General features: G+C 42.4%; 1 long non-coding RNA gene across 2 annotated transcripts; it reads left to right on the forward strand.

Annotated features, from left to right (window-relative positions):
• The first annotated feature begins 19,569 nt into the window (after positions 1–19,569).
• Positions 19,570–82,111, forward strand: LOC137484007 (uncharacterized). Of its 2 annotated transcripts, XR_011004711.1 has the most exons (7): positions 19,570–19,718; positions 35,372–35,466; positions 55,156–55,244; positions 66,922–66,977; positions 70,715–70,871; positions 80,987–81,194; positions 81,722–82,111. It is a non-coding gene; the product is annotated as an uncharacterized lncRNA (long non-coding RNA). The 2 variants fall into 2 exon arrangements; XR_011004712.1 differs by lacking the exons at positions 55,156–55,244; positions 66,922–66,977; positions 70,715–70,871; positions 80,987–81,194; positions 81,722–82,111 and adding an exon at positions 39,617–39,675.
• The last annotated feature ends 62,068 nt before the right edge of the window (positions 82,112–144,179 follow it).

Consider the following 144,179-nt stretch of genomic DNA (forward strand, 5'->3'; position numbering starts at 1 on the left):
TTGTGCTTTTTCTGTCATAGTCTGATCTTTTTTCCCCAGTGTTTCCCTTTAGTTTGTAATGCAGCCTGGGCTGTAATGTATGGGAGAGGGGCTGCAGTTTTGGAAATAACAGTGCATACCCACTAGCTGATGTTTTCCCAAATTGGCCAGAATAGAGAATACTTCCTGCCCCATTCAGAATCATCTGCATAGAAAGATAAAACAGGAGTTAACAAGGGTCAGGTTTATGACAGGGAAAGAAGGCTGCTAATGACCATTATCTATGCCACAGGTTTAACTTCATTACTTTTGCATTAAGTTCTTAATGCCCAAAGCAATAAGCAAACTGAGTCCTGTTGAACTGTAGTAACCTAATCTTCTCTCCAAATGAAATAGAGGGGAAAGCAGAGTCATTTGGCATGGCCTTTATTTTGTCTTCTCTTTCCCCATCCCCCAGTCACATATTAGGCCTGTTGTGAGTTTCCCTTCCTTCTCACAGCCTTCTCCTTTTATCTCTTTCCTTTCTTCCTGAGTTTTTTGGACTGTCCAAAGTGGTATTTGGTGCAGGACTTGATGAGAGGGTTTAGGCCTCCCATAAAGTGGGTCTGGGGTTTGTCAGAGGGAGAAGTGTATCTTGATAATCTTTTGAAGTACAGAATTATGCAAACTGTGTCCAGAATAAAAAGCTTTTAATTCACAGTTAACAAACTTGAGCTGGCCGTGACATTGTGGGTCCCAGTGAGTCAGATCTAGGAGAGAATATTTGCTGGGTGTTTTGAAGTACCATCACACTTTTGCATCCCAAGGACAATCCTGGATGATTATATCCCAGTGTGACTGATTGGCACATGCCAGCCTGGACTCCAAACATTAGTTCAAGCTCTGCCCATTCTCCAGTTGCAACCCCTGATGACAATGATGAAGTGTTCAAGGCCAGGCTGGATGGAGCTCTGAGCAACTTGGTCTAGTGACAGGTGTCCCTGCCCACAGCAGTGGGGCTGGAAATGGATGATATTTAAGGTTTTTTCCAACCCAAGCCATTCTATGATTCCATGATTTATGGCTCTGGAGTTGCACCACCAAATGTGTCAACAGTTTAATCTTAGTGAGAAAGAACAAATACCAACAGATAATTAAATGTAATTCATGATTTAGAATGAGATCAGTCATTTCAGCTAATTTCCTACTCACCCTCAAATTTGACAAAAAATAATGAATTTCCCTCTTCTGGTGTGGCCTGCAGACTTAAGCTCTGTAGCTGGGAAAGGAAATGAGCCGAGTAAGAAGAGGGAGCAAAACTTGATTTCTTAATATGTGAGATTCCCAGGCCAACAGCCTCAGCTTTTGGCAAAGGGTGAAATCAACAGTGCATTTTTTTAGGGTTCCCCAACAGAATGATAGGGAGCAAACCCTGCTCCCTATGGAGCTGGGAGGTAACTGGTGCATCTGTCCAGTGTGCAGGGAATATATTACTGCCCCTAGAAAAAGGATCCCAAAGTGACAGATGCCTGAGAAACACTCTAGAATAGATAGAAGAAAATAATATAAACTATGGAGAGTTAAGAAATGGATGTGAACACTTACGTAAAAACTCTATCAGGAACGCAAGGTAATATCTTACACTAATTCAGTATTATATGGTCACCTCTATATAAGAACCTTGCACTCTGAGGAATAAGTGCTGAAGGCTGAACATTTATCTTATGAGTTGTTCCCTGTTTAGAATGATCAGGGTTGCCAGATACTTGGGACTCTGAGAAAATTGTTCCTTTGTAATCATGTTTCCCTGCCATGCAGTACAAAAGGGTTTCGTTTCCTTGCCCCTTTCTGTCTTGGAAAGGGCATATCAATGTGTTTCTTCTGTAGCCAGGGAGCTGTGGCTACAGTAAGGTCCATGGTATTCCAGCTAGGCTTGATATATTGGTCTGACAGGCATCATCTGTTTTAAGAAGTGGTATCTCCTCTCCACAGACCTGTCTGCTTCCTGAATGCTTAACTTGACTCTACAACTGCTTTTTTTGGCTTTTACTGGGTACAGGTTCTCTTTTAAATCAGCAGATTTATCACTATTCTCCCAAATGACATATTTCTTGTTCTTTTACAATGAGAGTTGAGCCACAAGGCATGTCAATTCAAGCTGCTGGGAATGGCAGAGGTAGGAAGGAGGGAATGGTGGATACCTCAGGTATGTGTAAATGGGAGCAAATGAAATGGTCTCTGTTATGTCTTTGATACTGACTTGTGAAGCTTTGCCTCCCTTTGATGGGAGGGAAGGAAATTAACTTCATCCTTGCACTGGGATATCAAACTCCAATCTCTCCCACTTGGATAAGTTTTTCCTCTCCCGCTTCTCATTTTCTTTGTGTTTTTTCTGAACGTGGTCTCCTTTTAGACATGGGAAACAACTTCGTTGGATGCCAAATTGTGTGTTTACTCACTAAACACCTATTTTTTGAACAAATAAGCTGCCATAATTCTGATGTTCAGGGTGAAGAGGGCTTAGGGAGAAGCAAAATTTTTTTTCTAGGCATGCAGAGCAGATCAAGAACCCCTGTGCAGTGAGCTATATCTGATTCAACACAGCCCAAAAAATTAAATCTTGTTCAGCTTAAGCATTTAATTACTGCAGATGTTCAGGAGATACTCTGAGAAGCATCACCTACTGGGGCCCTTTGGACAGATGCTGTTTGCTTTGACACTCCATCTGTCATTTTAAAATAATCCCTGAAGCTTCAGCTGGCATAACCCTGCAGGGCTGGCATCAAGGCATGGCATGGAAGAAGTTAAAAATGAGGCCAAGGTCACAGCATGCCATGGGTGGTAGGAGGTCAGTGGATGATGATTCCCTTCTTGTTCTCCATGATTTTCAGCAGAGAGCCTTGTCTCTGCAGCATTACACAAGGACTTGAGTTTTGCTTTCTGGAGGATCTTTCAACACCAATGATATCATCCCCTCAGCTTTTTATATCCTTATATCCAGAGTGTACTTTGGAGATGAGCAAGATATGGCAGCAAATAATGGGTATGGCCTAAACCAAGTGAAAAACTTGTTTTTTTTATATCAACAAACAGAGATTTGGGACACCATTGGGGCCTACCAACAGAGCATATTTATTAACTGGCCTCAGAGAAGCATAGTGCCTTTGGAAGGTTTGTTAGATTTCTGAAATTTGGTAGTGTACATAAATCATTTGACTAGTACCATCTCTCCTCTTGGCTGTAGGGTTGTGGCATGTGAAACTTTTGGCAGGATATTCATAAACACCTCCTAGTCACTTTGGTCAGTGAGACATTTTCACTTAACTGAATTTTCTGTAACAGTGTCAGAAAGCTGAGAGCTTTGCAGGGCACCAAGTTTATATCATTACTAGTTTAGATCATTTGGTACTGCTGCCTGTAAAAAGAGTGATTGACTCATAATTAATTGTATTTATGGTTGCTGCATTGTTGTCAAGACTATGGTGGTAGAGATTTTCCCCAGCCTGGTGACTTCTCTGCCACCTCGCCACATTTACAGCAGGGATATTTAGCAGTCCTAAAAGGGTTTAGAAATGATCTCTCAAGAGGAAGACCTTGAGGTTAGATTGTCTTTTCATTCTACACCTCACAAATAACCAGTTTTTTAATTAGTCACCCTGGTTTCCAGCAGGATGGGAGGGAATAGCAGCTAATATGCCATCTTGCCGCTTTATCCAGGTTATCAAGTAGGAAATATTCAGGACAGCTTTTTTTTTTAATTGTCCATGACTTGGTTATAGGTAAATACATCTTTTCCACTCCTCATTTTCTTCTAAGATCTAGGCCCTATCTAAGTAGATTATAAACATTGATTTAAACATTCAGTCATGCAAATCTTTCTACGAGGTTCAGTAATAGCAGCTAGGTCAAATTAGTGCTCATAAACGACTAATTCTATTTCCTCTTGTTTATTACCCAGGCTTTTGGCACTGTTGTATAGTTAATTAAATAATTTCTTCTTCTCATCCTCTCTTTGCATTCCGTGCCTTCCCAACCATAGTCTCCAAAGGAAATCCATCAAGGGCAGGGTTTACTGGTGCAGCAGTTTGTAGATGGTGGTCAGGGGCTCTCCTCACCTCCCTGGGGTCCTGAGTGAAACCTGAGCATTGCAGCACCAGGAGCTGTTGCCAACTCTGCAACTCCCCTCCTGCATCCAAACTGAGAGCTGAGGGATTGAGGTCAAGGGCTCCCTTTTGGTCTTGTAACATAGAATCCTGTCTCTGTCTCTTCTCTGTTCTCCAGAATTGACAGATTATTGTTCTCTGTCATTTTTTGGTCCTTACCCCTGATTGAAAGGGATGTCTGACTTCAAGGGATGTGCTTTGTGTCAGGAGATCAATTAGGTTTGTTCAGTGTCCCTTCTGAAGCTTCTTTTTTTTAGGATCCCTTTTTATGCTCCCAGGTCTGATTTCTGTTACTGCTTATCCTTTATACAGATTTTGTTCCCTTCTTCATCTGAAGGAGAATGTTTTTTCCTATTAAGTGGCTGCTGCTGCTGCTCCTCATCCCAGGATTTAAGTAACTAGCATTTTTCCCTGTTCTGCCAGCACTAAATAAATTCACACAGTATAACAGAAAACCAAGCCCATACACTGTCAGAGACGCTCCCACAGCGTGGTGACCCTCTTTCTGTCACCTGCCACATTTTTCATGCTCAACCTACAGCTGTGAAACTGTTTTTCCCCCTTCCCTTTGAACAACAAAGTCCAAAGAACACTCCTTGGTTTGATGCCTGTCACAATTTGCAGAACATCCTTGGACAGAAATGATACCGCTAATAGTGAGGGAATAGTTGTTCTGAAAGCAGCAGCAGCAGCTTTTCATTGCCAGCTCTTCCAGTGGGTCTGAGCTAATAAGAGGCATGCTGCAAACTTTATTTAATTTGTATGGGCCTGGTCCAGATCCTTCCTCTTGACTTCAGGGCCATTGGATCCGGCTGCATGGTAGCTACAGCTTTGCTTTATGACTCAGTATCACTGTCTTGGAACAGTCTCTGCCAAATCAGTCAGGTTTTCCATTAAAACCTTCTCCAAGGAGAAAAATGAATGTTCAGCTAGCTGTCTGCTAACAGAAAAGTCTGATTTTTCGCTTGTGTGTTTTTCCTAAATAACTTTCTTCTCCTCCATGAGAAACCTCTGGGCTTCAGGTGGGACAGTTCTGAGTGTCTCATAGACAGCTGAGAATATCTGCCTGAATCCTTACCAGCTTGTTTGAATGTTCCTTTTTGCTTTCAATACATTTCCATGTTGTTACCTGAAAGGAAACTAATTTTTTAAGAGTAAAATGTGCAGACCATATTTCCAATTAATCTTCTGTGACAGCAGTTGTTGTGTGACTAACTGACCTGTGACTAAATAACTACAACAGTAAAATAATTTTAGTCTAACACCATAAAAAACAAAACTAAAACTCTGACTCTGTAAAGCAGTATTTTTAATGAGCTGAGCATATACTGCATTAGGGAAAATGAGACTGTTTGCATTACCCAGCTACACCATATACCTGCCTCTTTCCATATATGTGAATTCCAAGGATGGCTGGTTTGGGCTGGTATTCCTGAGGGAGAACTAGACCTGAGCTTTGTAGTTGGGTTTGTGTTTTATTTCAGTTATTTTGTTGCTGGAAATGATGAAGGGTGTGAAGCTAATCTGCCCAAATAACACACCTTCTACCATTCTGACTGAGTTCTTTACCTGCTTTGGAAATTTAGTTGCTGTTCCATCCATACTTCGCTCAAGGCAGCTCAGGCCCAGGAAGGAAGGGAAATCATTTCTCTATATGCAGGTGAGTATGTTACAATTTCTTTCCAGCCTCTTGCTTTTTAACAAGCAGGGACATGTGCAGACCTTTAGAAGGACTTCAGCCAGCTGGAGAAAATGGTTATGGATATAAGAGCACTGACTGGAGTTACACAAATGCACAGAGAAATTGTAGAAGGAGATAACAGCTCCTAGGAATCCTTGAGTCATCTGAAATCCATCTGACTATCTTGCCCCTTAATGACAGGGACTGATAAACACAGGGAATTATATAAATGGACAGATCTTCATTGTCTTCATGGCAATCATGAAGCCCCCTAAGAATGCTAAGTTTCACTTCCAAAATGGAGTTTTGGAGAAAAGTTGGGATGGATGGATCAAAGTCACAGAGCAAAACACAGTACACTATGTTGAAGTCAGGACACGACTAGAACAAATTTCACATAGTACCATGCTCAGAAAAAGAGGAAAGAAGTAAACAAAAAACTGCTGGCAGTTTACAATTTTGCTGCTGTCTGTTCCTTATGTTGGTTTTCTTCGTCTCTGTTCTAGGAATTCTTTAGTAGTGCTATGAAGAGTAATCAATTAATGCTTAGAAAGCAATTCTAATGATTCCCAGTTTACACATGAATAAACAGAATGCAGCTTAGGTGACTGAGTCACAATCATTTTTGGAGTCTGATAGGGCACAGGCAGCAACAAAGAGCCAGCTCAGCACTTGTGTTCTAATTGCTATTTTGCCAGAAAAGTTGGGGCTGGAGATCAAACAGACAGAAATGAGTTGTAAAGCTCCCTGAATGTAAATGGTTGTGCATTGTTTAAAAAAAAAATACTAAAAAAAAAAAAAAAATCACTACACACTATAATGATTTCATAACTGCTACATAGCTAAGACAAGACTTGCCTGAGGTCTCACAGGATGACCATGGGTCATACCAAGGACAGGATCCAGATGTGATTCTACTGCTGTGTTTAAGCACAAGGCCATCTTTTCTTCTTCTAAAAATTTGATATTTGATTATAGAGTCCCTTACCATGCAAGCCCACGTGTGATACTTTCTCATGTGTTCAGCCAGAAACATGGTTAATATAGAAATATCCTTTTTCTGTGCATCATAGCTCATGATGTCTTGCTTTTATTGGCAGGTTCACAGCTTCAGCTCAGACGTGTGGCCTGGTGCAGGGATTGCTCACTGATGTTACTCACAGTTCTGTGTGTGCACTGAGCAAGTGCCTGTGGTACTGTGTGTTCAGACAGCCCAGGAGATATTATGAGGAACACTCTTTTCTCTTCCAGGCATTAAGGTGTTACCATGATGTAAAACCAGGTCATGGTGAAGTTCCCCTTCACATCTGGGGATATATTTTGTTGCTTGAAAACCCACAGAGCCCATATAGCTGCAGAAGAACAAGCACAAGCCTTGCTATCCTACTTCATACACTATCAGCCAAACGAGCAAGCCAGCTTTGAGTCCTCCAGGGTCATTTTATTTTTAGGGCTGTTGCCTCAAGCAGGAAGAAAACAGCTTGATCTGTAGGCTCTGCTTTGAGCTTCCAGTGCTGGCAGCAAAAAGCAAGTTCTTTTGACGTGCAGGCTGAGTTGAACCCGTGGAACAATCTGTATGGGCCAGGGAGTTGCTGTGTTTTGAGTGTTCCTGTTCTGATGCACAGCACATCTCCTTGTCTGTCACAGAGCTGATTTACTTTTGATCTCTTCAGCCTATAGTTGACGTTCCAGCTGTTTTGTTGTCTCTTTATTTAATGGCAGGCTTTTTCTCCCTATCTTTTTCAGGTTTTTCGTTTTTCCTTGTTTGTCTGAAATCCATCTTGAAGACACTTGTTGCCCTGTTCTCTGATCTGTTTTGAGCCTCTGCCAGCTGCTGTTTCTGCTGCCAGTGGATAAAACAACTGAGTCACCACTGTGTGAATTTTGCATTTGCTTGTAGGGTGGCAGAGCCAAGGCCATCATGAACATATCAAGGAACCACAACAAAGGCCCAAAACACAAACACTGGGACTTAACCTCAGAGCTTGTGCTGGAGCTCGATGTGGTGACAGCCAGCAAGATTCATACCAAGGGACCTCAAAGCCTTTCCAACCTCAGTCTGACTTCAACCACATCAGAGACATGCACCTCACACAGCTCTGGATCAGGGGAGAGAGTGTAAGGGAAAGGTAGAAGTGACAAAAGCACTGTATTCCTCTTTCCACAATAGATTTATCACAGCAGTTGTAAAAAACAGAAAAAAAAAATATGCAAAGCTGCAGTGGAAGAGAACAGCACTGAGTGCACAAGGGAAGGCAGATTGGCTGCTTCCCTAAATGATCTTGTGTGTCGTTGAGCCAAAATGCCTGTTTTGCCTTGTTTTCAGCAGGTCACGATGGTTGGCAGCTCATTCCCCACACCAGCACCATTTCCCTGTGACCATGGCAGTGTCACCAGAGCACTCCAGCTGCCTTGGCTCTGTCCTGTGCCTGCTCTCATGGAATTGTCCCAGCACTGACGTGCTTGCCCTGTTTCTCATGCCTTCTAAACATCCTGCTTTTTAGCCTAAGAATCTTTCTATCAGGAAAAAAACTGTCTCTGGTTGACCAGAAAGACAATGTTGTTTTGGCTTTGCACACCTCTGTTTCTGGGATGAGAGCTTGCCAAATGGTCACTTATACCCAGTGTGGTGATTAGTTAAACACCAGGTGATCACCATCATGGGGATGCTAAAGCTGGTAGAAGTTTTGCTGCTTAATTTTAGCTTGATCAGGGTCATCCCTATGCTGCCAGCAGAGGCATGGGGGCATTTAATATGACTTGGGCACCAGGGCTCCAAGTTTGTTTGGCAACCTCCCGGTTTGTTCACTTTGGCTGATGGCATGGGGCTGTTTTTAGGGACAGAGAGCAGAAAGGCTGAAATGCACTCATCCAGTCTTCAAGCAGAGGATGGGACTGTATCAGTGTCTCTTTTAAAATATCCTGGCCTGTTTGGCTTGTAATAGCCTTGCAGTAAAAAGATTTTTCATTCTTGGCCCTGATGCAAAAGGGAAATGGGTTCCTATTTGCATTGTCCCCACAGTGTTTGTGTAATTAATGTATGTGGGGGTTCTCCCTCCCCCACACTCTCCCAAGGTAAAAAATGACCTTGTCAAAACTTAGATTACAAAATCTTAGTTACTAAGCAATGGGTAGGGCCCCACTGGGATGGCATCCCGGCTCCTGAAATGGTATGTATAGTAAAAACTAATAAAAATGGTGTCAGAGGCTCTCAGGCTTCCAAGTCCCCTGCTGTGTGACCCCCTGATCCCAATTTATTAGCTGAACCCAGGGAAGCAGACAAACCTTTCTGGCTCCAGACTGTAGGCTCCAAGAAATCAAATAATGTGAGCTCCAGAGCAGTGGCTCCAGAGCAGGAGGGAAGGAAATCCTCATGGAAAACAGGGGGCTGAGAGTAGGGCTGAAGGGAGCTGCTGACAAGAGCCATCTGAGCGGGATAGGAAAGGGAAACTCGCTCTGTGCTATCTCAGTACCTCGATGTTCAGATGCTTTAAACGTGTCAGGGAGGAAGCGCAGGAAGGGGGTGGGGAGAGCAGGGTTTTTAAGGAGGCAACCAGCCAAATTTGTTTCCTTTCATCTGTTAGCAGTGGCTTTGCTCCGAGATCACCTTGTGTTGGTGACAGAGGATTTAGCAGCTGGGGGTGGCAGATGGAGTGGCAAAGAATGTGCCCTGTGGGTCAGAGGGGGATGCACCTTCCCCCTTCCTGCTCCCCAGCTGCAAGAATTTTCTCTTGAAAGCAATAAAGGTGGTGCAGCTCATCATGTTGCTGCTGCCCCCCTGGATTTCCTCTTTCGTGTGTGATACACACAGCAATTAAAGCGTGTTGCACAGGGGGAGTGAGATTTTTTTTTCCTTTTTTTTTTTTTCATCCTGAAGAGCTGCCAAAGCAAAGTGATATTGATGAGGATGGCTCGCTTCGATTAGCAGAGGCTGGCTAAGCAACAGCCACCTCCAGCCTGTTTCTCTCCCCTCTTCTGCCTTGGACAAGAAACTTCAGTATTTTCTCTGCTTTCAGCAGTTGTCTGTCTGTTCTGCACCTCTAATCTATGCCCAAATCGAGCTTAAGTAGGGTAAGAAGCGTAACAATAACTCTCCTTGTTTAATGCCAGCCATTGCATTTGGAGTGCTTTGGCTTCCCAAGGGTGATGTTATCAGGAGAAGGCACTTAATAAAAAGGCATGGTTATGCAGTAAAACAGCTAAGGATGGAAATGAAGAGATGAAGACCATGTGGTGGGTGAGCTATGGCAGTAGGGCAGGCCTGTCCCATTTGCCAGCTCTTTATTCAGGTGTAATTTGCTGTTTGGAAATGTATTCTGAGGTTTCTGAGCAGAGACTGGCCCACAGTTTCTTCTACTCAGTGATCTAAATGTTTGTGTCTAAGAGCAGGCAAAAAGACAGGCCTATAGCTTTATCTGCCTTAGTGACTTCTGTCTGGCTCGAAAAAGGGTTGTGGTTTTATTCCTGCTTACCTGAAGATATCTTTGAGAAATACTTTCTGATGTAAGACTGGGACAGATAACAAATTTGGGGGCTGGAAAAACATGTGCATACAGGCAGGTTTTCTCCTTCATGCTACGAGGAAATAAGGCTGCAGCTCTATAAATCTGGGGTTTCCTGGCTCTGTGTAGTTTCTTTTTAAATCACTGCCAAGGTGATCAGTTTAAACACCCACATCATTTGCGTTTTCCATAGTCAAACACAGGAATTTTTGGAGCGTTGTCTAAAGGAAAAAATATAACATACTCTTCCTCTCTCACTTCTTAGCTGTGATTGGTGCGAGTCTGAGGGCGAGCAGAGGTCCTTGGTAGAGGATCAAGAATTGCTTTTTCCCCTGGATACACACTACAGCCTAAAGCTGTCCCTGGGCTTGGCTCAGGTTTTGCAGTTGATACATAAAGGAACCTGCAAGGTTCTCTGATCTGGAGCTTGGTGTTTGCCTCTCTGCTGGGCAGTGAAATAGCTGGGATTGTATTGAGGGAAAGGTGGGTGGTGAAGGGGCTGCTTCCCCGGGAGCAGAGCCTGGGCTGGAAATGATGCTGCATCTGCACTTCCTAGGGCTGGGGGTTTCCACTCTTACAGTGAGGCTATGGCCCTGCATGTTCTAGTTCCTACATCCATGTGCTCTATCCATGTGACTGAGAATAGAGCAGGAAGCACAATCCAAACGGGCTGACTCCCTCCTGCACAGGCTGCAGTAAGAAGCAGCCTCAAACCTGGACTAGTGAGAGTCACCCTGCTTTAGGGCTTGTGTTGGTGATGGTGTGATGATCTGGCTGCTGGCCTGGGGACAATTCCACAGTGCAGCCATGTCCTACAAGTGCTTCCTGAGGTCTGGGAAAGGGAAGGTAGCTCCTGTGGATGAGACCTATTGTGCAGTTTGGTTGTGTGGGTACTCAGTATCCACAGTTTAGGCCATCTGATCTTTTGCCTCCCTCACTTGTGTGTTGAATCAGCCTAGGGGTGGAGAGGCTGAGTTCTCCATAATGTCGATCCCCCATAACCTTGGGCAAGTTGCCTTCACTGCACAGCCCTCACCATTTGTGGCTGAGCTATCACTTTTCTCAAGATAAGCTGGAGTTGTGTGTGTTGTTGGATGACTTTTATCTTGCCATCACAGCCAGTGTGCACTTTCAGTGTCAAAGGAACTGCTTTGCTTTATAACTTGCGTGTGAGGAGGGATTATTTTGCAAAAGGTCATGGGAAAGTGAGAGAAGGTATGATCAAGTTGTGCCCTCTGGAATATGCTGTGGGATGAAGATTTGGAGAGTGGTATTTTCACTTTTCTTCCTTTCCCTTTTTTGATGTTGATTCAGAGCAGAAATAACCTTGGTCATACTATGTCAGCAAAGATGCTGAGCAGATCTGAAACAAAAAGGAGAAAAGCAAGTCAGTGTTTCAAGTGCATTTGTGGTTCAGCTGAATGAAAGCCCAGTCTTGCCAACTCATGATTTGATCATCAGTGTTGCAATGCATAGTCCTTTCCTATAGCTCCAGGTCTTGAGTTACAGAAGGTCTTAAAATACACTCTACTCACCCCCACCCCCCTTCCCCTGTAGGTTTCATGATTTCAAAGAAAATATAGGAAACGTGACCTCAGTGCACCCTCAGGACTGAGGTGGAGGAAGGCAATGGATTAAAAACTGGCTCAGATTGTGAAGTGAAGAGATGGTGATATACAGTTCATATAAAAAGATTAAAAAAAAAAAAAGTGGTTTCACTATTGGCAGGTCAAACTTTGAGCAATACAAGAGAACTTCCTGGATTTGGGATCTGAAAAGGAGCTTCAGGTCACCCATTTGTAGCTCAATGGATTGTGCAAAGTGGGTGGGAGTTGAGTCTGCAGGAGTGTCATGGGATCTGCAAGGCAGATGTGAAGGCAGGACCGCAGCTTTTGTGAATTTTTACCAGCAATGTAGTTGTGGCCAATTCGTATAAATCCAGAGGAATACAGTTGTCTTGTGTAAACCAGTGATTTCTTACTATTACCAAATCAAAAAATGTGAAAAGAGATCTTCTTGTGTCTGTCTCTAAACTTTAAATGACAATTAGATTTTTGTGTTTTCTCTCCTTTTTTCCTAATTTGTTATTATTAAGCAGAGGGGAAACCTTTAAATCTCTGTGCATAGTGGGACACTGAATTGTCCTTGGTGGCACCAAATTTGTTCTATGCATAAATGTAGGGAGTACTTTGCTTGATACTATCAACGCTGCTGGATATTTGTGAGCAGGATGAAAATCCCCACACAGAAAATGTGTTAATTGATGCATCAGTTACTACTGTAAGAGATTTGAAAGTTGCACGTGCATTTGGAACTACAGTAAATGCTGTAGTCAGTCCTGCAAAGCCAGTGAACAAACTAATACCTCAGTGGAAATGAAAAATATGCTACTCCCATTCCTGACCTTGAGAACAGGTTTGGGAGCAGGAAAGGTGTTTTGTCTCTTCCTGCTAAGTCAGTTAGTCCAGCAAAGAGATTTCCTTGTGAAGGAAAAAGACAAATTCTGTAGTCAGTAAGTTATGGGCTGGTTTCTGGAGGGCAGTGAAGGGCAAGGTTGGGTTAGACTCTATCAGGGATACTTGCCAGGGTACATTTGCTGACAGTGATTGGAGCTGTCAATGACAGTGACACTGGGGAGTGCCCATCAGTATATTTAAAACATGCCCTGTGAATTCAGATGTGAAGGAGGCCAGAAAAGATATAAAAGATGTGGAAGGGACATGGGAGCTCCTCCCCAAGGTGAGATTTTGGATGCAATGACCTGTTTCTGTCAGGCTGTATTAAAGTAAATAGGTTAATAACTGTTTTTGTTTTTACCATTAATCCTGCCTTTGATTAGCACTTATGTTTGCTGTTTATTTTCACTTAGACCCATGTTTACCAAAGGACTGGTCAGAGGTGAATTTAGCAAAGAAAAATAGTAATTCAATGAATCCACCCTAATTTCAGTGTAGCCTGACAGATCTTGCAGGAATGTTGTTGCCACTACAGAGCCAAGGTAGGGTTGATTCCTCCTGCCAGTGTGTGAGACAGTGATTTGGGGTATGGAACAACGAGGTGTGGTGCTCCTGTGATGGGACTGGCTCCTGAATGCTGCTGAGCTCCTGGGAGCACTGCAGAGCACATCCTGCTTCGTGGATTCCAAATACCTTCTTTTGCTTTGGGGTGGGAGGGCAAAAAGGCCAAAGGGCTCTACCCTGTGCTGGAGAGTTTGCTTCTGTTGAGTTTTTAGTTTTAAATATAAATTTCTCTGTTGTAAGAGAGAACAACTGTCTTGGTTTAGTTGGCCAAGTTCTCCTATATTGAGCCTAATTTATGAGAAGATAAGGAATCCCTGGCCTATGCAGTTCTCTCCAGTTCAAACATAAGGGATAAAGCCAAAAGGCAAAGCTGAGCTCAGGGAAGACAGAAAAGCAGTTTCAATGCCATCATGTTATCTCCACAAACCTTGCACTTCATAGTCCCAGTCAGAACCCAGCACCTTCCTAAAGGGAGTGTGTCTGAGAGGCAGAGAGCTGCCAAGATAGAGGGGCAGAAAAGCCCAGAACAGGGCAAGGATAAATACTGGTTATTCAAAGCCTGAAGGGGATGGATGGAGCATGTAGTGATTGGCTTATCAAGCCTTGGATCTATAAATAAAGGTGCCATGTTTATTCCCTTTGGGGCCCCATTGTCAAAGAGACCTTTTCCCCCCCCCTTGTCAGCTAGAGGAGATAGACATGGTTTGTCTGGGAACAAAGTATGTGCCCCTTTCCCAGGGCCTGACACAGCTGTGGGGATGTGGGTACGACAGGGAAAGGTGCACTTCAAATGGACCTCTTCAGGAGGTGAACTCATTGTCACTTCAAAGAATCAGATGATTTACTGTGTCTGTTTATGGGCAGAAAGTAACATCTTTATCTTTCTGTGGTGTGCTTAGGAGAGACATAACAGCCTGGTCATGTGCTGGAAAGAAATGACTCATTTCATATTGGGTCTAAGTGAAACTAATGTATTACTCATTTTTATGCAACTCTAGTAAATTGTACTTATTAAAAAGGAGGGGGAGGGTGGAGGAGGGACTATTACCTAAAGTCTAACCAAGATGTACTAGAAAATTAATTTAGAAATATGGTTGACCTCAGCTTCCTCATAATGAAAATCTGCTGACAAATCTTGTGATTTTGTTACTCTTTTTAAAGCAGCCCTTGGGATTGCTGGTAGTTCAGGTGTCAGGACCAGTTACTCATTCAGATCCCGGCTGGATGATTTTTCAATTGTTCTTCCAAAGAAAGACTTCATATTCAGTCATACTTTGGGCTTTCTGCACGGCCTAAAGCCTCTGAGTTCAGCCCCATTGCTGAGCTCTGCTGGTGGGGTGTGAAAGAGCTCTGCAGGCTGCTGAGCTGTGAGCATGGCTTCAGCAGCTCTGAACGTGGTGGTTGCTGCCCTGATGGTGCTGAAATCCTGTGGTGTGTCTGTGTGCCAGGTTAGGCTGATCCCTGCCTCACAGCCCCTCGTGGATTTTTTGCTGACTGTCCTATGCTTAGAGCAAATAAAACCCATTCTCCTTCCCAGAACTATTTATCATTGAATTCTGATTAACTGCACTGCCATATTCAGAGGAGGCAGGAAAATGGCATCACTTTTCAATTAGAGTATCCAGAACAACCTTGTCACCTCTTTCACAATCCTTCCTTTTATTTGCAAAGGTTAAGATCATTTTTAGCAGCACTGAGAGCTCTTTTCCTTCAGTGCATATGCACACTGCTAAGCTGAGACTCAGATCACCAAGAGTTCTCTGTTCTCTGGTGTCCCATTTTTCCAGCAGTGATTTCTATCTGTATCTGCTGAGTTCTCAGAATGGCAGGTCTGTGCTACCTGGGCAGAGCACACTGCTGGGCATTTTAACCTCCTCCTCTTCCTCTCTCTCTGTGAAGTTTATGGAGTTGGGATGGAGCTTGTGGCTTGGTCACAGGGCATTGAAATAGGTTGGCATCTGTCCTGCTCTCAACAGCTACACCACAAGGTCACTGTTCTGGGAGCAGCCCAGCATTATCTGATGTGGGTTTTGGTGAGAATTGAACTTGTGAAGGGACTAAGAAGAGTGGATATGATATTTCATATTAGGGAATTTACTTTATCTGTGCTTTTTTTAATGGTGTTTGTGTGTTTATATTCTAAATCACTGTTTTCACAATTGAAAAGAGCCTGGGAGCAAGCAGAGCTACTACAGAATTGGAGTGACTCTGGCTGGTTTAAGGAGTGAGCAGACACTTTTCTGCAGCTGAAGAGATCTAATCCTTGCCCTTCAGTCAGGTAGGCCATAAAAAGCACTTGTACTTCTGGAAACAAGGACAGAAAGCAAACCTAAGCAGAGCCTACAGAGCCCTCCAGCTCAAGGGGTTTCAATAGATTTGCCTTAGTGGCTGTGTAAGAGAGACTGGTTAGGAAGCACCTGGAAACTTATCTAATTTTCCCAGCTATTCCGGTTCATCTAATGAAAGATCTTATTTCTGCCTACACACACTGTTGTGCCTCAGTCCTTAGACCCCTGATGTTGAAGCAAAGCAGTGAAAGAAAAATATTTACAAGACAAAATGGAAATATGGTTTCCTCCTGTTGTCAGTCCCAACGTTACCCCAGTTCTCAGAGGACTATGAAATGTTGTGCTTTATTAATGCCTAAGTAATGATGGAAAAAATGTTATTTTCATTTTTATTTTCAGTTAAAAAAAATGTCTGAGGTTTGCTAGCAAAGACGCTCTGGTGTGTTTTCAAAGGCCTTGGAGTGTGGCATAGTGCTTCTGGTATATATTTTTAAAAAATCAGATTTTCATTGTTGCATTTCTAATTAAAAGCTCAGTGAAATGTAGGAGGTTTTACAGCAGAAAATAGAAAAGGATTATACCCATAGAAAGAAGCTGTGGAGACCTAAGCAAAGTGAAACCAGAGTTCAACAAATTCCCTGCATCTTTATGAAAATCACATCTATGAGTCAGCAAAACAAGCTCGTCTCTCATCTAAAAATGTTCATCTTGGCCATGTTCACAGCTGTGGTGCTTCCAGGGCCGAGCAAGGCGGGGCTGAGGCGGGCACAGGACTCAGCTCCCTCCCATGTTGGGGTTTGGGGCTGGGACCGAGCACACGGCTCCTCTCGACGCTTGCAGTGATGCTGCTCATGGCCATGGGAGCTGTGCATGGAGCTCTCTGCCTCTCGTGCCTGGGTGATTAATCAGGAGCTGCTCTGCATGAGCCTGGGGCTGCAGCTCATCCAAACCCCTGGCACAGACAGTGCTCACCCCTTTGCTCACCCCCTTGGTCATACACACAAAGAGGGACAGCTCTGGCAGTCGGAGCTGCGGGTGGCTGGTGTTCACATCAGTGGGGTTTTGCATTCTGGTTGTGGCTAGAATTGCACCAGCTCTTTGTAAATTTATTTTTAAATTTTTTTTTTATAACATTGTGAAATTACTCCAGGCATCTGACTTCTTCTGTCAGCCTTTCCTTGGCAAAGCAGGCTCACCTCCCCAGCAGCGTGACTCAAGATGCTTGTCTTGCTGGCTAAGGCTTTCTCTCCCTTACTCCATGTCACCATACACCCTTTCCCTCCCTCCTAGCTCCTGGTCTCTGGCATGTTTAGCAGCAGAGCTCGTTGAAAAACACAACCATCTTCTTCAGTGTTGATCTGCCTTTGACATTCCCTGACCCGCTCCTCCGAGCCGCCCTTCCCTGAGCAGAATCCCAAGCAAGCTCCTTTGCCTGCTAATGCAGCATTAAGACCATGAGCACTCAAATCCCTGAGATCTCTCCTTCCTCACAGAGGTTAAAGAGAATCGTTTTTGAAAACTTGAGCTTTCCGCCAGGTTGAAAGGGAGGAGATCAATGGGATCTGTGCAGCCCTGACACAGCGCCCTGCAGGTCATGAGCCCTTCCAGTGCTGTCTGAATCACAGAGCTGCAGGTTGGAAAGGAGCTCTAAAATCACAGAGCCCAACTGTTAATCCAGCACTGCCAATTACACCATTAAACCATGTCCCTAAGTTCCACATGTCCCATCTGGAAAGATTCAGGGAAAACCATGTGGGTGGGAAATGCAGGACTGCCTCAGGTGGGAGGATTTGCAGGAAATTTTTTTGCAAGGAAGCTGCCGGTCCAGGATGGCCGTCTGGCTGCATTCCAGAGTCAATGCCATCTGAAGATAACCAGGCAGGAATTTCTTATCCTTTTCCATTCTTATTAGCAGCCTGGAAGTGTGCATGGAGGAGAGCACTTGGGTCCTGCTGGTGGGGGCTATGAACTGTGGGCAGGGTACTCGGTGTGAGCTGCTCTGGCTCCTCCAGCAGCTCAGCTGGAGGCAGGGGCTGGGCAGGGACTCAGCCTGGCTGCTGCTTTCCAGGCCTCCCATGGCTGTCGGCTACCTCCATGGAGTTTGTGTCCCCTCTCCTGATCAGTGAAACCTTCAGCCCATTTTCTCCCCAGGACAGCACCTGGGTGATGTCCTAGAAGATCAGGGTCTGGATATCAGTGACCTTCACTGGGGAAACCTTTGGGAATGAGGCCATGGAGTCTGAGGGTGCAGCCTGGGAGATGATGAGCTCATGTGCTTCTTTTTGGTTTTGTTAAAGGCAATCTCTTCTAACTACAAATAGATTGTGCAAAAAGAAGACAAATAGTAAACACTAAATGTAGTTTAAGCTAGCCATTGGTAACAAAAATAGGGGGATTTATTGAAATAGGGATTTACTGAAATTGGACTTAATTTGAAAGTCCATTTTAATCTGGTCCGTGGGCTCCATTCATCATGTGGTTCTCTGGTCATCATTTTCAGGGCTGCTGACCCCTGAGCATGCAGAGGCTTATGCAGATCTGGAGATTATTTCCACCATGCCTGTGCAGGCATTCCTGTTAAAACTAGCAGTGAACTCTTTAGGAAAAGGGAGTGAAAGGGACTAAGGAGCCCCACCAGCTTTGTTTGGAGTAATTCATGTGCTCTCTGAGGGTACAGTGGGGCTGTGCCCATCTTTCTAGTCCTGTCTCTTCCTCTCAGATGAAGGCCAGGCCTTAGCAGTAGAGGCTAAGGCAGGGGTCTTGAAAGGCAAAAATCTGGTTTCTATTTCAGGCAGTGCCACTCTAACATGCTTTTTAAGAGGGCTGGTGGAATATGCTTTTCCCACAACCAAAGGGAAATGCACTCAAAAGGGAGTGTTAAGAGGCAGCCAAGGGGAAGAGGAAAGGGGTGATGTGATCTGATACCCGCTGACCTCTCTTGTATAGGCATATCTCCCCTTCTCCTGGGTACCCTGAGAAACACACAGCCCTCCACAGAGCGGATGTTCTCTGACTATTCTCCCCCACACCCTTTTTTCCCCTTCCTTTAGCCCTTGATCTGTTTAGAAATTCCCACTTGTTTGCCTCTCTGGTTTCCATAACCTCACTGACACTGAGGCACTGAGGAGAGTCCAGCGTTAGTGGCTTAGCCATGGAAGTTCAGCTCAGTCCAGCTGTGGGCAGCTCAGTGTTCGCCCTTCCTTTGTTTTTTGGTCTGGGATTTTTTTTTTTTCCACTACCATGTCCATTTCTGCAGAAGCAGCTGACACTTTAGTCACAAGGCCAGAGTCACAGATCTACCAAAGCTCTTAATACCCAGTTGTATGTTTGTGTGTGCATTTTCTTTTTCAGGGTAAGTACATCTTTTAGAGATGGAATAACAGTTTGTCCAAGAATCAACAGTCTTCAGGGAGCCAAATAGTCTTGCAGCCAAGGTTTGTGCTCTTTCCTTGAGGTTTTGGGGATGAGTTGCTTCCCTGTCTTCTTACATAAAAGAGGAGCAAATTGTCAGAATAAACACATTTTTAAATATACAACACCATCAGTCAGAAGTTAAGAGGAGCTCATTGGCTGGAAAAGAGATCAAGGCAACCGGGAATTTGGATGGCCTGACTGAGGAGTTTAGACTAAAAGGTTCTTTTTCATTCACTGGAGCTAATAATTTTTTTTTTCTTTCTCTCTCTCTCTGTTTTTTTTTTTTGGTTTTTTTTGTTTTTTTTTTTTTTTTTTTTTTTTTAGGTAATCAGCCAGGAAAGGAAAGAAAAAATCTTCCCCCTTCCTGAAGGCAGTGGGTCTGGACTCAGAATCGTATTTTGCTGTTTTACAATTTCTTTTTTTTTTTTTTCCCACAAAAACGATTGCTACTGGATATGAGTCTTTGCCTTGGAGCACACCGGAGAAGCAGCCAGCATGCAGCTCTGCTGTCTGGGGTGGTTCTTTGCTCTGTGATTCACAAGTCAGTGACTAATTCAGGTTAACTATGGTCATCTGAAGATCAGACCCTCAGTTTTACAGTCAGGGTTAGGTCAGCTTTAATCAGCCCTGCCTGGGGAGGGAGCTCTGGTAGGAATTGGACTGCACAGAAAATCCTGGGGCACTATTTTTTGGTGAGCAGCAGGACATTTCTGTATTCTGTATTTCTGTGTTCTGCATTTCTGTATTCTGCTCTTCCAATCGGTTGCTCATGTAGGGAGGAGAGGTCCTTGCAGCTGTTCTTTCTCAAGGTGCCATCAGGACTCTTCCAGGACAAATTCCTGCTTCCTGGGCATAGTTAGGTTTGCAGGTTTCCCTGTGATTACACCAGGACAGGCGGAGAGGCAAGGTGGGAGCAGCTTTCCTATGTATGCTCAGAGCAGCAGGGCACTGTCTGTCTGTGAAATTTCATTAAATTTACAGGCAGCGATTGTTATTCCAGAGCAAGGAGAGGAGGTGGAAAGAGGCTGAGGTCCAGCTAGGAGTTGGCTAGCCTAGTTCTTGGATTGTTTTCCACACTGTGGTTATCCTTATCTGCATCTGGAAACTGGAGTGTGTTGTATGTGTTTGTAAGAGCAAGCGGATGTGTGAAGTGTTCTGGCAAAGTCAGAGACCTCATTTTCCCCTCAGTATAATGCAGCCTGATTAGATTGTTATTGACATGCTGAGAACCTGCTAGGGTTGTTACATCTCTGTGGAAAGGCATCTGTCTGTTCCTTTTCTCCCTTCTGCCTGGAAGGATTGCAGAGCTGGAAATGGGAAGGACTTTTCAGATGGCAAATCCAGCTGTGAAAGAAATCTGCTGGGAAAGCACGGTGTGCCCGCCAGCTGACCAGCAGTTTGACAATGTATGTGGAGCTGCAAGCCAATTAATATCAGTTTGGAACCATTAGTAATTCCCTAATGGGCAAAAAATTAAAAAAAAAAAAAAAAAAGTGAAAATAAATAATCCACAATAAACCCCTCAAAACTGCTGTATTTTGCTGGATGATTTTCATCCTCTAGATCATTGCTAGAGGATCTTGAGCTAACCTGAGTTACTGGCAGTGTTTGGGTGATCAGATTTGTCTGATCATATCAGAAATGTGCAGTGCTTCATGAGCTGCTACAGCTTTGACTGTTCAGGCCAAAGCAGAGAAGTGTGTGCAGAGCCCAGAGGAGGCTGTGGCTGTCCGGAGGAGGCTGTGCAGTCCTGTACCTGCCCGAGCTGCTCCCACTGCAGTGTGTGGTGGTGAGGATCTCCACCTGATGGCTCTGGGCAGCTGAACGTGTCTGTACTGCTCTCTCTACTCCAGCTGCTTCATGCTGGATTAGCTCAGGGATTTCTACCTAGTGCTGCACGGTGACTTCTGAACAAGAGCAAGAGAGTGTGTGGACTAACTGGCTTTAAAAACATTCTCCTTCCCAAAAATGGCTCTTGTGAGCTTTGCATCGTGAGATGGTCAGATAATGGCAATTCTCACATTCAGGATTTGCCATTGCAGGATGAGGACACACAGTCTAAATATCTGTGATGTTGCTCCCTTTGATCACAGCTGACGCAACCTCAAAAATCCTCATCCTGAAAGCTCTCTGAAGACAGATTTGTCTCCAAGAATGATTTTGGGTTCAGCAAAATTGCATGTTTCAGTGAAATGATATTTCTTTTTGCCAGCTTATTTATATTCATCATAATTGTCTCACTGTGATGCCTCCTATTCATTTGCTGGATCCACTTGTCTTGCATCTTGTTCTGACTCTGAGAGCTTTTTAGGGTAAGCCTGCCTTTTGAGAATATGCATGATTGGTACTATTGGAATAGTTTTCATGTGCTTGCAAGAAGTGCACTGCTAAGCAAAGCAAGCAGAGGAGCTGGGAGAGATGAGTGGAAAATGACTACGTGAAGAAAAGGGAAGAATTAAAATAGATGGCAAGGAGTTAATCAAATAAACAAAGGTTCGTTAAAAAAAAAAAAAAAAAAAACTCTTGCTCTTTTCTTTCTTTGAATAATCTCAATCTGATAATGATTGCACTGGCCAACGCTTGATACCTTTCTGTCTGACTGCAGCTGGGTTGTAGTGGTAGTTACCACAACAATCTATTACTGGCAGTGTTAATTAATGCCCCTCATTAAATTAAAAAGGGCAAGGATGGGAATATTTTCAGGCTGTTCCTCGCTTACAATTATTTATTTTAAATTTTTTTTTTCTTAGTTTTACCATAATGTTGTCCTGAAAAGGAAAGCTCTTTGGTCTTGATGTTCTCTGAGGTTTTTTTTCCCCTTCTTCTATAAATTCATGCTTTTAGGAGTTAATTTACCACACAAACAACCTCTGAAGGTCATGTTCAGTAGCTCTAGCACTGTACAGAGGATCTTTGAGAACAGCTGTGTGTCTGTGCAGGTATTTCTGCTGTTCTGTGTTGTTCTGTGAACCAGATGCCATTTACCTACCACAAGATTGGGCACCTTTCTGGCCACTGTGTGCAGATACCAGAGATGAAGTTCCTGTATATCAAAACACAAAGAGCAGAAAGGACCTGTCAGTTTGCCCAGTCCTGGCTTGCAAAGCTCTAAGGGAGGCTATTTAGATGTGGGTGGAGAAGGATCCTCTAGAAAGGCTGGATCTGTGACGGGATTATTGCTTGTGTGAATTTAGCAGAAATGTGATCTGCTGCACTGGCTTTGTCTGTCATTCTGCAAGAGTTTAGGGGGAATTAGGTGTTTCTGCACTTACTGTAGAGGATGAGTTTTCTCAAGGACACAGACCCATAATTTGACAGATCTATTTGATGATGGGGAAAAATAGTTTGCTTACACCTAACGCAGAAGCAGAAGCTATGCAAAAAGACCTTTAAGGGCTTTGAAAGGTTTCTCACAGGATAAGAGCTCTTGTTCTGGGGTTGCTTTAGGCCTTTTAGTGCTGTGGAACTTCCCCTCCATGATCACAGATCCTGTAAATTGCACAGGGGAACAACATAAAAATCTGGTGTTCTTCACAGAAGAATAGCTGTTGGAAATACACTGAAGACAGCTCCAGTCCCCTACATTTCTGGCCATTATATATAATGTGGTTAAAACAGAAAATTCCCAGATTATCTATAAGCACGGAATGCAGACAACAGAAGGTGCCAAATACTTCCCCACACCCTTGAAAGAAAGGTGGTGTAAAGAAGAAAAAGCAGGCTAGAGTTACTTTTGGGCACTGTATGAGTAACAGAGTGGGATATAAGAACATCTAGTTTCTCTTTTAAGTTTTCTCTGAATGCACTTTGTGTCAAGTGCAGGTTTTCCTCTCGCATCAGACAACGTGCCACATGTGCTCCACATTGATGAATACCAGCTCTGCCACATGTTTCCTGGAAAACAGCACATTATGTTACTCCTCATTGTAACTTTCCTTAAAATCAAGTACAAGCTATGTGTCATAAATAAATAGAAAAGGCTCTAAGACTGGAATCATCTGTGTGCTGTAGAGGGGAAAGGTACTCTTCCAGTGTATCCTATGGCTGCCCTTGTTCCTTTACTTTAGAACCTGTATTTAATTATGAGAATGGCTGCCCAGAGGAATAGTCTGGTGACATGCTTTCCTTAAATCAGTCCTTTGACTGGGACAGGTGAGTTTTAAAACTTTTTTGTAGCACTTGACTGATTCCCACCATATTAATCTGTGATGACATTTAGATGGTCAAAGTCCCAGCACAGCCAGGGGAAAGCATCAGTGTGCACCTTATTTATCCAGTACACAGTGAGATACTGGCAATATTTCTCCATCAGGTCCCAAACCCTGGAACTCATAGATGTCACAGAATTTCAAAGCTGTTTCTTTCATGAAGTCTGCTTGTGTGGCACTCGTGTAATCCCCATTTCAGGTTTTTGTACCTGCTTACAGTTCATCTGCTGCATTCCTGCAGTTTTTCTTGCTCCTCAGGTCTGGAGTTGCCATCCAGCTTGTGGCTGTCTTCACCTGGCCCAAAGCATGCGTGAGAAGTGCTTGCCCCTGATGTGAGATCCCAGCTCTGACCATCACCTGCCAATCTGCTATGCTGGAACTTACAGAATGCAGTTGTGGGAAGAAGGAGGTAGATATGGAAATTGCTCCTTAATAGCAGGCATTGCTCTAGGACCTTGCACTGCTGTTTTTCAGTCTGTGACTTGTGTGAGGGAGCACAACGCCTGTCATTCAGTGGAGCTGGTTGGTGGTTTGGTACTGATCACCAACCACTGGGCCTTTTCAAATATAAAATGCTGCAAATGCTCCATGTGCAGAAGCCATAAAGTGATTGCTGGTCTTCAGTGCTCTGAAGACATTGAGTGGAGCCAGATGAGTGTAACCTGAGATCCTCACTGTGAGCCTTTGGATTCAGAACCACATTTGATCCAAGTTTACACTTGAAGTGTAGTGGAAATAGGTTTGAAGGGAATGCCACGACTCTCTTCAGACTGTGCTGGTCAGCTGTTGGCATCAGGACATGTGGTTGAGTCTTACAGTCTTCTTGCATCAGCTCTGCTGCCTCTAAATGAGCTGAAGGAGAAGTCCATGGAGAGCCTCTCTGACTGTATTCTGTTTTAAACAAGACACTCAGAATTATAAATCTTCTTGACTCTTCCTGGTGTTTGACATCAAAATGTCACCACGTGCAAATATGACACCTTGCAGTCTACTGGTGGGGGTGGGGGGGAGAATCCCACTTCTGCTTGGCATTTTGTTGGATGTAGGAGCAGTTGTGTGCTTGTAGTCTCAGTAGCTTTACTATTGATTTTAGCAACAAAAATAAAATATCTACAGGAGCACACAACAAGACTTACAGCAACTCAGATGCTGAAACAACTGTTTTGTTTCTTAGTAGTGGTAGAGAGTGGGGCAATACCTGGAAAAGAAGTCATTAGAGCTTCTTTCCTTTGGGAAATACACTCTTCTGCCTCAGAAATGTCTGCATTTCCAACTGCTTTTCTGTCTGTTAAATAATGTGGGCATATGATTTGAGTCCTGAGACATAAAGGTTGTAGGCATGTACCTGAAATTAGGCATGTGTGTTCTTTCTGCTGAGTAAGTGTGTCCTAGTCAGGTATTTAAATTTTAAATGCACTGGGGCCCTCACTCATAAAGTAAGCAAATTTCAGCCTAGACAGCAGTGGGAGGAATAAACATTAAGCTCAAAACAAACTGTTATCAAAGTAGCTCTTCAGACTATGTAGAATTACACTTTAAGATGGGCAGAGCATCTTTAAAACCCTTTTGCAGTAGCTAAGAGCTTATACATTAGCTTTCATGAGAGGCATTACAGATGTCTGTGAATATTATATAAACAACAGCCTGTTTGCAACAGTTTATAAACTTAAATATTTTATAAGAAAATACTGAACATTTAACTCGCCTTGTATTTTTTATACAGCAATAAAAACACCATTTTTATCAAAAGTTGCTGGGAAGCCTGACTAATAATGTAACACTTCGTTATAAACTAGCAGGAAAGTTCACTGGTCTAGAATTAATAAGGTGTATAATCTGCACAGGAATTTTACACTACAGGGGGAAGCAGCTAACTTTGGCTTTGCTTGTGCATAAAGATGCATGTAATTTGTGAGAATGTTCTCTGATGCATCTTTATGTCTCTGTGGCTAAAGAGGCTTCCGTGGTTTGCAGCTGGATATTGTTTGGAAAAGGAAAATACCATGTCTTCACACGTGATAGATGCATGGATCTGGATGTCTTTGCTGAGTGACCTTCCTGCAGGAGGCAGAAAATGGCAAGTTTTAGACCTGGGCATTTTCTCCCAGTTATAACTATCAATGGGAGCTGCATTCCCAAAATGGAAAGGTGTAAAGCAATGAGTGAGCAAGCTTTGGGACCCTTGTTTTCCCTTGTTTTCCACAATTTGCCTTAACATTTCCAGCAGGATGCCGGCAGCTTTTCCCCCTCCAAGTAGAGCAGTTCTGCACTGTAAGTGAAGCACCATGCAGGCTGCTGGGGGCTTTTAACACAGATATATCAGGCAGCCATGAGTTTCAGAGCTATCAGGCTTAAGCAGCAGCTGAATGGAAGTTTGCAAATCACAGTTTGAAGGAATACTTAAGAGGAGGAAAATCTTCGACTTCTAATTCTTTTTAAATCCATATTATTTTGTAATCAATTTTTTATGTCTTTGCTGCTGGTTATTGTCATTGCTCTGATTTTACTGATTGATTTGGTTATTTTAATTGTTTTTATTGGCCAAATATCTTTATCAAGATTGGCCTTTAATGTAAACATTCACTTGGCTTTCAGTAGAAATTCAACTTCTAATTTTGTAGGTATTTAAGTGGTTGCTTCCTCTCTGTATTCTACTAACAGCTGCCCAAGGCTGTTGTTCCACACCCTTGACACAGTAGTAGAAATTCTTGGCCCTCTCTAATTGTCACTATTGATGAAGTGATTGTGTGTAACAGCAGGAGAAAACTCTCCATGACGAGTAAATTCCTATACTTTGTTTCCTAGTATGTAATTCCATTTGCAAGCCTGAATGCATATATTTTTACTCTAAAATTTGCATAGCACTTGGTCAGTTAGAGCAGAAGAATAAACAACATCTGAGATTTTGAATTATTTAGGAAAGTACCTTTACTCATCGAGTGATAAGACTGTCCCTGAATGACCCACCAGCACTAGGTGTAAAAGAATTAACTTCTTGTCCCTTAAAAGGAGACCAAAGCATCCACTGCAAGGATCCAGAGTTACAGGGTATTTGTACCTCTTAATTCTTCCAGGAATCATGGAACTGGCTTTGCTTAATGGAAGAGCATGTGTGTTGAAAGGGAAATTCCTTTCAGATCTACACAGACATCAGGTCAAAAATTTGTACTGGCCAAAAATGTTATTGCAGTTGACTAGGGTAGGCTGAAAAATGGTGGCCAGGAAAATGCATGCTCTGTAATAAATGATAGTGCTGATGTGGCCAGATGTCACACATATGTATGTCAGGATTCATTCTTACAGTTATTTCCACTTTCCATTGGCATAAACATTGTAGAAAATAAGGTTAGCACTTGTGCCATCTACAGAGCAAATGCCAGTGCCAGCCAGAGCTGTGCAATGTTTTGTGTGTTTTTCCTATAGCTTGAGCAGGAGTGTGGCTTCCTTAGAGCATGGAAATGTTGGAAGATCTATAACCAGGCTTGTCCCTACAGCTCGAAGTGTTCTGCAGGCAGTTCTTTTCTACAATTTTGTATCTGTATTTTTATCTGGAATAATTCAGCAAGCCATCCAGTCTCCTTTGCTTAATGATTATATCAAGCCACCTCTAAGCTGTGAGGATACAGTGGGTGAAAGATGGTCCTTCATCCCCACAAGCTTTCTTATTTTTTAGCAAGGTTAATGAGCTCCATTTGAGTCGTTGGAAGCTGAGGCACTAGATGACTTGGCCAAGGTCATGCAGGAAATTCGGGATGGAGAACCAAACATATGATTGCTGCTGGTTTCCAAGCCAGTGCTCAAACCACTGGGCATCCTTCTTAATTTCCAGTCTTTTCTGGCATTGCTACCAACTCTGTGTTCCAATTCCTCAACCACGTTGGGCCTCTCCTTCACTCCTGTTGCTCATAAATCCAACCTCACAAGGTAACATATCAAAGCAATCAATAGGTACGTAGCAATTTCCTCAGCCAGTTTCACCTCTTCACTTCATGACTTCCTCACCAACAAATTTATTTCTTGCTTGGAGCATTTCACTGAACTATTTCTATTCAAAAGTATCTGTTAGCACTTTGCTAAGCCTCAGACTGAACATCTTTGATCCACCCATTTCAAGATTAGATGGATGACAGAACCCAAACTCTAGCTCCAAAAACATCCATGTTTTGGAGGTATATTCAAAGCCCAAGCTTGAATTTGGCTCTCAGTGTGGTTACTTTGATCTGTCTTCAGATCTGAATGCCGTGTCCTGGGACATCTCTGTTTCTAGCATGGAATCTCGTGTTCCTATCTGTGCGAGACACGATGGGTGCTCTGTGCACTCTGTGTGGGAAACGGCACCGATGGATCCTCTCAAATTCCATTCAGGTTGTGCTCATGTGCAGTGGGGTTTTCTCACAGTTGTTGTTTTGTTACTCACCTGGAGGCACAGGGAATTTGGCCCTTTGACAGAGGCAAAAGTGCAAGAAATCCCACTGTTGCGTGGTATTCTCATTGCGCTCTCCCTCTTGCCTGTTTTCCAAGCAGCTGCTTCCCACTTCCTAGAAATCACATCACCACTGCTCCTCCCCCTTTATCTCCTGTCCCCACACGATGAGGACATGGTCTGGTTTTTTTCCCCATGGATGGGAAAGCCAGTGCAAGCTTGGTACTGTGGTATTTTGCACTAACAGAATTTCGGTGCAATTCACTCTTTCCAGGGAATTATTCTAGATTTATTCACCACAAAGCATCCAACCATAACAACTCGGTAATTTTAAGGCCTAAGGAAAAAATGTAACAAGATGTTCAAAAATTTTGGTTTGGGATAATTGGGAGTTGTTTATATCCTTGTGCTGCTGATTATGTTGTCATATACCACCATTACTTGTGTCGTCAGGAACAGGATTATCTTTGCTTGGAAACAAAACCTCCATTTTAACCACTTAAATGCTGGTTAATGTAGCTGATAAATGGGAAGAAAAATACTCCCATGCTGTTACTGGATATATGAGACACTCAAAAATCATAGTGATGAGGGTTGAATAAACAGATAGATGGACAAGTGAAACATAATCACTGTAATTTTTCTGAAAAAATGAACAGGGCACCACAATTTTTCTTTAGAGTATTTAGGGCAGAGTCTCCCACTGCTCAGTAGAATCAGTTCTTGCTCTTCCTCGGTTTGAAAATAACTTTCTGTGCATTCAGATCATACCAAGCTTTCCAAGCTGTATCTTCCTGGGGTTTTGTACCCTCCAATTATTTCTGCATGCATCTGGAATTCACATCTCTGGGTCATGGTTATTCCCCAGGCTCAATGGAATGCCAGCTTTACCCATGAAGTCCAATGAATAATTCTAGTAATGGAAATGTGTTCTAGAAGGTATGGGGCTTGTCAGTCCTGCTTCCCCTCAGCTTTCCTGGGACAGCTGGAACTGGTATTTCCTACTATTCCACTGGCAAGAATTGTGCTGAATGGACTGGGGATAAATATTCTTTGCAGTGCTTTGAGAGTTAAAAAGAAGTTTAAGTATAAATTGCATTTGCAGTCATGAGATTTTTTAGATTCCCAGAGTGGCATATGTAAGCTTCCTTGTGATTTTTAAATTTTTTTATTATTATTATTTTGTTGGATGTTTTCTGTTTGTTTGCTTTAAGGTGCTATCAATAACGTGTACAGTAATTTCTAAAGTTTTGTACCAATTTCCAGCAAATATGAGGTTTTCAGCAGTCATTGTCCTCTGATTTCATGGGATCTGGGACCTGGAATGCAGCAACCTAGATGTACTTTGTCAAGAGAAAGCATTGTCTGCATCCAGAGTTTTCATAACATCTAATTTAAAATGCATCTAGGATTTTTTTGAGGAGAAAAAAGTCTCAGAGACTGTAGAGAGGAAAACGAGCCATTTCCTTAGCTTGAACCTGCATGAATTAGTGGTAAAGTGTTGATCTCTAAACTTGCAGTTTCTGAACCATAAAATCTGTTTATTTCACCCTATAAAAGAACATTTTAACTTATATGGCTATTTAAGTTTAAAAGCTATTAGAGAAGTGGGTGGGGAGAGGCAAAGAAGCAGCTTGAATCAGTAATTCAAGCTTGCAATACAATCTTCATCTGCTGCATAGCTTGCATAGAAATCCCCTTCAATGTGGATTTTCTGTGCTTGCAGCAGTCCCACCATACAGGAAATATACAGTATATATTTCCAACATTATCCATAATTGTAGTAAAGCTTATAAAGCAACCCATTCCTTGTGTGTTCCTGGTGATCTGCAATAACTGGATATTCTCAAGTATGCATTTAAAGGAGGGGAAAACATAGCAAGAGCTGGCAGAAATAATCTCCAGTGACTTTCCAAAAGGAGTTTGGGAAAGGTCTTTTTTGACCTGCCTTCACTGCAGGAACAGCAGTGGCTTTGATTGAAAACCTCCATACCTGTGCTTTCTTTTGTATCTGAATTTCAGGGAGGTTTTGTTTCCCTATAGATTGAAAATGCTGGGGCTAAAACCGTGTGGATCAGCACCTCCTCGGGTGGACAGGACAAGGTCACAGCACCCCGGGGAGAGATGGGACTGACAAGGAGGGGCTGCTCCTGCTGTAGGCAAGGCAGGGATGGAGAGAGCCTGGATCCTGCACCCTCCTGCTACTCTGTGCCTTGGAGAATCCTGAAGAAAGCAGAGAGGGCTGTGTTCTGAGTCGAATGCAAGGTGAGTGTTTGTCCTTTGTCCCAGAGAGGGAAGGCTTTGCACAGCCTCTGATGCTCACAAACACACACACACACACACACACACACACACACACACAGAGCAGCCTTGCTACAGCAGTCACCTTCAGCGAAAGGGAAGAGAGGTTTTGAGTCCCTCCCTGCAAATTTGGTAGCAAATTGTCAATGCTTTGAGAGGCTGTGCTTTGCTCGAGCTGTGCAGGCCTTTTCCATCCAAATATCCCTGAACTTGCAATACCCTTCCAAAAATAGTTCAGAGTGTTAACCATGAGTTCCCTGAACTGTGATTCTACCCATTCTGTATTTGGTTCACCATTCCTTTGAAAGTATTCATCCTTCCCCTCATAAAACTTAAATCAGCTTGTTCTTTGGTCCAAGAGTTGACATCATTATGATGCTACATCCTATGTAATGGTGTGAGAGCTGGAAAAGCATTCACAGCAAAACCACGCGGTGAATTGAATTTGCAGTCCTCAGCCCTTGCAGTCTGAGCTCCCTCCTGCCCTCCTCATTTACTTGTACTTTTAAAACCTGTGCAGGTCCTTGGAAATACCCCATTATAACAGCAGCACAGCCCTAAGTATTTATCAAGGGTCTTTTTAATGTTTCCACTTTTCTTTCCATGACCCCACTTGTTTTACAATGTTTGGGAGAGCAAAAGTGATTGTTTTACCAAATTAAGCTAGATTTCTTGCCAGGAACAGTGGATAGAATCTTGTTGACAGATTTGGAAAAGATTATTCTTTCAGTACCTCTTGAATTATTTTTTAAGTGTGTCTGCCATGCACTATTTCCAAAATCAGCCCACATTTAACTGTTTAATATTATACGGCGACAGGGACAAATTAGCACCTTTCATTTTCCTATCAAAATTAACACATCCCAAGAAGACATTTCAAGAGCTACACATCTTTTATTTAGAAATAAATGTAGGAATCTACTTAAATGTGTTCACCTCAAAATCTAGGCACAAATAAATTTTGAAGGATTTGTCATTGATTTCAAACACCTCAGAATTTTCCCTATTTTCATAGAATCATAGAAAGGCTTTGGTTGGAATGGACCTTAAAGTTCATCTAGTTCCAAGCCTCTGCCATTTTGCTTGCATGTGTTTGGAGTTACCTTTTCCTCTCCTGTTTTTCATATGATCATTTTTTCTTTCTGGTGGAAAGCTTTTTTTTAGAGTCTGAAACACATCTCATGCCTTTGCTCGAGGGCTTCCTCACAGGCATGAGATGGTGTTTTGTTTTGTTTTTTCCTCCCCCTTTTCATGCCTAACTTGCCCTCTGGGTTTGTTTGTTCTTCCCTCTTCCTCTGGAGCATCTGGAATGGGCCACAGTTGAAACTGGGCTAATGGGCAGGGTGCAGAGATGCTTCTGGTGATAGAAGGAAGCTCCTCCAGCTGCTGGCTGGTGTGTATTGCCCCTGGTCACATTGGCAGGGATTGCTGCCATTTGCTTTGTTGCTGTGCCTCTCTTCAGCAAAGGACACAACTTCCTCCCCAGGCACTGCTGGTATTCAAGGCTTCTTGTCTTTTGTGTTAAAAGTCTGAAATTTGTTATAAAGTATTAGATCTTCCTGGGTGGCTTGTGTTTAGGTGGATGTTGGAGTTCTGACTTTAGCACCAAGATTTAGCAGAGGGAAAATGAAGTAGACAGTGTTTTGAATTGTGTGGTGTTGGGGAGTGTGATGCCAAAAATAAAGGAAATACTCTAAATATTAAAGTGTTCAGGAAATGTTTAGATGCATACTCCAGGACATGATTTAGTGGTGGACCTGACAGTGCTGGGTTAATGGTTTCACTCCATGGTCTTGGAGGTCTTTTCCGACCTTTATGATTCTACAGGGCCGATTTTGCTGTCATGGGAAGTGACTCTGGATCATTTGTGCTCACTGAAGCTGCTATGCACTGTAGGTACAGATTGATATTCTTTTTCCAGCTTTGGTCCGTGCAGATACCTTGGGTTAACAGAACAGAGCACACGAATCCAAGTCAATATGTCTGTGTATTTCACTTTTCTGTTTGAGAATATTAAGGCCAGATTCTCATTTATACTAAGCCCACTAGCAATATTCTGGCAGCAGAAAGATGCCTTAGCAGGAATGTAAATTAAAGCCTCTTTATACTTTTAATAGTGTTTGTAGTTTCACTTGGCTGCAGTACAGGAATGACACATGTCTATTCAAATGCCATTTGCCATCCTGTTGATGGTTGCTGATATTCTTTGTGCCTCTACCCCCTAACTAACTAGACCATGAGTCTGCTGCAGTCAGAGCTTTCCAATTTCCTTAAAATGTGCTTTTTTTCCTTGAAACATCTAAACCAGGATTTAAGATTAAGGCAATTTTTTCTGTCCTTCCTTCACTATATGATGACCCTGTTTGTGCCTTCATGAACCTCTACTAAATGTCCAGTTCTGCAGTGTCCAGACAGATTATTCTTGCTATGTCTATTGCTTAAATTGAGGAGAGGGTTCTTCATCTCACTATGCCTTGTACAATGCCAAACACATTTTTAATTGCTGGATTAAGAAAACTAAAACCTATATTAGGAATAAAACCTATCTTTTCAGCTATTGGAGCAAGAACCTTAAGTATTTTACATTAAATCACCCCAGCTTATACATGCTCAGGTCCATTTTTATTTCTGTTTATATCATGTCTACAAGTGCCTCAACTTTCAAATGGGAAATTATCCTCCAAAAAGCCCAACAGTTTAAGGAACAAAGAAGTGAGACCTTAAGTACCAGGCTTGTAGAGAAGCCACATGTGAGCCATACAGACTTAGGAAAAAATGTCAATATCAGCATCTACTTAATACATTTCAGTAAAATATTGCTTTTGCAATGTCTGAAAACATGATGTAAGTATTTTATTAGATCTACAACTGTATATCTGACTATAAGGTTTTGTGCTAAATTACCACACATTCAACAATGCCAGCTCCAGAGAGCTTTGGAAAAAAAGCCTCTAACACAAATCCAAAATGAGTCTTTGCTTGTTTGGAATTTCTGCTTTTTATTTTTTAAAGGATCACTGAAACGCCCATTGCCTTGAGACTGGCCTAGAAAAAAATTATAATGCTTTTCTCTCTCATGGAAATCTGGAGCTCTCCAGTGATTTAAGTCTCACATTTCTTCCTTTGAACTTTGTAAGGACTTAGTCCAAATCTTGTCTGCAGCCTAAGACTGACTGCTGACTTTAGTCAGAGTCAGAGTTTATCCCTATTGATATTAAATTGAGAAAATTGTGCACAAAGTAAATAGAAAGGAAAGATATGTCTCCATCAAACTAAAATGACAGTATTTAGAGCTGCTAAGGAGTCAGATCTTAGAATAATTTATGTTGGTGAGAAAGCTTAAGGGTCTCAGTGCACATAAATTGGCTCAAGGCTTAAGAAACGCAAATATTTATAAGATTCTCTAATTTAGTAAATGGATTCTTAAAAACTAAGAGCTGAGTAGCCTCCCCGTGTATATAAAACATGTGACAGCACTCTGCAGACCTCCACAGATCATAACATGTAGTGCAAAGCATTTCAGCAGAAAGCTCTTATCTCCTTGATGCTCTTAAGTTCTCCCCAAATCTTCCCAGGGATGTTGCGAGTCTTTGCCACAATGCTTTCTATCCAGATGACCTGTTCCCTCAGTTTCTCCTTCACCTGAAAGTATATTTTTCTGCATTTCTAGATCAAATGTTCTTCTTTTGTTGATGGGTGACTAGAGGAATTTTCTGAGTGACTGCTAAGATAAAGATGCCCTTTTTGGGAGCAGCTTGCACGAGGAGCACTGAACAGGAGTGCTAGAATTTAATGTCTGGTTGTGTCACCAAGGCTCAGCTGTCACCAGTTGTTCACTCATCACACTGCATTGCTATTTTCTGAAGGATAAAATATTCCAAACCCAAAAAAAGTCATAATTTAAGGAGCAAGAAGGCCTCTGTGGAGTGTCTGTGCAAAGAGGGGAGTCTCTCTGAAGGTGGAGGTTTCTCCCAGCCCTCATTACTCGGTGCTGGCTGGCAGGGCAGGGGCTGCTGGGCTGGAGCCGCTGACAGGGAGGTGATGGAGTGTCTGCTGGAGCCGTGCGTGGCTGCGGGTCAGTGCCCGAAATGTGAGAACAAAACGGGCCCGGGCGCTAATGACTGTCAGGTGTGCGCCAGGGCAGCGCGGGGGAACGAGCGCAGGGCTCCCCTGCCAAGTGAAACACTAGTGGGGCCTCGTGTAAATAAACAAGGGCTGAGGGAGCTTTTCCTCACGCTGGTTGTGCACTGAGCCCGTGCACACGTCCCATCGCTGGCACGCACGGCTCCTCCAGGGCAGGACGCCAGCGCAGCTCCCAGCACCATTCCCATTCCCCAGTCAAGGGACAAAGCCCTCTCCATGCTAGGGGTTGTTAAATCCCCTGAAGCATCTCTTTCCTCTTCTTCCTTGCCTTGTAGGATGTTGCCTTCCTTGCCTTAGAAATCATCCTCCTGATCTCCGAGGGTGAGGCCCCTTTCAGCCATCACCTCTCCTTTTCTATTCCCAGCCCTCGCTGATACACACCAAGATTACATTTCTGCTTTGGCCTGGCTTGTGTTTTCCAGGCCAATATATTATACCACTTTCACACTCCCATCTCTGCCCCATCTGGCTTCCATCCTACCCCCATAAAGATTATTAATATCGCCTGCTTCCAAGCGATTTATTAGCAGGGGCCTAACTGGTGCCATTTCCCATTTTAGTAGAGCACTGAAAATAATCCTGAGGAGTGTGCCCAGCTATAAAAATGTACTTATACTGTCATATTTGCAGTTTCAAACATGCACCACTTGATAGTCTCAAAAGTGCTGTTTAATTGGGGTTTATGGGTTCTAATTAATTATACTATATAAAAAAATTACTTGTCCCATTACAGCTCTCTGTGGTTTACTCTGAAGAGCAGTGTAATTTAGAGATAAATTGTCCTTCTCTATCCCCCTGCTCCCCCTTTTCTCAGCAAGTTCCAGAACAGTTTAATTCTCCTCTAACCCTGGAATGAAGCTGAGAGAAAGCTACATTTTGATCAAGGGACACAACTTTTCCCTATACCCATAAACAGCTTTAAATGTGACTCAAAATGGTTCCACATTCTTTCTGCTGAATCAGGCTGGTGAAATTATGAATAATCCTGAGGCTTTGCACAGCTCAGGTCTGGAGGGAATGGGATTCTGCAAAGACTTGAACATGATGGTTGCTTTGTGCACTGTGGATTATTTCCTCTGATTTTACAGCGGTAATAATGAAGGAAGGTGAGAATGAGCGCAGGATTTTTTGCTGGATGAAGGTCTAGGTTGAGCTTTCTCTCTATGAACCTGTAGGAAAACAGGTAAAGAATCTGCCTGCCTTTATAGCATTTTGGTGTGACAGGCAGCAGAGGAATCATCTCAAGTTAACTTTCTGTTCTCTCTTACAGAATCATGAAGCCTGGATTACTCAAACAAATTTTGGGGCAGTCTTCTGATGTTAAATGCTTCCTGGAAAGACTCTGAAAAATGAGCAGCCAAGCAGGTACACTTGTGGTTGTTTGAAATATACTATTAAATTACATCCCTCACTGTAATAAATTTGGTCTCATGAGGCAAAACATGAAATATAGTAGAGCTGAAGTAGAAAACATTGTATCCTATGGCAAGAGGGGATGGCTTTACACTGAAAGACAGTGAGTTTAGATTGGATATTAGGAAAAAATTCTTCACTATGAGGGTGATGAGGCCCCGACACAGGGTGCCCAGAGCAGCTGTGGCTGGCCCTGGATCCCTGGAAGTGCCCAAGGCCAGGGCTTGGAGCAGCCTGGGACAGTGGAAGGTGTCCCTGCCTGTGGCAGGGGGGTGGAATGAGATGAGCTTTAAGGTCCCTTCCACCCCAAACCATTCTGTGATTCTGTTACTTTAGCTGGAAGTTAGGGAGTTAGAATGTTAATTAATGAAAAAAGGCAGGGCAAGGAAACCTCTTTAATTTACCTTTTACAGGTAAATGCTACTTATTTTAAAAATTTCATGTAATTCAAACTTTTGTTTGTGGCAGATACCTCCAAAATTATACCCCCCAGGCCTGCAGAGGAAACTTGGTCACCTCTCCATGTCCCTGCTGTTACTCTCAGTACTTTAGCACTGGTTATGATTCCTAATGTCACTGCACAAATGAGCATTCACTGGATCAAAAAAGTTTGTTAGTCATGCTTCACTAATTTGCTTATTTTATAAAATTAATAACCAGCATGTCAGTTGCTGGAAACTTGGATCATCCTGGGTGTCCACAGCAGTCTGCTTCATGTGCTGGAGCACAAGCTGTGAGAACTGCCAAATAAAGAACAAAAAAAAAAAAAAATGAAAACAAGAACACAGTCACACACATTACTCACCAATCTGAAAAGTAACAAGATTTATATTAAGAATCGTTTTTGTTAAAGTAATCCTTTTGTGCAGTAAAATTAGTTAAGAGAAATTTTAGTGCATGTATCTAGTTGGTTATATTAAGACTAACTACAAACTGCAATGTTTTGTAGAATGAGTTAACAAAACAGAGCCCAAACATGAAAAAATCTGAAAATCTCAGGGCGGTGTTCGGATAAGTCCAAACAAACCTGAATATCTTGGTGTTTGTACAATGTTTATGTTTGCTTTTACATGGCTTTTACTGCCTCAGAAAGCCATTTATGGAGAGGAAACAATGTGAAATCTGCTCTTCTCATGTGATTTTCATCATCCAGAGATTTAAATAAGTGGGATCTGCTCTTTTTGTGCTATTCTGTCCTCATAAATTACTCCTGGAGGCATTAAAAGGGCTTGTGAAAAACACAGTAATAAATAGCCAGAGGACAAATACAAATGTTGCAAACTGCTCATGCTGCTGTGGCAGCAGCTCTGCTGTGAATTTATTGAGCAAACCTGATGAGGGATCTCCATACCTGTGTCAGCTCTGCTCTGTGTGGAGCCTCGTTTTTGACCACTAAAACCAATGCTAAAAATCCCTTTTTTATGGGAGGACTTTTACAACAGTATTGAGATTGCTCAGGAGCTGACTGGGTTACTCTGGTTATTCCAGAGGAGCAGAGGGTTAAGGAAAATGAAGAGAGAAAGGAAATGTCAGCTGCAAAAGGATTTTGTAGCCCATGCCACCTGCAGCATCTCCCTGCCCTGGCTGGAGCGTGCCTCGGGGCAGGGACAGCGGGGTTGTGTAACAGAGGACAGCTCTGCCAGGTCCTTTCTCCTGACACATCCCAGACCACAAGTATGGCCCTACATCTGAGGGAGAGGAGCAGCAGGGGCACGTGTGAGTCATGGCCCTCATGACAGGGGAATTCCTCGCTGGCTGCTGGCAGCGGCCGCGCTGAGCGGTTTCCACTGCCCGAGCATTACGGAAAGAGCCCTTCTCAGCTGAGTGCTGAATTCTGATTTCTCACCTCCCTTCAAAATAGAAGGTCCTGACATAGGGAATTTTTTTTTTTTTTTGTGTTTTAGTTTTTTTTTTTTAATTAATTAAACAGTTCTCATGACTGTTCCTTTGAGAACTGGGAGAAGCCCAGGTTCACACAAGCCTCAGCATGTCCTTCAGAGGTGACTGAGTCAAATTGCCTGTCCCCTTGATAACAAAACAATGAGCAAAATATTAATCAGTGAAACTGCCAGGCTGTCTAACTTTCTATGGCATTTAATTAACCCAAACCCCAAGTTCATCTCTTAAAAGTACCCTTGATCTGGCCACAAGTGTGTGTTCTGTGCTGGGAGCTGAGGTGGGCTGGTGTCTGGATGGACACTCAGACCTGCTGCTCCTTCTTGCACAAGTTGGTGGTGGATCCTTTCGGTTAAAGAAGTTTGGATTCGGGTCTTTTTTCATGAGTCTATGAAATGGGACAGACCTGTGTGTGAGGAAAGAGCAGAGCTCCACTCCTCGCTCTGTTCTAAGTGGGAGAGACAGTAAAAGTACCTGGAAAATGAGGACATATTCCTGACTATCACTGTATTGAAAGCAGCACATAGCACATTTAATAAGTTTTTTATTACAAAATGTAGATGCTACTGCAGTGGTATTTTAGAAATAGTTGCTGTTGTACTTGTAACAAGGATTGCTTGAAACTTTCCAGGCTTCTTTATTTCCTTGTAACTCTGTCAAGCTCCAAATATTCACATTAAAATTTCCAGTGCTGGTATCAGATCCAGTTGATTTATTTAAAACAATTTAAACCCAACACAAATAAAATTTTAAGGGAATTTGGAAGTTTGAGGCAAGGGAGGCATAGGTGTTCTCTCGATTCAAAATGAAATGAAATTATGAAATAAGTGAATTTCCTGCATGCTGGAAATTTAGAGTTCTGCTTCTACATACTGCTTCAGCAGAGAATGTTATAAAATACAAGTGGTTCTGATTTACCCAGGCACATGTATCCTGATTGCCTGAAACAGAAAGACACAGTCAGAAGGCTGAACTGAAACCTATTGAGCAGATTTTGTTCGCCTTTAATTTTAAACTGAAAACTTTAATCATTTGGGCATAATATACCATACTGGGTACCTTTTCCAGTCTTTGGAAAATTTTGACTGATTATGAATCAGGAACAAGAGTATGAGTATACATAAGTTTATATTATTATACATATATAATAACATTTTAATCCTATTTTATATATTTATCATATATAAAATACATTTCTATTTTAGTTCAAAATTACATTTGTATATAAAATTTATATTTTATATATATACACATATGTGTAAGGGAGACTGTTCTCCTGGAAAAGCTTATTATTTAGAAATGGATATCGGGAAATCATGAAATTAGGGTTTCCTGCAAAGTGTTTATTTGGCTTCCTTTTGTACCTGTGCTTAGTCTAGTTTTTAATTACTTGACCATGTGCTATATTTAGCAGAGGACCCTGGTCTCATTCAATTCAGAAGGTGGAGCAGCTCAGGACATGAGTCAGAGCTGGAGACAGGAGGAAGTGGCTGCCTGGTGGACTTTGCCTGGATTTGCTGTGGAAGCAGGGAGAGCACAGTAAAAGGAAGAGAACTGAAAAGAAAATGTGAAATCTCATGGTTCAAGCATCTGAATCCTGCAAAACTTTCATCCAGTCTCAGAGAAGTCGATTTGCACTAAATTCTTCCCAACTGGCTATTAATTTTATTTTGCTTTCCGTGTTTCCATTTGCAGAGTAGACTGCCAGTGCTATTTCTCCTGACATATGATGCTGTACAACGTTAAACATTCTGAGAAATCAATTCCCAGACATCTCAGTTTGGGGACCCAACTCTAGCAGAATGTTTTGACCTGAATCTCTTTGTGTTTCAGTTTGCCATCTGTTAAACAAGAATAATAATATCCTCTCGTCTTACAGGGTGTTGTTAGGAGAAACGAGGGCTGTGAAGCACTCATATGCCATACTGATAAGAGCCCTAGAAAAACTCACAAGAAAATTAGCAATTGTGTCTTCCAAGCAGGTTTGGAGTAGTATGTGGTAAATGAGGCCCCAAGCCACACACTGAATAATGACACTGTAACAAAATATTGAATATCTGCTTATTTAGTGAACACTCTCCATCCTGAGGTAGAATCTGGTGGAAAACAAGGCATAATCCTATATTTAAAGAATGACTCATAATGCAGATGAATAAGGGTTTATGGTTAACCTTAGTTCTGATGTTTTGATCACTTGGTTTTGCAGATATAAGGGGTGCATGTACAAAAGGATACCTGTGCCTAAAACCAAATCTGAGTTCAAAAATTCTTGTTAAATGAAATGTGCAGGGTCTTCATTCTGGTCTCTGCAAGGGAAATACTTCTGAGTGCCTGGGTTTTGGAAAGACACTGCAGTTTCTTCTGATTGAGAAACAGTTTTCAAGCAAATGTTGAAGTGTAGCTTGTTTTCTCTCCTTTGTTTTTAAATTATGAGAAAAACTTTACAGCTGGGAGAGCTGGTAGTAGAAATAGTTTTGAGATTAGTGTTTGGATTCTTGCATGCACCTGGATGAGCTCCTGCAAAATTTGCATGGGGAACTACAGCACATTCTGTTATGAACACTTTTTCCTATGGGTTGTGGAAGAGGGAACTCCTGAGTCCTGAAGCAATCAAGTGCAGAGCTTTCACAGAGATAGACAGAGTACTTATTAAAAATGGAAGAATATTTTTGCACAAGAACAGAAGGGTATTAATTGTCTATGAATAAATTCTACCTGGAAAGCAAATGAAGGGGTGTTTAACCGTCACAGCAACAGTATTCTTGAGTATCTTCCCACTGGGAAGAAACATGGAGTTTCCTTTTTTCCTCACAAGATGTCTGGTAAAAATACAGAAGGGGTTTGCAGATCTGAAGATCTGCGTGAGGGCAAATAGGGCTTAAGACCCTAAGGAATCTGTTTCTGTTCTCATATCTGGTATTTCTTGTTGCTAAAAGCAGTCCTCACAAGATTGACATTTCTTTTCTCCACACAGGAGAAACTGGCTTCTGGGGGATGAAAGAATAAATCCAGTCTCCTCAACTTCATCCATGAGGACTCATGAGCAGAGCAAGGAATCAGGAAAGCATCTTTCCAAATGAGACAGGTCCTAGTTATGAAAGAGAATAGTCCTCTGCCTCTTTCTGCTCCTCTACAAACCCTTCCCTGATTTCTGAAGGATGGAGAGCCCCCATGGGAGAGGGGTCCAGCATGATGCAGTGGGGGATGCTGTCTGCACCCCAGTATTTGCTCTCCTATTCCTTATTCTCTGCTGTTTGCAAAGTAGAGCTGAGTTGGCTTCGCTGATAAAGGATCCTTCCCAGACACAAAGAAGAGAGAAACAATTCCAGGCCACTTTGCAAGTCACTGGGAACAAAACATAGCTGCCCCTGCACCTTGTGAGGGGTGTAAAGCGTGTCTGATTGCTTAGCCTTCAGCAGGAGGCAGCTTAGGGTGAACCATTCCTGCTGCTTTGCCACTATTAAGATCCAGCAGTACCTTGATGTTTCCTCACTGGCAATAATTTGCAGGATTAAATACTTCAAGCCACTCTAAAATTATTTCCAGGAGGCATTTTTTGCTTTCATGTCAGAGCTCTCATGAGCCTTTCGTACTCTCTAAATCTGCTACAGCTAATTACCTGATGGTTACTGTGCTCTAGAAGATTTCAAATATCTGTCTTTTCCACTGCTCTAAAGACCCAGGTGGGGTTGCAGCACAAAACTTGTACCAGGAGTGTTTGCCAACAGCTGTAATGAGCTCAGACAGCTTCATGAGATGGGCAAATAAACCACTGCAAGCAAAATTGCCTTTGTCCACTGTGTCCATTCAAGATTCAAAGCAAACTTATTTTTGAGCCTCTTAAAAACATCTCAGAGAGCCATTGAAGGTAATTTTTTTATGTCTTGAGCTCTCTTCAGCTCTCTAACCCACTGGAGAGCTTCCAGAATCACAGTACACATTTTCAGCTTCCACTGCTGTGGTTTAAGAGTTTGCAAGGAATACTTGGTATTTTATTTTGAGAACACCTGAAGGGAATGATACTGCTGTTTGTCCTAGGCAGGCATGTCACTATCAGAGTCAGAAGTAGAATAACTTTTGGAGAAGTGAGAAATCTTACCACAGCAGCAAAAGAAAAAGCACCACTGGCAAAAGCCCTCTGCACAAATCCACTGGCAGCGGAAGATATAGATTTCTGCTTGGTGTTTCTGGCCACTCTTTTTGGCCCATGCTGACTAAGGCCATGCCATGATCCTTTCTGTTTTCTTCTCACCCTTCCCCAGCCCCCTTGAGATGATTCACTCTCTGAATATATACATGTGTCACGTACAAAACTCTTACTTTCCTGACCACAGCAGAAATCCAGAGGGGTTTGTTTCTTCACTTGTGATTTCAAAGGCTGATTTTTTTTTCCACTTGGCACCATGCCCAAGAGAAATTATCTTCCACTCTTACTTCTCCTGGTCATTACACTTTTAGGATCTTTTAAAACCTGTTCACTCATTGCTTCCTGAGGCACAGGCCCAGCTTCACCCACCAGTTCCCAGTCTTAATTTTGAGTTTGGTGCTCATGCTGTTAAACCCATGGCAATTCAAAACCCATTTCACGCAGCCAGTACCAGGAGCAGATATTTTCACTCTTTGAGCCATCACTGAACAAACTGAAGTTGTTTCTTCATTTACTCTGAATAAAAGCTGTCCATCACCTTCAGAGAGACACTTAGTGAAGATGCCCACTACAATAACTTAGTATTTCTCTCATCAGCCATTTCTGGGAATCTCCAGCACAACATCTCACTACCTGAAGTCACGTACCATAGTGGCCTGATGTGAAACAAACTGTAAAAGCCAATGCTTGGCTGCTTCAATATGATTGTCAGTGTTTACACTTGGAAATGATGTTTGAAAGCCAGGTTCTGAGAGCTAGACCCAGCTCCCTTTGAAGTCAACAGGAGTTTCAGCCTCCACTTCCACAGCCCAGGGGTTGGGCTCTTTGTTCTTTTGTCTGGTGCAATTTGTGTGTAATTCCTACGATCCAAGTGATGGGCTGGATTTTCTAATGTGTTTCCAAACTGTGCTCCTTCTGACACCAGATTCCTGTACTGCCTCTCCCAAAATAAAATGCTGAAGGAGCATGGATGGAGGAAATCCATTCAAACTGAGTAAACAACTCGTGAGGGTAGGCCAGCAGGATTCATTCATGCTCGTTCAGCCCAGGCTGGCTGGTTTGATTCCAGTTGGAGCACTCTCTTCATTACAGGCCCCCTGGGGAATGTTAATCTGTACAGTATAAACATTTATAAACATCTACTAAATCATTACACTTCAGCTGCCCCATAAACACTCCTGAATGCTTTCCTTAGGCAGCATTGGTTGGGTAACGTGTGGCTTTTTGGAATGAGTTTACGGGTGTTTGGTGCTGGTAGGAATATGAGGAGAGGGCATGGGAGGTGAAATAACATTGTTTAAGCTCCATGACTTTTTTTAGGATAAAGACAGAAGCTGTTTGTGATAATTAAAATGGGCCTCACTGGTAGATGCTGAGGACAAGCCCAGGTTATAGAGGAGCTAAGACAGCCTTTCAGCTTTGCACACTGGATTTTAGTGATGCTATTGCCGGGAACATCCCAAAATACACTTCTCACTAGTCCACTTGACATTTCCGGACCAGGCAATGCATCATTATTCATCTGTGACTGCAACACAAAGTGCCTCTGAAAGAACTGCCTGATGCAAGGGAAAACTGTAGACATAATTTCAGAAAAGCCAGAACTAACTCAGCCCCCAGAGCTGCAGTCATCTGGGCTGCAGGCCCAGGGCTCACTTGTATGTGTTTACAGAACACATAAGTGTATATGAGCATATATATATATATATATATATATATATATATGTATTTGTGAAGTGAATAGGAATCACTTTCAAATGCACGTGTAGCAAAGCAAGCCTTGAACTCTGTAAAGCTGAGCTTCTGAATTCTTGTTTGTGATTTGTGATCCATTCCCTAACCTGAAGGTGCTGGCATGACTGAGCATTCCCATGACTGGGGTCAGAGTGACTTTCCCCCCACCTGTAGAAGTTGTATTGAATATAGAAATAGTAAATAAAAAGCAAACAAACTAACCAAGCCTTACCATTCTCAAATGGATAAAGGAAAATTCCCTCAATTATTATTTTTGTTTGTTTGCAGAGGTCTGGTAAAGCTGGGAACTGATAGAGGTGTCATTAATTACTGTGAGGATTATCTTCAAGTAATGTAACCTGAGCAGAAGTTAAACATGTTGTGTGTGAGAGAGTTGTGTTTACTGACAGCCTGATGAATAAGTAACAACTTGATTTCTAAAAAGCATCTTAGGGAAAATGATTTAATTGGCTATAATTATATCATATCCTACATTTGAGTGAATATGCCTGTGTGCACAGACCTGGTTTACTTGTACATCTCACAGGTACATGGCTGGACATGATGCTCATCTTCTCGAGCTGCTAACAAGAGCCTCCTTTTCCATCTCCTCCCTCTTGCATTCAGAACACGCAGCCACTGCCTTCCAGCTATGACCACACCTATTGCTGAAATGAGAGCACAAAAACCAGATTTTTTTCCTAAGTGGACCTAGATGCACAATGCATCCTTTTCAGAGCCTCAGGGCCATGGGACAGTGGCTGTGACATCTCCAGACCATGGTGCACTCTGCCCTGACCTGCTTGGTCGGCAGCATCAGGTCAAAAATATCTTGCAAGGAGATGAGACAAGGAAACTGGTTTTGCTATTCAAATTTACCAAAACCTCCCTAAAACATGAAATCAAACGATACTCATCATAGGATAAAGGTGAATTTGCCATATCTGCACTTCCAGCTTGCAAATCTCCCTGTGTGTGTGTGTGTATACACACACACACACACACACACGCACACACACACACACACACACGCACACACACACACACACACACACATATATATATTTATAATCAGTAGTAGAGGGTGATTTTCCCACAGCTTTTCCGTGGCATGTAATGAGGTGAGTAATTTAAAATCTTCTGCGTATGGTCAAGGTTTGAGCTCACGGAAAGCATTGCACATTATTAGTTTCAATTGGTCTTTTAACATCCATCTTAAAGGGTCAATAAATGAGATTGCCTAGAGGTAAAGCTGTTGTTATCATGTGTAGGGTTACAGTCACAGCTGGAGGGCTCAGGCAGGGACAGGCTGTCTGTCTGCCTGTGTAGGAGACTTCAGTCACCAGTCAGGGTTCTATTAATTTTATAGTGCCTTAAATTCATATTGTAATTATGAGCAATAAGCAGAGAGAAAGAGAGATATCCTTTTAATATGTTTTTAAAAAATCTGGAGCCTATTACCCCACTTAATTCCAATTATATTACATCTGAACTTTTATCTCAATGCACTGCAAATAAATTCAGGCCAAGGTAACTTGGATATATACTTCCTAACTTAAAAACAGGACTCTATGGGCAGTAGCCAGAAGAGAGTAGAGGAACCAGAGTGAAGCCTCAGGAGTGTCACATTATGAATTTTAGTTTTTCGTCTTTAAATACCTGGGCTGAAATTTGGTGATGTAATTCAAAAGCAAAATTGACTTCAGTGGTCTCACACAAACCCCTAGTGGAAATCATTTATCCACTTGGAAACATCACCATATGTTTTATGATGATGAGGTCTTTGATGACGAAGTAAGGCTTGGAATATCCTTAGCATGGAGGACTGGGAGATGGAAGCTTTTAAAAGTGATGGGTGATGTACATCATCTCACTGCTGTCTGGGGTGAAATGTGGTACAACACAGCAATTGCATAGATGTGGGCAAAAAAAGCTGAAAAAGGGAAAGAATTTGCATATTGGCTTGATGAATATTTACTGAAATGGTCTTAAAGTCTGAAACTATGTTATTTGGATACTTCAGCTCTGGTTTAAATGCACAGTAAGGAGAGCTCACACGACATGGATAATGTGGAGGCTTTTCCACGGCATTAAAAATATTTAGAAAAGAAGACTGCAAACATCACTTTATAGGAGAAGTCTTAAGATATCAAGAAGTCAAGGTGTTTTGCATGCACAATGCTGGTGCTTCGGCCAGTGCTTATGCTGCCCAGTGACCAAAACTTTCTGTAGCAGAGTCCCTGGTGTTTACAGAGAACATCTGGTCATTTAAGATGCCTGGTGTTATGTAAACTCCATTAGAGCCATTTGATGTTGGCTGGGCACGATCTCCTGCAGCCTTTGCCTGTATTTCTTCACAGCCCTGAGGGGTGGGATAGTGGTGGTGGGCACTGTTGGTTTGGAGGACTGAACAGCTGCTGCTTAAAACCAGTTTGTATCAGGCCCCTCTCAGTGAGGCTGTGAGAAGGTGCTCTGTGTAAATCTCACGCTCTTCTTCCAGCTGTGAGGAAGAGGAGGGGCTGTGCTGCAGCACCATCAATTTCAGGGCTGAGATGGGACCCTTGTTGTTGGCTTGGCATGTCTTGAGAGCTGTCCCAGGGCAGCCACACAGTCTCCAGGGAGAAATGTGTGCCCATTTGAGCCACACCTGCCCTCTGCTCCTCTCCCCAGATATCTGGGTTTTACCTTGGCTAACCTTGTCCTTGTGAGCACACTTAAATCAGCACTTCCTTCTCTGTTTTCCGTAGATGTAAGTACCATTACATGCTCGCAGGAGGCACTGTTGTCATCCTAGGTGACTACCTGTGCCTTCATAGGTGATTCTTATGTTGTTCCCATCAAATTAAGGACCCAGAACATGAAATTTTTATCCAAAAAAATCAGTTTCCATTTTGTCAATTCTCCTGTCCCCAGTCATGTCTGCAAAGTCTGGGAGTGCCCTTCACAAAAGGTATTGGCCAAATGACTTCCAACAGCAAGTGGGCATGAGGGAAATTAAAGATGGTTCATGAACAGCCAGAAACTGGGAAAAGAGGCAAGGTCAGCTGAAGAGAGCCTTATAATTTAGTTCCTGCTGAGGAGACAGATAAGTTGTACATAGTCCTTAGGCTGACCCGGTGCATAAAAACAAATCCTGCAGCTAGCTTTAGAGATAAGCATGGCTTCAGAGTTCCCTGGACAGTGTTTTCCAACACTAATGTACAGTCCAACCCAGGGACTTCCAGCAAATGAACAGATTTGGCTGTGGGAACAGTTCAGCTTCCTCCTTTCCTTGCAGTTAAGTTTATGCAGAGGGAAAAGTTTACTCTTAAAGGTTTAATGCTATTAGTGTGATTTTGCTCAAGTTTTGTGTCTGTATCTCAGATTTTAGCAAATACTATGTAGTAAAGCAGGAACATGACACCTTTTCTAACTTTACCCCTGCTTTTTTATGCAAATGCTCTTAGAGGTGGTCAGAACTGTGTTTGGTACTGTCATGTGAAAGGCACAAATCTCTCAAAATCAGTCCCTCGTAGGCTAAACTTGTCCCTATCACAAAATCTGTGCTGTGCTTAGCCTGAAGTAGGCAGAATACTTATAGCAGGCAAGGAAGTGGCTGCAGAAACCTCTGCCTGCTAGAAAGCTCCTTTCTCATGGCTGCCATGGTTGTGTTTTGGAGAGAGGGACAAAGGGAAAACACTGCAAACAATGCTTTTGCCAAAGTAATATAAGTTCTTCAGCTTTTTCCAAAAGTGTCAATTCAGAGCCATTCCTTAAGAAGGAATGAGTAAAGGGTTTGATCCAAAGGCTAGTTGTCAGTAGCAGTCCTGCCCATTGGCTGCACTGGGGTTTGGATTTGGCCCTAAATCCTACAGCCATTAAAAATTAAGTAAAAAGCCTTGGCAAAGTATTCCAAGCACTGTAAACAAACATGTTCCCAATATGAAGTGCATTTAATGGAGTTTTGCAGCACTGGTCTCCCAGGCAAGCTCTGTATTAGTCTCTGTTTTCCCTCCCTGTCCTAATGGCCACAGCCAGAGGGGGGCTGGTTTGAACTGTGAAGGAGGCTGGTTTTTATCCACATTGAGTGGAGAGGCATAAATTGGCATTCCATATCATCATAAAAAAAACTTCCCAGCAATTATTAAAAGATTCTTATCTCTTGCTCCCTACATGGATAATGAGATCCCTCTCTGCTGGACTGAGACAGCCTGTCTCTCAGCCCACTTAATGAAATGGACCCAGGTTTGCAAATTAGCATAGCCCTGACTCCAAACGTAACCTCTTGTTGTCTAGTTGTACATCAAGGCCCCTGGCTTATGTCTTTTCTTATTAACACCCCGTAATCATGTCAACCCTCTTTAGTTTTCATTTCCTGTTTCCTTTTACAAATTCACTTTTGAGTTTGGAGCAAGATGTTGGATGCCTTTGGATGCACTGAGATTTTATTTTTGTCTCATTTTTAACATTATTGCAGTATAAGTTTATCAGTGGGTCCTGGGGTGGATCAGGGAATCTGTTTTCTGTTCCATATTTTTGCTGCTTGGTTGCTATGTGATCTTAAAGCAGCTCCTTTTCTATGTCTGTGCTCATTTCCCTTCCACTTTTTAGGGTTTTTATTTTAGACTGTAAAATCTCAGCGACAGATATTTTGTCTTGGCCTATATTTGGTTGGTGCCTTGTAGAGTGTTTTTTTGTTTCTGTGAGGTTTTCTGTGTAATAGACTATTAATAATCATAAAGAACAGTGATATTGGACCCTAACAAACACAATATGCTAAAGGCTTTCTAGGAAGTCAAGAAGGATGAGCCCTTTGAAACTCTTTTTCTTTCTCTCTCCCCTGATGTGAAACTTCATTGTTGGACCTTGAGAGTAATAAATCAAAGCAGCTGAAAGAAGAGAATCATGATTTCTTTTGCCTATGTGTAGCTGACCCAATCTGCCTTTGATAAAGCAGTGGCCTTCCACTTTATCCACTACCCTACTAATTATCCTTCACTTTCATGAGCATTAAAATCCACTCACACATTAGAATAAAAAAAGAAACAGGGATGTGATTAGTTGTGTACAGATAAGAAGCAGCCCACAGTGTTAGCTGGGTAATAACATTTTCTAAGACTCCTTTTTTTTTCCCCTGGAATTCATTTCCTCTCACTTACATCCATTGCAGTAAAAAGTACTTATAGTTTGTAACACAAAAGATAACTCTTCAAGGCAAAGCTTTAGCGTGTGTCTTTGAAAGATTTACTCCTTTATCAAGTATTAATTTAAGAAAGGGTGCCTTGTAGGTAAGGCAACGACATCAGTCGTAGTCTTCAGGGCAGCAGATTTATTAATTTAATAGGTTTATCCATTTTACAGCTTGGATAATCATATTTCACCAAACTGGTACACAAGGAGTCCTCAGCCCATCTGACAGCTTTATTCTTGTGTAAGTTAACAGGCACATTTTGTACTCATGACCTTGTGAATTGTACAAGTGCGAGGAGCTAGAGAGGAATGACAGACCAAATCCAAGGAACATGTCAGCATTTCAGTTTTCCTGAGTGAGATTTATAAAGGGACCAGTGAGGAACCCCAGCTGAAAAGAGAACTTAAACATTTGTTAATTTATATGGTTTAAGAAAATATGCAGAACTAAAAGAAAATAAAATTAATGGAATGTTGATTTAAAAAATAAGGACCTACTATGTTTATCAAAGGTATCAATTTAGCAGTGGAATTGTTCCTGACTATAGAGGAGCTGTTCTTGAACTGGAAAAGTATTGGGCCGGGTTTTTTCAAGGTAAATTTCTTTGGTACATACTCATATTTACTCCTTGTGTTTATCTGTGTTTGCTGTGGCCAGTAAATTCCCTTTATCAGTGTCTAAAAATCTTGAAACTGGCTAGGAATTAGAAGATTAAGGCAAGAATGGAGCCAAGATTTTAAAAACACCTTGATAAAAATCATTTTATAGTTAAAACCCAGGGGAATATATGTTCCTTGAAAGCATTTCTTATTTGCTCTATGAGAATGACAGCAAGCACACACTTATTTACTGCTTGGCATTTCTTTTCCTATTGAAACTGTTGGGAGAAAAAGAAAATATTTCCCTGTTTCATTAAAAGCTTCACTTAAAACTGCACTTTGTAGAAACTGTGTTTCAGTGTCTTGATGAAAAGTTGACTTATTCAGGAAGAAGATATTTCCTGGGAAAAAATAGCATTCAACTGAAAATTAAGTTGTGTCAGAAAATTTAACATAAAAGTTGGGGCTAATCCTACTCTGTCCTTTTAAAAAAAAGCTGAAGCTGAGCTACTTACACTGTACTAACTGCAAGCTCTTCAAATAAAAGAGCAAATAGCAAATACATGGGTCCTCATCATAAAATGGTCCATTTAGCAGCAGGGAAAGAACAGAAAGAATTGTAGACCTCAGGGATTTATTTTCATTTATATTCAAACTCCTTTACGCCATTCTTGACACTTAAAGAGGAGTATTTTGTGCAAATCAGAATTAGGCCACAGAGACAGAAATTTCAAAAGCTTTGAGTATTAGTTGAACATGCCAGGGCGGTGCTGAAATATACTGTACCCTTAATTTACTGTCCTCTATAGCTCTCACTTGCATTTCACTCATTTTTGACAGCAGGTGATGCCTTTTAAGCTCCTCTTTGCAGGTGTCAAGGTCTGTGTGCCCAATTTGAATACAGAACAGTCAAACACTTGCTCTAAAAGTTTAGAAAACGTCATGTCCTCTTCCAATCGCTTGCCCTTTCTGGTTTGTACACAGCAATAGTGTTTGGGTTGAGGGTGTTGTAGGAGGATATTTATGTTTGCCGGAGAATTCCTTTTAAAAGGAAATATTATTAATCATGTTGCATTTTGAGCTGCTGTATTTACAGCAATGTCTGAACTTTCACCATAAAGTACACAAACAAGTGTCACACAGGGAAAATATTTCTCTTGCTGCTAAAAATTTAGTGCTGCTGTCTGCTGTGAACTGGAAAGAAAGAAAAAAAAATAATTGCATGTATTGTAGAAATTTCTGTTTGGCCCTTTTTTAATTTGCAGGGCCTGAAAATCTAATTGTGTCCTGCCTTTAGCCATGTTCCAGCAGGTCTGGCAGGACTGCTCTGAGACTTTTTGGTTGGTTTTTTCAGGATCCTCTGTTTCTTTTCCCAGCTGGAAGTCTGCAAACTGAGGTGATATTTCCAAAGTATTGTCATATAATTGAACCTCCCATTAATTTCTGACCGTCTGAGGCACACGAAGAAGGTGGGCAGTTGTGCTAGAGGACGCCAAAGCCCATCTTGCCTAAAAATGGCAAAAAAGGAACTTCTTGTTAGAGATGACACCATGGTCCCAGCAGGCTCTGGAGCTTTTGATCATTCCTTTTCTCCCAAGCTGGAGCCTGTTTTTTACAAGAACATGCTCAATCACAGGGATGTGTTTTACTTGGCTGTGGATGCGTTACCGGTTGGGATCCCTAATTATTATCAATTTGCAGATTGCCTGGAATGTCTTATTAAAATTCCTGCGGAATGATTGATCATAATCAAAAAATTAATCACCAATCAGCCCTGGCAATTAACATTAGCAAGTCTATTTGCATATATCTGGTAATTTATGCTGCTGCTGGAAGAAGGGACTTTTTGTGAATGTTATTGATTAGGGGAGAAGAGCCAGATGCTTCTTTCACTGGGATATGAGCCTTTATTAATAGGGCTAGGAATGTGTAAGGAACTGAAGTCTGCCCTGACATGGGCATCTTCAAGTGTCTGAAAGAATTTTCTTACATATTAAAAGTGTCATATTTTGCTTTAAAAAAGCTTTGACTTTTGGCTCGTGTTTACTGTAGCTGTTTAAATCCATTAGGATAAAAACATGCCATGATATCAGCCCAGGCAATGAGATTTTCATTGCAAGAAGTTACTTAAGAGATGTAGTTATTTAATGTTATGAATAAGGAATTTGCAGGCTTGCAATTAATTTGATGAATTGTGGTATTTAAGCTATGAAGAACTGCATAACAAAGTCCTAGTAGTGGTTGACAATAGTTTGCTCTGTTCAATCAGGGGATTTTTTAAAATAAATTTTTAATCTTTCTGCACTTTTTTTCTTTTTAAAGTTATAGTTTTATTAATGTATACGAGGCTTATTATCCAGTCATCAACACCAAATTCGTTTTCAAATTTGCTTGAAATTGCTTATGGGATAACACATCTGTTTGAGGTGTTCTGAGTCTGGTCACAGTTTCTGATATTTATAATCTTTTTTGCACTGTAACCTTTGGTTTTGCTTCAACACCTTTGTGTGTCTCTCATACCTGGTGCTGTAACTGCAATTACATGAAAATGCACAATCTGCTATCATAAATTCAGATTAGTTTCTCATGTTTAACTGCTTAAATATTAAGAACAAATTAATTTAAGCCAATAGGCAAAGTGATAACAGTTTATCCTCTGGCCATTGCGGCCCTATTAGTGATAGCAGAACTAAATCTATTTCAGTAACCAAAGGCGAACAATTTAAGTGGCAAAATTATATTGAAAAGAAAGGCCAGCAAAACCAGGATTTTTTCCTCTAGTATCTGAATTTAAAAGGTTGAACAATGAAAAGATGTTTAATTTATAAAATTTGCATTCTTTTGAGAGATATTAATTCTTAGTGGTAGCTTTGTTGTAAGCTAGAAATCTTTGTAGTTCATAGAGGATTTTAGAAGAACCTCTTGTATTGAAACTCTAAAGCTCTGTGCAGATTTTAAAACTGAAAAGTGCTCTCTAAAATACATGAGTAAATAATGGGAAGTTCTATTCCTAACACAGCCAGATTGGTTTGTTCTCTGATGTCAGCTCTGTGCTTATCTCAGTCTTTCTTGAACAAAGATCTTTTTTCTTGTTTATCTGACTGTTTACACTAATCTGTTTTGCAAGCTTTGAATGCCTGTGTCCTTGATGCCATTAATATATTTCTCTGGATCTCTTTACTGATTTTTTCTCCCATTATGGATTTGAAATGAGAACAAATCATACTCCAGCTCTGATAAAACACTCAGACCCACAGTTACTCCTTCTCCTTTTGGTGAGCATTAAGTGCTCTGAGAAGAGCCTCATCAAACCCCAGCTGTACCCCGAGACCTTGGATTAACCAGTTATCACACCTGGATTTCGCTGAACTTGGTTGGTAACCATGAGATCTTGTCACTGCAAAGTTCAGGGGTTAATTGAAATCAGAGAGGTATAACCCATTCAATTGTCCCGTTAATTACGCCCGGCTCCTGCCTCCCTCCTGCAGCCTCCCATCCCCACCAGCCACGGGGGACAGCTGCCACCAGCTCCCGTCACCCAGCTGGATGGCTGGGAGAGAGAGCTGCAACTCCTGAGTCATTGGAGCCCATAAAAAATGCCTGTGAGAGAGGAAAGGGGCATGTGCAGGAGGGGAGGGAGCTGGTGACACCCCATACATCACCCCGAGCCACAGCGTTACCAGTGGGTGCTGAGAGCTGGTGATGCACTGGGATTTATGGCAGGTGTGCTTTGCTCAGGGCAGAGCTTTGGTTGGGGAAAATGGGCAGGCCTTGGTTGGGATCCTGGGAAACTGGCAGGGATTTCTGGCAATGGTTTGCCAGGATGGTCTTTATGCAACAGAAGTTCATATTGCATTGGATGAGTGATAATTTATGGTTAAAATATATCAATTTCCCTTCTTCTTTCACCAAAGTGATATGGATTTTTGCTAGTAACTTTTAATTACCAAATGTTGTGATGGTAACTTTCTCCATGGTTTCTGCAGTCAGCAGTTATGCACTATTTACCTTACAGTAACCAGAGGAGCATGGCAGATTTCAGAACCAAAGGGACATTAAAATGTTAAAATAGATCTGAATCTTGTAAATCTATACTGACCTTGTGGAGAGAGAGGGGAAATCACTGCCTTCAGTGGGAGCTGGTGTAGGTATGGACAAAAAGAAGTCTTCACACTTGGAGCAGTTTTGAAGTTTTTAGCATAAGGAAAACAAGTTTGAGACAGATTGGTTAGAGGTGAGTGGAATTCAGGTGTCCTAAAGACTGGGATACTCAGAAGAAGAATCTCAAAATCTCACCTTGCATGTTTGTCCATATTTAGCTGATCTAAACCCCAATTTTATTGAATATTGAGCATAGGCCAGAAGATCCTTTCTTCCCTTTCCTGCCCCTCCCAACCACAGCCCAGCTCTCCAGAGTGTCCGAGCCAGCCCAGAGCAGAGACCCTGCTCCATTCCTGCTGTTGTCTGTACAACTCCCAGGGCTGTGTCCTTGGGAAATGCAGTCTGCAGTCAGGACCCTGCTTGCATGTGCTGCACAAACCTGAGCCAAACCCTCGTCTTTATTCCCTGATTTTAATCCCAGTTCTTTTTAATCTGGGTTCGGGTGACTGTTCTCAGTCCTAGGGGTGGCAGTGTGAGTGTTACAGCCTGGAATAAGGGCTGTGTTCCAATCACAGTGAAGCGTGTAAAACACCCAAATGACTTAGGGGCAGTTCTCCAATCTTTATTACTCAGGCCCCAGAAATAACAATGTAACAGTGCTGGTAGAATTTTTTTTTTCTGCAAACACATTAAAATGAAACATCTTTAAAAGCAAACCTCAAACTGTTGAAATTTTTAAATGAAAACTGAAAATGTTTGAATGTCACAGCTCTTATTAGTTTTCAAAACACAAACAAGAAATCTCCTAAAAATATTGTTGTTTTTTATAACCAGCAGCAGCATTTTCTAGTTGTTCCTTTAACTAAAAAAAAAAAAAAACAAAAAAAAAATCAAAGTTACTTGGTTCTACTTGATTTTAATGCACAAATATTACTTTGAAATGTGACTTACCTTCTGACAAGCAAATAAAAATTATCATTTCTATTCTGTATACACTTAGAGCTAATACTTCATAAAAGCTTCTCCTCTGATGGGGTGACAACATATAGAGACTATACACAACCACAAAAGGTTTTTTCTCTGTAATTTATGTGCCCCAGCCACACACTGAGCCCATACAGTGCCGAGGAGGAGAAGGTAAATCAATCAGGGGTGATTTCCAGTGAACAGCCATATCACATCTACCACCCATTTGCTCTTGGCTGGCTGAGAAATGAAGCAATTTAAACCTATTGGGTCACACTGAAATGGGGGCCAAAATCTTATCAATGTGCTGCACACAACAGAACCTCATTTCATCTTCATTTCCAGAGGTCCATGGGCTGCAGCATGTCCCCGCAGTCCATCAGTGTCTCTGGCATTGCAGCCCCTGGCTGCTCAGCTGGCGCCAGAGGTGGAATAAAACAACTCTTTGGTATGAAAGGGGAGGGTCTAGATTGGAACTTTTTTGATCTACAGAAAAAAATACAGAGGGAAACACAATTAGTGTTCAGTTATACTGCAGAAATGAAGATAAACCTGAGAAATCCAGTACTGGGGTGGAATATGAGACGGGAAAAGAAATGTTCTCCATTCACTTGCTTAATGTTTCATATAATCTTGGAAGTGTTTCACTGCCTGACCCTCATGTTTTCAGATTATTTCCACATCTGTCTCAAAGCCATACCCTCCTCAAATGGACCAAGCAGCTAGTTTCTTAGTTAAAATAATAAAAATAAAATGTAAGAGCACCCCAAGCATGCTGAAGCTCCCCACAGCTCCTGCTCTGTGCAGAGGAGAGCACCTGGAAAGGCTCAGAGTCCGTCCCAAGCCCCAGGCAGGAGTAACACACGGCATGTGTTCACTGCTGGCTTTTCCTGTTCCTTGTTGCTTCGTATTAAAAATGAAATTCCATACAGACTTTCCAATGGTTGCTTGGAAATTGGATGTCTGGCACCTCAGAGGGGTGTATTGGAATTCTGCACCTGATTGCATTTCTCCCTTCTCCCCCACAGGAGGAGTCAAAGGTTATGGTCCAGAGGAGAAGGAGTTTGTCGGCAGCAGGTTCTCCTCAAGCTGAGAGGAAGTTCTTCCCTTTAATACTGTGAGTAGGCTCTGTGTGGAAGTAAATGGATTTAGGAATCTGATCCAAAATAAACTGACATGAACAAGAAAGATGAGGCTGACCCCAAAATAAATTGTTCTCATCCTAAACATTGACAAGAGTAAAACAAAGCAAGCAGAAATAAAGAGGCAGTTCAGAGCTAGGCACAAATCTTCATCCAAATCTCTTTTGTTTTTTTAACCTGCTTAAGGAATAATAAAAGGGCTTCTCTGAACTATAACGCTTCTAAACAGCTTTTTGAAAACTTCAGAAATAAGAATATTTTAGTATCTCTTGCTATGTTGTTCTCTCCAGTTTGATGTTACCCTTCTCCTGAGGGACCTGGGCCTGTCTGTGCCAGGGTCACACAGGATGGTTCATAGAAAAATCTCTCAGCTGAATCTTCCCAAACACTTCACAGTGCCCTGGGATGCTCGGCCTTGTGATGCCTGCAGGGATGTCAACAGAGGAACGGGCAGGGACACCCAGTGTCAGCATCTGCTATTGAACCTGGGCTGCTGGAGTGTGGCTCTGCATGTTATTTCAATAAATCTTCTCTCTCCAATTTAGTTGGGGAGACAGAAATCTGTCCTTGCACCTGGGTGTTATGTGAAACAATGACGAGCAGTTAATGGCGGTATTTGCAATTCCAGCTATTTAGAAATCATTAATCAGTTTTCCAAATATTAGAAACAATGGGGTTTTTTTAAATAATATTTCAGGTTATGTCTAATTTCTGCCTTCTCAACTCTTTTGAGTGCAGTTGGTTTACTTGTGAAGTATTTAAACAGAAATACATGAGTTTGAAGCTTGCTTTTAAAAATGACACTCAGCTTCTGACATATTCCTGTCTTCTAGATCTGAGCTTTAACAGCAAGACCAAACATTCTTGGTATATTTATACGTGCTAATAAATGCAAACTCCTTGCCAAAACCATATCCCCCACAATATGCAGAGTGCATCAGAAGTGAAAAGTAAATTAAATCTGTGACTGTTTCCTAGTTCTGTACTAGAGGTTGCACAGATTTAAAGCAAGTGTGGGTTATAGCCAAATTCTGTTGCATGGGTTTCATTTACAGTAACATTGCTGTTGTCAGCTAGCCAGTAACCTCTATTCTAACCTTCAAACATCATTAAAAGTTCAAATAGGTAAGAAATATTTAATATAATCATAATTTTAATTGTCTTCTGCTTTTCTGTAGGGTTTACCTTACATTTTCCCCTCTAAGTTTTGTTTTCATTATTTATTCAAATAGTGACAGCTAAAACTTTGAAAATGAAAGTTGAGATTCATGACAATCACCTAATGGCTGAGGCCAAGTTGGTAATGAAAGCATCAGTCATCTTGAGACCTGTAATATATTCACAGGAATTAACAAAATCACTTGAGCTGGCAATGAAGGAGAGTTTGTCTTGTCATCAGCTCGTTCTTCCTGTATGTGATTTTATTTTAAGACTGTTGCTGCATTCTTAGGATGATTAAAGACTGATAGACTTTATATAGATTTCCTTCTAAAATATGCTCTTTGTAATATATAGGCAGGGTTTGCAAGCAGACAAGCCCAATACAGCTCTAGGTGTCATTGAAACATGAACAGTCTTCATCTTGGAGCTGATTCTCACCTGGCCAAAGGATTTCCCCAGCTGCCCTGTGCTGCAGCCTGGGACATCTGTGTCCCACTGCCCAGCCCGTACATGCAGACAGCTCAGCCCTCAGAGCAGCAGATAGCTCCAGCTCTGGTGATGGCAAAAATTAAATTCCCTTGACTTCAGCTGTAGTTGTAAAACTTTCCAGACACTGAAGACTTCACTACTTTTTCTATATGTGAACTCCTCGGAGTTTGATGGAGTTTGCCTGCTCCAAGGAGCTGTGCCAGTGTTGATAGGAGGGGGTTTTAAAAAAAGAGTACATTCCAATTGTTACCCTTAATTGACATAATATTGTAAAACTCTGTGTAGCTTATTGGCCTGACAGTGCAAACAGCTTTTTGGAAATCTCCTGATATGAAATATTCCAGACCTTGTATATTTCTTGTACACAGAATGCATGGAGCAAATAAGCAATAAAATACCAGATGGATTTCTTTTGAAATGTAATTGCTATCCAGGTGCAGTCTCTGCCTTTCATACTCAAAGATTTCCATCATTTTAATAGTATTCTTTTAAGTTATACTATTAGCATCTCCTGACCAGAGCTATCAGCCAGTAGGGAAAAACTTGTCAGTTCTCTTTTACCCCTGGCTTTTTTTCCTGAGAATGGGAATTGAGATGCCAACTGGTGTCCACCTGGGCACTTGCTTTCAGTGGGGGACACAACAGGCCTGGGGAGCTGTACTGAAATTTATTTCTCTTCACAGAGAGCCAAGCAAGAGCATTTTCCCCCCTCCTTTTTTCCTTGCAAAGAAGCAGACCAATAAAATAATAATAACAATAAAAGTCTCCCCTTCCATTCTGACATGTTGAGTGCCAAAACTCAGATCAAGTCTGTAAGGCAAGGTGAGAATGCAGTGAAAACAGGGGCTTTATTTTAAGGGCAGAGCTGTGAACTTTTTAACTCTCTCGGTGCTGCCGGATGTGCCTCCTCACACAGCACACAGCTGCTGAAGGCTTCCAGGGACTCTGGGTGGTGGGTGAGGAAAGGGGAAGCGGGAGTTTAGCTATGCACAATATTTCCCATAAGAAATAAAGCAACAGACTCTCACCTCACTGCCTGTTTTTCCACATGTATTGAGACGGGAATGTATTTATATAACCCTATTAAAAGGGAACACTCAGTAGCGAGCTTGGTCTTTAAATAGCTACTGTTCTGCATATTCCCGTCTCCAAACTCCTCAATTTCAACTCACACCCACTTACATTCTTTTGACATATTCCTCAGGTTTGGGTTTTTTTTGTGACTTTGGGGTCAAATCCAAAACTTATTGAAAGCAGTGGAAAGACACTCAGTGAATTCAGTGGAATCTGGATAATACTCTTAGAGCTCAGATACCATGGTGATAAATGCAATAAATTACACAGACAAAGGTGGCCCATTTTGGGCTAGCTCTGCTTCGACAGAAACAAATTAAACTGTTGTTATTGACTGCCACAGGAATTAGTGCTGCCCCTTCCTTGGTGGCATTTAAGCAGCTCTCAAAACAGTTTGCAAACAAGGGGAATATATTTATCTCCCATTTACAGAATGGAATAAACTGAGATGGAGAGCCACGGCTAAACCTGGAAGTAAGGCAGTGCAAAAGAGCTGGAATTAGACCCAGATACCAGTCCCTGGACCACCCAGTGGAAAAAGAGTCTATTAACTGCCAGCAGGCTGACAGAGTCTCTTGGTGCTCCCAGATCCCAGTGGATCCAACAGGAGTGGAGAGGGCAACCACCATTGTCCCATAAATCGCTGGGTGTTAATGAACTACGCAGCCCTGCAGAAGCCGTTTGTTTTTACTACCAAGATGCATTATTCCATCCTTCCCCCCACCTCAGTGTTCATATTTTCCCTTTGACTCCTGTTATTTTGGTTCCATTTAGCAAGTTCATTCTTGGTTTTTTTTTTTCCCTGTGTCCCTCCAGCCACCTTAGTTTGTCTTTTTTTTTTCCCCTTCTTTCCCTTAAAATCTTTTTTTCCTCATTCAGTGCACTAAGTGGATTTACGACCCATTTAGGCAGCTTACAGTGGCACTGCTTTTACAGTTCAGAGGCAGAAGGACCATAAAAAGATTTACAGTTACAGCAAGAGTCTGTTGCATGGAAGTTTGAGATCCAAATTAGACAAAGGGTGCGGGGCTGTGTGAGTGGCCAGTAAAAGAAGCTTGGAAACAAAAACAATTTAAACTGCTGTTAGAGGAGGAGATTGGGGTGGGGGCAGAAAAGGAGGAGGAAAAGTTGCCCATTAACTTCACGTTACTATTGCAACAGCTCTGTTAATTCTGTTATATAAAGCCCTTTTTCCTCCTTTTTTCCTCTCTCGATGTTGTTGTTGGACAGATTTCCTTTGCAAACACAAATCTCAAACTGAAGAGCAGCAGCTTCACACAGTAGTTGATATTCCAAGGCAGATATTCCCAGGATGTTGGCAGCTGTTTTTGCTGCTGCTGGGACTCCAGAATACAAACACCAGAGGAAGCCAAGTGGCTGAAGGAACAGGACTGGTCAGAGGGGAAGCCTTCAGGTTGCATTGCATGAGGATAGTCTGGCATTTAGTAGAAGCTGGAGACAGAGAAATAGATTTGATCCTCTCCCACACTAGATTTTTCCTGCTGATTTCAAAAGAAACAGAAGACCAGGCTTGACCAGATTCATAACAAGTTGAGGTAAAAGGGAGACTTTTGTCACTAAAGGAGCAGGTCTGGGCACAGAACGAGCCCATCACTGGAGTCTGCTGAAGGTTGGGGGCTGCACCTCTGTGGGACTCAGCCCATGGGCCCTTCTGTCAGAACTGTGGTTAGAAAAGGAAAGCAAAGTGTCCTTTTTGGGACCCCCCAGGTGTGTGGGGCTGTGTGGGTGCAGCCTTTGGGTTCTGCTGGGAACTGGGGGCTTTGGGGCAGGTCAGCCGTGGGCCAGGAGCTGTGCAGGCTGTGCCATGTCACTGCCCCTTTCTGAGAGCTCTGAGCTTCACAGCTCAGGGAAGGTGCTGTGCTGATGCAGCTGCAGGGCTGGGCACTGGTTGGAATGCTGCTGGAGCCAGCACAGGTGGTCTGCACTTATCCACTGAGATCCCCCCCACTGGAGTTCTTGGCGCTGTTTGGTTCCTTGGACCTTGTTTTGCAGTGTCTTGTCTATTTACTCACCATGGGCTCATAGCTCTCCAGTAAAATTAGTGTTAGTGGTGGTGGAGAAGCCACTGGGATCCTCTGGATGAAAAAATACTCTATCAAGATAGACCTTCAATCCATGTTCTTTGCTCCCACTCATTCTCACATGGATGTTAACACTCAAGTTTCAGGATTTCTGTAAGAGGAGAAAAGAAATCATAATGCTTTCCCTAAACCCTTCTAGATATTGTTCTTACTTGTTCAGAAGAAAAATCTCCCCATAAGAAGAATGGCCATATTTTAGAGAGTTTTAGCTAGGGTTTTTTCCTTCTAGAAAACGAAGCAGCGAGAGATAACCTTCAGTCCAAACCAGCAGCAACATATCACTCAGACCCCTAGTAAAATCTAACAGCTAATTGGCAATTGCCAGCTGGACATCTCCTCCCCCTTTTCCCCTGCCCAGCCCTGTATCAATCCATAGGTGCAGCTGGGCCCTCTCAGGGCTGCACCCATGGGGTGCCTGGTGCTGGTTCTGTTTCCTGCACGTTCACAATGCTGGACCCAGCATCCCTGGGAGCTCTGCTGTGCTGCCAGTGGCTCCCTGCCCAGCTGGTGTCCATGTGTCCCTAAACCCCAGCTGGCCAGGCACTTGGGACACTGATGGATTTCAGTGGCTCCTGCTGGAGATTTTCAACAGGACACGGAACCGTTCCCAGTTCTGCTGTGTCAGGGCTGTTCCTCTCTCCTCGTTTTTCAATCTCACTTGCTCTCGCTTCTGCCTCATTCCCTTTTTTTCTTCTTCAGTGAGAAGGGCCTTGAACTTCTGGCAGAGACTTGACATATGAGAGAAAGCACTGAAAAGGAGAAAAGACTGTATTTTATGAGTGATGGTTAAAATGTATTCTTGAAGTACAATTTTTTTTTAAGCTGAGTATAGTCGGGTGGACAATGCAGCAATTTCCATGAAAAATTCTTAGAGTAGTAAAAGGTTTCATTTTTCTGGGGAAAAAAATTAAAATTAATATAGTCTTTTTACAGACTTACCATTTCTGTATTTCTTGTTGATTTTTCCTATTCCCTCTTTTTATTCTTTTCATTTTTCTTTTATATTTATACAAGACATATAACTCCCAGTTATAAAGTTTAAAAAACTCAGACAACCAGTAAACCAGTAACTTTCAGACTTTATTATGATTCTATAAATTTTAAAACCAAATCAGTATTTTCAGTTTGAATCAAGCTGGCAAAAACATAAAAGCCATTATGGATCTATTTTGAAAAAAATCTACTGTTCTTTATAGAAATGGGTATATATTTCTTGGGGAAGGCTGGTAGAGTAACCCTCTATTTTTATAAGAAAATAGGAATTTGAAAGCAAAATTGTAATGGCCATCGATATCACAGGTCAAAACAGCCAGGATCCAACACTGGCTGGGTCTGAGATCATCAGAAAGGGCAAATTAATTTTTCCCTGTTGAAATTGTTTTGACTCCTACGCCTTTTGTTTTACCTTCCACTCACCACCTGTTTCAGAACAGACAAAGGGCCAAGCAAGGGGCTCGGCCGCCCTCCCCACACCCTCTGTGTCCCTGCTGGATCCCCTCTGGCACTCCTGGGGAGCAGGAGGTTCTGCCATCCCCTACAGCCCCTGCACACACCACCTCAGGGCAAATCCCACGTCCCCAGCGCTGCTCAGGCTGCTGAGTATCAGAAACTACTTTTACTTACCCAAGGAGGGGCCCCCACATCCCCTCTGAGCTGTTTTGGACTCAGAGAGCGCAATGTGCTCCGTAAACAAATAACCTGTGTTTTTTTAACTGGGTCATTATGAGCTGAGTCCTACCTCAGGCACGGGACGTGGGGAGGAAGTGGTGGGACGGGAGCAGGAGGGGAGACAGCAGCAGCCTCAGACCCAGAGGACTGTGAGGAAGCAAAATATGGACAGCTGCCAGAACAAATGCTGAGCCTTTTGGGAAACAGTTCCGAGGTCTCGTGAAAAAGCCAGAGAACAAAGAGGTGCAGGAAGGCACTAATGATGCCAGACCTCCAGGAGAGCCCTTGGCCATGGGCAGGTAGCTCCAATCTGTGATACCAGGTGGCACATTCCTGTCCTGCTCTGCTATCACAGCTCTGACGAGGCTGTCTGTGGACACTGTGGCCAGAGCCTCTGGACTTCTGCAGTCCAGGAGCATGAAGCATTACAAAAATGAATGGGAAAAAAAAAAGAAAGGAAAAAGGAGCTTGAAAATAGCAGCAGCTCTCTAAGTCTCTGTATGTGGTCTACCTTTTGGGGCTGGAACGAGTAGCCTCATAGGCACTTAGGTGGCTGAAAGTCTGTGAGGCCTCATCAAAGCGCAATGTTGTGTTAGAGAGAGAAGCATCTGGGGGTATTCCTGATACTCCCGATGTGTTTCCTCCCAGGCTGATCTACTTGAGTTTACGGCTCTCTGGCTTGTTTATTAAATTTTATTTTTGGGTTCTAAATCATTGTGAAGACTTGTTGTTAGAATAAAATGCCCATCTCAGCTTCTACGTAGTCAAAACTGATTCAAAAAACCTCAATATTTTTAATTCTTGATTTCTCTAGAATTTTAATGCAATAAGTCCCCTTTTTATTCCACGAGTGACTACATTCAATGTGGGTCTGGAACCTGAAGTTCCAAAGCCTGCAGGCGGCACCCAAGAGCATGGAATTTGACTTCTCCACGCGTTCTGTGTTCCTTGGCCAGATTCTGGTCTCTGTCACCTTACAAAACTTTGCTGGGTAGCAGAGACAAAGATCTGATCACACATTTATTAAAATGAGGCTTTACTGATCTACAGCTGAAAAAAAAAATAGTATCTGCCACAGTTCCTTTCATCTCAGGGGTGATGACTGGATTTTGTTGCTCGCTGGTCCATGGAAGGCTTTTTGGGTGCTGGCCTTTGGAGCTGGTATGGTAATAAGGAGTGGCCATAAGGAGCTGGGGAGCTGCAGAGTCTCAGCCCATTGACAGCAGCAGAAATGACTCACAAACACACCAAAGCAAAATGGGCAGATACAGGGATACAAGAGTGGCACAGTAAATAGGATATCCTGCCAAAACACCGTCTAAGTGGCCATTAATGGACATCTGAGTTTTCCTAAATAATTTATGTGTCTGTTGTGTTTTTTTCTTATAGATCTTTCAAGGAATTTAGTTTCTGTTCCTTTGCATTTAGTTTTTGTTCCCTAAAATATTGCTTTTGAGCCTGTCTTCTCAAGTCTGTGTCTAAGGCAGATTTCTAATAGCTGTTCCTGTTATGGTCAGAAAACATTTGGCCCCAGGTGTGTAAGGAGGCAGATAGCTCTCTTTGTTTTCCTGGTGTCGTTTGGAAACTGAGGTGCAGCCAGCCGAAGTGGGATTGCCAAAGGCAATCTATAGGTCTCTATAATAGGCAAGAACAAGTCTTGTCCTTTGACTAACACAAAGAAAAACATTAATGGAGCTCTAAAAACTACTAAAATCAGCTGTCTGAATCCTAGACCTCCAGGGGTTCTAAGTAATACTCTTTTGTCCATCTCTACCCGTGAAAAAATGTCTGTTCTGTTGTTGTCTGGACTGAAAGTATCAGTGTGTTGCACTGGCTTTACAATCTCACTTTGCTGACTCCCACAGTTCAAAAATGTCATAGAACCACTGAAAAGTTTGGGCTGGAAGGGACCTTAAAAATCATCTTGTTCCAACCCTCTGGGGCAGGGACACCTTCCACTGTCCTAGGTTGCTCCACGCCCTGTCCAACCTGGCCTTGGACACTTCCTGGCCTTGTCCCCACTTGGGACAGCCACAGCTTCTCTGAGCACCCTGTGACAGGGCCTCACCACCCTCACAGGGAAGAATTTCTTCAAAACACCTAATCTAAACCTACTCTCTTTTAGTTTAAAAACCATTCCCTTTTGTCCTGTCACTACAAATATCATATAAACTACAATATCATATAAGTAGTTGGGGGGAGAAATACTGGTAAGAACTAGTCTCCTCTGGATATAAGTTTTTATGTCCTTTTTCAGATTTTCCTTCGTGTCTTTGTGGTTGGACTGGCTCCCCCAGAAGGCTGTAATAGGCTTTGCTTCTTGTTTATCACAACACCTGAATATCTGGGGAGTTTTGCCACCTTCATCTCAAATCCTGGCTGTTGGTGTGAGGAGGATGTCAATTGTAACACAGCAACTTACTCTTTTTCTCACCAGCTATTTTCCCTGAGTACCAATTGACCACTTTGGCTTCAGCTTGTAGCTCCTGAAGGAACATAAACCAATATAATCATTGCATCAGTGGCTGGTTCAAACATAGCCCAATGCTGGGGAAGTCAGCAGGGCTGGGGTTTTGGGTTGGTCCTTGCTGAAGATGGGGGTTGTTCAACAACATCCACTGCAGATGTGACTGTAGACCCAGGGAGTTTCGAGGCAATTGTTGAGTATTGACCACACCAGTCCTAAAAGGTGGACATGACACTGAGTGCTCTTGTCTGCTCTTAAAAATACCAGGTAAGTCACAAATGGAGCATGAGCTTAGCTCCTAACGATGGTCAATTCCCTGAAACAACCCAAACCTTTCGCCATATCCGCTTAGGACAAGGTGTTCTTCCTCTTCTGAAGCACAAAGGAAGGAAATGTATCTTCAGGAAATGTTTATTTTACCCAGGGATTGTCTCAAGCAGGGTTTGACAATACCCGGAAAAAAAAAAGTCCCCATAAAATTAATATAAAAATAGGTGGGGTTATTGACAAAATGCATGATTTGTATGAGCTAGAGAGAAGAAAATGTGCTGTAATGCTCTGAGCCAGCAGCTAAAGTGCAACCGGGCGACTGCGGTGCAGCTGATGTGTGACCCATGGACCCTCCCGACTGCAGGCCAGGTGAGCCAGGGGACAGGTCCCTGTCCTCCTTGTCCTCCCAGCCATTTGCACATCATAACACAGCCATTTGGAAAGAGAACCACAGTGAGATGCTTAATAAAAAGTATTGGAAGGAGTAATGCTTCTTAACACCTAACCCTGAGGGGTAATTTAACCCTCCAAATCTACAGGAAGCCTCTTCCTTTCTTCAGACCCCAGAAGATGTGTTAGACACATTTCTTCTGAACACAGAGCCTCCACTCCCCCTCCTTTTTTTACCACACTTCTTTATCCTAGCCATGGAGAGCTGTAGCAGAAATCTTGAAGGCATCTGGTCTCTGCAAATGAAACCTGTGAGATTTAATGCCTTGACTTAGAATGAAGGAGTTAAAAAGAAAAAAAGAGAAATATTTTATTTAATTCCCTGCAACAGTGATCTGCCCAGTGTCCTCCTCCCAGCCTTCCACAGAGACATCCCCTCGGTGGCTGCCTCATCCCAGGCTGGCGTGTCCCTGCATCCGCCGCAGACCTGTGACCTCCTGCTCCTCCAGGCTGGCTCCAGCGAGCCACGCCGGGGCTGAGCTGCCTGAAATAGGCACAGAGAGAGCCTTCCACAGAAACCTCTAAATGGGTTTTAATGTCTCCCCGCCATAGGATTCCCGGAATTAATTTGTGTCTGGCTTTTGAAATCAGGGATGTTGTGTTGAAGAAGAGGGATGCTCCTAAGAAGTATTGGAAAGAATGAAGAGCTGACAGGGGTGGTTTATGCAGTGAGCCTGGCCATGGATGCAGAGTAGTAAATGTGGTTGGTTGATTGAGATCAGATTTTTATTTATTTTTTCCAGTGGCAACGCCCATGTAGTTTATTTATTTATTTTCCCCTTTCACTTCAAGGCACATAAAAACAACACTGTATTTTATAAATCCCTGTGATTATAAATCTAGTAGGATGTCATTCTTGGTTTCCTCAGAGGCCAGGAGTCTATACCCACAAGAGACAGATGGGAGAAGTAGCCAGCAAACCTTCTATATTATTGCAGAGAATTGCAGGAACTGGTTTTGGTTTACACCGCATGGGGAACACAGAGTCTGCACAGAGCATCTCCATTTACTGCTTCCTCTGTGAGCAGCCAAGGCAGGATTGCTGACACTCCCTCCACACAGTTCCTGGGCAGGGAATGATGCCCTGCAAAAGATGCAAAGCCACGGATTGGCATCAACTCTTTATGTTATCCTGCTTTGAGGATACAGCCCAAAAAATTTTAAAAGTGCTTCATGCAACTGTGCAGAGCTCATGTGAAAGTCCAGGCTGGTTCAGCTCCTTTCTCCACTTCTACTCTGTGCCTTGTCCCAGCAGAATTGCTCCAAGAACTGCATGAAAAAAAGCATCCCCTTGCTTTGTCTTGTAGGCAGCAGTGGCAGATGAGACTTTGAGTTCCACAAGGTGTGGGTAGCAAAAAGAGATGTTGTGCTGCAACATTAGGAAATGTTTTTTTTTCTACAGTTTAGAAGATGATTTTTAAAAGTAGGGGATTTAGTTTACATTTTTTTCATGAGCTACAAGGTCAGTTGTGGAGTGAGAGCTGGATTTAGCTTTAGAGTCATCTCTCAGCTTTGAAAAAAGAAAAAACAGCAACAGGCGTGTTTGATTTTGGTGCTTTGCTTAATTTTCTTGCTGCCTTGGTCATGGGGCTGCCTGTGGTGTTGTGGGGGCAGCCCCACAAGGTCTCTGGTCCTTCCCTCCTCTTCCTATCATTCACCTCCTCCCCAGCCCTACCAGAGTCAAATATAAACTTTCTTAAAATGAACACAACATTCATTCCACTTGACCAGGCCTGACTTCCCAGAAAATAAACAGAGAGAGCAGAGCCAGCCAGCCCCCTTCTCCTGGAGCTGCCAGCCTCCAGAGAGCTGGTGGGTGACCCAGAGCTCTTCTGGGCTTTTTGTAGTGGAGAATAAGGTGGAAAGGAGAGAGAGCCCACCTAAAGGATTTCCAGGGTCTGCTGTAAAATAGCAATACTGCTAAGTGTCTTAATTGTCACAGTTCTGATTTTTTTCTTGTTTTAGTCTCAGTTGGATAGCTGGACACAACTGTTTCCCTGCCCTGGAAATGGACCCAAAGGAATCAGGTCAGTAGGATCTATTAGTGCTATTGATAGAAGAGGATTCTTCAAAACCCAGCACCTAAAGAAATCCAAACAGGTCAAAAGCCAATTTCCTTTATGACCATTTTTACCGTTATCTTTTGTTTTCAAGGGGCAATGGTTTAAACTTAGAAGGAGAGATTTAGATCTGTTAGGAAACAGTTCTCCCATGTGAGGGTGGGGAGGCCCTGGCACAGGTTGCCCAGGGAAGCTGTGGCTGCCCCTTCCCTGGAAGTATCCAAGGCCAGTCTGGAGGGGGCTTGGAGCAACCTGATCTACAGGGTGACATCCCTGGTTGGGGGGGGAAAGACAATCTTTAAGGTCCCTTCCAACACAAACCATTCTGTGATTATTTCTATAAAAATGAAAAAAAAAAAAAAAAAACAAAAAAAAAAACTAGAACAAAGCCCCATCATCATAGGCTGTGTATATTCATTAAAATAATGACTAAAAAATAAATAAAAGAATATGCTGAGCAGTTTTCTAGCCCAGTTTTGCCTTCGAGTGGATTGACTTCATTTGTGCTATGCAGAGGTCACTCAGTACTGCAGTGACTGGGGTGTGCCAGTGCTGTGCCCTCTGCCCACGACAATGGACAAGTGAGTGGACACTGCAAAGGCTTCAGTTCCTGCTCTCCAGGGCAGCTCTCCAGACTCTGGACTTCCCCTGGCCTCTGTGCCAGCTCTCAGCTGTTGGGACACTCTCTCCTTCAGTGCCTGGCAGTGTACTCGAGGCAGTGAAACTCTGTGGTGCAGCAGCCCTAAAACCACAGGACCAGCCGTGACCTTTTGCACTTGAAGTCCACGATTTTTTCTTAGACTCCCAAGCCTGCAGGTGTTATCCCTGCAATTCCCTGGGAGCAGCTGTGTGCAGGTGATTCTCTCTGAAATAGCATGGGAAAGAAAGAAGTGTAGACAAAATAATAAATACACCTGTATAGGCCTCCTTTTCCTTGCAGACAGGGGATGTTTTGGGACCTAGGTCAGAGTTATCTGATATGTCCCGGATCCCCTCTCCCAGCACTCATCACCTTCTCTAAGTGATGGTTTATCTGCCTTTCTTTTCCCAGGACAGGTATCTTTGATCTCATCTGGTCTCACTGTTAAACACTCTTTCTTGCAATGAAAGCATGAGCTTCTGATCCTCTCTAATCCCAAAACATCCTGTGTGATTGAGTGTCTTGATTTTCTTCATCCTACGAGCAATACCTGAAGTTATTAAAAAAAAAAAAAAACAAAACAAACCAACCAAAAAAAAAAAAAACCAACCAAAAAAACCAACAAAAACCGAAAAAAAAACCAACAGAAAGAAAACTAAGTAACAGAGTCTTTACACTGCAGCAAACCTGGTCTTTATGGGAAAAAAAAGTCTTGAACTCAGCCAGCTGCAGCATTCCCTCCTGAGAGCTGAGTGCAGAAAGCAGCAGTAGCCACGGTGTAAACTCAGACACCTTCCTCTGTGGGTCTTCTGCTCTGCCTATGTTGATATTTACAGGCAGCTTTAAAGAGGACAAATATAGTTAATGAGGATTGGACAGTATTTCTGCAAGTTACTTATGTGCTGCTAAGGATGACATTCAAAGTTTAAAAATAAAAATCAAGGGGAAAGGTTTATTTTCATGTTAGGTTTCAATTTGCTGCAATTTTTGTGTCTTTACTATCTGCTGTTTTCTTCTACAAGCATTATCTATTCAAGACAGAACAGATTAAAGCTAATTGTTAGGCCCCTCTGTTTTTCCTTCTTACTGTTTTATCTCCTAAGCAACTTTATTTGGTACAAGACAAATAATCTGAATTCCTGAAGTCAGAAACAAGGAGTGGGAGTCCGGGAAACTGGCTGCTGATCTAATGCAGTTTTTTGCTAGTGTGGTTATGGTCAGAAATTCTAAATATGGCACCGTGTTACTGTACACACAGTGACTGCACCCTGTGTGTCAGGGGCTGAGTCACAGCGCTGTAGTTTACTGACAAAAACATGTTTTACTACTCTTGGTACTGAGGAGTCAGTAGAGCTGGGAGTGAAAGTGTTGAGCTCGTCGCATGGTCACCGGCTGAATCACAGAATCATGGAAAGCTTTGGGTTGGAAGGGATCTTAAAGACCATCTCTTGCCACCCCCTCTTGACACCTTCCATGAGGCCAGGGTGCTTACAATGGGTTTGGTGCCTGCCCAGGTTTTGCTGGTGGTGAGAGGGGTGGAAGCAGCAGAAGGGACATGATTTGGCAGGTGGATGTTGAGGTGTTGGTTTGCTTGTCTGGGATGAAGAAGCCGTGGAGGAGGGATCACGGCCTGGCACCCCATGGTGGGGCTGCACAGTCAGGAGAGCTGTGATGCTCATGGCCATGATTCTCCTGCTGGGAAAGTTCTGGAAAAGTTTTGTTTCCAGCACCCTGAAGAACAGAGTGTCTTTCCAAGCCTTCATGGAGCAGAATTGTCAGCTTATGGCTCCCTCTTCCCCTGCTGCAGGAGAGGCCCCCTACACCAGCAAATGAACCAGCAACAGTTTGATTTTTCCAACTTTTGAAGTGAACTGGCTTGATCTGAATGTTAATGGCAGAATCTACATTAATATAATTTTTTTTTCTTTTAAAAAAGCCCCCTTTTTACAATCTTTTCAATAAGTATCCACCAAGGAGCTCAGCTGGCATTCCCATACTGTCCACATTCGTCCTAACCTTTAGTATTGACTGACTCATGCAGTATGCATCTGCAAGAGTTATTAATGGAAAGTATTAAAGAAATGTAGTTTAATATTTGGTAAATAGAAGGTGTCTTTTCTTTGTGCTTGAATTCATGTTTCAAATGTCTATGTTTGTGTTATTTATATTAATATATTTCATGGGCTGCTTAATAATAGTAGCAATTAAGATAATAACAATAAATGCTAATAATACTGAGCTCTTCTGCTTTTCATCTAAGGAAGTCAAGACTCAAGGGTGTACCTCTGGGGCTGGTGTAATGTAGATCTGATCTCCTCCTGCTATTTCGTCTTGTGGAAAGTTAGGAATATTATGTGAAGATCAGATCACCTCTATTTTGGCATCTGGAATGTCTCTCAGGCATTATAAATGCCAGTAAGAAACATAAAATTGGAAAGAAAACAAGCACCAGGACATTGAAAAATATAACCACAAATACTGACCTATTTGGGATTTTTTTTTCTGATTTAGCAGAATGCTATTAATACTGTAATTAAAGCTATTTTGTAGCCTGGGGGCTTGAGCACCTGGCTCTTATTAGAGCTGGATCCATATTGTATGGTGAAAAAAGCCAAGAGGACAAGAGGAGATGGCCCAAAGGAGAACACAAGAGGGCACAGTGGCACCTGTGGTGCACTTTTTGTTCTCTGGCTTTTTGAATTGTTGAGGGCAGGGTGAACTCAGAGCTCTGTTTACATGACATAAATAATTACGGTAACAGGGTTCATTAGTGGGAACAGTAAAAATTTAATTTTGTCAACTTGGAGTGGATTATTTACTAGAATTTTTTTTTTGGTGGTTCAAAGATAGATGTGATGACTGTGTCACATAAGGTCAATATGGCAATAAGCCCCACTGCAAGTTTGACAGAATTAATGTGGGCAGCCAGTAAGAATGTACTGATTGTATTAAATAAGGTACAAAATGCACATTCCAGGCAGGTGTTTCTGCACTTTCCTCATCAATTCCACTGTTCTTGTATTGTATTGTATTGTGCTGATGGAAACAAATTCTGTGATTTCAGAAACAAAGGATGCTGATGCTGCTTTTCATCCTTCTGCCCAAGGAGAATAAATGTTTGTGCAAACCTTTTTTCATGTGGCTGCCCAGAAATGACCCAAGTGAAGCCAAGAAGCTGAACATTAAGCAACCTCCCCCTGGTGATGCTGCTGAAATGAGAGGTCAGTGGTGAAAACTTTCTTCTGGAAGAGTTGATGGTGTAAATAGATATTTGTAAGGAAGTGACACAGAAATAAGCAGGACCCTATCTCAAATATCAGGTTGAAGCTCAGAGGTCACAGTTGTCCTTAGATGTCTCAGTGGGGCAAGCAACCTCCCTGTGCCACAGTCACCTGCCTGGCTGTGCTTTTATAGAGGGAGAGCTGGGGGAATAAGCCCAGGAAAGGGTTGCAAACAGCATTTTTTTGTTTTTTTCAGTCACCATTTCTGACACTGACAGGAGGTTACAGCCTGGGCCTTTATGATGGGAATTGTGGTTGAAACCTCTGAAGGCTATAATCCATGACATGACATTATTTCACAGTTACAAATGAACATCCACCCCTTAATTTTTTTTTTTCAAAGGAGCCCTTGTCCTCAGGTCTCCCATACATATTATTTGTAAACAGAACTTCTCCTCCTGTCAAAACCAGCCTCTGGGCGTTTCTCTCCCTCCCAGAAGCAAATCAACCCGTCGCTGTGCGCAGAGCCGCGGAAGGAAGGTGCGATACTACAGCGCACGCAACAAAGTACAGAAACAAGATCATTAACATCTTAATATCCTGCCCTGACATCTCACAAATTATTTTAGACTTCATAGCCAATGTAAACAGGTTTGTTTTCAACTCCCCTAATTGCCTGCTAATTGAGAGCAGATGCAGGCCTTAACTTTCAGCAGATAAAGAGCAGCCTCTTCTCTGGGGCTTCGCATCTATCATGAGGTCTCTGATGTGTGCTCTGAGCTTCCCTGGTTAGTGATGCCGAGGCAGAGGGGGATTGCAATGGCTCCTCTTGCCCGAACCTCAGTGAGACAGAAGGGAAGACAGAGCTGTGGGACTCATCAGTAACATCATCATCATTATTGTTTCATTTCGTACTCCAATGCACTTTCTGCAACAGTGCAGGTCTCCTTCTGGGGGGGAGTTCTCCGAATTATAGATGGGCTTCTCGTTATGATAGAAATCACTGGGTTTATGAAAAATGCATTGCTGTCATATTCCATTATCTACTTCCTCCCATGCTGCAATCCTGTAGCTTGCAAGTCATTAGATTCTTTTTCAGAGTTCCTTTGAAATAATCCTTTCAAAAAACACTATTCATTGGGTATGACCCCAGAGAGATACTGTCTGGTACTAAAGCTCTCTTTTAGTTCTGCGAGGGAGACCTGTAACAACAAGATAAGTGCATGTATATTCCAAGTAATGGCTGGAGTTTGCTGCCTCCCATTAAATGCAATAGGAGCTTGCAGTTCAAATGGTAGAATTTTGCTTTGTAAATGTAGGAGAAAATGGAGTTCAGATATATAGGTAAATTTGCATTTGGTAGTGATTTAATGTTCCATGGTCTGTTTTAGCTCCAACTTAAATAATACATTAAAACCATCAATAAAGAAAAAAAGGAAAGAAAAAAAAACCCAAAAAACATGCTAACTGCTGGGTTCAGAAGGAGTGGATGTGATTTTGTTCTTGCTGTCACTGTGGCAGTGAGCTGCCTTTTACTTTCTCCTCTTCATTTAGCAAGACAGCAGCAGCAGTTAAATGATAGCCCTCCGGTCTTTCTCCAGGACTGTTTTTGCAAATGAAAGCAGGAACTTCAAGTCCTTGTGTTTTTCATATCACTTACAAGGTGTTTTGTGAATTTTAACATTTTTGCATCTATCTGTGAAACAGTGGAGGGGAGTAAGTAATTCTTCTGAGTAAGAAATGCCCTTTGTTCAGGGAGGCTGCATGGCTTTGCACCACTGGGTTCAGGAGGTCATAAAGGAATATTGAAGAGAAAATAACAGTCAAAATTTAAAATCTTTGGTCGCTTCTGAATGATAAAAGGGTTGAAAGAAAAATAAAAAAAGGGAAGAGTTAACATCTAACCAGTGTCTTTCAGAAATACCTAAAGCACCTGGTGTCTGGATTATGAAACATTATTCAGTCCCAGAACCACAAACTCTCCAGGTTTTCACTGTGATTTCTTCACTAAGCACTTTTTCTCTCCCAGGGCTGGCTCCAGGCTTCTCTGTGAACACAGAGTCACCCCTGCTCACATTATCCCTCTGTGGAAAATTGCCACAAGCCTTGCAGAATCCAGTCCTGATCTACCAGCAATGTGAGGGGTTTAATAGGAGGGCAGGGGGCTTGCAGTCAGTAGCACAAGGCATAACAGAGTAGAGCAGTGGTCCATTAAATCAGTGTGCTGGGGCCCAGGCATTTACAGTCACACAGTCAGATGTTTCCAGTAATTATTTCCCCACAGCATTTTTATTAGGTGCTCCATAAATAATATTCACTTCCATGCTCTTCTCACGGTCTTTTATTAAAAAAAAATACAGTAGGAGAGAAAAGAAGGGGAATTCATTTTACTTTCAGCTGGATTTTGAGGTAATTCTGTCTTTGAGCCCTACTGAAGCAGATATGAACTTGGAATATAGGAGCAAATTAGTTTCTGCTGACCAAACATTGTGGCCTACAACAATCATTGGACCAGCTTAATGCAAGAATCATAGAACCATCATAGAATCACAGAATGCTTTGGGCTGGGAGAGACCTTAAAAGTCATCTTGTTCTACCCCTGCCAAGGGCAGATACCTTCCACTATCCCAGGTTGCTCCAAGCCCCATCCAACCTGGCCTTGGACACTCCCAGGGATGGGGCAGCCACAGCTGCTCTGGGCACCCTGTGCTAGGGCCTCTGCACCCTCACAGGGAACAATTTCTTCCTTATAACTAATCTCAACCTATTCCCTTTCAGTCTGAAGCCATTCCCCCTTGTAAAATGACCCACTGGTAGGTTTCTATTTCAGATTTAGATTTGTCTTCTTGTCATGGATCCCATGCAGACCTAGGATTGACAAGCAGCCAGCGCTGGGGCTGGAGTGGGATCCTTTTTCTATGTACTGTTTGTTTGTTGTTCACTTTTTTGGGTTGTATTTATGTAGTTCAAATCCTGGGTCACCACACCAACAAAAGGCACTGCCCTCTCCTCTGTGGAAGGACCTCCCAAAGCTCAGCACTGCTGCTGTGTGTTTCATCTGCTCTGTACATGCAGCCCCCATTGCCAAGCACTGGCTTTTCCATGTAGGCTACTGTGCAAAGCTTTTTCCAGGAAATATCACTGCCTTGTCTCAGTTATAGCATTAACGTTAAGCAATACAGCTTCTTTCCTGGCACCAGCACTTGTGTTTTGCAAAGGGTTTTTACTCAGATATTTAATTTTCAGCATCAATTTTCTATCCAAAGCAAGATTCCTCAAACAAACTCAAGGATCTGGGGACTTATTTTTGTGCTTACTGGACTGCAATATTGTAACCAACCCCAAGCAGAATTCAGAGGAGCAACAGTAAAAGGAAGTGGAGTAAATATTCATGGTTCAGGTTTGCTACAAGGATCATAAACTCTTCCACCTGTGTGTGCAAACCCTCTGAGCAGCAGGAGGTGGGTATTTATATAGATCAACCCACAAGTGCAATACTTCTGTCTCAGCTGAAAAGCTGAGTCAGGGAGGTTTAGGTTGGATATGAGGAAAGAAGTTTTCATGCAGAGGTTGAGCACTGGAACAGGCTCCCCAGGGCAGTGGTCACGGCCCCGAGCCTGTCTGAGCTCCAGAAGTGTTTGGACACCGCTCTCAGGCTCAGGGTGGGACTGCTGGGGCAGGGCCAGGAGCTGGACTCGGGGATCCTGAGGGGTCCCTTCCAACTGTTCCACCATTCTATGATATGTGTGGCTGCGTGCACAGGGAGCATAGGAACTGTTCATTGTTGGGCAGAAGGTAGAGCTCCCGATGAGAGGTTGGGTTTGCTGTCAATGTCTGCTCAGGTCGGACGGCCTCGTTCCATGGGTGTCTCCATGAGGGTCCAGTGACTCAAAGGAATGGGGTGTTTACATGCAGGCCATTGTCAGTGGACTGGAGGTATCTTAGCAGCAATGGCTGGTGGTTGAGATGTGTGGTGAAAACAGTGGACCCAAGGCTAGACCTAACAGAATTCTCAGACCTTGGCTAAAAGAGCCAGGTGAGGGAGCTTCCTCCGGCCCTGGCACAGCTGGAAGATGCTCTGCTCCTGGCCATGGCTGTAGCAGTGTCACGGACATGCTGGCAGGAGGAAGAGGCGAGTCCTCTGCTGCTCAGAAAACCTCACCTCCAGATAATTTCTCAGTTCCTTTTGTTCTCTGTTTCATTTCTGGACTGGGGAAGTTGCAGACTGAAATTAAATAAGAACCCACTCAATATAATGTATGTATCTATTTTGTCTATAGAAAGACTCAGTTCAGTGAACCCAGGCCATTGGCATTTCATAATTTTCTCTTGCTGCAGCAGGTAAGGGATTAACCCATTGTTACCTCTCCAAAAGAAGACGGAAAAAGATACATTCTGCAAAGACCATGATTTTTTTAAAAAAATCCATTGGGCTTTTAATGAAATATTTTATTGGAACCATAAGGTTTCTTTTTTTGAGAGAGAAAATTTGAAATCCGGAGTTTATTTTTCCTTCAGTGTCTCTCCTAAGAACCAACAGGAATTGAGATTTTTTTTTTCTCTCTGTGTTTGTGCCTACTTATTAAACACACATGTGGCCTGGATTCCTTGCGTAGGTGCAAAGAGGTTCGGGGAAAAAAAAGGAAAAGAAAAAAAGGTGTAACCCAGTCCATTGACCTGTCTCTTTGCCCTTAGGACTCTTTCAAACAGCTGTGAGAAAAAGAAAGGGGGGGGGGTAGAGAGGTAAAAAAAGGAGGCAGTTTAACAAGCCAAATCCAGATGTTCATTTCATACACACACCCTGAACAGCTTTTGCATGGTTTATTTCATTTTCTGAAACCATTTTTCACCAGCCTGTTTTCTCAGCTGGGAAACTTCTGGTGTAGTGTTTTCAAAAAAATATTGCATTTGGCATTACAAGAAAACAGAGCCTTTAAGACATTAAAAGGACAATATCCTTGTTTGACTTGGCCCAGGGAAGCAGGGCTATAGGAATTTTAGATTTTTGTACCACCCAAAGAATAGGTAAAAGAAATTTTCCACTCTTAAACTCAGTTTACATGGGAATTTGAGAGTTGATTTAACTTGATTTTTTTTTTTTAGAGACTTCTCTGTGGACTTCATGTTGGTGTATATAGACTTTTTTAGTGGGAAGGAATAAGCAAAGTGACAGCAATTTGCTTCTAGACCATGATGTACCATGGTTCAAAACTCAGACTGATTCTGAATGAACTGTACTTTTATTTTATGTTATTCACACCCATATCCACATAAGGTAGACAGACAGTGCTGAAATTATTTTTCACTGGTACAGTTGCTGTTTATTTACCATTTATACCAAGTGTGCACACTGATTGCAGGGAGGATAGTGACAGAACAGGGTCTACACTGACCTTAGAGGTACCCAAAGACTGGGGGTGATGAGTGACATTAGGGAAGATCAAGTGCAGACCAGATACTGCTCCCACTTAGGCAATCAGAGGATATATTGCTCTTCAGAACACTCTGTGTAAAACCTCAACTCCACTGAAGCCAGTGGATGATTTGCAGTTTGCTGCCCTTCACAGTTTAGGTAAAAAACCCTTGCTTTTTCTAAGGCACGTGACCAGTGCTATTCACCATCACTTATTATTTTAGAGAGAGACTTGATCTAAATTCCTCCCTGTAAAGAAAGGTCTCTATCTTTGAAACAACTTTGAGAAATGCTTTGGTGATCCTTTTTTTCACCTGTTCTAAAGAATAAAAACTTGAAGGTACTCTTATCAGAAATGTCACCATCCTGTACAGACCTCAGACCCCACCAGCTATGACATAAAGCAGATGATAAGAATTGTTAGTGATAATTTGAAGACATAGATTATGGTTAAATTAAATAGACGATGAAAAAGTATGTATTGAATAATCATGATTTATAAAACTGAAACATTATTTAAACTAGTAAATAGAAATCCTTAAGGCATTAAAACATCCCACACCAAGTTTTTTCCCACCACTTTGCTGCTACTAAACAAGGACAAATCATCAGGTGTCTCTTGCACACAGAGCATGGCAGGGTTTGGGGGTGTGTGCCTGTCTGTGTCTACTCACGGGTGTGTGCATCCTTCTGCCTTTCAGCACCTGGGGTGGGAATATTGGCATTGTGGTGTCAGAACACCACCAAATGGGCTATAAATACTTGAACTAATATTCTCTTCAGACAGAATTAAAAAAAAATTCAAGAAAAATTTTAATAATACTTAAAATGCATTAAGCAGGTCATTTTTCTGGTACATAACTACAGTGGAAATCTGCTGAGCAGTCCTAGTAAGATCTGTTGAAAATTTGTGGGTCTTTTCAAAGCCACTGTCTTGGTACACAGATTGAATAATCCTAGAGAAAACATGTATTGTCTGTCTGTTTCAGGAGACTGGAAATTTGTGATGTGAAACATGGCCCTGATGTGTTTTTTGCCCTGCTCCTCTTTATCTGGAGTGTGCAGTACAAAAACATGTGGATGTTTCTGTATTTATGTGCATGCGTATTTACATGTACATTATCAGACACAGCTGTAAAAAAGGTAATTACTTGATTAAAAAGAACAGTCTGTTTGTGTGAATATCAAGCCTAGAACCCAGGCACCTTCATATCTGACTTTGGGTAATTAGACCTCTTAATATCTAATATCAGAGATGAATAAATCCACAAACTTCTGCATAGATATTGTCAAGATTCCATGTTTGGAATTATTCTGTCAGCCAGTGCATTTACAATGAACTTTAAAAATGTCATTTTAGAGGCATTAGGCTATAAATTTGTACAAATACCACTGTATGCATCTCTTTTGGAAGGCTGGCACCATGGAAGTGGTGTCAAGGTTGCATCCTGTGCTTGCACAGCATGTGGAGCCTTAGCCTGTGGAAGGAACAGTTTATGTACTGCTCTAAGACAAGTCCATAAAGATGATTCAGGAACTGAGAAGAAAATGAGGAGGCAATGTTGTTGTATGAGGAAATTTGGGATAACACCGCCCTGTACTCTCAGTCTGGGTCCTTCCAGTCGTGAAAAGGGATAAAACTAACTCTGGTGAAGTGTGAGGGCTCTTATCTCTTTATGTCTTGCAGCAAAACAATGACCCAGGCCACATGGCCTCCAGAAAATGCCTCCTTTGTTCAGACAAAAATTACGCCCTGAAAACGTTTCCAATCACAGCTCTGAAATGGTTGCAGTTATTATAACAGCCTGCCACAGATTGTGGTTCAGGAGTCTGTTCAGAGAGGGGCTAATACCTGCTCTGGGAACACCATGAGCCATGGTGAGGAGTCCCAGCAGCAGTGTCTGGGATCTCATCTGGTGCCTCACAACACAGGACAAGCTCAGTGTTGCTCCCTACACGCCATGCTCCATCTCCCTTGAGTTGGTCTACAGCTTTAACCCAGCTTTGCCTAGTATTTGGCAAAGTACAGGGAAATATTTCCTGTTAAAATGATCAAGAGAAAATCAGGATATTCCTCTTTGTTCTCCCTGATAAATTTATTTTGATACCCCTTATTGTCACAGCAGGAGAGTTGTGTGTCACCCTTAGCTGTCTTCTCTCCAGACTCCTCCCATTATGGCTCTGCCAGTGGGAAGAAATGCACTGTGTTTCAGGGGAATTTTTTGCCAGTATTTCTGCACTGTTCTGGAAACCTCTTTGTCATAGATGGTGATGATGATGATGCTCACAGAGAATTTAAAACCCTGCCATGAAGGCACAAAGGGCAGGTGGTGCCGACTCTATTTGCAGCAAAGCTTTTCTGGTTTGTAGGAGTGAAAGAATAAGTTTTCATTTAGAGGAGGACATTAGGGTTGAGATAAGAGTTGGGGATTTCAGAAGGTGATTGTCTATATCAATGCAGAAATTATAATTGGTACTCTCAGAATCATGGACTAGTTCAGATTGAAACTGGCATTTGTAGATCAACTTGCCCCTGCTTAAAAGAGGGCCAGCTTCAAAGGTAGCTAAGGTTTCTCAGGGCCATGTTCTGTCAAGTTTTAAAAATCTGCAAGGTTAGATGTTTTACCATCTTTTTGTGCAACCTGTTCCAGAACTTAACTGTCCTCCTTTCAATTTATTTTTTAATGAAGCAGGAATTTGTCTTCTTGCAACTTGTTATCATTGCCTTTCATCCTTTCACTGTATCTGAGAAAAGCTGGACTCAGTCTCCTGTGTAGCCATCTATCAGTAGTAGCAGGCACCAGTTAAAGTCCCTTCTTTAACTTTTAGATTTTTCAGGCTGAACAAATTTACCTCCCTCATCCTTTCCTCATGTGTTTTGCTATCATGATAATCTACTGCTGGACTCAATTTAACTTGTTGATGTTGTTCATGCAGGATAAGCAGAGAAAATGATCCAAAAATGGAACTGGGCCTCAGTTGTGGCTAATTTATTGCATTAATTGTGTACTCTGTTGACATCAGATACTCAGGCTTTGGCCATAACAGTAATATAATGGCTCTCATTCAAATGTTGGGATTATCAGGGAGTACCTGCTAGACCTGCTTGGAAGAACCTCTCTCCTAACACACTGTACCCAGGTCATCCTGTCCCATTCCTCTGGCTCTCTGTGATAGCAATACAGTTAATTGCCTTTTTTCTCATTGCTGAACAGACTGGTTTGTCCTGGAGATGCTCAGTTTGTTTTCTTCTTTCACAAAGTACATGCACTCCTATGGACTTTTACAAAGGAATCAGAATCATCCAGGGAAAAAAGCAGAAGGAGCAGAAAGCCCTCAATTTCTTCTTCTATGAATAATTTAGTGCCAAGTTAACTGAAACATTTGAAAAAGAGATTTTTGGTGCCCAGCTTCATTAAACCCTCTATCCCCAAATGGATTCTCTATCAGTGTCAGCATCCAACACTTCATCTTCTCCCAATCACTGCAAAGGCCTTGTGGAAATAAAATGCAGAGGAATGGAGAGGCAAAGCCGATTATTGTTGCCATTAGGCATGTCTGTGTGTGTGCACATGTGCTCTATAAACTCACAGTGAGGGCAAAAACAGGATCTGTATGAAAAGAAGGAATGAAACCCCAAACCATGTAATCCTTCCAAAACCTGTCTTCTTTTTGTGGTGGGCCACACTGCTAAAGAGAGATGTGCCACACTCCAACCCCCTTTCTCTGGAGAAGGAGATCTAATCAGAGAATTCTTTTCTTGTCCACTGAGCTTTTACCAGCACGTGGGGGTGAGTGGGACCCCCTTCTCTTGGCAGAGGTTTCTGTCAGCGATCTGTCTTCTGCAGCTATTTCCGTGGGAAGGCCCTCCATCTGCTGCTTGGCAGGGAAGGGAACTTTCCTCTCAAATGTTTTCTCTCTCTCTCTCTCTCTCACCCTGTTTAAGGTATACCCTTTGGAAATCTTCAACGTCCAAGATTTATTTTTGCACAGGGTGCGTACTTTGTTTTACGTGGTCTGGCTTTCTTTTCTTCTCACAAAACGCCACCCCCGTGCCCTGCTTATCCTGGCAGAGGGAGAAGAATGCTGTTTGCTTTAACATTACCTTGGGTCTCAGTATGCAACAGGTCAAAAGATGTGACAAGTACACATGCTAATCCCTTTCCCTTTCAGTTAATAGAATAACACAGATGGGAAAGTTTACATTGGGATCTGACACTCTCTCTGAGCTGAAGTTGAAAAGGAGACGGGGTTGGACATTACGTTTCAGATCAGAGCAGTTACTGCACAAACTCACCTTCCCACTCAACATCAGTTGCTCCTGTTATCCTAAACTCCATTTGCTCTGCTAAGAATGTCCCCCTTACCCTTCCACTCTCCTTTTGAGAGTATGTATGTAGACTTGGCTGTGTCTTGGAAAGCTTTTGTAGAATAAAATATTCCCCAAGAATCAGTGATGTTCAAGTGAAAAAATGTCAACATTTTCCACTGAAACACTACCATTGGTGACTTTTTAAACATTTGGCATTTCTGAGTGCTGAAATATCAAATTAGAAAATCATTCCCACCAGATACCAACCAGATACATTCTTAGAAATATTAAACTGATTTCAATAAAATTCCATATTTTCAGTTTTGTTGCATCTAATCTAACTGTTAATATTTCATTTGATTCTGGTTTCTGTTTCTTTGTACCCTCCAGAATGCATCCTCTGACACTGTGTGACATAGCCCAACTGCAAATTTTCTTGCCTGAACATTTGCCACTCTACATTATTCCTGCAGGGAACACGCAGAAGAATAAAACCTAGGACCATGCCTCAGAGGGGAAAAGCTGCACCGATGACTGCAGCTGGTCATCACTCCAGGGCTGGTCCACATCACACCAAATGCCACCTTTTAGCCACCAGGTATGTACCATTTCTCAGTGTCTTTCATGAGAACCTTCTGACAGCTCCCCATGATCCCTCAAGATCAAGGCTGTGATTAGAAACACCTTAAAATTAGGGTTTTGAGGGTATCTCTGTAATGAGAAGAATATCCAGGATCTGTTCTTAGATACATGTGGATAAATATGAAGAAATCGTATTTCCTACAATTTTTTTTCTAGAAATCTCAATTCTATAAACAAGACTATATGTTAATTATTGAAAATAAGATTAGATATGCAATTAAAAACATATTTTTAACTGAAAAAGAACCACATATGTGTACTGAGCTTACTAGCAATGACAGTACTCTATTTTTATTAGGAACTGTGCCTATACAGTTTGTATAACCACAAATATATTGTTCATGGGAAACACTCAGTAACCTGCTTTCTGATTAGAAAACTAACATTTGGTTTTGAGAATCACTGCCTGCCTGTTTCATCTGGTTTCTTTGAAAATGTGCAGTTTCAGAACTGCTTTTTCACATTTTGTTCACTTCTCCATAGATTTCATGGCAGAGAGGGCGTGTCCCTCTCTCAGCCTGGCAACTTCTGATAACTGTGATAACTCACTAATGCCTCAGAAATCAAGAACTCAAATCCAAAATTCAAGATCTTCCTCTCCAGCCTGGCAACAGCTCTGAGGTTCATTCACAGACCATTTAGAGGAGAGGAAAGAAGCTCTGAAGATGATCCAAGCCTCAAATTTTGGTGAAAGGTCCATCTGGGTCAGTGGAGAAGTGTTTCCCAACAGGGAGCACGAGGAAGAGCAGCTTAAGCTGGACACTTGTATTTTAGGACGTAGGATGAGGTGAGAGAGATCCTACAATCTGCAGAGTGATGTAGATACACAGGCCAAGGTTCAGGACACCTCACATTGGGCAGTTTTCTGAGGTTTTAGCACTGACCTTTCTTTCTATTGATGATTGAAATGGGAAGCTGTGTGTCCCACAGAAGCTCTGATCTGATTTTGGAGGTGCTTTTCCTCCTAATTTATAGAAAAACTCTGAAGCCACAACTTACTGATTACGTACATTTGATTAAGTATGGATCAGGTGAGTCCAGGTGGCTTTTCCTACAAAGGGACCAGCATTCCCATTGGCTCCTTATTTGGGCAAGGCACCTAAATTATTTTGCCACCCTGACCTTTACTCTGATGTAATTTCACTTCTGACTTTTTGACTGAGATCTCTTACAAGGGAGAGCAATTAGTGCCCATCACAAGGAAAGCTTTTGCAACATGGGTGACTGCCCACAAGAAACACAGTTGAGACCACCAACTGTTTTATTTGTTTTTCTTCCAATTTCTGCTGATTGAGAAGCTCATGAGATACATCTCATTTCCCTGGAGGTCCCCAGGGAAGCAGTGGTCAGACAGTCCTTTTCCATCCTGCTTTGGGCAATGATGGTGGTACAGCTAAATTCTGCCTAATTGAGGCTTCATCAATGCTACTGGCAGCTTATTTCAGCCACCAGACTCTTATTAGTTGATGGCAATTCACTGCTTTTCAGAGCCTGATTTGGACAAGCTACATAGAGGGAAATGGTTTAGTGTCTTGAGCTACAGATTATAGAGAATTAAACTAAAAACTCCAATAGTGGTTTTGCTGCTAGAGGCTCCATTGTGGGTGGGAACCCCTGTTCTTTTTGAAAGTAGCCTCTGCTCTCTGCAGTGGCAGGTAGAGGTTCTGAGATCTGTATCTATTTGCAGACCTAAATTAAAAAGCTTGGGATGTCTTTGGATTTCTCTGCACTAGGTTATCATAAATTGTAGAATCATAAAATACCCTCCGTTGGAAGGGACACACAAGGATCATCAATGTCCAGTCCTGGCCCTGCACAGGACAGCCCAGAAATCCCACCCTGTCCTGGGAGTGTTGTATGCTGTGCCCACAGGTTTTGCCCAGTGCAATAGGTAACATCTAAACTGCATCATCCTTTTGCTAATATGAGCAAGAATTTCAGTATCCCTTCAAATCCCGCTCCTTGCTGCTTCCTCCAGTTTGAGGGAGGCCAGTAATTTGCTGGTGGCTGTTTAACCTCAGGAGGCCTTTTTGCCTTCCCGTCTCCTACCCCACACAGCCTGAGATGCTCTTGCCAGCACGCTGAGCTGAGGCTCGCCTCATTTCCTCCCCTGTAATTCCACTCTTTACTTGGATGAGAATGGCACTGAATAGATTAAATTTACCTCTTCCTCTGTGGCTGGACTATCCGTGCTTCCTGTGTGTGGGAACAGACCAAGTCACATTGAGTTCTAGGAGTGATTCAGGTAGAGACAGAGCCTTCACTTTCACTGGACCTTGCATACGAATATCTCAAAGAATTAAAAAATTCTGTGTAAATATAACATGCCAACACTTCTATTTTATAAAATTGTCTGGGCTATACTTAGGACTTGCCTCTGCTGGTGTTACTTGGAGTATTTCCACCAACTTTAGTTTGGACTGGGTTATCTTAGAAATAATTTTTGATGAAATCATTTGTGGTTCTTTGCTGATTTCCTTAATTTAACCTATTTTCATACAAGAAAGGTCTTTGCTTCCTAACACAGGAGGTGCAGCACAGGCCTGATCCCTGTAACCTCACAAGCCAGAAACTGCTAAAAGATCATGTTCACTACAAGTCATAAAATATTTTTTTATGAAAATATCTCAATTATCCAAAAAATGTGTTTTCATGATGAGGCTAAGGCACAGCATTTCATGTAAAGCATACAATTAAATATGTGTGTGTGTAGATTATAAAACTGTTTGGGAAAAACAGCTCAAAGATAACCACCCAATGAGTTGTCTGGCAAGATAACCTATGTTTATTCTCATTCCAGGGATCCCATGTCTGATCAAACCAGATTTATAACAAAACGTTCAAAATATAGGTTATTTTTTGGATCAAGAGAATAAAGTTTTCCCCTGCCATGGTGCCTACAAAGGGAGCTGGCAATGCCAGGGAACAAGATGTGCTGGGACTCCTGCTTATCACAGTTGTTCTCTTTTAGAACTCTTTTATTTCTTGTTTGTTTGTCTCTGTCTCTCTCTCTCCTGCATTTAGATATTAAGCTTCTTGGACAGAGCGTGATTTGGCTTTCATTGTTCCAACAGTCACAGATTTATTGCAGAGGAGCTCTTGATTTGGGACCAGTTGATGATGATAATAGATATTGAGTGTAAGTCACAAAAGAAAGCTGCACAGCTGAGCTTGATGCAAAGAGTGCAGCATTAGGAAAGGTTTATGAAAAAGCACAAATTTTGCAGAATCTTGTTTAGTTCCTCTTTCAGTCTCGGATTCTGGATTTCAGGGAAGAGGCGGCCACACACAACAGCAGAGTTTCCTCCTGGTGATACCTCTGTGAGGACTTAGCCATCCCCAGACACAGCAGGGAGCATTGGGCAACACGTTTATGTTTCATGTGACTTTCCCTTGAATCACATCTCCTTTTGTCACCATCCCATCCCATCCCATCCCATCCCATCCCAGCGCTCATTTTCTGAGAACTTGGTTGACTCATCACTCCCAGGTGTCTTTTCCCTTGACAAGATTCTCCTTCCCTTCACCTGAAGCCAGTCCTGCTTTATTCCTTGGCACCACTGTGGTGCATTTATGCATCTGCAGAGCACAGATGTACCATTGGAACAGAGTCCTACACAGAGCTAGGAGAAAGAGGTAGGCTAGAGTGGCACCATTCCTGGAAGACCAGCAGGGGATGGAAAATGTCCATGAATTCACTGCTGTTTCCAGGCAGACTAAATTTTACCTATGTTCTTGTGCCTAATGTTATCCACAAGATATTCTGGACCTTCAGAGTTGCCAAAGCAATAGGAAACTAAAGCTGCAGTAGGAGAATTAGATGGAATACAGCTGTTGGAGGCCACGTGAGTCTGTGTCCTTCACAGTCATGGAACTTACTGGTGCAGCCATGGCTCTTTTTGTGTTCTGACAATTCTGAAAACATACAGCAAAATATTTGTGAAGAACTTTAGAGTGCATTAAAAAAAAAAATCTGTCTTTAAAAAGTGTGTGAACTGAAAAGCTATCAGTTCCTTCTGGGTTTGAATGGGAAATTGACTTTAATTTTTGTTAATTTAATTTATTTTCTTAATTTAATTTTTAAGCTTGAAATGAAAAAACATCATTGTTTTAAAATGTTAATAAAAAATGCAGGTATTTCCTTCTGAAAACTTGAAAACTAAACATGTAAATGTTTTATAGTTTGAGATGGGTATTTTAGACATCTAGGTTTTGCAGCAACTTACACAGAGCTGAGGGACATTTTGGTTGATGAGAAATGAGATTTTGGTGAAATCCTTGCTTTAACACTTTGAGCAGCTCTAGGCATCAATCTTGTCTCTTCTCCCTTCCTGAATATACAAAAACACTACCAAAGACAGGGCATGGCTTCACTCAAGACAAGTGGTCTTAAGCTGACCTATTAAAAAAGAAGAAAAGTTTCATCATCTCTTTTACTCAGAATTTTTAACTTTTTAAGGGGTTATAATATGAAAGTGTCCATAGTGCTGCCAGGAAGGCAAAGGGTCTGAGGAAAGAAGGGAATCTGTATGCTCTGAAATACATGGGACAGTGTGTGGCTGGTATTCCTGAGAGCTGCAGTTGAAGTGTTGGAAGCAAGGTTAATACTTGGACCTTTACTTGGAAGTAGGCCAGTAGAAAAGATATAAATGACTACACAGAGTGGAAGGTGAACAATTAAAATTTCTTTAGAACAAGGAGGCTGCTGGTCCTTCTCCAGGAAATCAGGGTCAAGTCCAGGTTCACTCTCACTGTCAGGCTGTACCTCACTGTGTAAGTCACAAACTCATCTGGAGAAGTCATTCAGTGAAATAATTTGCCATTCACCTAGGATGACCCACAGATGTCCTGGGGTGTCCAAGAATGCAATATTATCTCTTTAATAAGAGTGAAAAGGCACTAAACCAGCAGACAGGCATGTTTGGTGTGTGTGATTCTCATGTGCAATTCATATGTGATCTGTTAAAAACCATGAAATATGGGAATAAATGAACCTGTGTGTCTGGAAAGCAGAGATTCAATGTCTGACAGACCTCAGTTGTGACTGGCACAATAGAGAAATTTAGCTGTGGTGCATCTGTGGTGCATCTCAACTCCCAGTGCTCTACTGCTTTTTTAAACTTTTTTTTCACTTCTCAAAAAACCAAGGGGTTCTTTTCCATTTGCAGATTGAGGAAAACTTCTCTTGGAAAGTGTGGTATCAATTACTTTAAAGAGTTTCTTTGACACCTTTCCCACTCCCTTTTCCTGCTTAATATTTTATCTTACCTTGGTATCATAAAGATCCTGTGACTACAATCTTTTGATTGCACCTGCTACAGAATGTAAGCTCTCATCATGATGTGATAATATTTGGCAAGTGGTGACTTGTAAGGGTGCAGTTTTAAGTAAATAAAAAAAAAATCTGGGCAAGATTCTGCTTTCAGGAGAGCAGAGCTGTCTCTCTGCAATGGTTATAGTGACAAATGTAAAACATTTGTACAAAGGGAATAGATTAGTCACCAGCTGTTATTATAAGCCTTTCATATTATTTAATGACCAGAGTAGGCTTTAGGCAGCCAAGCAGGAGACTGTATGGCCCTAAAGTGCCTCTTACAGCCTTGTAAAACCAGGGCATGATCTTATCCTCTCTTATCTCTAATGCTACTTGTGAAACAAAACACACTGGTATTTGGCTTGCTAACCATAGATGCAAACCACTGCAGAGCTTAAGGGTGTTTCATTAGAACTCCATTAAAAATGAACAATCAATTTAAAAAATAATCAGAATCCACAGAGCAAAGCATCACTCTTAATATAAAACTAACCAGTCCCCTTTGCCTTTTGGATGGATATATGTGTGTTTTGCTTTTAATTTGTGACCCTTGCAACTTTTGGGAGTGGCAGAGTACTTTAATTGATTTATCCATGTATTTAAACAGAGTTTTAAAACCCTGCACAGATCTGGGCACAGGCTTGTGAAAGAGAGATCGCAGAGGCTCGGCCTCATGGTGTTTTGTTCTGTTCTGCTTTTAGGTGCAATTTTATCCATTGCTGCAGCTGGCTGTTCCTCTTGTAACAGCCAGGCTCTGCAGACCATGTGCCTGGGAGAGCTTGCAGGTTGCCAGGCTAGCCAGAGATGATTGTGTCTGGCAGAATGTCTGTATGGGGCTGGTGGTAAAGGCAGAGCATGTGCAGATCTATCAAATGCTGCTGGGAATCGGAGACCAGGCTGGAGCCTCGAGCTGTTTATGGTCCAAGGGATGGTGGTTCTGAAGTGGCAGTCAGCTTGATAGTGGGTTTCAAGTGTTTTCCCTTAGAAGTGACAAGTCTGGTGTATATCTGGAGCAAAATCTAAGAGAATTTAAGACAGATGAATTCTGGAAGTTTGGTTTGGGATTTTTTTTCACTCGAGATTATGAAGGTGATTATGAGGGTGATTAAATCTGAAAGGTGCTTTGATCTGTGTTATCACCACTTACTAGTGAGATATCTACATGTAGGTCAATACCAGGGTGACTAAAAGGAAAATATACAATTGCTAAAATCTGTTGTAAGACCATCAAAAGTTTAAGAGTTTTGAGAGCCTTCATTCAGGAAGAAGTTGAAATGCAAGAGAGATGCTCTACATAGTGTCATTGAGATCTTGGGGAAGCAAGTGGCAGAAGCTGAACTCATCAGGGAACCAAATTCAGAGCAATGGTTTCATACAGCACCCACGTTCAGCACAGGGAACTTCAGCCTTGCTCATTCAACAGCTTCAAAATAATTTAAAAGTTACTTGCCTCAGTAAGCTCCACTTTCACAGACTGCTCTGTCTCAGTCACACAGCATTCCGCAAACATTTGCAATTACTCTGCTCTCCCAAGCTGTCTTTGGAAAGCAGGTAAATACCAAAGTTCATAAACATTTGTAGTGTTGGGATCTTGGTATGGAGTGACTGAAACCATTTTCTTTTTAGCTGTCTGTGTTTCATCAAGGTGAGTTGAGAATTCAGGATCTCAAAATACTTGGCAAGCAGATAACTTCAGCATCTTTGGGCATAAACTGACTTAAATATACTGAAAAACTTTGATCTTTAGTCTCTAAGGTGCTACATGTTTATGCATAGACAAATCTGCATTTTGAAATTAAAATTTGGTTGTACTAAGACAAAACCTAGGGATTATGGTGCCCAAGTCTCTTAGCACCATATTTAATTGGTGTTTGGCCTTTTTAATTACTGTTTCCCTGGTTTGGAGGGCCTGCTGCTGGGGGAAGGAGCAGGATGTGCCGTGAGCTCTCTTCATGCCAGTGGCTTTGCACGGCACTGCTGATGAAGTGATCGTGTGCTGCTGGCTCTGAAGTGAAAACAATCACTCTGAAATCTCAGGGCTTCCTTAGAAATGTAAAAAAATGGGGTGGGAGCATAAGTTAATTGTGCTTTTACACACTGTTATACTTGTCAGTGTGCCAGGCTCTACATTTCTTCCAAGGGCGAAATGAAAACTCCAAATTCATGTGGTTATGAAACAATTTCAGTATGAGCACTCAGCAAAGAATTATAAAGTGGGAAAGACACAGTCCTGTGTCACAGCTGGTTGAGAAGGATCTGCACTGACCAAGGCTTCTTCCAGCTTGGAGGAGCCTCTTGGAGTGTATTGAGACCATTCTGTGTCTGTATGTTGAATATATGTAAGGTCCTACCTAAAAGCTGATTTGTTATGACATTTCTTTGATCAGGAGATGAAGGCAGCACTGTCATTCCAAGAAATCTCATTTTTCTGCAGCTGGAGATTTAGGATATCAATCTGTTTTGCCCTGGTATATGCCACAATAAATTCATATGTTGAAAACTGGGCACGGCAAGAAATTGTGGGCACTGCAGGGGACTTCTAGAGAAGTAATGATTGCAGTGGGAGACCAAACACCATTTTCTCTGCTGCAGTAGTAGAGCCTGAGGGACCTGAAGTCCTCTATAAGCTAAACTGGGGCAGCCTCTCTTAGTTTTAGACTTGAAACAGAGAGAATGAAGCACCATTTTAAAATCACAGTATCAACCCTTGAGATTTTATTATGAACCTCATGTGCTTCATAGAACCTGAATTTCCAATGTCAGTGCTGATTTGCATCACCAAGAAGGGAGAACAGCCTCAAATGAGTATCTCATTGGACAAACAGCATTTTGCTCATTTTTGTTATTTGAGTCAAGGGAATAAAAATGCAGAAGGAGGGGGTCAAAATACCCCGAGGCTAAATCCAAACTGGAGCAAATCCATATTGAAAAAATGAGTGTTCCTGAAATTAGCACATGCAAATCTACTCTTTTAGCTACATCAACTCAAAACCTGAAAGCTGTGTTGTAGCCCAACTCTCACTTGGATTCTTAACTCTCATTGATAACACCATGTGCTAATTCAGGCTCCCAGGTTTCCGTGCACTGTTTTTACCATGAAGAACAGTTGGTCTTGAGGGAAAACATTTACATAGATGACAGCTATTTTCAGGGAAATGAAAAGTACTGGGTGGAAAAGGAGGTTTTGACATTGTGTGAAATATGGGGTTTACACACAGTAGTTTTTGCTATGTGTTTATAAATTGGTGATTTACTATATATTGATTCACACGCCATTTGTAAGTGTCTAATTTATTTATTTATAGAGATGTATGGAAACCATGGTTTGAAAAGCAGTTTGCGTAACATCTGGTATGTCAACAATGTAACCTTTCAATTTACTTGTTGGTAAAAATGTCAATATAATGAACCTGAACTCAGCATTGGTTTACACAAATTTCCTGGCAGACAAAGCAGTAATGATTTGCATGTCAGTGTAAGTGACATGTGCCCTCCAGTTTTGAGTAGTTTACACAGCTAAGAGGGATAAAAAGGGTAGAGCACAGGGCTGGCTCCTCATGTAATTAGGCTGGCAGGACAAATCTTGTGTATTTGTGTGGAGTGAAACATTTAATCTCATTTTGACTTCTGATTTTTCAAAAGCTGCCTTTGCATTTAATCTGGGGGTGGGGGTTCTGGTTTTCTTTTGTTTTTTGTTTTTTGGGTTTGTTTTGTTGTTGTTGTTGGCTTTTTTTGATACACAGGAAAAATATAAGAGAAAAAAGACCTGGTGTAAAATACTTTCACAATTTATGTATATTCTACAAAGATGTTGTACTGGGATGTGATAGAGGAATCCAGTGGATTCCTAAATGCTCTTAATAACATGCCAACAGGAATGACAGCAGTAATATGTTGTTTACACCTTTTATATTACTGCCTGTACAAAACTGATCATAGAAATCACATCCCTTTTTTTTTCACTCTGTGACTCACTGCCTGACAATTTTGAAGCAGAAAATAAGAAGTGCTGTTGATATTGAATAGTAAATATAGAATAGTAAAGAAACTTGCTTAACTGTGGAATCAAAATTAATAGTAGCAGATGTTCCTCTTTATTTTAGGGAGTGCAGGCTTGCCCAGGGAAGTCATTGCCCAGCTCCTCTCAACAAATTACCTGTGTGAAAAGGCAGCAGACCTGGTCTTAGGAAAATGCAAGTTATCTCCTTCCTCCTCTCTTCCCTGGCTCTCCACCCCAAAGATCTGCTTTGAGATTTGAATTTCCATCAAGTTACCAGAAAAACAAACAAAAAAAAAAGGTGGAAGAGGGAAGGAGACAGTTACTTAGGCACTTGGTGTGTGATTTTTCTTCTTCTTCCTTTCTTTTTGTTAGTTTTACAGCACCAGATGCTATCTGCTTCCATTGTTCTGCCCACACTATCCGGTTTGGATCTGATTTGGGGGGTGTATGTGACAGGGAAAGGGTCACAGGGAAAGCTTTGTGCATCTGTTATTATCTGATAGCTTAAAAAAAATTAAACTGTATTATGGGCCCACACTCAAAGCTAAGAAAAAGAAACATTACCAGTTTTTCCACAGATTGAGTTTAATTTTTTTTGGTGAAAGATTTCTAGTATCTCAATGAATACACAGCCTGAGCCAATGCCAGCTGCTTCTAAGGTTTTATCAATCATTCTATTCTAGTCACTACATACATTTTCTATTTGTCCATCATTTATATTTCCTTTATACAGTTAAAAAAGTACTGTAAATTGATATTTTACTTTCATTCCAGTTGGCCAAACTCCATTGTGGAGTTCACAATGCAGCTCATCCAGTGGCCCTGGGTGAGATGTGAGCCCCAGCCCTTGCAGCTCCTGGGTGGAAGTTGCTGCTGGAGCAGAGCTCTCCCTGACCCTCTGACACCCAGTTTTTACTTAAGGAAACACAGGCCAGAAGGGATCTGCAGTGACATCCAACAGGGATCTGCACCACCGTGCCCAGCATGCAAGGCTGCAGTGGGGCACCTTTGCTCTGCAACCTGGCCACATCCTGAGATACAGATTTCATGGGATTTGATGATCTGACTTTTAAAAATTTCTTTATTAAAAATTTCAATATTAACTCTCTGTGTGACACTTCTGATTACAACCCTGTTTAGGCACATTATTTTATTAATACATTACAAGCTTTAAGCAAATGCTTTTTTTTTTTTTGGCTGGAGCTTTTTAGCAAAATGAACAAATTCAGTGTCTTACCCAGCAGTTTAGATGCACCTGAAAGAATATATGAGAGGACCTCTAAAACAATTATGGAGAACAAAGGGAATGCTGGAGAATATTGGGCAGGGCAAGGCAAGATCAGGATGAGGCAGACAAAAAATTATGCATTTATACAGAGGTATTTCTTAAAAGATCAGTAATTACACAAAGGTAACATAGCTAAGGGCTTCATTGGCTGTTGGGGATTATTTTAATGTACCTAATAACAAAACCTCTATAAATATCTGAATGGCACTGAATTTTATATATATATTTATTTATTTCCATGGGACTCCTGCAGAGTTTTCCCTCCAGCTGTGTCGACTCAGGACCCCATCTACCTGGGACTCTGTGTAACATTCCAGACAACACAGCATTATTTAGAGTCCTAGGCACACTTCCCACCACATAAAAACCAAATTGAGTTCTCATAGGTCATGTGCCTGGCCTGGCTGATACAGTCCTCAAAAGGTCTTTCCCCTTTGTCCCTTTTGTTGGGCATTTGCTTTTTTTTTTTTTTTTTTCTTGATTTGTATTGGAAAATGAAGACACAACTGAGCTGAAGCTGAAATCCCATCAATTATTTTTGCTGTGCAGCCAAAACCTGCTCAGCCTCTTTCCCTCTCCTGTATTTCCCCTGCAATGTTAACTTTCTCTGCTCCTTGTTTGCACAGATGGAGGAAACACGTTTGGCTGCAAAACCAAAAGCACAAGACTGCATCTCCAAACCTTCAGCATATACAAGTGGCCTCCTCCCCTGACCTCTCGTTTCTCAGCTTTAGATTAAATTCCAGATTTCAGCTTCTCAACTTCAGACTCCTGGAAGGACATGAAGCCCTTGAGCCTTTGAAAGACCTGAGCCACTTGACCTCTCGTCTTCATTTTAATGCATTTTTTTCTTTCCTAATTTTTCATGCTCTGGACTATTAACAAGGCAAGAAAGTGCTTCTCAGGCCACACAAACACTGTCATATGTCCTGACCTCTCTGATGCACAGGCAGCTGTCACCCATGTGTGCACACCAGCTGGGTTTTTGGGGGACACTGAGCCCAGTATTCAAAGCCCATCAGTACAAGCTCATCCATGCAGAACAGAGGTGCTTGCATTTATATTTTTGGCAAGGCATGAGGGCTGAAAGCAAAGCCACTGATTAATGTACATCTGCAAGGAAAGGCCCAGTAGCCTCCTCCAAACACCCTGAGAGACTCCTTATGCCATAAAGGAAAGAGAAGTGACTACGGGAGGGTTTGACTTGACTGGGAGTGAGGTGGGAAAAAGAGAACAACAAACCAGAAAAGTGTTGGGCAGCAGTTAGTTCAGAGAAGAGGCTCACACAGGGTTGAGCTTCATTTTAAGGTTCTGATTTATCTGAATTGAGCATGGCATCAGCTGAAATTCAGAATGAAACTAGGACACAAACTTAATTGCAAAACCAGCTGAAACCACAGGATGCAGTCACAGAAAATTCTCACTCGTTTGAGGCTGGCATAGGGTTTCACCAATCTTCAGCAGGAGGTTTTGGAGGCCCCAAAATAGATTAAGGGAGTTAAAATTCAGTTGCTTTCCCAAATTCAGCCCTGGACTAACAGAAGTAGAGAAGATGATGATTAGAGAGTATCCACACAAGTAGGAGTGGTGGCTGGCGGGCACATTGCTTGTCCACCTAACAAGGTGAATTTGTAGGGGTTATGTTGTAATGGTTGGTGTAAACAGACATGGTCATCCTAAAATACCTCTATCCAACGCCGTGGCCATGAGTGACACAGAAAACCGAAGGTCAACAGTTGTTTCTTTTGCATAAAAAGTGAACCAGGAACCTCAGAGCTGCGGAGACCAGCCAGCTACAGCGCTCACACTGCTCTTCTAATTGTCAACTGCCAATGGCCAATTCCTGGAAACAACCAGGGAGAGAGAGCTCTGTGCCTAGCATGAACAGACTTGTGGTTTCTCTGAAAAGCCAACACGACAGCTCAAAGCCAGTCATTCCAGCAGCATCGCTCCTTCCCCTGACACTGTCTCTCTGCTGCTTCCTCAGAGAATATTTTCTGCTACAGACATTTATCCTACTTTGGATTTCACTCCTCCTGCCGCTATTCTGGTTTTGTCTAGAAAGGCAGACTTTGTCTGGCTCTCAGCAGCCTGAAGTGTATTTTTTCCTGTACTGGATTCAGACAGGAATGATGTTGGATGGGCCAAGGCTCAGGAAGGTGTTGCACAGAGGGGCTCCCTCACATGGGTGCTCACCCTGAGCTGTTGGGGAGTGCCTCCACGTTGCTGTGACTCCCTCTTTGCCATAGAGGACAGACATGCAGGGGAGGAGCTGCAGAGTTTTTAGTTCTCCGTGGTATTTTGGAAAGCAAAACATATTTGAGATATGGGAGACATGTTGTCTTCATCTTTAAACTCTGCTTTCCTTGGTTATCCTAACAGCATGGGAACTTCACAAGGTCTCATCCTGTGCACACTGGGGGAACCTGAGGATCTGAAGCAATGCCTTTTTATTCCAGAGCAGCAGCTCCTGCTAAGCTGAGTGGGGTTTTGGGCAGCAGAGAGGTGAATCCCATTTCTGGGATAGGTGAGCCATTGAAACATGCAGGATTTCCTGCTGCCTTTGGCTTTTTGAGTTAATGGGTGTGAAACCTTTTTCGCTTCTGCTTTTTGTGCGCGTGCTTTGTGCGATGCACTTATGGTGTGGAGTTTTGCAATCAGGAGATTTCCCCATCAAGTTTGGGTTTGTTTCTCTGATTTTTACAAGGGATGAACAGGCTATTACTTCAGGGCAAAGCAGACATGTAGTACATCAGGGCAGGGAAATCCAAGAAAAATAGTATCTGAATACTATTTGTGTTGCAAGCACATGTAGGCGTTTATTATTTCTGAGAGCTCTCTTGTCCGTCAGACCCTGAACAATTGTGACATCTGTTGTAAGTTACTGTTCCCCAGAGTCATTTTACACAGTTTGGAGTTTGCTTTTTCAAATCCACCACAAATAAAGCCCAGAATTATCTCCCTGTCCCCACAAAGGCAAGTGGGAACCTCCTGGGGAAATGCTGCAGACTGCAAGGAGGTGGAGAGGTTTAGCAGAGGAGGCTGTTTGGGTCCTCTCTGCCTTACCATGTGTTGAGCAATGAACCCTCCAGTTCACACCATAAGAGCGACACCCCTGAGGTCCACAGGAGATGAGACAATGGTAACTTCATAAAAACAAAAACAAAGCCCAAGTGCAAAAGCTGACCTGCAGCTCCAAACTTTCTGAGCCATCATCCTGCGCTGCTTTGGGGATCCCTGTGTTGGTGTTCACAGGTTTGCACGTTGTTGGTGCCTCCCACACTGCTGCTGGGAGATGGGAAGGCCAGAGCCAAGTCAGCTTTCCCTTTCAGCCCATCTGCCTGTATCGGGGAAGAAATACTGTCTGTTTGTTTAGGTGAGATATTAGTCTGCCCCCGGAGCTCCAGGTCACTGTAAATGTAACACAAGCCCTATTTCCTGTTAGGAAAGGGGAAAAAATATGCCTGTGAATTGTCTCTGATGTGCTGCCAATTGTCAGGGAAGATTCAATTTGGTGGAGAATTACTGTGCTCTTAAAGAGCTGCACCAGTGACAGAGATTTAGGGCAGCTGCTCCTTCCAGAAATGGGAGATTTGTCTGATTTCTGCAAAACCAGGATTGTGACTGGCAGCCAGTTGCCCACTCCACAGCCATGAATGGCTTGGAGGGGAGGCTGAAGCAGTGGCTGAGGTTAATGGGACCATACTGGGACAATACTGGGACACCTGTGCATGGCTGAAGGAGAGCTTGACAGAGATTTGGGGTGAGGCTGGCAGGTGCTGGAGTAAAACTTTCTGTCAATGTTTCACTATGGCAAAGGAAAAATGGTATTTTCTTGCCACCTAGCCAAAACAGTCAGACCAAAAGACACAAGAATTTGCTCTGTGTGATGCACACATGTGTTCGCTTCTAATCCAATAAAGCAAATATGTGACCTGTGGAATGACCCAAAGCTGCTACAATAAATAATGCTATAGATCACTCATGCATTTCACTTTCTTTTGCATTTCCTGTATCAAGGCCAATTTCAGCTGTTGTCTAAGCAGCCATGTATAGACAGGTACAGTAGAAATCACCCTTGCCCTTCCAAATTAGCAAAAAATGGGTTTCCCTCTGTTTTCATTAGGCTTATTGCAAAGAGTAATATTTCAATTTAGGCCTGGATAAAGGTGCAGTGCACTTAGGTAAATCTGATGTGTTTACATCACGTTGTTTGGCCTACTCTGTAGGCCTTGTCTCCAAAAACATTCACCCTCCAAAGTTTCCTGTGGCAAAGAAATACAAAAAAGCCTATGGACTATGTCCCGTGAAATTGCCCAGATGTTAACTGGATAGCAGAGGTGCCTTGCAACCTGGCATTGTCAATGTGTCCATGTGCCAGTTTGTTCTCTTCCGAAAAAGAGAACATGTAAATCATGTTAGCCTTAGTGGCAGAGTGATCGTTAACTAAAAGCTGTAGAATCCATAAAAATAACCCAACAGAGATTTAATTTTTACTCAGCTTACTACTGCAGCAAACAATAGCTTGGTTGGCAGAAGACCAGGAGAAATGCAGAAAAGGAATTTTAAGGGATGTAAAGGAATGCTTTTTTGCCATTTGGTTCCCTCTCCTAGTTTTAGGGAGCTAGTGGGGCAACTGGGTGGGAGTGAGCTGATGGCCAGCAGTGTTTCTCTCCCAGTGCTTGCAGCTAACAGCTCACTGTGGCCTCTCTCTCCCCATCCCTGGGCACTCCCTGGTACTGTCTAAGTATCTCTCAATCAGCCAGGGCACGCCCAGCATCAGCTAAATTATCCTCCCTGCAGTCCTTGGAAATGGGGTAACTCCTGTGCCAGGCTTCCAGACAACCCCAGGAGATGGAACTTATTCTCTCCAGCCGTTTCCAAAATCCATCAAGGTTTTTCCTGGAGCGCTGGAGCTCGGCAGAGCGGGTGAGCCCTGGTTTGCAGTGCAGTTGTACACACTCCTGGGGCTGCCCCATGGGGACATTCCCAGTCCTTCCACTTTGTCCAGAGGTTCCTTCTTCTATTGAAAATGCAGAAACTGCCCTTGGTATAAATACAGATTTTTGTTCTCCTTCTTTTCCTGTGTCTCCATGTTTTAGAATTATCCTGTTGGAGCAAAAATTAAAAAAAATATAATGTCTTATTCCATGAAAATCTGCTTAGCAGAGACATGGGGTCAAAAGCCAGTGCTGCAGCCCAAACCAAGGCCTGTGGCTGCTCCATCTGCCTTTGCAATCCCTGCATGGGGCCAGTCTCTCTCCCTGACCCTTTCTCAAACACTTGCTGAACCCATCCTTGGCTCCTGATAGAGCTGATTAATTGATGACTTCTCTCTTGTTCCTTCAGCCTTTCCCTGGGTGCCTCCTGAGTACCTCCCTGCATTAGGCTCCTCCTGCTTTACCTATTTGCATCTCTGGAGCCATAAACAGATGTAATATATAATAACTATATACCCATTTTGTATTTGTACTAACATTTAGGGAAATAAGTGATTTGTAGTTTTGCACTAAATGAAGGTAGGAGAGTATTAACAAGAAACATGTTAGGAAAGCCCTCTCTTTCCATCTCCCTCGTCTGTATTCTAAAATTTCCTTTAGAGACTGTTTCTTCTTTCCAGTCATCCTAAATCCTATTAGTCCCTCTTTTTATTTTAGTCAATTGAAAAAAAAATGCCACTATTGCTAAGGAAGTTTGAGATCTACTTAGAAAGAGTAAAATGGATTTAATCTGGTGTGATAAACACATTTTAAGCTTCTTGGTCTGTCTGCATCAAAGATGTCAAAATGTAATCCTTTAAAATCAACTTCCTTTAATGCACTTTCTAGCCTACTGCTCCAAAATACTTCCTACATTTAAAAATGTGTATTCACAGGAGACCAGTATTGTTTAGGACATAGATGGGCATGTCTGAAATACCCAGGCAAAAAGTGTCTGCTACTACAGTGTCTTGAACTGTTGGGAAGAATAGCTATTACCCACTAAATCTAGTATCCAGTTCCTGGGGAAAAGGTATTTTTTCCTGAAAACACCTGCAGGGTAAAGTTTATTCCCCTTTTGTCAATCTGAGCAGCAAAGTAAGGATGCTATAATAAAGGATGGCAGGGGCTGAAAAAGATGTAAGAGGAGAGAAAAGAAATCATTAATCCACAGCACCCACTCTGATAATAGGCAGCGGACACCAGACTGCCAGCACATCTCTTTTATCTCCTCTTGGGCACTGTTTCTTTTATTTGGGGTTTTTTGTGTTTGTTTGGTTTGGGTTCTTTTCCATCTAGCAGTTCTGAATCTTGTCCCCCTCTGTGAAGATCCCCAGATACACAGGAGTGCCCATCTTTATCACCTGCAAAAGTATTTCCTAAAATTCTGCCTCTGCTCCTGCCCTGACTGCGATCAGCTGGGGCTCCATCGGTAGCCCAGGGAAAACAGCTTAACAAGGTTACCACAGTGTCACTCTGAAACTAGCCAGCAGCTCCTTGCAGTTTATTATTTGTGCTCTAAGTATGACCTGGAAATTTGTATCGTTGAATAACCAGATGTCAGTTCCTTCAATTCCTACAAAGCCACTCTTTTTCTCTCCTTCCCCCTCCCTCGCTGGCTATCCATAGACATGAAAAACCAACAACGTGGGTTCATGCTCCTGACAAGATGAGCCCTGTCAGAAATATACAAGCTGTGGTTTTTCCTTTCTGCATCCTGAAAGTGAAGAAAAAAGACCTTTGATTTTTCTAAAGTTCTGTTATTCTTTTTTTCGTCTTTGAGCTAATAAAAGGTGTCATTATATTATCACACTTGTGTCCCTTCCATGTTTACCCTGGCCCACATTCCACTCTGTAACAACAAGAACATAAAACATCCCATGAGAAACTCTAGGTTAAGTTTGTTTGACTTATTTTTTCTAACCTATGTTGTAATCAGGATTGTTTTGCTAACTTAGTTCATGGAGGTAGTTTTTGGTAAATCCTAAGATTTGCTTAAGTGGCCAGAAAGAAAATACATATATGACTGGTTTATGCCTTGCCACCCTGAATTGTAATGTTTTGTTTATTATGACTTTGGGCATGTTTTATTGGTGAGTGGAGAGGTCACAGCCTTGCATTTGAAACCTGTATTTGTGCTTTACAGCTTCTGGGATTTGAAACCACAGGCAGTCATTGAACATTTTGGCTGTCTTTGGTAACTGTGACCAAGTGGCCAGACCAGGTCCTCTCCTCTGTGGTCACTGTCCTGGGAGCAAAAGTGTGACATTGGCTTGGGACAAGAGGTCTCCAAAAAAGAACATGAGGCTGAAATAACCCCACTGAAGTGTACTCTGCTCTCCTCATTCCCAGCCTCTTGTCATTTTTAGTATTCTTAAATTCTGAGATTTCTAGTCAGTCTGTTCTTCTGGAAATAAACGTGTTTGGAAAGAAATATGTGTTCATACCCCACATAGAAAATATGGCAAAGATACACCCAACTTCTGTAGTGGTAGATCCAGTTATAACAACTCAGTAGAAAAGACTCTTCATTCTACAAATGGAAAAATGGGTTTGGGATATGTCCAATGCCTTGTACTTCCAAAGAATCCAGTGGTGGAACAAAGGTGCCTTCACTTCAAGGGTTTTAGCCTCAGATTGCTCAGTGAGAGCAGTAATATTGCCAGGTATTACCTGGCAATGTGGCAAGCGTGGAAAGATCTGAGGCAAATTTGCTTTAATTCTGTTTAAAGTAAGAGGCAAATTTTTCCATATAAAGGCTTCAGTGAAGTGGGGGATGTTCAGGTGTGTGAAGTACAGTCACATGCTAATTGTTTTGCTGTTTTTCATTTGCAAGCTGAGCAATTATGGTATAACACCAACTCTCTGATCTTACAGGTCTTTTCCAACCTACACCACTCCATGATTCCACATTTCTACTGCAGTCAGTGGACTTGCAGCATTCCCCTCTGGATGCTCAGTGTTCAGGATTTTTACTGCCAGGTATTTCATGTAGAGCTTGTGTCAGGGGTGTCCAAGATGAGCTCAGTCTGAAGCCCTCACCCCTGAAGGTTTCAAGGCCAAGCTGGATGGAGCTTGGAGCACCCTGGTCTGGCAGAAGGTGTCCCTGCTGAGGGGTTGGAATTAAAAGGTTTTTAAGGTTCCTTCCAAGCCAAACCATTCTGTGATTCCTCCATTCTTCACACACATTGTGTGTCCATGGCAGATGTCAAATTCAAAGAAGCATCTAAGAAAAAAGAAGTTCTTACCAACCTAATGGATTGTACCTGTTTTACAGTAGGGAAAAATGAGGTCCAGAGAGTTCATTGACTGCATTATGCCCACAGGACCTCCCTAACTTGTGGTCTTCTGCCACTCTCTCCTAAATTCTATTCACCTAATGACATTTTATGCCACTAATACTAATGGTACCAAAGTTCATGTAGCTGTTCCCTCACAAAACAAATATTGCAGTGATCTACATTTGGCCACCATTAATTGGTAAATTGCTTTTAAATATTTCTGAGTTCAGTATGTCCAGTTTCATCTCCCTGTTGGAAGATTCCTTTTATTAATTGCACTTTTTTTCCAGACCGCGGTGGGATGGTTAAAAGAGCTGCCTTAGTCTGTGAAATCACCCGGGGGAGATCTTCATTCAGTCCTTAGCTCCAGTTGTTTTGTACTAGGTAATATGGAATAAGCTACTGAGGATCAGCCTTTTGACTTCTGTCTTTTTTTGTTTTGAAGAGAGTAAAGAAAGTGAAATTTTCCTGCCTAAACTGAATGATCTCTTCAAATGTAGAACTAATACATCATAAATATGATGAAAATACACAGACTTCTTGTCAAAATATATATATTTTCTTCCACTCTCTGTGTTTTCTGACGTTATTTCTGTCATGGCCATTTACTGAATATATATATATATATATATATATATATATATATATATATATATACATTCTTATTTACTTCAGTACCCAGTCTCAATATTTATTGTGGTTTGCCCAGAACTACACAAATAATTCATAGCTCATCCCTGAGAGCAAAGATGTGGCTGAAAGCCACCTGAGGGAAAGGATCACCCACAGACTCCAGGAGGGCGGATATTGATGAGCTGTCAGTGCTGGACACACTGGAGGAGTGTGGGATTGATGAGGAGAATAATGAATCCTCCAGAAGATATTTACAGATCTTTGGTTCCAATAGCTTTACTGCTGGTCTCACAAGTGCATCAAAAATGTGAACCAAGAAGTGTGCAGTCACACAGAAAAGAAAGCAGCCATGTATGAGTGAATGAAGGAAATATGGTTAAAAGCAGGACCCTGTCCCAGCACATGGCCTTCAGAGAGGGTAAAAGAGGAATAAGACATCTTGTCTCCTCAGAAGATATGTGGGATGCAAAGGAAACACAGTACAGAACTGTGTAGCTGTGAAAGGGTTTTTTGTATGGATTGGGATATTTTTTACATTTGCTCCAGTTCTCTCTGCCTGACAATGGTCCCTTGCCCATCTGCCCACAGTGGGAACTCTCTCTGCACCAGTCAGTGTACATTGGCAGTGATTCTGCTTCCCACTCTGAGAACATCCCACTCTGCTACTAGCAGAAGCTGTGAGAGTTTGGCTTTGTTTGTTTTCCTTACCCCCACTCAGAGGAGGTTGTTCCCGAAAATGCTTACAACTGATTCTCACTTCAGGTATCCGTTCCTCCCCTGGGTTCTCAAGCTGTGGTCTGTGGAGTATGAGCAGCACCATTCCTGCTGGTGCCCACAATGAAACAGTAGAAAATCATGCCAGGATTGGCATCTCAGGGGAGAAGTAACAGAATTGCCCTTTCTTTATCAAACTGGGTTCTGGAGCTCAGCTCTGGCAATTGTATACGGCAGATCAATCATCACTGGGGCTTTGCCCCCTCTTATTTGTGCATACTTATTTATTCTAGCTTTTTTCCATTGCCTTCTGGGCTTGATCCTGCCAGAGGTTGTGCAATCAGCACTCCAGTGTCCAAAAGTGCATGTTCTTCGTGGCAAAGCAGCATCTGGCTCTGGGCTCAGCTGGCCTCTGGTTTCTCCTTGCTGCAAGGCACAGCTCTCAGCTGTGTGTGCGTGCAAGGGATGACAGTTTGCTGGCCTGGGAGGGGACCAAGCCCTCGTCCCCTGGGCGAGCTGGCTTGCACTTTAAGTGGAAACTTTCATTATTTACCAACTGGTCAAAACGACTTTGCTATTGACATAGGCTTCATTATGTCAGCCATTCCATTCTTTGAAAATGTGGGCAAAACAGAAAAAGAGTGATGGCAGGGAGGGGGAAATTCCATTTCTTCCTAAATTGAGTGGAAACGTCTTCAGGAAAATTAAAGAAAAACCCGAGAGAAGAAGAGCAAAAGAAATAACTGTGGCCAAAGCCACTTTCCTTTCTCTTTTTCAATCTCTTTTCCAACATGCTCCTGGTAAAATCATTACAAAGGCCGTTTATTTTTAAAATTGAAAGATTGGGAAGACTCATAATGAGATATTATGTGTAAAAGTTGCACATAAATTTCCTTCTGTCATATTTTGGGCTCACCTAACGCGTCCCCTTGGCAGGCCTGAGGGAAGCTGATCACTTTAGTATAGATTGTGTGTGCTTCAATAATATTGCCCAAGGACAGAGCTACTGGGTGGCTGAGTTGGCTACATGCTGATTTAAAAATTAGCTGGGCTTTTATTTGCCACACTAAATTACTCTCTCTCAAAAAAAAAAAGTTTTGTACCAGAATGAAGAAGCAGGTTTGGAGCAAGATCTTACTTCTTTCCTTTCCTTTTTGAGGAATGCAATTTTTTTACTCACTGGAGAGTTGTTTCTTACCTTTATGAAGAGCCCTGGGAGAAAGGCAAAGGGATTGTGGTGTGGGATGCAGAGATAAGGCCAGTGTTCTGTGTTTGCTCTGTGGGGTCTTTCCTTGCAGGCTGCCCTGCACAGATCTCGTGGATCTGGAGTTGGACAGTTACAGTGTCACACAGCACCCTGGTCCTGCTCTCAGGTCAAACACATCTGTCATCCCTTTTTAAATGTAGTGACAAAAGATGCTGTAATTTTCTTACAAAAGAGCCCTGAAATGCTGTTTCAAATTGTTTTGTGATTGGGCAAGTTTGAATTTTCCTGTCACCTCTGCAGCCTAGGGGTCTGTGTCCGTGTCCCTTCTCTGAGCCATAGGGGTCATGCCTGGTTTTTCTGAGGAATTTGGTGGGCCCTGATTTTATTTCTTTCTTCATAATTTGTTTTTATTGTCCCCATCTCTCTCTTTCTGAGGTTTTTGTGCTTCCAGGATCTCAGCTGAGGAATCTCTGCAGTTGCCAAGAGCTGGGACATTTTCATTTCCTACCCTTTCTTGGTTGAAACCAAAAACTGGTCTTCAAGGAGGCAAAGACCATCAAAGAGCATAAGAATAAATAGTAATTCATAGCAGTCTTTGCTAATATGCTTAATTTAGAGCTCTGGAGTCCAAGTCCTAGCCACATCGCCTCTGTATTCCATTTTCTATGAAACACTTGACCTATTTACTGACTTTTTGACCTGGCAGTCTAAGAAATATAAGATGGAAACGACATGACCAAAATGAGAGGTTTAAATAAACAGCTTTTAGTGTGGGAAAAGGCCAAATTTATTCTAAATGTAAACACGTATTTTGAAAATCTGAGTATCCTCATACTTTGGGCATATCTGAGTGAATCTGAGCTTTACATCTAGCCTGTGTCTCAGACTTTGGCAAACAAAAATTGGAACTGGAATTTGGAAAGCCAGTACTTTAGCTCAGATTCAGGTAAACATGCTCTGAACCAAACCTCTCAAGCTTGTCCTATTGGAAATTGTAGTTAATTAAATTAAGATTTCAGTCATCTTCACTGGTATCTTCATGTCTGGGTAGCAGCCTTGGGCAAGGTAGAAAGTGAAACTTGCTTCCTTTGCTCCAAGGCAGCTTTGTCTAAAATCGACTCTGGAATCAAAAGCTCCATGTGCAGCTATTAAAGCTCCCTCACCACAAGCTGCTCTGCCAGCATTTCTGAATGCCCCATTCCTGCAGGTATCCCGGCGAGCTTTCATCTTGTGTGAACTGTAAAAGGAGGCATCGGGGTTTATTACAGAGTTTGTGCTGCTAACGTGTCATACATCATGCCATTAATTAAGAGAAATTCCTCTTTCCCCTGTTGGGTGGCTGCACAATGCTGCCAGCATGTATATATTACCCACCCTGGCCTAACCCAGACGCTGCATGACTGATTGTACCCCAGAGACCTTCCAGCCTCCTCAGGTAATTCCACTGCTGAGGCTCCAAACCCAAGGAATTAAAGAAACCTCTGCACTGGGCTCTGCTCCCCTTGTAATTAGTACCAGAGTGGGGTGCGGCAGGTCCATGTGTTCCCAATCACAGCCCACACAATGAAAATGTTTTCTTTCTGGGACAATCTGAAGAAAACTCACGGGGATCTGGGGTTTTTATGTATATATATATATGTGCATGTAATAATAATAATTATCCTCATTAGGACGTCAGCTCCAAAGCTTGGTGATGTGCTTTAAAAATTGGTGGGAGAGCTGGAGGATGTGCCGAGGAATCGCTGCCCATGCATGGCTCCTCACGTCACCCCGGTGTTGGGGGACACTTGGGGCCTGAGCCCCAAGAGCTGCTTCAGCAGGAGGCTGATGTTCACCTGCCTTCAGCTGGGGCTCGACAGGTAAAGTGGGGACATTCTTCGTCTGTCTCTTTTCCCACTGTGTGCACAGCTGCTTTTGTAAAATGCTTCCACCCAGCTTTATTCCCGCAGCAGTTGCGTAGGGTTTAATTTATCCAGGGTAGCCAAAGAAGCAGCGTGGATCCACCTAACAGCCCCCCAGATTTCTGTGCTTCTCACCACTGCTTCTCCCTCCAGGCTCCTGGGGATTAGGGACACATAAGGGAATGCTGGAGGGCTGTTTTACAGAGGATAACATTATCCCTCAGACTGAGCTATAGGGTATAATTACAGCTCTTCAGGAATTTTGTCAATAAAAGTCTTTTGGTTAGAAAATGTCAGATCTTTGAAACAAATTTTTGGAATAAAGGGGAAGGTTTCTAGTGTCAAAGAGGAATAAATTCTGGAATAACCACTAGCCCTGGGTAAAGGAGAGCTGTGTTCCAGTCCCAGTGAAAGTGCAAGTTACTCACACAGAAAAACCAACACTGTAAAATAACAGTGAAGGATTCTCTCCTGGTGTTCATGCAAATGGTAAAGCAAGGGTTTCAAACAGATCTGCCCTGACTGAGCAGGGATTCTTGGTTATTTCCTCTATTTCTGGAAGTACAACCAAGTTTAAGGACTTGATGTGTAGCTCTCAAAATAGAGAACATTTCTTTAAAAGGTAATATTGAAAGGCTGTGCAGGAGGGATAACCTTCAAATGAGCTCTTGCTGAAGTGACCCCACTGCTGATGAGTGCAGGGCCATTCACAGAACAGTAGAATCATTTAGGCTGGAGAAGAATTCTAAGATCATCAAGTCCAACACTTCCCCCAGCACATCCAAGGCCACATTAAACCATGTTCCCATGTGCCACTTCCACATGTCCTTTAAATCCTTCAGTGGTGGTTACTGCCTTGGGCAGCCTTTTCCAGTGCTTGACAACCTTAATATCCAATCTAAATCTCCCCTGGCACAATTTGTTAGGGAGAGACCCAAATCCTGCAGTCATAGCAGACCTGAATACCAAAAGCACCTTACAAGTGATTAATGAGCAGCCTGGCACTATCATTGCATTGCCAGCTCAGTTAGTAATGCCATTTACACAAATCCCACACACCACTAGCTAACAATAACATTTCACTCCATCATGAAGAAAAAAGGGTTCTTTTGGACACGGGATGCCTGACCCAACAAGCCACTATCCTACAGCCTGCAAAGAACAGCTCTCAGGTGAGCATCACCCAGCACCCAGCACTCACTGCAGTTATCTAATCCTGCCCCAATGGGGCTCCCCCAGCAGCAGCTCCAGCACGCCAGTCAGCCCTACTGCCAGGAGCAGCAGAGCTGCAGGTATCCTGGAGGAATATTTCTCTTGAGGTCACTCCGTGCCCTGGGCTGGATGGGGAAGGAAGGTGCTAGGAAAGCTGTTTGGAAGGCAAGTCAAGTTCCCAACCTCTGTGCATTACAGGATAGAACAAATGAACCAGAGTAGACAACCATGCACCATACTTCATTATGTTCACTGAGCTCACCTCCTGAGCTATACAGGAAAGAAAAGGCTTTTTCATTATCTTAATAAAGCATTTTGCTGTTGCTATAGGACTTTGGTTTAATACATGCTTGCTACTTCAGTGAAATCTACCCAATTCTCTGAGAAATACTGGCTTTTGTGAACACTCAGGAATTTTGAAAGAAATTATTGAACGAGGACTTTTCAACATTTTCATAAAGAAAGCTGTGTTTCTCATTTGAAAGTGACTTTATAATTTGAAGATGGAATAGTTTTTCTTTAGATAGGAAATAGTCCAATTATGAAATAGCAATGTTCTAAATCTTTAGATGTCTCTATTGACCTAATGATATCATTATGGTATGTATAATTTTAATTTATTATGGCAAAAGGAAAAGGTTTCAGATAATTCCTTCTAAAACAAAAATCTGTTGAGAGAAGTGATTCAGAAATTTGAAGAAGTCTTGAACGTAAAAAAATCTTTTCCCTCCTCTTTCAAGTACCATTTGCTTGGATGCCATTTAATGTTGGTTTTACATTTGGCTGTATTTCCCCTGTTTTAAAGATTTTTAGTTTGCATTTAAGAAAAAAAAACTTGGGAATCCATGTGCTGGCCGCTGAGGACTTGCACTACTGGCAAATGTTGCTACAAGCTGGAGATCCAAGAAATCAAACATAAGAAATTGACTCCTAGAGACTGAGTATCAGGAAAGTTTTAACACTAAGCCTGTTTTGACTCACATGGATTTTTGCTCTAAATTTGAGTCAGAAACAGAACTCAGTAAACTCAAGTCCCATCTGAAGGAGCAGACAGCTTCTGACTCTGAATCTCAGTGTGCAGCTGATACCTGTGACTGTGTCCGCCATGCCTCAAGACCAAAGTGCAGCTCATACCTGAACACCCTCTCCACCACAGAACCACCACGAAATTTTTTGCAATAAACCCTCAGTGCTCAGTTTAGCGCGTTATTTTTAAACTTGGAAACAAAATCCCCCAAGTTGCATATTCACAGACATGAAAAATGAGGCACTTCATACACGCAACTTTATTTTCAGAAGTGTTTGTGCTTTTGCCCATCCTATTTTGTGAGGACTCGTGCAGGGAGGGCCGTGCAGATGGCCAGATCTGCAGTGCACAGCCACTTTGGGAGCACATTAACTGCCTCTGAGCATGTGGATTAGGTGCACTTTTCATGTGCGCAATTAAGCATTCCAAAATTTTGACGACAAAGGAATCATTATGCTCCTGAAAATGTTTATTATATAAATATTGTCCTTTCTGGTTCAGCAGTGTATTATTCTCATTCCTTTTTGTGCAGCCATACAGCTTTCCCTGCCCTTGCTTTCCCAAACTGGTGTAACTGGCATGTGGAATGCAACAGCTGGTTAGGTCTGCAATGATCCAAGAGCAGCAGAAGACAAGGAGTGCAGAGGGGGCTGCTGTCTTCTGCCAAGTGTAGAACTAAGCAGCTGCTTTGTATTTTCACATGAACAAAAATGTTTTGTTAACTGCCTCACTGCTGAGGCACACAATGTGGGTAGCAGGGTGTCGTTGCTGGCCCGTGGGGTTCCTCAGTGTCCAGAGACTGAGTGATTCTCCTTCTGTTCCAAGCAGTGTTTGACAGCATCTCATACAAACCTGTCACAGATGGAATGATGGTAGGACAGAGTTCAAACAACTTTATCTTCTCTTTATTGCATTGAGGGTGCCCATATGTGCAAGAATCTCCCCTTAACAGAACATTATTAAGAATACAAATGCTCAAAAGTTGGGAAATGCCAATGGAAAATATGTTCTCTGATCATCTTTAATTGGTTAAAATAAAATTTATAATACAATGGGGTGGAGGAGGCTTTAAGATCCAGTTCTCCATGACTCAAGGCAGGATTGGCTCCATTATCAAACTGTTGTCAAACTTGTTCTTTACTGTCTCAAGTTCACCTGATTGTTTTCAAAAGAACAGTGGCTTTTGGGATCATAGGAAGGTTGCATTAAACCTGTCCAGAACTGAAGCTCTGCATCTTATTATGAAGATGGGAAGGGATTGAGGGAACTACTGGTAATTAAAAGAAAAGTGAGACTCCTCTGCTTTAAATAAGAGTTTCAGAAGTGAGACTGAGAAGAGAGCATTTTACTCTTCAAAGAGAATACTGCCTGGAGAAACTGAGATGAGAGTTACAAGGGTAAAAGTTGAACCTTCTGTTGTATATTTACATCCACTGTAAATACTTTACGGGTCCATGAGTGCTGTGGTAAAGGTAATTAGGAAGAGGCTAATCAAGAGTCTTAAGGTGTTGTGTCTGATGTGTGCTCATGTGCAAATAAAAGAGATGGTGTAGGGGGGATTCAGTTGCAATCTTCAAAAGGGATTCTGGAGGAAGTGGAAAAGATGCACAGCAAATATTCCTGCTCCAGGCTCCATCTACAAAAGGAACAAAGGTCATGAGACTGTGAGGTGGCAGAATCCAGCCCAGGGGAAAGGTGCTGGAAGGTGCAGCATGTGCAGCCTGCAGCTGTGGAAGAAGCCCTGAACTACTGGCCTCTCTCCTCCTTAGCAGCTGGGAAAGCTGGGACAAGAGTCCCTGATGGGGCACAGCACTGGAGCGCTGAGTAGTGTGGAGCACAAGTCTGTGGTCACTGTACTTGTGAAATTCATAGGAAATTAAATTAGTCTAATTTGACTGTGAAGGACGGTGTGTGTAACTTTGGGTGTCTATGAAATGGGGTGCTGAAAACAAGATCCACAAAGCCAGAAGATTGCAGATGGGAAGGAAACATTTGCTTAAAATATGATGTGAGGAAATGGGACAGCCTTCACCCCCATGGGCATGTGGCAGGGGATCATGAAACACCAGGTTTCAAGCTGAGTATTTGCATTTATCTCCCAAACATTGCCATGTACACTCTGATGTGCAGGGCAAGACCTGCTGAATTCTAGACAAAGACAAGGCAATTAGAGAGTGATCCAACTGCAATGCTAAATGCCTATGCTTTGAGTTCTGTTTATTCATAGCCTTCTGTTTAAAGTCATCTTGGAGTTTAACTTGCTAAACAAACCTTTCTTATTCATAAGTCATCCATTCATAAGTCTTGACGGATGGAGGGGGAGTGAAGCAAGGCGAGACTGACAAACAGGGTGAACTCTTTGGTGAAGACAGTGACTTTTTTAATACAAATAGCAGCTTCTTGAGGAATATGGACCCAGGAATATTTTGGGGCAAACTAGGAGATAGAGAACAATTACAGCCAAGTCTGGGAAAGAGTACCTTCCATCAGAACAAAGAGAGCCAATAGTAGAGAAATTCAGAGTGGACAAAGCCACATCCCATCAGTGCCCACTGAGTGGGCTGCAGCCAAAAAGCATTACCAAGAGATCTGGGAGGACAAAGCCATGGGCTCCCAAGCTCTTCTCCTGGATAAGGCCACAAAGCTCTGAGTGCATAAGGCTGTGAACAGCACAGGTGGGAAGTAGCTCTCCCAGAGGAGGCAGCAGGGTACACTCCTGCACCAGCCTCTGCCATGGAGCTCATTTTGTGCAGGTCTGAGAGGTCACTGGGGTGCTGGGCCCTCCCCTGCCTGGAGGTGTTGGAGCAGGGCCTTGAGCTAAGAAGAGCCAGTAACTTCAGCTCTGAAAACCTGTCTCCCTTATCTTGCCTTGGACACATCAAACTCACAATGACTTATCCTAGTCTTCACCCTTCAGGACCTCAGTGACTTGTCCTAGTTTTTCTCCTTCAGGACTTCATCTTTTCCCATCCTCATCAGATTGCTCTGAGGAAACATCCGTGGGTATTTGAGAAGCATTTGGATGCTGTCCTGATGAGCCTATTGAAAAGCCCATGAGGAAATGAATAATTCTGTACTTGATGAAGGGTTTGAAAGATGTGCCATATATAGTGCAGGGGGCCCTGTGTTTAGGCAGGGGAAACATAGAATATGGAGGAGCTGCTCTTTCAGAGAGAGCATCTGACCTTTATCCTCAAAATACTGAGAGAGCTTTGGAGAAAACCAGTGGGTGACCAGCTGTGTTGCAGCACATGTGCCCAAGTGACTCGGGGTGCTGCTGTGGCTTCAGAAAAATGTTTTTCTGTATTTTCAGAAGAATGGCAAAGTGTGTGTTTAGCTTTGCATGTAAGGAGAAGCTTCTCTGAGGATTTCACTGCCATTTACTTCAGATGAAGCACAAACTGATCATTACCAGCCTTTGGGTGAACTTAAGCTATTGGCTTTGAAGCTTTGGTGAAAGTACAGGTGTTTGTTTGCTAGAACTTCTCACTCAAATCACAGCTCCAAGAATCCCCCACAGAAGGGAGGATTTATCACAGCCAAATCAGGTCCCCAGCTGAATATAATTTAGAGATTATATTTGCTAAATCTGGTGTGCAGATGCACTGGATTTTGAGACAATTTTGGATACTCAGTGCAAACAAATCTCAGTTATGTATCACTAACTTATTTTATGACATGGCTCCAGGAAAATGAGGGGGGAAATGACACTTGAAACATACATTTTTTAGAAAAAACTTCAGTTTTAAGAAAACCTAGATAAATTATGGGTTGATTCTCCTTCAGCCATTCTTTACTAGATATTTTTAGAGAATATCTATTTATTTATTGTCCTCTGAAACCGCTAGAGAGGAAGGAAAATGCAGTTAGTCCATCACTTCAGTGGATAAAGAGGGATGCAAACTCTTAATAAAGTATCGATGGCACCCCAAGGGGACAAGAAGAGATTTGCATCCCAGTGGCCCAGCTGACAGAGCTCATGAGTTACTGCAGCCGCAGCCAGGCCCTGTCAGACACAGGAGCATGTTGAGAGGAGAGGGAGCAAAACATGATTTGTACTGGCATGTAGCGAACAAGCTAAGCTGTGTAAAAATGAATGCACAAAATTAGAAGGATTAATGGAACAAGTTAGTGCAGGGTAGCAGGGAAAGTCCCCTGTCTAGGCATTTCTGCCAGGTTCCACCCAGACAGGTTATTTTTTTTAAAAACTGCTTTCTTTTGTAAGTGAAATTTCACCTGGAGAGCACCTCATGAAGAAAATTCAATTCCACCCTCCCAGCTCCACCTGGATAAGCCCTTTGAGCTTTTATATTTTTCTTTTATTAAGAAAATCATGGTGGTTTTCGCAGAAGCCTGAGATGTTGGCTTGATCTAAGGAAGGCTAATGGCATGTTAGCCATCAGAAATCATCCAGTGAGTTCATTTGCATCGAATGTTCCTCTTAACCTCATGTTGTAAATCACTTTTAAATAGCCCTGCTGCTTCACCCCAAGGCTGGCTGCTGTTCAGGATGGAGCAGAAGAGTTTCTGCTTGTGCTGCGAAGGCCTTTGAAATCAATTCTGATAAAGCTCTAGAGATGTAAGGATTCTACTATTTAAATCACAAAGCAGGGCCTAAATATTTTTCTACAATAACAGTTTGCTAAGGAGCACAGTGTGTTCCTTTCAAGCCAGTCCACTCCCACCACCTCTTAAGTTAAACAAAGCTCTGTGTGCTATATTTGCAGCATTTGCCCCATTAGGTGGTTGGGCTTTGAGGTATTTTTAGTCCTATACCTGGTTTTGATCTTGTAAAAGGCAATTACAACATTCACAAGATGACAGTCATTTCATGCAATGGAAGGCTGACTGAGGGAAAGGGATGATATTTGGGAATGAAAACCAAAGCTGTGACATGTAAAATTACATATAAAGTGAGGTTTTTTTGTTTTTTTTTTTTTTTCTCCTTATGAAATTCTCCACAAGTCAACTTCAGATGTCAGCATTTAAACACGGTCAGGTATTGCTTGTATTGCTTGGTGCAGCATCTACAGACCAATAGGGAAATACCAGGTGTCACTCAGGCTGGTGTGCACTGAAGATGTGGACAAGTCAGAAAAAGTGAAGAGCAGGAAATATTGGCACTATTTCAGCTCGTCTCTTTCTCTATTTAAATATAACTTCAGCAAGTTTCAGCTACCTGAGATTAATCAGAATTTAAGATGATATAGAAGTTGGTGCCTGGGAAAGAGATTTTAAAAATCTTAAAAAGCCAAAAATCTTGAAATGCACAGGTGCAGTAACAATTTGCTCATCTTCTGCTGAGTAGGAAGGTGTACCACAGAATAAGCTTGGGCAGCTTCAGTGCCAGCTGTTGTCATTTTTTCTTGGAGGTTTGAAGTTCCATGGACAGGTCTACACCTCTGTGCTGCTCATTTTGGCAGGAGAACCAACATTGTCCTGCAGACCAGATCTCCTCTCTTACAACCACAGTCACTCTTCAACAAGTTGTTGCTGTCTCTGTGTAGCTGTGATAGTTTGGGTCACAACACTGAAAGCTCAAGAGTTTCTTTGCTGGTCTAGGGAAAAGGCAGTTTGAAGGTGGTGCTGCTACACTGGCTCTGACAAGAGTGTGTAATGTTTTAATGGATTTTTAAAATCTGTTTCTATGGCTTATCATTTTTTCTTGATCTAGAAGAAAACTTAAGTCAGGCTTGGAGGTCTTACTTCCCCTTGTGACTTCAAAACAGACTGGTTTGTACCTACTAAAGGAGATTTATTGAACAGCTTCAGGATTGGTAAGCCTGATATTCATAGAGTCCTGTCTCAGGAGGTGCTACCATGAAACCTGAAACAGAACCAGTGGGAATGTTAGCTTTTCCCCTACTTAACATGATAAGGTTTTGTTCAGAAATGTAAATCTTTCCTCCCCTGCTCATCAGCCTTACCCATGCTCCTGTGTCCTGGTGGGAGCACACACAAGCAAGGTCCTACTTGTGATGAACTTCCCAGAAGGGTTGTCACACCTTCATATCACCATTGGAAGGGTGGGCAGTGTTCATCCCTGACTTTTGTCAGAAGACAGCTCTTGGTCTGACTGGAAAAAATATTCCAGGAGTATTCCAACATAGCAAATGCTAAGAACACAGGAGCCCTGCTGCTAGGGAGAATTAAAGCTAAGTTGGACATGGTCAGAAGGGTAATGGGAATCAGAGGGGGAAGAAGAAAAATATGTATACTTCAAAAATAATGTTTTGTTTAGATTGTTGAATTGTGGTCAAGAGAAAGAAATAGGGGACAGGGCTGTTGCTGGGAGTTTCCCTGTGACAGGGAATGTATGTGCAGGAAGATCTGGTATGCTTGGTCCTAACACTCCAAGTCTTTTACCATATCCTGCCCAGCACTGCTGAAGTAAACCAGGTGTAAGTGGTTTCAACAGAACAGCCAAAACCACATCTTACTCACAGAAATCGTGTCTTGAACATGAAGGCTTTTTTCTTCAGGGCCAGAGCTCCTCTCTCTGCACTGGTAGTCCATGAAAGTGTTTACAGAGGCCAGGAGCCCAAAGGAATTGAATTCAGGATCTTGAAAGCTTTGGCCTTCACAAAATAAACCTTCAAAGGAGATTTAGAACTATCACCAACAAAATACTTTCTATTCTCATCCATGACAGCCCCCTCCATTCCTGTCCCATGTTTATTTAACAATTTTAAAAATAAATCCATTGCTTTGAGCTCAGGTGATTGATATTTTTAAGATCTGTGGTGTTATTTTTCCATGTACATTTTCCATAATATTCTATATTTTATTTTTCCTTTTGTTATTTTACTTTAACCATCATTTGCTCTTGCTGGCAATTAGAGCCCTTGCTTTTTCCTTATACTGGTAATAAGATAGGCAAGGTGAGGAAATGCTGATGACAAAACCTCTTAAACTCCTCCTCTTTACCTGAGAGGTCCCAATTGATGCCTCTTTTTCACATGGGAGGTTTGGCTTAAAATAAACCCAAAAGGCCATATTTTCAAATATCAGCACTAAGGCTGTTTCTACAGTGCCTGTTCCCTGTGCTGTTAGCACAGTTCAGTGTGAGCTTCACAAAGGGTCTCATAATGAGACTAAGTTTCATTAAAAAATAAATAAAACCCAATTCTGGGGATCTACCTGATTGCCCTCTAAACTGGGCAAACACCAGAGCAAACCTGAAATATTTGCTACAAATTACTCTTGTGAGTTTAGGTCATTCCTTTCTTACTGGACAACTCAGAAATCAGACCAAATATACAGAGCAGACCTATAATTCTGGAAAAAAATTATGAAGCTTTTTTGCTGCATCCAAGTAGTCGGATTTGATTATTATTGTCTGATGGGATTGATTGCCAATATCACATTAAGTTGTTTCTATTCCCTCCTTGTGTGGCTGAAGCATTCCAAATGGGAGGCAGGGAGAAGGGGGAAACAAAATCCAAGAGCAATTAAAAACAAAGAAAAAAACCCATAATGACCTATTAAGCACATTTTGAAAGGGAGTTCCAGCCTGCTGTTTTAACTGTGTCTCCTCTCTAACAAACGATATTATTTTTGCTATGGGCCTTTTCTCTTTTATTTTACTGAATATATAACAGAAAGGCCCCTGCATTACATGGGTTTTCTTCCATGCACATAAGTGGTTACAGTCAGTCATAAACGCCAGAGCACCTTAAAAATGGAAACCAAGAAGAAAAAAAGGCCAATTCAAATATCTACCTGACTGGTTCTCATGCCAGCCAAGCCACACTGGAGATTATTCCCAGCAGCTTCACAACTACCTGTAAAAGGAGAATAAAGCTTTAAGTCATCATATCATTGGGACTTAATTCACTTTTCTCACTCAACAACAACTTGGTGATCAAGTGTTCATAATCCAGCTCTGTGCATGAGCTATACAAGTTTTCAATCTGGAACAGACCCAGCAGGAAAAACTTCTCTCTTCTCTAATTGAGAGCATCTTCTGTAGCTGGGAGCATCTTCTCCTGTCATTTCCCAGTGCCAATGCCTTTGCCAAGGCTGCAGTGAAAGATCACATCTCACCGAATCCTTCTGTAGGATGAGGACACAAAGGGCCTCAGTGGAGAATTAGCAAACCCCATCACGCAAAGGTAATTATTTGAAGGAGATGATGTCCATTGTGTCAGCTGAGAGGAGATTAGTGCCCCAGAAGACATGGGGCCACATCAAGAGACTGAGCAATGTCCCTGTGCATGAAGCAAAGCTGAAGTGTGAACACACACCTGGCACACACATGTTCAAAGGCTGGTGGCTCCTGCAGCACTGAGCACTGCACATCTCAGCTGCACCAGGGTTTGTCCCTGACAGAGGTCAGATTTTCAGAGTTCTTTCCATTTTTACTGATCTGACAGCTGGAGGAGATTGCAGTAGGGAAAATTAGGGGGGAAAAAAAACCTGCATGGATTAACTTTACTTTTCTCAGCACTGCCACATTATCAGGACTGCAAGTCAAAACTACTGACTAGAAAAAAAGAAGAAATTATATTAAAAACACACAATGGGAAAAGAAGAGAAAGACGTTCCATGCATTAGTGTAGTTCTTACAGCTTAAACTCCCGTTGTCCACCTCCTTAAAACTAGTTTTACATGGGAGCTGTGCGGGTTGGCCCCATGAGAAGGATGCATCATGCACCTTGAGGCTGAACATGTAGGAGGCTCCTCACAGCAGAACATCTGTGGGTCCTGTGCAGGGCTGAATGTATCACACAGGGCAACTGATTCTCCAACCAGTTCACATGCCATTGCTTGTGCAAAACACGTGTCCAGCCACCAGGCTTGCATAAATTGGCTGTAAATAGTTAATTAAATGCATTTGTACCCCACCACCTGATTTGCATGCAGAATTGTCAAAACAGCCTGCTAAGATTAGACACAATGTACTCCCCGAACACAATTGTACCACTGAAACGGTCTGAAAATCTGGCGCATTGAGTTAAATTTTCACATTGTGCCTTCTTGTGTAATAACAATAATCTCCTCTGCCTTGGAGTATAATCGCAATAAAGAGCTTTTTGTGATTCATTCAGTGTTTATTCACTCAGTAAACAGCCCTTTATTGCTTTTTATACTACAAAGCAAATGAGATTATTGCTTAAATTGTCCGGTAGCGACTAGCTTCTGTCCTCTGGCTTGCTTATTCAGTTTGTTTTTGTGTTGTGGTTTTGGAAAAGAAAACTTGTTTAAAATTAGCTCCCCAATAAATCACAGTAACAATGAAGTGAGAGTTTCTGCTGTGTGACAGATTTGTAGCTTTTTATGTTTGTAATGATGATGATATGTTTTCTATCTTATTTATTCCCTTCTGCCTTTATTCTCCCAAACTCTGAAGTCTACTGCTGTGAAGAAAACCCTAAGATGCTGGGGTTTGGGAAGGCGAAACTTGCAGTCCTTGTACTGCACAGCTGCCTTTGCAGTATTCCCAGGAGGGAATGGTGCAGGAAATAAACAAAAAAAGTAAACAGGCAAGAGTCTGGAGCTCAGAGTCCAGAGGCATCAACACTAATTCACATCCTACCCTGTTCCTAAAAGCTTCAGTGAGTTCTTTCCCTATATAATAAGGTTGGTGATGTTATCTGCTTTGAAAAGTGCCCCAAGACCTTTAGCAATAAACATTTCTGTTATTCAGTGACTCTCCAAGCAGTTCTCAAGAGCAGCTGTTCTTAGCACACCATCTCCCCAGGAAGGTGTGTGGTGCAGCAGCCCTGCAGGTCCTACAGGCTGGCAACTCTGTAATGTTCATCGCAGAGAACAAGTCAGCTGTGGCCAACATTTGTTCATTCTCTCCTTTTCTGAGTGTGCAAGTGGAGCAGCCCATAATTATTCCTCATCACGAGGCCAAGTGGAGTATTCATCAAGAGAACGGGAAAGACTATTTCTCTCTTTCAGGCAGTAGCACGTAAATGGCATTTCTTATTTCAGTCCTGCCAGCTTTGAGACGTTAGCAAAGCATTTCCCTGATAATTATTGATCTTCTGTATTTATAGAAAGCTGGAACCCAGAACAATTCAATATTCAGGAGATGCCAATTTTCTATGAATACCTGAGAATGACTTGGTCATTTTCCATTTCTGTAATTGCTTCTGTATTGCTGGGGCATGAATTGCATTCTTTAAAATCCACCTAGGAATGGAACATGGGCAAGGAAACTCTGCATGATTTTCTTTCTCCTCACTGAAGCCAAGCTTGTTGTTTTCAATTTGGGCATTTCAGATATTAATGTCCAACTTCATTTGCTCACATCTACTGCCAGCTTCCACACTCAAATGGATACCTTAAATTAATTGATCTCGAGTTGCAAACTGGGGCTCTCAACCTGCTAAATATGCAGCTGGGTCTGTATTTTCCCTAATGGACTCTATATTTTCTAGAGGAGTCTTTGAATTTAGCTAGTCTTGACAACTTTTGAGTGACCATATTTCTTCTCTGTGTAATAGAGTTTCCTAGATTTAACTTTTTTCCTTCTTCTGTGTTGTTACATTCAGTCGTCTTATTAGTTTATAGCACCTATTTTTAGCATAACCTAAACAGTGACATGGTTCTTGAAAAGCACAGGCCAAGTCCCAGCTCCGCTGAAGTCCCCAGCAAAATCTTTGCCCATTTGTACCAGAAATGAGATGTTACATCCCCATTCCCTTGGGCCTGCAGTGTGGTTCCATATCTCAGAGCCAAAGGACTTGATCTGGCTGTTCCAAGGATAAATCTGACATGTGAGCTGGTACCTATCATGTGCCTGAGATTGCTCTCTGTGCTGACTGGGGAATTTTCTGCTGCAGAGGTTGAGCTCACTGGTTGAATGGATATCTCCCAGTGCTTGAAACTGGGAGCAAGGCCTGGGGTACGCTGGTATCACAGTTTTGATAGCAAAACCTCCAGAGGTTTCTCCTTGGGGGTGCTACTGTATAAAAGCTATCGTGACCCTGGGCACGAAAAAATCATTTAAATCACCCTCAAATCTCTGATGATAAAACAATAATTAATTTTCAAACACTGCATAACATCATCTATATGTACATTAAAGGGGAGATTGCAGAGTCAGTACTGGCACCAAACTGTCAGGGAGGCTGTTGGATTTGTCCCCTCTGTTCACCCCCTGCCAGTGGCTACTGCAGAGCACACAGCCCAGGCAATGCACTGCTTCTCAGGTCTCAGACCAATGCTCTGTGTTTTCCAGGTCTGTACTGGAAGGGCCTGGGAAATGCTGTGCTCCTGTGCAGTGTGTGCATTCCCCTGTGCCTCCAGCAAGAGGTTTCTCCATGAGATTTCTGCCAGTCTGGCACAGACTCCCCTATGGATGTGACATCTTTGGTTTCCCTGGGTGGGAACACACCCTGCTTCATAGTTGCCATGCATAAGAAACTTACTAAGCGCACGGCCCCATCTATGATTAGATTTTTGTTTCACAGGGCAACAGTGATTTATGAAGCATATTTTCATGTGGTGGCCAGAAAAAGTTTCCATTTAATGATTGGGCAGTGTACTTCCCTTTATCAAACCTGCTTGAAAACCTTTTATTGTTTTAAGAATCTGTTTTCACTGGAGTTTTGCTGCTTTAACCAGATTTCTTTTTAAAGGGGCTCTGCTCTGGTTTGCTAAAGCTTCCAGGTGTCTGGTTAAATGTGTGGTTTGTTGGAGCAAGGTGAGGAAACACAAGCTGATGGTCAATATACCACACAGGAATTTACAAAGGTTTCTTCAATTAGTAGCCCTGACACTGAGATTTTGGGTGCCCTTAATCATGTCATTTGCTGCCTTGCATGTCAGCTCCTCACCTGAAAAAGAAGAACAGTCCTTCTCATTTTCCCTTGCAGTCCCTCAGCTGGTTCATCCCTCCAGACTCTTCATCAGAGGCTCTGCTTCTCACTGGGACTTGCTGGTTTTCCAGCATGGTGATGGTTTGCAGTCCTGGCTGTCACAGGATATTAATTAATCATTCAAATAAATCATGCCAAAGAAGTATTAATTAATCATTGCTCCAGAAAAGAGCTCACCACAGACACTCTCTGTGGGCCCTCAGTACAGCCTCGGAGCTGCTGGAAATTCACTGTCTTTCAAACGGGGCCCATGGACATGATTAAAAGAACCGCCTCAAATCATCCCAACTTTCTCACTATTAAACAGCAGCTACAGCTCCTTCTCTTTTTGATTTTCATTTCTTATTCTTTTTTTTTTTTTTTTTTTAACCTGGCAGCCTTCGTCAATAAGCCATAAGCACCAAGCTAAGAAGAACTGCTGTCATCAGACAAAAAGGCCTCCAAGTCCACATCCCTAACAACCTATTTTAATAACAAGAGCAATAACGGGATTTATTATGCATGCGGCTTTCTGCAATCATTTCTGAAGAGAAAATTAGTTTGAAGCCTCAGGCGACAGTTGAACTCTCAGAGGCGCCTAAAATAAAATAAGGGGGGGGAGAGGGGATGGGAGGGGGCTGAAAAAATAATAACTGGGGGAAAAAAGTGTGATGGGAAAAGTTATTGGAGCAAGAATGCTGGTAAAGTTTACCTGTGATCTGGTTGTGTCCTCCAGAGGGAGGCTGTGGTGGTGGGAGCTGTGCAGGTTTGCTGGGCAGGGCTGTTGGGACGCAGGTGACGTGAGAGCTGGCAGAGCACAGTCTGGAGTGGGAGCTGGGGAAGCATGGTCCAGCATGGAGCACCAGTGGTATGGCCCCAGAGCCTTGTGTACAGTGAAGTGGTGATAAATTCTAGAGAGGCTCTGGGCCAAGGAGTTAATCTCAGCTCAGGCAGGGGCTTGAAAGGAAAAGAAAAAAATTAAAAACCCAAAACAAAAACAAAACTAAACTAAACTAAACAAAAAAGGAAAGAAGAAGAGGGCGAGGGCCAGGTGAGCTGCTGGAGGCAGGAGGTGTGAGGGGCTGGCTGCAGGTTAGGGGCAGGAAGGTAGGAACACTACCAGGATGGCGCATCCCATGTGGACATCTGTGCCCAGGACCCACAGCCACCACATCCACACCTGCCCCTTCACAACCACCAGAAAGTGCCTCTCTTCCCAACCAGCTCCAGATCCAGCTTGAAATCGAGGTTTTTATGTGCTGGCATCAGCCTGCCCTGAAAAACCTGCACCATCCTCTGCTGAATGCAGGGAGAGGGAATGCAGTTTGGGAATGGGAGTAGGGAACTGCTCCGATTCCCAGCACTGACTCTGTGCTTTTCTCGAACCAGGAAGAGGTCAAACTACAAACTGGTTCTGCTCAGACATGCTGGATTTTCCCCCAGCTTGCACCTGCACAGCCCATGCCCAGACCCCACCTCAGCCTGTTCCTGTGGACGTGAGGGGCTGGAGGTAGATGATGTTTGGGAGTTGGGGTGGCTGAGACAACCTGAAACACAGAGATTACTTCACCAGCATGATGCTGGCAGCTGCTTCCCAAGGGGCTTCCCATGCAGCCCACCACTGTGCAGGATGGTGTCTGTCTCCAGCAGGGATCCAGGGAAAAACAGGGTATTTCAGGGATAAAGCATCCCCATTCCAGACAAATCCTTGACAGAGCAGCAAGACTGGATGCAGATCAGCACACAGTTGTTCCTTCTAAATCTAAATGTTTGTATTTATGTGTGTCCTCTTCAAAGAAAGACAAAACCAATCACTTTTGTGTATGCAGGACTTTTAATTAATATGAATTGTTTTCCCCCTTCCTGAGGCAATGCCTGAACTTCACTGCTGGAAATGCTGCAGCTGAGACCAAGCATCTCAAACCTGCTATTAGATGCTTTTGGGGCTCTGGTTTGAGGACACATTTCTTTACTTCAACTCTGGAGTCTGAGGCTGCCCCTTTTGACCTGTATGAGGTGGCCAAAGAAAATAACATGTGGTTATTGTTTAAAAAGTCATCATTCCAGAAAAGTATATGATCACTTAAAGGCAACATCAGAGAGTGGGGTCTTCTGCTGGCTTCATCCACAGCCTTGGCTAACCAGCTAATTCCATAGTGATATTTATGGCTTGTTTGTAAGAAAGAAAATGGTCTGAAATCCTGTGGCTGTTTGGTACCCATGTCTTTAATGTCTAACTGCTTATTCATTCTAAAAAGTGGGATTTAATAAGACAGTTATTGTATGTTATTTAAATACCAATTGATTATTAAAAACATCTTTATTTATAACTGCAAATTATAAAGTACTTGGGGAAGTGCAGCCAATCAAATCAGTGAACTGCCTGATGAATATCCTTTTCTAACCCCATCATTTTATATATAGAAAAAGAGGTTGACTTATGCAGCAGGAATAAAGCTAACTTAACTGCCTTTATGGGTCATTTCTTTCTTTGATGAATACTTGTAACTCCCTGTAATGGTAATAGGACCTTTGCTTTCCAACTGAGCAGAAAATAAACAACCCTCACTGTAGGGGCTCTTCTGCCTTTTGGGGGGCTCTGAGCAGGGGTAAGCAGAGGATGAAATGGTCTCTGCTTTAATAGTGCATGCCAAAAATACTCCTGAATAAGATCCCCTTTCCCTATTTCCTGGTAAATGCTGCTCAGAGGGTCCTGCCAGTGCCTGAAAAGAAAAAAAATCTGTACTCCACTCCTTGGTAGTCCCACCAGAAAGCTGTGCTGATAATGGATATATCTTCTCAAGACTTCTTTCACAGCTGTCTTTTAAGATTTTCTCTCTAACATACATTCCTGGTCACTGGTGGCTTTTTCACCTGAGAGAATAGAGACACATTCAAACTAGAAGAAATTAGGTGTGCTCATCCCTCCCTTTCCTTTGGTTTGGTTTCTTGATTTGTTTTAATTTTTTTTTTCTCCTGGTTAAGCTATAAGATTAATGAAGGGTTGGAGTGGGTAAAAATTTTTTTAAAAAGGTAGGTCTTTCCTGCCTCCTTTTCTAAATGCAAAGTGCAGCTGCTGTTGCAGAGACAGGTTCTGCAGCTCCAGCAAGAACTCACAGCACAGCAGGCCTGACTCACAGCCAAGAAAGAGAAAATCTGATATGGTATTTATGTCTCTGTTTAGGGAAATTAACCCAAAACAAGGTGGTAGCTGAGAAAGGAGACAATGAAACAGGAGAGAGGAAACTTGTTCTTTAAGAAAATAAAAGAGAAAAGAAAAAGGGAGCCGGTTTAAGTGGGCTCCTAAATAAATAACAAACACTTTGAAATCCTGTATCCTGGTGGCTTTACAAATTAACTTTGCAAGGAAAATGGTTTGCTGTTCCTTTGTGAGCCTCATTAACATCTGAGGGTTATACATTGAGGTGTCATAGCACCAGCAGGTATCAATCAGCACAACTCCCCTAAAATCAGGGTAACTACCCCACTAATGCAAGATCCAAGCCCAGGGAGGACTTAAAGCCAGGGCAAGCACCAGAGCCTGCTGCATCAATGTGCTTTTCTTCCCGCAGCTCTCTCCTTTTACCTTATTCATGCTTTTAACTTACTGATGCAATTTTCCAAAAATGTGTTTTTATTCACCATTACAAATTATTTACAATTAACAGATCTATTGACTCAGTCATTGCTGTATTGTATCTTTTTCCCCTTTAGTGCAGTGGAAAAAAAAATCCATTCATAAAAAAGACAAGATCTTTGAAAAGATCTTCATTATATTTCAATAGCAATCTTGCTTTTGTTGAAAGAAAATACATCTGTTTATTAATTAAGAGGAATTTGCTTAGGTTAGTTCCACTGAACAAACACTTTGTTTTGCCACATGAGGCCAAATACTTTGAATTTTCCTGTGCTGTGGATTGTAGCTCTGCTGTTACTGAACTGAATGCTTTGTAACTCACAGCAAAATTGAGTGGGCCAAGTCCTGCAGATTTTATGGACATCTCTGTAACCTCCCAAGTATTTCTAAGATACCCATTCACACCAGCAACTGAGCTCCAGATGAATCAGTTATTATGAATACTTGGCCTGTGTAAACCTCCTTTTCTCTGCCCACAGTCAGTGAAAAAAATCTGTTATCGTCTTGCACTTTGCTCAAAACTTCATGCTAACAAATTTCAGTCTGGCCAAACCCCTATTCTTTTTCCAAGCTGTTGGCATTTATATAGCATAATGTGAAATTGGTAGTATAGATCATTAGTGTCATTTCCCATCTGTGCCACAGCACAAGGAAGGCTGGGAAGAGCCCTCTGCAGAGGTCTCACTGCATGTCTAACTTTTTTGGAGAGAGATGAGCGAGAGAATATCACCCCAAAAACTAGTCCAAGTATCATCTCAGGATTTTTGCAGTGAAGAGAAAGAGTTTCTGCCCAAGCCCACCATTATTTGGTTTGTTTTGGCCTCATTTTGCTGAAAGAGATTGGTGTCAGAATGGGCTGGAGGAGAGGCTGCTCATCCTGTCAGTAATGTGGTAGCTTTAACAGATCCCCAGAAAAAAACCCAGTGCACCTCGTGCCTGGATGCAGAGCCAGGGTTGTTGCTCTTGAAAGAGGAAGGTCCCAGCTAGAACAGGATTTGGACCTTGACCCAACCCCTGCCTCCAGCCAGGCTGGCCTTCAGCAGTGCTGGAGGAGGGCAGGATTTAGAGCTGGGGCTGGATTTTCTAACTCTGCTCTGACTGCAGGCTTGCGTGTGAGAAAGGCTCTGGATGGATTTATATTGCCCCTCCGTGAGTCTCAGCAGCACGGTGTGGGGGTCTCTGCGCAGGCACGTTGTGCTCAGCCAGCTGATGCTCTGGCTGCTTTATGGGCCAGGCAAACCCACCTGAGTGCTGGGGCAGGCGTTCAGATGTGTATTTTTGGACAGCTAACCCACACTTAAATGCCATTTACACTTATTAACAGCAGCACAGTGACATCTGGTACAGTAACTCTGGAGGATTTTGTGAGGCAAAGAGTGAAATAACTTCACCAAAAGGCAAATGCTGGAGTGTTCCCTTTTGTGTATTGAACATTCCTGTAGGCTCTCTACTTGCTCTTTTCAGACAATGCTTTCTTGGCTGGCTGGATTATTGCATATCACCCCTCTAACCTGCTGTATTAATTTCCATTCACTGTGAAAAGAACTCGTCAAATAAGGAGGAAAAAGGAGGGGGGAGTCTTTTAATCCATAATGCACAGTTCTTAAAAGCACCTTGTTGTGTAGTAGCTGCACACAAGTGAAGAATTTGTCAAGAATACAGGGCTGCTGCTAATTGTCTGAATAAATTACAGCTTTGTAGCCTGGAAGCCACAAATCATGTCATTGTAGCACTAAGCCATTCCTTTATGGAATTGGTCTTTTACAACCTGGAAAAAAACTTTTTAGAAAACTGCCTTGCAGTAAAAATTAGAGAGAGAAACTCTGTGTGTGTGTGTGTGTGTGAGTGTGTGTGTGTGTGTGTGTGTCCATGGGGATGTGAGCAGGGCAGCTCTGCAGTTCCCAGCAGCCTTCTCAGAGACCAGGGCTCCCAATCTGCTCACCTTTTACACCAAGCCATCTGAAGCTGACAGAAAACAGGTGAAGCCCTTTGGAGTGCTGGAGAAATAAGCAGGACTAAGAATTTTTCTGTCCATGGAAGGGTGGTCACTTTTGCAGGATGGATGTCAGCTCATTCCTCATTGGATCATTAGGGCAATCCAGCCTTAAAAGAAAATAGAAAAGAAAATATAAATATAAATATAAATAAATATAAATATAAATATAAATATAAATATAAATATAAATATAGATATAAATATATGTATATGTATATGTATATGTATATGTATATGTATATGTATATGTATATGTATATATATATATATATAACAAAGCACATGCTACAGATTCATATGACATTCACTTTGTTGCAGAGGACTTGCAAAAAGCACTATTGATTATTTTACCCATTATGATTTAATTTTTTTTTTTCACAAGTGTGGAGCAACAGCTTCATGTTGCCCTTGTAGTGCAGACCCTTGGCCATTCTTATATTTCCTTCCAGCTTTAGCTACATTATCAGAAAAAGGAATAAGGGATTTTTTTTTTTTTTCATTTTTCACTGAAGTATCTGGTTTCAGACTGTGGGCTGAGTCCTGCTCTCACTGTTGTCATTTGAAAGACTCCTACTGAGTTCAGCAGTCTTTGGATGCAGGCAAGTCCATGTGCAGTAATCCAGTGTGGCACGATCTTTAAAGGGGAGTTTAGTTCTGTGTAAAGAATGACTCCTCAAGATAATTCCCAGTTCATACTGTGAACTAGACAATAAAGTGGAAAGTGCTCCTGGAATTTCCTTAAGGCAACCTGAAGCTGTGCTCAGGCTCTTTCCCAGTTTATTAGTAGTGTTTGGCAAAGTACCTCAGGCTTCTTTGCAGACCACAGTAATTGGTTACCAGACACTGGAGGACAAGCTGCCTGATAAAATTCAAAGTCTGTAATGAGGCAGACAGGCATGATAACACAGCAATAAATCACAGCCATTGGGGCATATTCATGGGGTGGTTGGCACAGGAGTTTCAATCAGAAGTCAAGAAGGCTCCAATCATACTCCCCTTCATGGTCAAATCTCCCCCTGGATCCTCTCCAGGTGTCAGGTCAAAGGCAGCACTGAGGAACTAACTACACATGAAATGCCAGACAGGAGATGTGCTCAGACTTGTTCTACAGAGGATGCACTAAAAAAAAGTAGTTATTATTATATACTTCAGGAAGTTTAGTTCCTAGACCAACTACCCATTAGTGCACTACATGAATAATTAATTGCAATCCTGGTACTTGCCTGGGATCATTCTCTGCACAAGCAAAAGGTGACATGGGATAAACACACAGTGCTGATTCAGTAAGTTGAGGAAGTGCTCAGCAAAGCTGATGAAAAAGTCTCAATGTCATCAGTGGTCCCAAATCCTCAATATCTGCTTGGGACAAGCAGCTTGGGGACAGGGATTTTGCCCCAACAGCTGCTCTTCCCACACATATCCCTACCCTTCCCTGTTTCAGTAGCCTCCATGGGTAGGCTAGTACATGTGCCAAAGGTAATTAATGAGAAGAAAGCCTTTCTTCTTCCAAAACCACAGCAAATCATTAGCTTTAATGCAGAACTCCTTGTTCAGTAGTACTGTTCATCAGGACATGCCTTTCCATGCCAAAACTCATTCTAAAACAGTAATCCTGTCCCCAAATCTGGCAAATCATAGATTTCTCCATCACTGCTTGTTTATAGAGTTTCTTCCACCTTCCTTAGAAAAACTGGGTAGGCAAAATGCTGACATAGCTGAGCTGGAATGAAGAGAAAATGTGATGGTTTGGACAGAGGGGCAGATGGCTGCATCCAGAAGGACCAGCACCCTACGTAGGGGTCACAAATTCAACCCCCATTCTCAGGTTCTGTAGTTTGACTTTCAAAGCATGGAAAATTCTCTGTTTGAGAGCAATCTCCAGGCACTTACAGACACTTTTGGATGTGCAGAGCAGTCCCTGGAGAACCCAGGTGCCAATAGGCTCATTCCCTTTAATTGCTGAAATTGCAGGATGAGTTGAGCCTAGCCTCTGATGATGCCAATATTGTTTAATGTTCTGTATTATGGATTTACCTGAAGGTGAGTGATAGTCTGCTCAATTTCTTGTGTGTTTTCTTTGATGTTCAATGTTTTCTTGATGTTAATCATCACAGTCCTTACATAAGGTATGGCTTTGCAAGCAAGGAGCTCAGTGGGGGATATCTGCACCAAGGATTTGCACCTACCTGTGAGGCAGGCAGCAGAGTTCCAGGCTATCTGGAGCCCTGGCTGTAAGCAGGGTGTTGAAGCAAGTCCAGAGGAAGCCATGAAGATGGTCCATGGGCTGGAGCACCTCTCCTGTAAGGTGAGAAAGCTGGGGAGATTCATCCTGGAGAAGGCTCTGGGGAGACTTTATAGCAGGTGCTCCAAGAAAAGGGGAGAAAGGACTTTGGATGAGGGCATGAAGACAGAGGACAAGCTTTCAACTGAAAGTGAGTAGGGTTAGATCAGATAATAGGAAGAAATTCTCCCCTGTGAGGGTGAGGAGGCCCTGGCACAGGGTGCTCAGAGAAGCTGTGGCTGCTCCATCCCTGGAAGTGTCCAAGGCCAGCTTGGACAGGGCTTGGAGCAGCCTGGGACAGTGGAAGGTGTCCCTGCCCATGGCAACTAGTCGCCAACAGATGATCTTTAACATCCTTCCAACCAAACCACCCCGTGTTTCTATGATTCTATAGACTTCCTATACACCCCTGAATGAATTCAGGTCTCTCCACACTCATGTGCACCAGGGTGAGTTGCTGTGACACCATGCAGGGACACTGAGCCCACACAGCACTCCTACACCTTTGGGCATCTTTATCCGAGTTATGGAATTTTTCCTGTGGGATGTAATGGGATCTTTATCTCTGGTCTCAGTTTGGTGCAGTGCAAACTAATTCTTTTGGCAGATTTTTCCACTGTCAGTGGGGGTTTGTATGGTACATTATCAATGCTCCTCGCCCTGATGATGCATAGCACTAATCCATCATTAGAGCAAGAGTGTGCTCTGATGATGGATTAAAATAATTTATCATAAGAACAAGGGGCTATAATGTAACACCGTCAAAAGATGGCACCATGCAGAGACAAACAGATCAGCGGGGAAATTCAGTAATGCTCATCCAATCAAGTGGATCTGCTGCCAAGAGGCTCTTCTACAGCAAAAGTTTGGCAACCTGCAAAAATAACATTATTCTCCTTGCTGAAACAACTTCTTGCAGTGATTTAAGGATTTTCCTTTTGAACAACGAAGGCAGCCCTCCCATTGCTAGCCACCCATTTTGGGACTGAATATTGTAGGTAGAATTACAGATCCTTTTTGCCCTCTGCAAGTCCTAATTTTTCACATAATGAAATGCTAATATAACAGCTATTTAAGCCATCAGTCCAAAGTAGGTTTGCTGCAGCATGGTTAAGTGACTGAGAGAGGATTTAAAACTCAGGAGACATGGTTATAGTCTTAGCTTTCTCTTGGAAGCACTACATCTGTAATTCAGCACTTCATTCCTGTCTAGTGCACATATGCTTAACTGTAGCCATATGTTTACGTGGATTCTTCCAAACTCTGTTAAATTAAGGATTAACTGAAACACCTATTTAAATGCCTTCCTGGACATAAGTTTATAGAATCTGGACTAAAAGCAAACATTGTACTAAAGGTTTAAGAAAAACTCCAAAGAATCTATTTCTCTGCCTATGGACAACCATATTTCGAGCTGCTGCTAAGAAATGGGTTGTCAAAGGTCCTGTGTCAGGTGAAATGCAATAGAAAATGGATCTGCTGAAAGAACAGAACCAATAATTCACAGAATCATAGAATAAATCAGGTTGTAGAGGGCCTCAGGATGTCATTCACTATATTTCTGTCTGGAAACCCGATAGTATATGGATAAATAAAAAAATTAATAAAAACCAGAGTGATCTGAAACTTTCCTTGTGATTCCAGAGTATGTGCATCTAACGAAGGAGGCACTCCATAGAATGAATAGAAGTACCTCTGTGCAACATTGATTTTCCAGTCTGAATGACAGTGGTTGCCAGTCTTCCTATTACTGTAATTGCTGGCTAAATGAACTATAATTGTATTAAGTGGTAAGTCTGAAATATGTATGTACTGTAAAAAGGAGCTCAAGCATTGCAGGCATAAAAATTTGATTTGCAGTATTTGGAATAAGTTCTGGGGGGAGGTTGGTTTTACAGAAACTGGTGAGAGAAAGTGACTTAGAGGGGTCTGAGTTTGTGCAGGGGACATGGAGAAAAATTTCAATAGGCACCATTTCACTCACCAAAAAATGCAATTACTTACATAATATTGAACAAAATTATGGGGGATTACACAGTGCATAAGATTTTTGCTGCCTCTTTCTGCTTCTTTCACTATTGCCACACTTTCTCATAATGAAAGAATTACAGTAGTTTCAATATGACTTTTCATCTTGATATGAGAACTAATGATAGTAATATTTTTAAAAGTCAAGCTAAACTGTTTTCACTTATCCAAACCAATTCCTGCAGCAGTTGGGTTTGCTAAAATTTGTCATTTCAGAATCATATTTTTTTCTAATTTCAGATAGAAAAATTGTTTCCTTCCTGGGCAATTTAGAATATATTTGGGAATATTTGTGGATGCTGTGCTTTGGAATGTGACAGAAAAGAATATTAGTGAGACTGAAAACATAACAGAAAATGATCAAATTGCTGCCCATGAAAATTCTGTTGAGAAATCCCATAAAATGGTAATAATAGTCTCATGAAAAGTTTTCTGAGTAAAACCCCATAAAATGTCATCTCTCCTCCTGTTAGCCTCACGCAATAGTGGGTAACCACATTCCTTGCCCAGGAGGATTTGCTGCCAGTTTTTCCAACAATAGTGCAACAATACACATTATTTCCAGAATTGAAAGAAAAATAGACCTTTGTGGAGAAATGCAGCAGAATTCCAGCAGCCATGAAAGGAAGGGCAGCCTGGCCATTGTTCTCAGGGATCTTGGCTGAGTCCTTGACACAGTTGCTGAAAATCTTACAGTAACATTATTGTAAGCAGCAGGGGAAAATAATCTACCCTCAAAATCTTGCTCACAGTTCCTATTTCACCAGCAGCAAATTGATTGCTTGGCAGGAGAAACATCCCCATCTTTCCCTGTCTGGGGGCACTGGGAGGAGCTCCCTGCTCTGCTCAGGGCATGAGGGGCTCCCAGGTCTGAGCCACCCACACAGGAGCATCCAGGGCAGGGTTGGACCCAAATCTGAGGCTGTGCAGCCAAAGCATTCTTAAGGCAGGGCAGTTCAGTGCCTGGGAAACAGCCCGTTAGGGCCACTGGAGCAGAGATGCCAATTAAAGCAGTCCTCAGGGTGACCTCTACCTCCCAGGCAAGTGCCAGCCCAGCCCCAGGAATGCCAGGCTAAGGGAGAGAAAAAGGAAGCAGCCAGCTCCAGGGTGAATTGCACTTGGGCAGCTGAGGGATCTGCAGGAGCTGAAACTGTCCCCAGAGACTGCTGCAATAAAGACATTTTCTCTTTGTCTTAAAAACTCTGTTTTACCTGAATGTGGTGGAAAATTTATTTCACCATGATCTGGGATACTTGGGGATGTTAAAATTACTTTTTCAATCCACCATAAAGATTTTTCAGGATCCAATCCTAACACCTCAGCAGTAAAGAGGCTGGACATGCTTTACTATTTGTACATAATTATTGAGCTTGTTTATCCAAACTTCCTGTCCAGGCAATGCCTGGGCAACCTGGATGGATGGATGGATGGATGGATGGATGGATGGATGGATGGATGGATTTTCAAGAGGAACAAAATTCTCCAAATTAACTATAAGCAAAGACTTTATGTTCTGTCCCTCCCTCCTTCCCTTCCCCCAACCTTTTCTTAGTGTTTAATTGAGTCATCTGTAAGCATTTTGGTAGGTCAGGAATGCAATTAAATAGCCTGTCTATCGTAAAATATTTGAGCAGTAATACCTGATAAAATCATCATTATCTTGGAGTAATTGACCACATCAGATAATTAAGGTTCCTGAGGCAAAGCTTCACCCCCAAAGGAAGTTCAGTGATATTAGAGCAGAGTCACGACTGTGTTAGTCTTTCCATTATGACCCTTATATTTTAGAGTTGTGTAATTCTATCAGTAAAATGGCTGTAGTCTGAGAATGTAGTCATGATTTGATCTTTTTTTTTAATAACATAATAAGAAGAATACAAAGTATATTGATCTGAGAGACTGAAAAAATCCTGCTGAAAAATGAAGTTTGAATATGAGTCTGCTTATAAATAGAACACCCCACCCCATTCCCCACCCTACCCCCTGAGAATGGTAAAATTGCATCCTATCTACAGCCTGCTGAATATTCAGCCTAAGATGGGTAAAATAATTAGCCCAGCAGCTCTCCAGTGCTGTGAATGCCTTCATAGTTTGAGAGAAAGATAATTTTGACCTTGATGCCTTCATAGTTTTCAGGTTTTTTTTTTCCCAAGCATAATCAGAAGAAGTTGTAAGAAGTAAAACAAAACACAACAGAAGCCTCTGGTCTCATCTGTAAAAGGAGGACAAGTATTTCCCTCTCTTCAGACATGATGTAAGCAATAGCTTTGTCACAGAATTAGTCACAAATGAGATACATCTTAAACTTCATTACACACAGTGGAATGATAACTTTTAATTATCTAGTAATTAACCATTTAGGGATTTCTTCAGCTATACAACACCTTTGGATCAGAAGGGTTCCTGCAAAAAACCACCACTTGTGTCTCAGTCTCTGCTTTCAAATTCAAAAAGGTGGAAAAGCTCCAAGTGCTGGAATTTGGAAACTGTTACATCCTGCATCTGTACTGCTAAGTAAAAGCACCAAGGCTTGAACACAAAGCCTGGATTCTTACAGTGTAAGATGGTCCTGCTTGAACAGGGAGTTTGGACCACATGACCCACTCTGCTCCCTTCCAGCCTTACCCATCCTGCAGTTCTGTGACTCATCTCTTTTTTATTTTTTTCCCAAACAAAGGGCCAGGATATTCTGCTGTGATTTAAAATAGTTTTTCTTACTACGAATTGGGAGTTCAGAGCAGGATGTTTTGTGTGTTGGAGCCTTTACATTTCTGTGCAATCATTGGTGGTGCTGCTATTTTGTGCTTTGCAGTTTTTTTTCTCCGGAGTCACTCTCAAACCTCTTTGATTTTTTTTTTCTCTCAGTACCCTACAGGAATATTTTTTTGCTGCACTTGCATTCTCATCTTTTTTTTTTTTTCTGAAAAGTGACTTAATGAAAAATACGTACCAGAATGCTCCGTGTGAGCAGCCTCCAATGCTGAAGATCAATAACAGTTTATTTGATCACTGACAGCAAATGCTCTTTCAATTAAGCAGGTCACATAAATAACTTTCTGGTTCCAACATTATTTGGAAAGGTTGAGTGTAAAATAAATGGGATTGGGTTGGTGCAGACGTCCCTCAAAAGGATTGGAGTAAAAAGCCACCTAAGTACTTGGATGCTGATCCTTGCTTTATCAGGCTGTCCTAAGACAGCCAAACTGAGTTTAAAACTCTGCATAGGCTACACTTTTGCAGAGATTGCCATCACTTTGCTGATTTTGAGAAATATGGAGGTTTCTTAAGAAAAACTTTTAATCTCTTTTTTTGGTCAGTTGTTTCAGCAGGAAACACCATAGAGCACATCCCAAAATTAAATTCCATGCATGTGCACATGTTTTTACCCCTCTTTCTTTAATATAACTCAAAAAACCCATCCCATTCTGCCTCTGGGAGTTGTTTAATCCCTACAAGTTTCTCTCATTCTTATGGCCACACTTGACTGTGTTTTCCAGCCTGGGAAAGAGTTTATACTCCCAGCAATGTAATTTCACTGTGTGTAACTATAGACAGACCAACATTAAAAATGCCAGGCCAGGTCCAGTCATACTTCACTGAAATCAGACAATGTTGTGCAAGAGAGGTCAATGTCCTTAGAATGAAAACATATAGAACAACACATGGAATATAACTGAAAAAAAGGAAAAGCTACAAATGACATTTTCTTGTTGAAAGCTTGGAAAAATAAAGTCTGCACACAAGAAATTACAAGAAATCTATATTTCACAGTGGAGATCTGAACTAAACAGTGGGGATTAATGATCTGTAGGAGTGTCCAATATTCAAATCAAAATCTAGAGTCAACTTTTGCAGTTATCCTTAATTCACAAATATTATAAGCCCAAAACTTTATCAAAGCTCTTTTGGATATTTGATTGTTCGCGAAGCAATAGGGATGATCCTTGCTTCAATTGAGTTGGCTCTGCAAATGGTCCTGCTGTCCTTCCCCCTTTCATTTTTCCAATACCTGGTTTCAGTGGAACAAGTTGTGGGGGGAGAAACAGAATCTGCAGCTGCTGAGAAAAAGATCAGAGGCACCAACCTTGTTTAAAAATTCCACAATCAATTTAGGAAAAAAACAGTGAAACCCCAGGAAACTTTCCAACTTCACTAAGAAGTCCTCAGTTCAAAGATAGCTGTACTAGGAGGAATCCACAGGATGTGCCTGTCAATAGGTTTCTTAGAGGAAGAAATGTTGAGGGTGTTTTTTTTTTTCTTTCTCTGCCATTGAGAAACAACTTTATAACTGCAGAACAAGGTGAAACTACTAACAGGGGTTGGTGGGAGAGAAGGAAGGGAGTTCTTGTCCTGAGGATGACTTGCCTCTGTGAACCAGTGCTGTTGATCTCACAGCTGCTGAAGGTCAGATGGACTAAAAATTTTCCACATCTTGGGGTCTATATCTGGAGGGCCTGAGCACCTCCAGGTTGTACAAAGCAGCTTACTGTGCTTTGGACTCTGAACTCTCAGTTGTTGTAATATGACTTCATTGTCACCCCAAGAAGCACTAAATGGATTTAACTCTACAAAGTCAATACACTCACAGACTTATGTGAGAGCAGTGGGTTTCCAATGCAGCCCCTCAAAAAGCTCCATGAGAATGCAGAGCTGTTACACTCCTATGACTTGCTTTTATTGCCTTACTTACAAAAATATCCCTCAATATTAGAGAACCTACAGCTTCAAATTGCCTTAACTGCTGTGGTGGGCACTGGGGTTTGGCTGTCATAACCACCGGGACTGGGGCAAATTCCAACCTGTGCCCCCCGTTCAGCTGCACCAGGTGAAATGGTGGTCCTGTGCCCACTGCTGCCTTGCACATGGCAGAGGAAAGTCAGCATGAACAAGGCAACCTGGGAGTGTTGATCCCCTCAGCACATCCTCCCCTCTTCTACTCATCTGCAGCTAGCAACAATAATGTTGAATAGTCACTGCTGTGTTTGTCCTCTGGGATTTAAATCACTTTTTAAACCAACTGGTACTTTCGGACAGTAGTTTCATCCCTCAATAATCCACTGTATGAACCAAAACTTTTTTTTTCCCTTTAGTTTCTTATGTTATGAGTAACAGTGAGCAATCCAGCTATGACTACGATTCATTAGTATGGCAGGATTGCTTGGAATATGAGGAAACCAGTCTTGAATCCTCTTTTGAGAGCCACTTATCCCAAAAGGCTTTTATTGTTCATGAAAAACCAACGCTGAATGGCAATGCACAGAGACAACACTTAACTTTCCGGCGCAGGAGTGTGATCTTCTTAGCACAAATGCATGTGGGATGAGTGCTGAATAGAAGCAAAATGAGCATGCAAATCACCCCATGCACCAACTGGTGTTTCAATGCCTGCAGAGCTGGGTGTTCACACAGGATCCTGCTCGCAAGCCTATCTCCAAGGGAATTTGAATGCTGAAACTGGCTCAGTGCCAAAGTACATATTCACTTTTGCACATGCCCTTCAGAAAAAAAAAAAAAACAAAAAAAAAAAAAAAAAAAAAAAAAAAAAAAAAAAAAAAACAAAAAAAAAAAACCTTCCTGAGGTTCAGCCTGATGTGCTGAATAGCACACCTGGCCATCAGGCAGGAAGCAGGAGGTTGACTCCAAGCCTCCAAGCTCAGTCACTCATGGAAGCTCTGTCGCCTCAGTTTCCCTCCTTCCTCTCTGCTCTGTTTTTCTAGTTAGACTGTAAATTATTTTGAGCTGGTACAATGTCTTTTTATGTGTTCACACTATCCTAATCCAAATCATAATGATGACAATTGTATTCAATTGATGGGCTTTTCTGAAATTTCCCTATCACTAACTTTTATACTACCCATCACAGCTGCAAATTCCTAAGGTGACAGCACCTATTGCCCTGCCATTATTATGCATAATAATAATTTAACTAAAATAGCATCAGAAAATGTGCATTACACAAAATGAATTTAAATTGATTTTTTTTTCCTCCTTTCTCAAAGCTTATTACTAATTGGTATTTTTAGAGCAGAGATTCATTTCCATACACTAAAATTAATGGACCATAGCAGCGGGTGTGAATCAGGATAGCTCCATTGAATTCAACGGGTCCTTTATCATTTACTCCAGCTGAGAATCTCACCTACCATTCCAAAGAGAATTTTCTTTTTTGTAACTCACCAAGTAATTGCATTTTTAGCCTCATGTCCTGATCCTGCAAATAATTGTGCAAGACATTAAGTTTATGTAGATAAGAAGCGCTGCTGATGTCACGGCAGCATCTCGTGTGAAGAAGTTATGGTTTTGCAGGATCAGACCTTAAAATGCAAATGAAAGCATTGCAAAAATCCCAAGTGTTCCCTGTAATATTTTAAGAATGTTAGTACCTAATATGTAGCCTGTTCTAATACCTAAAATTACTGCAAATTATGTTGTACAATAAAAGGGCAGAGAGTAGATTATTTAGGTGGTTTAATACCTTTTGTTTACTACAGAAGAAAGTCCGATCTTATTCTCCTGGAAGCTCTATATCCCACACTGTCTGCAGCAAGTCTTTGAAATTCAGCAGGGGGACAACTCTTGGATTAAAGATGTGGGTTTTTTTCCTTAGCCCCCAAGAAATTCCAACTATAGTTTTGCTGAGACAAAGTGTTTTGAAATAGCCAATTCACTTCTCGCTAGAAAATTTGGCAATGAGTGCTGATTGAAATAGGAATTTGGAAGACTTGCTCTTTTCTTTCCCCCTTTCCAAGAAAAAAATCCTTTGCTGCTGGGTGTCCTGGATCTCAAATGTGATGTGTGTTAGCTGATGTGCTAACAGTGCAAGCCTAAATGCTGCTGATGGTGCACAAAGGACGGGTTACCACAAGTTCTTTACACAACAAGAAAGCAGCCCTTTTAACGGATGACCAAGAAAGTTTTAGGTCACAAAATTAGGCAACCAAATTATAAGAATTGATAGAAATTCAGGATCCTTTATTAGCTGGCCAGCTTACAACAATAGTACACATGCTGTCTTCAATACCAGGGTCACACCTACTCTTTCTTCTCACCACTGGTGAAATACTGAGTGTGTCTGATGAGCACAATTAACATGGAATAGGCCTGAATTTACCACGGAGACAACACTTTCCCCCCCCCCCCCCCCATTTTTGTATGTAATATATATATTACCATGTACTTTTCTTCTGCTTTAAGGCAAATTGAGTTTGACATTTATACAAGAAGCAATAAAACTGATGCAGTCAAAGTATATTCCTAAAACAAGTTCAGTAATGTCTCTTCCAAACTACATTTGAGTTAGTGGAATAAATGCCTTTTCATGTTTGCAGTTGAAGCACCAGCCAATTCTGCCAAATGGTTTTTGGAAAATTGCCTTCAGAATTGACTTTCCCTGGGGAAGATTTGCTTCTATGGAAAGAGGAGATACTGGGAAAATTTGAAAGAGAAAGAAAGTAAAAGGGAAGGCAGAGGGAATAGGTTAAAGGCTAACTTTAAACAGGTGGCTCTAGTTTTCCTTTGCCCAAATTGTTCTATAATTTTTTATCATAACACTTTCTGGTTAACTATAGCAAATTTCATTTTAGCACGAGCAATTCTATGCTAATCTACCTTTGCTCTTACCTCAGCTCAGGTTGAGTGTTTTGCTGTCTGGGCTTCCCAGTTCTCAGGAACAAATTCAAGTTTGGGAGTCCTGTAATTCCAATTCAGCTTACCTATCGGGGAGTCCTAAATCATTTAGGATCCCATGGATTTGCTTCCTCTCATTTAAAAAGGGGAAAGATGGGGACTTCTTTCAGCAAGCAGTTGGTGTTAGCTGGCTTGAATAGAGGTGCTGGTTTGGACTCCCATTGATCACCCAGTTTCTTCCCCCATCTGAACCTGTGTGAAATGGGAGTCCTTTCCTCCAGTTGCTATAATCTATTTTGCTACCTGAAAGAGAATGTCTGCATAAGACAGTGCAGTAGCTACTGAAGGATAGTTTAGTTCATATATAGCCCTTCTGGGCTACTTTACAAGTTGGCAAGCTTTGGGAATCAGCAAGTAGTCATCGTTCAGGGAAGGAATCTGCTCTATTTCATGTGTGTTAAATGCTATTTCCTAGTCCATCTATGGATGACCTGACTGAAGGAAACATATTGCAAATGTATGTGTCATATCTAATCAAGCCAAATAAATATCTCTGGTAATACATAGCATTTTCCATCCTGCATGGAGGATTTGGAGGCGAAGGATAAGCAGAATAATTCTGCACTCATTGCAACACGAGGTCTGCAACTTGATGGGGAGATCTACAGCAAGAACATTCCAGTGAGAATTCCTAATGTCAGTGTCTACACCATGACTTCTGCTCTGCTGTCTTGCACAGCACATCCACTGCCCAGCTGAAGGTTTGCCATTTGTACCACTTGCAGTTCCTGAACACACAGGGGCTGCTGTGGCTGCAGCTCCAAACTCCTGCACATGTCCTCTGAGGTGTCAAGGCACATCTCCCTCCTGCTCCTCAGATCCCCCAGAGGGGACTGTGCCCACCCTTGGACTCTGACCCTCTGCATTTGACATCTTGGGTTTTGGTTGGCACCCATGAAACTGATACGAGCAGCTAGGAAAGGAGGAGGGAGTTTATTTTTAAGTTGCACTGGGCAAACAGCTGCAGCATTTTCTCCATGGCAGAAGAGCTCTCACAGGACAGAGGGAGCCTGTCCAAATTTCTCCCCTCCAAAGGGTTTCAGCCTCTCAAGACTCCTCCTGTGCAAACCTCCAGCTCATGTGCACTGGTGAACGTAACTCTAGAGTGTCGTAGAGGAAACTAGAACTATTTTTATTTTTGGTTGAGTAAACATTTAGCATTTAACAGTCAGGTGTTTATTTCACTTCCCAAACTGCCTCCGGCTCCAGCAATGCTTAGCATGATCCTTTTCTCAGGGAGGGGGAGAAGAAAGGGGATTGAGTTAAATGCTCTCAAAATGGAGTGGACTGAGGAATCACAAACTTGTATCCACTGCCACACATCCCACCTCAGCCCCCCTCCTTCCTTGCTCCAGCCCTCCTTGGAAGGAACCTGACAGGAAATATTTTAGAGGTAGAGAATTTTCAATGAAAATATTATTTCTCCATCTGCCCACGCTTCCGCCCTCGCAGGTTGTATGGCTAAGTGACATTTAGGAATGTGTATCCTGCAGGCCGCTCGGTCGCCTGTCTTCTCACATGTTGCTTTCCCATCAGAAGCACATCAAGGCACCAGGTCCTCCTGCCTCCCAAGTGTCACAGGAGACACTTGACCTTCCGGAGCACGTCCAAGCTTTTTGGGTTTATTTCAACCCTCAGTGGCTTCTGTAATTGAAGGGGGTGACCCCCTCTCCATGAGCTCCCCACAGCCTTCCTGGGAGGTGCAGGGAAGGGTGGGGTCCACCACTGCTCCAGAGCTCTGGGATAAAAACCCAAAACCCGTGAAATCTACAGAAAGTTGGCTGATCTTACACGTGTGGAGCTATTCAAACCAGATGCTTGCATGCCTTCCTGCCCACGCTACCTTACCCACACTGATCCGTTCCTAGCCCAACAGGAAGCTTCAGTTTTTTGTACCTTGAGCCATTTTCAACAAAAGTCATGAGAGGAGAGGGACACACATGTGCTGCAATGACCTACAAGAGGCTGCAGTCAGCAAGAGCCTGCTCTTCCATCCAAGGGCTGCCATGTTGCACTTCTTTTTTCTTGGGCAGGCTAAATTTATCCCAGATGGTTGGGAAGTGCTAAGGCAACATGGCTTGACAAATAGTGTGTGTCTAAGAGGGAAGAGGAAAATGACTGAGGTTAATTTGTGTTGGGAATTAACACTGGGGAAAAATTAATATTATTTTGACATATTTCAGCTGTCCCACCATCCCCTTTTTGAACTGGTTAATATAAAAGAAAGCGCCCTTGTCTAGTTCTGTCTTGCTCTTCTGCCATGCTTCTCTGGTCAGAACTACTCTGTGCTCTGCCTCAAATCTCCTGTGTTTAATCCACTCATTTCTAAATCTTGGCTTTAAACCATCATTCTTATTCCTATTTCTGGCTTATTCAGTCAATTCGTACCAGTGGTTCTAACAGCCAATTTTAATACACATAGGCCTCTCAGAGCAGTGGTCACAAGAAAGCTGTACCAGATTAGGGAGGAAGTCCTTGCCCAGAACCCAACTGAATCCATCCAGTGCTGGCAAGAGGAAGGTCAGGTCCAGAAGTATTTCTTGCCTTCTTGTTACTGGAATAAGAATAAAAAGGAAGATCAGAGATTTTAAAAGGACTTCGCTGAGGTAAACTTTTTTTTTTTTTTAAGCTGAACATCTCAAACCATACAAAAGTGAGCTGATTTTTCAAGAGTTCCAAACATGTCCTGAAAATAGTGAAATCTGCAACTTTCAGCTATCAACTATAAATGTGCAGCTGAGGGCCCAACAAGCCAAGGATCCTAATGAGGTAGAGAATCTGGGCTACCATTTTGATAGGCTCTAGGAAAACAGGAAATATTGAGCCCAGACTTGCTAAATAATAATCACTTTGCCAATGTTTCTGTTTATTTTTCCTTTAACTGCTGATTGCATTTCTTAGCCATTTATTGCCTCTTCTCCCCAAGTCCCTTGGCAATTACTGTCTTAAAAATAGAGTCTGGTCATACTCACACCTGACTTGACAACATAAAATGGTGTGAAAACTGCTAATAGAGGAGTTAACAAAAATTTTTAAAGTTCCCACCCCTCCAATTACTAATTAATTATATATAAGACTCAAATCCAAAGTCTTTTATTAGCACACTACCATGGGTTTTCACTGGTCAGATAAACCAGTAAGGTCAGAGTCAGTGTTCCATACACAGAATTTAAGCTTCCATGATACTTTTTCATCAGCAGTGAATTCACTCCTCCCTGTGCCTACCCTGAGTGCATGGAGCAGCTGCTGTGCTGTACACTGGACCACTGACATTATTTTGGTTAGAAAAAAACAAGTAATGGGTTGGTTGTTTGCACCACACAGGCTGATGCAGCTGCACAAAGAAGCAGAAATAGCTGAGGCAGAGGGGTGGGACCAGAGGAGGGGTCTTGGGGGAGCTTCTCACCCCACATCTAGGCTGTGGAACTTTGCCACTGTGCTTGGCTCTTTCACACCCAGAATACATTATCCAGTGCAATTAAAGACACAGGAAAAACACATGTTAACAATTTTCTTACTGCAGACTTGTCAGGTTTTTATTTATTACTTTTTACTCCCTGTGAAATGTGATTATTCATTGGTAAGATTTCGTAGCTTCTTATAATGAGTAAGGAAGAGAAAAATCCCTTTGGTTTGCTACGTGAGTTCATCAGAAAGGTGATCAGCCACATAAACACATACCCCTCTACCCCTTCCCATACCCATGCATTAGCTCACAGCTGTGTGGATACAGGCTTTGAGAGCTGAATAACCCATTAATCTCTATGTGGAAAATCAATAAATTGAAAATAATTAGCTGGGTATGAGAAGAAGCAAAGAATCAGACAGCTGTTATTTAAAGCATGACTTAGGCATGTAGAAACAAGGTATAACCAGACGTACAGGGAGCAGAGAAGGGAGGGGGAAAGGACAGGAGGATTTGAAGGAAAGAATGGAGTGGTGAATGCAGAGGTGCTGAAATGTGTGTTTATGTCCAACCCATTCTAAGCAGCTTCATGCCAGCAGTGAGGGCTGTGCAAGGATCAGCAGGGCTTTGGGAAAATGCAACCCCCTGGATCAAACTCCTCACTAACAGGGCTGGAAGGGCTCCAGTAGTCAGCAGCAGTGGAAAAGGGAGCAAATTTCCAGGATTTTATTCATCTCCAAGTAGGCAGACAGCAGGGACTGCAGTGGGAGTGCAGAACCATCAGTAGGATGGGGACAGGATGGGCCACAGCCACCCTGGGCAGTGCCAGAACCAGCAGCAGGATGGGGACAGGACCGGCCACAGCCACCCTGGGCAGTGCCAGAACCAGCAGCAGGATGGGGACAGGACTGGCCACAGCCACCCTGGGCAGTGCCAGAACCAGCAGCAGGATGGGGACAGGACCGGCCACAGCCACCCTGGGCAGTGCCAGCAGCACAGACACTGAACGGGGCAGGCACAATGTGTCCCTCTCTTCCCTCCTGCTCCATGTCACACTGACTTCGCGACAACTGCTGAATAAAAACACTCTGAGAGAAGCAAATTAAAAGAACGAGAAGAATGTGGCTCACCAGTGGGGAGACAAAAACAACAGCACGCTGAGACAGATCGGCAATGCACCAAACTGCTCAGAGCCCAGCTATGACAGATGGGCTCACGAAGGGATATTCCAGCTGAGCTCTTGAGTGCATTATTTTTAGGCTGAGATTTAACACCAATGTCCCTGGCCAAACCAAGGATTCTAGGTGCAGTTTTGAGTACTCAAGCACCAGAAACTTCACAAATTTTTTTGCATTTTGTTTATGGTGGAAGCTTTATGTGGTCCATTATGAGAAAAAATATCCAGGGCCAGAACTAGAAAACTACTAGATAAGGTACAACTCCTAGAGAGAAACCAAGACAGAGAAAATTCCCTGTGGAGGCAGAGACTGTTTAGAGGGAGAGATTTAAGCAAAAGTACTACAGGCCATACCAAAGGATGCCCTGAGAAGGAGATATGTTAATGAGAATATAGAGTTTCATTTGTTTGCAGGAAAAAATATCTCACCTTCCTTGCAAGTTGCTGATCAGAACATGAAGCAGGTCACCACATCTGCCAAGAGCCAGAAACATGACCTTTGAGGGCATTATGCACTTAATTATCATTTTATTTAGGATTAAATTTAGATTTAACTTCTCCAGGAAAGCCTACCAAGACTTCTGTCAGTCCACCTGAGATGATAGAGCAGTGATGAAGCTCTGCCTGTCTCCTAGGGGAATCCTGTGGTCACTCACCACCATTTCTGTGTGTGGAGAGACATAGCGTGTAAGGGGATTCCCAGTTTCTATATTCAGCTAAGCATGAATATGACAGCTGCTATAAAACTGTAAAGAATGAAGAATAGGAAAGGCATCTACTTCCAAGGCTGCTCAAAACTCAAGAGTTTCTATCTTGAGCCTGATACATCTTTGTGCTCAGATTTCTAGCTCTGAGCTTCTAGCTGGAGGCTGGATACAAAATGGGCCTGTTGCCTTTCCCTCTTTGGATCTTCAAGCACTGGTGAGCAAATTCTACCACATGCAGGCTCAATAATCTGTTTAGATGAAGGTCAGGGAAGGAGCCACCCAGCTCTGGGATGACTTTGGAGCTGTGCTTGAGGAAAAGATCCTGAAGCAGTTGTCTAAAAATTAGCAACTGTCCCAAACCACTGAGGGAACCAAGTTTTCATGTCCTGGCATTGACATATCCCAGGTCTGTAGAGTAGGCTGGATTTAATGCAAATTTTCTTGTTAGATTGGAGTTGCGTTATTAATCTCCATGCTCTGCTTTCTCAGGGTAACAGTGCTTTCCTCCTCTATTAATCTCACTTCCACTGTCTGTTCAAAACCTGGAATTTTTCTTCCACAGCACTTCAAACCTCTGAAAATCACAGTGTAGTTCTTGCAGACCTCCACAAGCATTACATTTTCTAGACTGTGAGGACTAATCCCTTCTGTTCAACCTAATGAAAAGCTTTCTAAATATAACCACTACCTTTTCATTACTCTACTATCAACTTCTATTTCCAGATTTAATGACACATCTATGCCATTTCTTCTCATTTATAGGAATAATCTTGGGGCCTTATCAAAATGTGCTCTCTACAGAGCAAAAATCAGGTTTACAATTCTTTAAGTGCAAAATTCATGCCTTTAGATGTAGCTTAATGACTGGGGGAGAGAGGCAGCAATGGCACAGTTCAGATCAAATTGCAAAGTCTGGGATGTTGGGATGGTTTTTTTTCCAACCACTTCAGCCACCCGGACAAGGAGAGGATTCCAATTCCAGGTTGTGGGTTAATGCATATTCTGGGGCTGGTTTAGATAGCGAGAGGAAGGAGAGGTGTTTCATCACCTCCACTTTCTAAATACAGTATTTCCCGGGATTTTTCATTTTACTAGGTAGGATGACAGTTCGTTCTGCCTTTCTTTTGATATCGAAAGCTAATGTATTTGCCCTTCTCACTCAAATCTATATGACTGCACTCGTGTTAAGGGAACAGATAAAAACTTGAATACTTCTACTCTGAAAAGGGTGCTTTTAATAGTTTGGATGGATCTATTTGACTAACTACAGAGAACAGGACAAAAAAGATTGGGTTACAATAGGAAATAAAAGGACTTGTCAGGGAAGAAGAGGATAAAAAGGGCAGCTGAATTATAAGGATGAAGGTTGTGCTAGTTCCCCACTCAGACTCTGTGCTGTAGGAAATCAGTAAAAATGCAGAAAGAAATCCAACAGGTTCCAGAGAGTAAATAAACTTGTCTCTGATATGTGAGCCTCAGCAAACATAAAAAACAAGGACTTAGAAAGAGGGGGTTGCATTAAGGACTAGGATGACTCAGGCAAGTAGAAGAATGACAGCAAAGGCTGTATCAGGTTGAAGAAGAAATCTGGCCAACTCCAGTCAGCTAAAACATTGTCCCTCAGCCCTCCTCTCTGCCTGAAGAGAAGCTGCTTGGGGGCCAAAGCAAACCTGGGCTTGGGAAGGCTCCAGCATCTCTGCTTGGAGCAATAACCATGTCCAGGATTATCCTTTTAGTGTGTTTCTACTTCACTGACACCTCAAGCCACCAAGAAAAAATAAGATAGAATTAAATTACACAAGAAAAAAAGCCTGGGTTGAAACAAATCACCAGACTTCTGCTCCTGAAAAGCTTCAAACTCCCCCAGTGCAGTCGTGTCTGGGTGACAGAGCCCAGGACGTGCTGGAAAGTGCTCCTTGGGAGTACAAGTCCAGACAGCTTTGCCAAGCCTGAGGAGCAACAACTGTGCTCCCTGAGCAAGCCAGAGCCCAGCAGTTTCTCCAAGAGCAGCCAGTGTGAGGCTGTTACTGAACGTACCCTGCTCCTGCCTGCAGCCCCTGGGCAGCAGCACGGCTGCAAGTAGAGTCTTGTGGTGGAGGGAAGGGAGAGACGGGAGAGCTCCCAGACTGACAAGCAGGTTCTGCGGTTTTGTTTAAGATGCTGAATCAGAGTTTCATCTGGAGGGGGGGCAGAAGGGGATGGCTCATGGTTGGCAGGTGCCTGCAGGAGCACTGGGGCTGGCCTATCTCAGAGGCTGGCACACAGCCCTGCTTGGCTGGTTTCTGGTGCTCTGAAGGGAGTGAACGTCACTGTCAGACCCGAGCATGCTGGTTCTTGTCGTGTGGCCCTACCAACAAGGGAAGGCTCCTTTGAACAAATCTGCAGCAATTTGGAGATAATGAAATTCAGCATCCACCCAGGCTGCTAAGCATGCTGAATTGTGAAAGGTTCAGAGCTCAGTTTTGTCCTGCTAAACTGTCTTTTTCTGCCTCCAAGAGCAGTTTCTGGCACTGATGGCACAGCCCAGGTCCTGGCAGTCCATTTTTGGGGATGAACAGTTGCTCTGTATGACCACACATACAAACACAAGCAGCAGTTCTTGGTCATTAAATGCAGAGTAGAAGAGTGTCACGCAAACCTGTTACCAGCTCAGA

The sequence above is a fragment of the Anomalospiza imberbis genome, chromosome 17, assembly GCF_031753505.1.
Source record: "Anomalospiza imberbis isolate Cuckoo-Finch-1a 21T00152 chromosome 17, ASM3175350v1, whole genome shotgun sequence".
Taxonomy (NCBI): domain Eukaryota; kingdom Metazoa; phylum Chordata; class Aves; order Passeriformes; family Viduidae; genus Anomalospiza; species Anomalospiza imberbis.